The 111,436-nt window shown below is 37.5% G+C and overlaps 1 protein-coding gene across 5 annotated transcripts; it reads left to right on the top strand.

The window, feature by feature from the left end:
* Window positions 1-9,583: 9,583 nt before the first annotated feature.
* Window positions 9,584-84,219, top strand: IPO8 (importin 8). 5 transcript variants are annotated; one of them, XM_012458438.3, is made up of 25 exons: window positions 9,584-9,740; window positions 17,460-17,541; window positions 23,905-24,061; window positions 26,528-26,686; window positions 27,286-27,442; window positions 31,375-31,464; window positions 32,860-32,954; window positions 33,556-33,640; window positions 35,719-35,853; window positions 37,509-37,608; window positions 40,498-40,574; window positions 40,896-41,012; window positions 41,433-41,522; window positions 45,004-45,169; window positions 46,190-46,350; window positions 47,346-47,471; window positions 51,792-51,858; window positions 55,444-55,569; window positions 56,248-56,345; window positions 59,315-59,410; window positions 73,898-74,118; window positions 76,078-76,283; window positions 78,958-79,161; window positions 81,222-81,338; window positions 82,257-84,219. In XM_012458438.3, exons 3-25 carry the CDS (start codon window positions 23,925-23,927, stop codon window positions 82,352-82,354), a joined length of 2,928 nt encoding a protein of 975 aa, XP_012313861.1. In that variant the 5' UTR covers window positions 9,584-9,740; window positions 17,460-17,541; window positions 23,905-23,924; the 3' UTR covers window positions 82,355-84,219. The 5 variants fall into 5 exon arrangements, with proteins under 5 accessions (XP_012313861.1, XP_012313859.1, XP_012313862.1 ...); XM_012458436.3 differs by lacking the exon at window positions 9,584-9,740 and adding an exon at window positions 12,154-12,459; XM_012458437.3 differs by lacking the exon at window positions 9,584-9,740 and adding an exon at window positions 12,976-13,037.
* The last annotated feature ends 27,217 nt before the right edge of the window (window positions 84,220-111,436 follow it).

Below are 111,436 nucleotides of genomic sequence, written 5' to 3'. Positions count from 1 at the left end.
AAATAGTATAAGAGCATTACATTTATTACAGTTAATATTTTTGAGCTGGGTGTGGGTTCAGCAATTACACCCTGAAGCCATGGTTAGTTCTTCATGGTGTTAAATGCTAGTATAGTGTTCTCAGGATAGAGGATGTGAATGTGATTCAGTACCTCACAGAACTTTTTCAACTCATGGTAGGAACTTTGTAGGGTAGGGATATTAGTATTCTAGGCCGAGCATGGTGGCTCACACCTATAACCCCAGTACTTTGGGAGGTTGAGTGAGGTAGGTGGATTACGAGGTCAGGAGATTGAGACCATCTTGGCGAACATGCTGAAACACTGTGTCTACTAAAATGTGAAGAAAAAAAGTCCGGTGCAGTGGTGCACGCCTGTAGTCCCAGATACTCAGGAGGCTGAGGCAGGGGAATCGCTTGAACCCAGGAGGTGGAGATTGCAGTGAGCTGAGATTGTGCCATTGCACTCTAGCCTGGCAACATAGCAAGACTCCATCTCAAAAAAAAAAAAATAGTATTCTAGTTAAAGAAAATTAGATCATGGCTCTTATGTCCACAACACAACTAAAAAGCATATAGAAAAGTAGTAATATGATTTAATGATGGAGGGGAAAACTGGATGTTTAAGAACTCTTGGTGATCAAGTTAAACAGGGCCTTTCTCTAGCTATGATTTTCCTACTGCATTAAGGTCTTCAGCATAGTCTTTTTCTTACATAATGTTTATTTAAAATATTGTAGGCAACTCTGTTTTTTTAAGATAAGTGTCCAACATTGAGAGATTCATTAATTAGGGCATCCCCTTACAATTAGAGTCATATTTTAGGAGAATATTTGAAATGTTTGTTAAGTACAAAGATAATGAACTAGACATTTTTTGACTTATAAGAATGAATGGACAATATCTTTCAATCTGAAGCAGTATAACTTTTTGAAGCTCATTCTGGAAGCTATTAGTAAAAGCTCAGATATCTTTATGGAAAGATGGTGCACATACACAGAATTTACAGACATTTGAAAGTGAGTGAGGATCCAGAGATATCTAAAGTCCATTTAGGGACCTTATGGAAAGAACTTATATTTTGCTGGCAAGAACTTACTGTAGATATGGCTGACATGGAGAGACATTCCATGTAACTACCTGAATATACAAATATTTAGTTGTCTTACTAATAGCAGAGAGAGGGGAGGTAAAGTAAGTTTCCGGTTGACTAGATTCTCCTCGGAGTTTTTTCTCACTTTAACTCTTACTAAATGATACCTCCTCCCTACATCCAAAGTTGTGAGCCACTGACTCTCCTCTAAAATGATTTCAGTAAATGCAGGCATTTAAAGCAGGATGTTTTTTGAGAGGTTTGCTCACTTGTTTCCTGTACTAGTTATCTGTCAACCATCCCTTTTTTTGTTTAATGTTCTCAATTCCATAATAGCTTTATTTTTACAATCCTATGACATTACATACTATGTTTTTATACTCAATCTTTCCTGTTTGTGCAGTTAAACTCTTTAGCTTTAATGATCAATGTTTTGTGAGCTTTATGATAACTAGGATGTTATTTTCTATATTTTAAAGGTGAAGTAATTGTTAGCATATACAATGTTTTTCCATATTGCTAGATACAGGGGTTTATGCCTGTAATCACAGCACTATGGGAGGCTGAGGTGGGTGGATAACTTGAGCACAGGAGTTAGAAACCAGCCTGGACAATAGGGTGAAGCCCTGCTTCTACAAAAAGATACAAAAAATTAGCTGGGTATGGTGTTGTACCCCTGTAGTCCCAGCTACTCAGGAGGCTGAGGTGGGAGAATCACCTGAGTCTGGGTGTTGAGGCTGCAGTGAGCTGTGATTGTGCCACTGTACTCCAGCCTGGGTTGCAGAATGAGACTGCCTCAAAGGAAAAAAAAAAAGTTTTTCTATATGACTTCTACTCTCCTTCTCTGGCAAATACTTCAGTTTTGATGAAAAATTTAACTCTCTAGTTTCTCTACTTGCTACTATGTATCAGGGGTGTTCTTATTGACCACTTTTGTGATTAGGCCACAGTAACTTTGTTCTTGTTTTTCAGCTTTTGGGCAAGTGTTGACAGCTTACAGGCACAGCTCATTTGCTACCACTGCAAGATACTGAGTGCTGGATTATAAAATATTGTTCTTCATTATTAATACCAAGAGGAATTAACCTCACTAATTCTGTTTCTCAAGCATTATTCCTTTATTAATTTTATTTCAAAGACCTCAAACTTTGCTAATGATTAGTCTTTCAGATATTTGGGTTATCTGATTTGTATCTGACTCTAGGACTACAAAGATGAATGACATTCAAATATTCAGACACTTCAGCTATATCAGTTTCATCCACTGAGCAAGTCTCTTCTTTAATTATTCATTTGATATTTATCCCTTTTTTCTTCTCTCTCTGAAAGTGTTACTGTTCAAAAACTAGATTTTTGGATCAGTTCTTCAACTTTCTTTTCTCTTGTTTCTAATTTTTATTGGGAGATTTCCTTGAGTTCATCATCCTACCTTTTTATGAAGTTTTAAATTTTCATTAACATTCAAAATTTCTAAGTAGACCTGTTATCTGAATGTCTTTACATACAGTTGTCCCTCAGCACCCATGAAGATTGTTTCCAGGACCCTACAGATACTAAAATCTGCAGATGTGCAAGTCCCTGATAAAAGTGGGAGTAGTGTTTGCCTATAACCTACACACATCCTCCTGTATACTTTAGATCATCTCTATTATTTATAATACCTAATGCTGTGTACATGCTACGTAAATAGCTGTTACACTGGATTGTTTAGGGGAAAATGACAAGAAAACATGGTCTGTACATGTTCAGTATAGAAGCAAGCATCCTTTTTTTCCCTGAAATTTTCGATCTGTCGGTGTGGGATCTGTGGCTATGGAGGGCCAGCTGTGTGTGTATTCTGTTCTTGTTTTATTATTGCATTATTTTCTCATTAAGGATAGTTTTTTGAAAGTTGTTTTTTCCCCTATGTAGTCTATTTACTACACTTTTTCTATTCTATTCACTTAACTGTATTGTTTTATTTACTCAGAATCTTGTGATAATTGGCTATTTAAGAATGGTGCACTAACCCCACACCTATTGGGGATCATCCTGGAAGGGAGTCCAACCAAGTTGGAGACCCTAACTCTGGTGTGGACTGTGGAGTGAAAAGCAGGTCAGATTCAGGTTTCAAGACAGGCCAAGCTCAGTACATTTTCCCTTCCACTGCCTCAGTTTAACTACATTCAGAAGATGATCCAGGAAGAGTTGAGCAGAGTCAGCTCCAAAACATTAGGGTGCTAACAGCGAAACAATTCCAAGCCTTCATCTTGCTGTATGCCGAAATCATTTATGTTTATCTTCAGAGATGGGGATGAGTGGATGTGGGTGCATGGTGGAGCTCTGAGGGTCTCTGTCCAGAGCCCCATCTTAGGGGGATGCAGAGGACTTCCTGCCTTCCCACAGTTCCCTCTGGCTCTCACTTGGCATTCGCAGGTCACCAGCCATAGCAGTGGTGCATCATTGGTCCCAAGGTCTAGATGAAGGGGAGAACTGGCCATCCTATCCCAACCTCCTGGGGCCTTCACGCTTATGTTCTTGAAACACAAAGCCCTCGAGATTCATGTAAGGGTGTAGTGGAGAGAAAAAAAGTAATGTTTGCCAAAAAAGACAGTATGTTCTGTACTTTGTAAAGTGTTGATTAAAATGAAGGGGAAAAAAAAAACAGGAAAAAAAAATGGGTCACCAAAAAGATGATTGGAAGCTCAAATGTGGAAGTAAGGCTTACTGATTTGGGCTTAATGGTAGCATCATTTTTTGTCAGGGTAGGGAACACCAATGTAGGGGCATGGAAGAGCATTCTAAGTGAGACACAAAACCCAGAAGCCATAAGGATAAATACACAGAATTTATTCCCACAAGACTTCTGATTGGAGGAAAATATAAACGTCAAAACACAAAATGGCCAGCTGCAGTGGGAGGAAATCAATAAATAAAAAAGGGCAATGGATGTAAAGAGGCAGTTAATACATGAAAACCTTAGTAAGCATATGTAAAGTTTTAAGGCACATACATTGACAAGCATGTGGGGAAATGGGCATACCTGCTGTAGTTTGGAATAAAATTAGTATATTTTTGGAGAGTAAATTGGTGATGACTATAAGGTAAAACACTTGCTTTTGACCCAGAAATTCTGCTGCTAGGAATTTGCCTTACAAATAATAGAACAGAATTTATAACATCTCATTCATGTGAAAAATCTTAAAATATATCTGCTTGAATTTTTTTTTTCTTTTCTGGTAGGATATACAAGAAATTTGAAGGTGTTGGCTTTAAGGAAAGGGTTTGGGGCTTGTTGGGGGTGAAGACTTGCTTTTCATTCTGAACTCTACTATAGAACTTAAAAGGTATATACCACTTTTTTGTTAAAAATTTTAAAGTAGGAGATAAAATGGCAGATTGTTATGATGTCTACCTTGCCTGTCTTTCTTTGGATAGAATATGAGGGTTTGTTTTAATCGTTAAGTCTGGGATAATACTTTTTTAAAAGCCTAAGTACTTAAATGCCTAAGTACTATCCACATTACACTAATTTTTGCATTTTACCTAATACTTTACAAAGTACTGCCATATATGTAACTGTTTTGTTGTTTGTTGAGATAGGTTCTCATTCTGTCCCCCCAGGCTGGAGTGCAGTGATGTGATCATGGCTCACTGCAGCCTCGACCTCCTGGGCTCAAGTGATCCTCCTGCCTCAGCCTCCCATGTAGCTAGGATTATATGTGCACACCACCACACCCAGTTAATTTTTGGGAGGTTTTTTGTTTGTGTTTTGTTTTCAGTTTTTTGAGACAGAGTCTCACTCTGTCGCCCAGACTGGAGTGCAGTGGTGTGATCTTGGCTCACTGCAGCCTCTGCCTCATGGGTTCATGCATTTCTGCCTTAGCCTCCTGAGTAGCTGGGATTACAGGCATGTGCCACCACACTCAGCTAAGTTTTTGTATTTTTAGTATGGCAGGGTTTTACCATGTTGGCCAGGCTGGTCTCCAACTCCTGACCTCAAGTGATCCATCTTCAGCTTTCCAAAGTGCTGGGGTTGCAGGTGTGAGCCACTGTGCCCCGCTGTTTGGGGTTTTTTTTAGAGATGAGGTTTCACCATGTTGCCCAGGCTGGTCTTGAATTCCTAGGCTAAAGCGATCCACCAACTTCAGCCTCCCAAATTGCCGGGCTTATACATATGAGTTACCAGGCCTGGCCTAGCCCATATATGTAAATTTACCTGATCCTGTAAGCTTACAATGGCCCTGATGAGGTAGATATTGTTTTAGGGAATAAGAAAATGGAAACTCTTGGAGATTGACTAAGGCCATTAGCAGAAGTGCTGAGCTAGAGTTAGCCCTCTCAAGTCCAAATACAGTGCAACATTCTCTGCAGCACTGTTTTCCACTATAGCTAGTGCTGCAGCTGTTAACATATTGCCACTGCTGTCTCACTCATATGCTTTAGGTGCACTGTGGCAAACTAGACACTTTGTGAACTATATAAACCAGTTGCGGTTGTCTTAAGTCGTAGTTTATCAGAGGTCCAGAAGCTGAGGAAGGGGATGGCCTCTTTTCCAATGTGAAAAGTGGAAAGCCTGAGGAGATGAAGAAACAACACCTTGAAGACAAATTTATTTGGAAGTAATTATTTTTTCTTTTGTTTTAGTTAATACTATTTGTACCTTGTATCCTTTCCCATCATCTATCATTGTAGCCTCGGGAGAAGAAAGTTGCTGGCTTCTGCTTAGAAACTTTGTAACACTGCTCTAACTCCTATTACTTTAGCTTATGTATCACTGACTTTTTTGTTTTTTAAGAAATTCCTCTTAAAAATTCCTCTCTATATGTTATATATTCTCTCTATATTACATATATAAATTCCTCTATATAAATTTTTATATATATGTATATATATGCTCACATATAAAGTTGACTCTTGAACAACATGGATTTGAACTGTACAGGTCCACTTACATGTAATTTCAACCAAACGCCAATAGAAAATACAATTTTCGCAGGATATAGAACCTAAATATAAAGGAGGGCTGACTTTTTGTATTCTGGGGTTCTGCAGGGCTGACTGGAGAACTTGAGTATACATGGATTTGGGTATACATGGATGTCCTGGAACCAATCCCTTGGGCATATGAGGGGATGTACTTCAGGTGCTTATGATGTAGAGCTCTGCCAGTATACAGTTTTTTGTTTGTTTGTTTTTTGAGACAGAGTCTCAGTCTGTCACTCAGGCTGGAGTGCAGTGGCATGATTTCAGCTCACTGCAACCTCTGCCTTCTGGGTTAAGTGATTCTTCTGCCTCAGTCTACTGAGTAGCTGGGATTACAAGCATGCACCACCACTCCCGGCTAAGTTTTTGTACTTTTAGTAGGCACGGGGTTTCGCCATGTTAACTAGGCTGGTCTTGATCTCCTGACCTCAAGTGCTCCACCTGCCTCAGCCTCCCAAAGTGCTGGCATTACAGGTGTGAGCCACTGCGCCCAGCTGCTCAGTATAGACACTTTGGGGGCAGATGTTTTTAATGATAAGCTTTATAGTATTTAAGAGATGCATTATTAAACTTACAGATAGTTTTTAACCCTCATTTTCTCTTTACTGTATGGATTAGGTTCAAGTGTATTAACAGACCAACAGATGAGCTGCTGCCAACAGATGGGGAGGGCAGCTATGTGATATTCCATTTACATGACTAAAATGTTAAATCTCAAAAAAAGTCCACAGTGTCAGTGTTTGGAGTAAAAATCACTTTCTGTGATTTGAGCTGTAATCATGCCAGTTACTCTGTATGCTATATTTCTAGGGTAATGCCATCCACTTCTATGATGTCAGCTGCCCTATGTGCACATATGACTTACAGCTCTTTTAACTCCAGCCCTTTATTTCTTCCTCTTCCACCAGCCATAACTTCCTGCCTCCTCACCTAGCTCTTGATGATGAGTTGTTCACTGGAAATCTCTAGCCATGTAAACTATAAACACTTCTAGTTCAGCATGTCCAAAGGCTAACTCATCTTTCCTCCAAAATCTAGTTATGTTTTCCCTGGTTAGTGACTCCCATAGGTCATCAAAGCTTGTAACTTTAAAATCATTCTTGACTTACCTTAGTTACATTGTATACCTAACCCATCATGAATTACAGGTGATTCTTCCTATGAGATGGCTCATATATTTTGGCCTTCATGCCTACTGTGGATATCCTGTTTTGCACCCCTTCTGTCTCACATGCATTCACATACTCATTGAACCAGTACCAATGGATTGTTTATTATGTGCCAGGCATGGTGTGAGATGATGTCTGATTCAGCAATTTAAAATAAGGCCTCTCAATAGACCTCAATGATGTATTTATTGCACATGTCCCATGGACTTATCTAGTCCTCACAACAACTCTTAGAAGCAGATGAGGAAACAGGCACAGAGAGGGGAGGCATATTGCAAAACATGATAATAATACAAGACAGTATCACTGGTTCAAATTCTACCTGAAACAAGCTGAGGGCATCAATAAATATAGAAATCCTCTCATTATACAAAGTGAAAAAAAATGATTCAAACAATAAGTCATGTAAGTTGAACAATTGTAGTTTAGGGCAAACCATTTTAAAATGCTTGCCAAGAAATCAGAGCAGAATCTGAAAGCTCATGGCTTTTGTGATCTTTCCTGTTTTCTTGGCCACCCCTAATTTGACAGCATTGTATTTTAGTAACTGGTCTTCAGTGAGTCAGTCGTTCCAAAGCATACAAAGCTTTCATGGGAACATCAGCTCTTTTTAAGGATGTACCTAGGTAAAATTTTTATTTTAATTGTAGATTCACATCAAGTTGTAAGAAATGATACAGATAGATCCTATGTACCATTTTTCCAGTTTCCTTCAACAGTAACACCTTGTAAAACTAGAGCAGCATCCCAACTGGGATATGGACACTGACACAGTCAAGATACAGAACATTTCCATCATCAGAATTCCTCATTTTGCCCTTTTATAGTCACACCCACTTCCCCCTTGCCACCACCTCCACTTTAACCCTTAGCAACCATGGATCTTTTATATTCTTTTAAGTTTAATAATGTTCTATAAATGGAGTTAAACAAGATGCAGCCTTTGAGATTGGCTTCTTTTACTCAGCATAATTCTCAGAAGATTCTTCAAGGTTGTTGCATGTATCATTTTTGTTACTCAGTAGTATACCATGGTATAGATGTACCAAGTTTATTTAACCATTCACCCACTGAAGGATATCTGGATTGTTTCCAGATTTTAGTTACGATGAATAAAGCTGCATATACACTCACATACAAGTTTTGATATGAGCACAAGTTTTCATTTGTCTAGGACAAATGCTCTGGAGTGCAATTGCTGGGTCATATGGTAATTACATACTTAGTTTTTTAAAGAAACTGCCAAATTGTTTTCAGAATGGCTACACCACTTTACATTTTACCACCAACATTTAAGTGATCCAGTTCCTGTACATCTTCACCCGCATTTGGTGGTATGACTGTTTTTGAGCTCTCCTTTTATGTTATTGGAATAACTGCCTTAATTCTCTCCCTCTTCCAAACTCATCTTCAGTGCTATCTGAGTTCAGTTTTAGACATGTGCCTTAAGTGATTTGGGGTATAGATATTAATAGGTAGAAATGTAACAGGCATTTGGATATATTTAGTTTAAGGGAAGAGATCTTACAACCAGTTTTATAAGGTGTCTTTTTTAGTTGATGGTTAAGTGGATGAAATGACTCAAGAATGGGATGATGAAAAAGAGAAGATGGCTGAGGACAGAGTCCTGAGAAGTGTCAGTTTTAAGAGTTGGGCGATTGAGTAATCAAAGGGTTAGGAATATATTCTGTAAGAGAAAATAAGAAAAGAGATAATTTTAAAATAGCATGAAATATGATAGCAGATATTAGAGGCTGGGTGTAGTGGCTCACATCTGTACTACCAGCACTCTGAGGGGCTGAGGCTGCCAGGTTGCTTGTGCCTAGGAGTTAAAGACCAGCCTGAACAACATGGTGAAAACCTTGTCTCTACTAAAAATAAAACAAGCCAGGCATGGTGGCATGTGCCTATAGTCCCAGCTACTCAGGAGGCTGAAGTGGGAGAATTACCTGAGCCTGGGAGGTTGAGGCTGCAGTGAACAGTGATCATGTCACTACACTATAGCCTAGGCAATGGCAGTGAGACCCCCTCCCCCAATCTCTCAGTCGCTTTTTATACACACACACACACACATATGAGAGGGACAATTTAAGATGAGAACTAAAAATGTCTCTGCATTTGGTATGCTCCAAAAGGGGTCGGTGTTCATCTTTGCTTGGCAGTTTTCATGGGAAATGCCTGGGGATAGGCAGTTGAAGCATGAATAGAAGTTAAGTTGACACAATGAATGAAGACCATTCTTTGGAATAAAGTGGAAAAGAATGAGCAATAATTAGAGAGCATTACTGAAGATTATTTTTTAGCTGGGGGAAAGTTTTTAGGCCGAGGTTGAATCAGTGGAGGGAAAGAGGCTGCAAATGAAGGAAAAAAAATCTTACACTTTGTCAACAATGAGCACATTATAATGACTAAAATTTATTTTAATGAAAAAATGAAGAGAGGAGAGATTTATGGAACAGGATCCTGGAGGAGATGGGAGACAACTGGGTTCATACTGGAGAGGAGATGAAGAAGGGTAAGCAGAGATGAATTTGTTCCTGAGTGAGTTGTGCTTGGGGGCTTTGCTCATCTTTATAGGGTAGGGTGAGAAGGGGTAGGGAGCTTAAGAAGAGTCCTGAGAGTTGAATCGGCCACTGAGGGAATGGAAAATGGTGCTAATTAAAGGCAAGGAATAGGATGGTAGTGCCCAATTAAAGAACACATATTTGTAGTGATGTCAGTTTGCACAGTGGGTCAAGGCTAGACTTAAAGAAGCTGAATTGGGGGTTTAATAGCAGAAAATGATATGTAGTCAGTAATGGATAGACTAAGAACTGAAGTAGTGATTGAGCTGGAAAGCAAGCTTAGAATTTTTCAGGAAAAGAGAAATGGAAGAATTGGTTCTAATTATAAAAAGGGATATTGGAGTTAAGATTTTCAGAGGTAAAAAGAATTTTAGACAATGATGATGTCCAGGAGAGTGGGTTAGTAAAATAGTGTTCGTGAGACTCCTGAGTGCTAAGGAGTTTGCATGTTATCTTGAAATTGATGAGAAATCAAGGATCAGACATAGCAATATTAACCTTTCAGAAACTTTCCTCTGATGACAACATGAATAATGGATTAAAGAGGGGCAATACTGGAAGCAATCAGATATGTTAAATTCACTGCGAAGCACTTTTGCATCTGAGGGGGAAGCTTTCAAGCCACCAAGTTTTCAGCCACATTTTCTACTCTCTTGATTGAACTGTTAATTGAACCGATCTATCTTAATTATCTGTTCCTGAAAAGATCACATCCCCTTAGCTGTGTTTTGCCCACATCATCATCTTTACTAAATGTAATTAGAACTCTCCTGTGTTAACCTCAGGAAAAACAAGCTCCTTAATATTTTTATGCCATTGAAATTGTGGCGCCAGATATGGCCACAGTGGACAGAAACAGTGTAACTTTTCTCTTTGCCTTTCACTACTTTTCTGAGAAGGTCTGAAAATTTTTCAGAAAATGCTCAAGCATGTAGTTATCAGTTTCTGTGACCTCTGTGTTTCTGAAATGGGAGAGGTTCCCTTGTACCCCTCGCAGGGTGTATAGAGTCAGGGTGTGGCTACCTTCAAACCTCTAGAGGAGCATACAGATGGGCAGGCTGTGGGACTCCGACCCCACAGCAGTGTCTAGGAATATTTACAGCTCCTGAAGCCCCAGGTTGTGTGTGTTACAAGGTGCTCTTTTAGTTTGTCTATAGGCTTGTGTTAACCAGCTTAATTAGACCCTCTACCTTGTCGCAAGGACAGAGAGCTGTTTCCTAGGTTCTTGCCTTGGTGTACCAGAAGAATTGGATCACACGTGGGGTTGGGGAATGAGTGCAAAGTTTTATTGAGTGGAAGTAGTTCTCATCAGATGAGGGACTCAGAAGGGAGACGGTTTATCCCCTGGAGTTGGGTTGCTTGGTGGCCCCGGCTCTTTTCCGACTGCCCTGGCCAAACTCTGCATCATTCTGCCAGGGGATGGCCTGCAGATGTGCCAGCATGCTCCTCTTGTTCCGCCCATAAGCTTCTCTGGACGTCTGACTGCTTGTGTTTCTGCCTGCTAGAGTCTCGGGTTTTTGTAGGCACAGAATGGGGGCGCGGCAGGCCGGGGTGATCTTGGGAAATGCAACAGTTGGGCCGGAAGGCAGGAGTGCCTATCCTCACCTAGGTCTGTGGCGATGGAGTCCTAGCCAGGCACCACACCCTTCTCTACCCAGCAGTTCACTTCCCTCTTCCCTATCATTTAAAGGGATCACGCTCTTCCCAGCACTCCCTTATGATTTCTACACTGTAAGTTATCTATCTATCTATCTATCTATCTATCTATCTATCTATCTATCTGTTTAGCCTCTTCTATCAGGTTGTGTTACTTCACATTAACTTGCATGGAATTCATCGTTATAATGTGGTACCAAAAATCCCAGTACTATGGTTCAGGAATATATGTTTAACAAATGTTCAGTGAAAGCGAATGAATGAATGAATGAATGAATGATGGCTTCCACACACGGAAGAAGCCTGTCCTCCTGTAAGGTACATGATTTGAAGATCCCAACAAGTCTGTCTTGGAACAGGCCCAGTTCCGATTCCCATACAGTTCTCGGACTAACAAAAAGTGTCACACCATCCAGATACGCTTAATTTGTAAACAGCTGTGAGGAGAGGGGCCAGCTCAAGTTTCTACACCTGGGAAGGGTGGGGGCGGGGAAGGGGAGAGGCTGTTTACCATACGGAAGCATGGCGGCCGCCTGCCGGATTTCGGGAGCGCAGGATCCTCTCCGGGAAAGCAGCCGAGGCCGCTTTCCGTACAGCAGCATGGCGGCCGCCGACAGGAGGCGGTCTTAGCATCACGCCCGGGGGAAGAGGCCGCCGTAAAGGAAGCTCTGCTTCCTCTTCTTCCTTCTCCCGCCTCCCACCGGTTGTCGTAAAAGGGTGAATGGAGAGCGAGTTGTCGGGGGGAAAAAGGGAGGACAGGGGGCGCGGAGTCAGAGTGGCGCAGCAAGTGGCCGCAGGTGGCGACGGTGGAGGGGGGTGGGGAGTGAGGTAATCCGAGGGCGCGGAAGAGGAGGCTGAGAGGATCAAAAGAAAATTAAAGCTGCAGTCCGGCCTACTGGTCCGGGGGCCGCGGAGCCCCCACCCGGGGAGATGGACCTCAACCGGATCATCCAGGCGCTGAAGGGCACCATTGACCCGAAGTTGCGGATTGTAGCCGAGAACGAGCTCAACCAGGTGAGGAGAGGGCCTTCGGCGCCCCTCTTCCGCCGAAGCTGCGCCCCTGCCGGCTGGCCGGGCTCCCCCTCCGCGGCGCCCCTTGTCTTCGCCCACACCGGGCTGGGACTGACGCCTCTCAGCGGGTCCCGCACTCCGCCCCCCGCCCCCCGTGTCCCCCGGTCCAGTGGAGCCGGGCTTCCCGGATCTTTGCCGAGCAGCTCGCGCACCTGTTGGCCACCTTTGCACCTTTTCGTGTCGTCTTCCTTCTCCGGTGCAGTTTGTTCAGCCTACTTGGTCCGCAAGAAGCAGTTTTTTAATCTGTACTAGTGTTTTCAGGGTGTGATTTCTGTTCCTTAGGTTCGCTGACTGGGGAGCAGGTGGGAATTTTACTTACAATTAAATCTGAGTTCAGCTTTTCTCCAAACCCAGCCCTTTTTAGGTGTTGCTGTGGAGCACGCTGCCCACTGCCTCCTCCTGTCTGGTTGGCAGGACTGTTTTGACACCGACTGGCCGAGTTTTGCGGAGCGCTGGGCAGTGCTGCTGGGGAAGAATAGGCAGTTTTCATGGTGTTACTGCCTGATCTAAGACACATCCAAGTAAGATGTGTTTGGAATAATTTCTTATAAATGCTAAAATGCGTAAGACTTTTCTTTTTTCCTCCGTCTCCTGTTCCTGACGTCTTTCCAGCGTTATCCCCACACATCAAAAGTTTAATGATCCCAAACTCTATCTTATTTCTTCTTCCTTACCGGTACTTAAGAATCACATACCTCTTACTAAAAAGTGGGAATTAAGATTTACCCCTGGGATGGAGCGACAGCTGTTTGAGGTTGTGATGACCTGTAAAATATAAATATTCCAAAATCAGCGGTTCTCAAAGCGTTGCCCAGGACCTGGCGCTTCGACATCACCTGAGAACTTACAAATTATGCAAATTATGGGGCTTCACTCCAGACTTAACAAATCAGAAACTCTGGGGGTGGGGCCCACTTGTATTTTAACTAGCTCCCCCAGGTGATTCTGTGTGTGCCTCCTAAAGTGTGACCGTTCTAAGTAAATGTTTCTGTTGGAATTGACTTTAAAAAGCGGCTGCGTGTTGGGAATCTTTGAAAGGGATTATTTTAATAGGAAATCTAGGTGTAGTTTGGAGTAGGTATGAATGCAGGATTCCCCAGAGAGAAAAGGGAGAGTGAAAACACTGCCGATGAAGAGGAGGTTGGGTTGAACTAATGCCCAAAGATAATGTATTGGTGCCTCAAAAAGAAAAGGACTGTCACTCAGAATAGGGGGAAGTTAAAGTCAGTACCTGTCCCAGGGTTTGCAGAGTAAAAGTACTGTATGTTGGCTGGCTGGAAGAATAGTAATCCAGGGGTTAGTTAGGAAGAACAAAACAGGAGCTGAATTTGCAATCTACTAGTATGAATAGGGAAGTTGGCCTGTTTATGAACCCCTTCTTCTCACAATGAGACCGGGTGGTCCTTTGATAGTGTTGATAGGGAACATATATCTTTGATATCAGGTTACACTTTTCCTCCCCTTCACTTAACTTTCATTTCTTTCTGATTCATCAGTATATAAGCACAGTTGGTGTGATTGAAGTGGAAAAAGTATGTGAGAAAGGCTGCAGAACTAGGAGACATTGAAGACCCAATCCTATTTTGTTTCATAGTATAGACAAAAGCGGCACATTCAGGGTGGTATGGCCATAGACTCATCATGGTATTTCAATCCAAATCCATTCCATCATCACTCTGCCCTGCCCCATAGTGTCCCACCTCATCACAGACCATGATTTCCCCAGCAATTTCTAAAGGTAGCTTATTGCTATACTACTCATATAGCATTTATGTTTTACATAAAGCATAGTGATATGCTTTAAGGCTTTTTGAATCAGCTGTAAGTAGAACAAAAAAATAATGTCACCTAGCCATGTAGTAAAACATGGTTATGATGATGGGTTTTGCATGCTTGCCCTTTGCCACCACTGTAACATCCGACTTTGTTGGATAAGTGGGTGAGTAAATCACCATAAGTGATTATGGCCCACCTTTCTCACTTTCGGTGTCCCCTTAGCAAGTATGCTCTGCATTGGAAATGGGAGCAACTTCTGCAGTATACTGATGCATCTGTCAATTGCTGTTTAGAAAAGTAAGCAGCTTTTTGCACAACAGTCTGTGTTCCAATGGATACATTCTCATTTGGAGCTATATATTTTTTTCAGGCCAACATTTTTCTGTTACTAGTGACTAGCTCTCTGACTGCTATTTGTAATATTGTTAGTATGGGAAAATGCACTTTCAGTTTTATCTCAGGATATTGAGTGAATCTTACACATCTTCCTCATTGTCTACAGACCAGAAGTCCCATTAGTGGCAGTGTAGAGAAATAGGAATGGGTAGGTATCTTGCTTAAGTAATTCATCCAGAAAGGTGTCATCTTTTAACAAATTATCCTTCACATGGCCTTGATAGGGAAATAAGTTTTTACTTTCATTGCCAAGCTTTGGAATCTCTGCTTTCTGTGCATGCATACATACCATTTTCATTACCTTTGATTAAGAGAATTTGTTTATATCAACAGTAGATATATTTATTGAGTTGTTAATATATTGCAGATATTAGTATAAGAGTTTGTTCCCATGGAGTTGGGGATACAGACAAGTAACTAATATAATTTCAGGTCATAAGTGCTGTAGAGAGTAAAGCTGGAGCAAGAGTGTTGGGATGTATAGTCATTCTCTGAAGAATGACATTGAACAGAGTGTTGGATATTGTGAAGTAATGGGCCAGGCAAAGAACTGAGAGAAGTACAGAGGGAATAAGAGTTCAGAAAAGGCCCTCACCTTGGTGTGCTGGAGGACTAGAAAGGTTAATGCAGTGGAGCAGTGAGTCAGAGGATGGAAGGAGAACATCGGTTTTTTGCTTTATGAGTTCTCATAAATGCAGAATTTAGTTAAGCAAACTGCTTAATTGCAGAAAACTTCACAGATACAAAATATCCTCAGGAAATCATTGAGAAATTAATCTTGTTTATTTTTTAGAAACAAGAAGCCTGAAGAGGCACAAAGAAATTGGGCAACTATTTCTGAGTAAAGTAGTATGAAAATATAGCTGAATTTATCTCTGACTGTTTTAGCTGGTCACATTATCAGAGACTGAATCAATGTTGAAAGAAGACAAGGTTTCTGAAATTTTTAAAAATGGCAACAGTTGCAAAAAAGGAAGTTTCAAAATGTTTACAATGGCAACAGTGTTGAAATAAAAGTAGTCTCTGTAATAAGTATATTACTTTCAAATAAGTAGCATTTATTTAAGTGTAAAGGTTATTTTGGGTGTGTGGAATAATATATATATATTTTTTACTCTCCCACCGTGTGGGAGGGGATTCCAGAAAGCTGGAAATCCCAGAATAATATTTTTTAACAAATAACTGAAGTCAGTTTTTTAATTATTAGAATAAACTATATCGATGTTTTAATCTTTGATTCATGACAAGATCTTTCAGTATTTAGAAAGTTATAAACATGAGTTATAATATATATGTAGAAGGTGAAAGCTGGGCTGAATCTGTGTTAATTTTGCCTTCCTATAAACTTATTAGAACAAATCTGTTTTCTTAAAAACTGCTTTAAAATCCTAATGGTTTCAATTATGGATAAACAAATTTACATGCCACATATTTGAGATCTGAAGACTACACAGGATGAAAGGAAGAACAATTATAATTCACATTTTTGAAAGGGATATAGGAAGATTTGGAAAGCACAATGTTCTTGGATGAAAAGGATTAATACTTTTAAAATGCTACTTTTCTCCAAATTAATTTTCGAATCAAACATTTATCTTTCTGGATACTATTTTAGTTGAAAAAAATGAGCAATATGCCCAAACCTGTCCCTGGATCTCCTCAGAGATCCAGGCTCTGAGGAGAAGGGTGAGCTGAATAGATTCTCTGGGTCATTGTCTGGTTTGGCCTCACTGGTATTTGAATCTTTTCAAATGAATGTTAGTGGACAAAGGCATATGTGGGCTCTGAGAATGTGACAGGACTGTAATATAGTCCAGGTACTATACATCTGGATATAATGTGATCAGAAGGAATGGATGCTCTGTATTTTTCTGCTTCTAAGGTCACTATGGCCAAACTCAGGAGCAATTCAAAGTAGAGCACACTTGTGGGGTGGAGTGACCCAGGCCACAGGGCAGAGCAGGAACTTCATCCATGTAGGCTCACTTAGGCATTAAGTTTAAAAGACAGTACAGCAGTAGAGGGCAGCTGGTGATGACAACATGCTCAACACAGTCTCGTGAGTCACGCTGTTCCAATCTGGACTGGCTTCTCTCCATAGCTCATGCTCAACTGTGTTACATTATCTTGTCTGTTTTGCTCTGTTGGATCTCCTATTTCCTGTGGCCCTTGTTTTTGTGTTTTCTGTTTGTCAAAAATACCATAAACAAAATTGAGGCACAAATAATCTAGGAACAAACACTTGCCATGTATAGGGCAAATAAAAGATTGCAATTTTAAATTCATAAATAGTTTGTAGAATATATTAAGAATAAATACTCCATTTACAAAAGGATAAAGGGAGTAAGGAATTTGTAGAAGAAACAGCCAACAAAGAGGAAGACATCCAACCTCCTTAGTAACAGAGAAAATGCAATTTAAAACATTCATAAAATTTTAAAGTTTTGAAGCAATGATGATACCTGTATTAGATAGATGGACACTATCATATGCTGCTGTTGGGCGTGTACATTGCTATATCCTTTCTGGAGACCATTCTGACAATATGTTCAAAAATCATCAAAATGTTCAGATTCTTTTATTGATCAGTTTCTGCTCAGGAAAATTTTTTGACTTGAAGTATTTTAATAATCTTCATTTTGCCTAGAAGGGTTTGTCTCAATTTAAAATAGTTTTTCCTTTATTTGGACAGTAATGTATTCCATAACAGGTGCTAACTTATAAGATACTCATATTTCCCTATTTTATAAAACATTTCTTTATAATTTCAGTCCTACAAGATTATCAATTTTGCCCCCAGTTTACTTCGGATTATAGTCTCTGATCATGTGGAATTCCCAGTACGACAGGCAGGTGAGTTGATTTTTTTATCCTTTATAAATTTATTTATAGGTGGATGTAGAATGAGAGTTTTATTTTAATTTTAAATGTCTATAATTTATTGAAATATTTGGAAGCATTCATGAAATATTTCTAGTGGCTTAAAAAGGCTTTGTTTTCCCCTAGAAACTTAGAGGTAGATACTGAGCTCTGAAATACCCTCTGGCTCTTTTTTTTCCTCCTCTACCTTCCACCTACCAATTCCTTGCCTCTGTAACTTTGCCATTATTTTTGTTAGCTTTCTCAATTTTAATAGCTAATCTACCTAATACTTTATGATTTCTGGTAGCCTAGCCTCTGGGCCTGTAGATTAAGACGAGGAATTTATATATGTGAATTTGAGCTCTGTTACGTGGCACATCACGGAGGTAATGTGTTGCACAGATGTTCCTAACCCAGGTGACTGCGGAGCAGGACTGTGTTTTAAACATGAAACTTACTTTTAAGTCTTAAGTTGTTTCATGATGTTGTACATTGTTCTTTTGTCTTGTTTTTTTATGGACTAGTCATTAGAGCTCAGAAGTTTAAAAATTAGTGCCTTAGAGTGTCATGAATTTTCAAAAGATAATAACCAAAACCTAAAGGAGGTAAAGGACAATAGCTAGTTAAAAATAAATATTTAAAAAGACTTATTATGTAAATGACATATACGCGTAATTTGGACAATTTAGAAGAATACAAAGAAGTAAGTAAAATTACCCAACATTCATCACTCAGAAATGACCATCATTACTCAGAAATGACCATTGTTAATGTTAGGTGAACATTAGCCTTTGCATGCGTTCAGGTAGAAGGATAGATGAACAGTTTATAGAAATGGGGTCATAATCTACATGCTGATGAAAGTATTTAATTTTATTTGAACATAGAATAAAAAGATAAGAAATATTAAACTTTGGGAAGATTTATAACACTATATATGATTTCCTAAAAGATCCCTTTGTGGTTAAAATAAAAAAGAAAATCCTGTGGAAAAACACTCATGTTGGAATTAATTTTTACTTTTGTTAGGTTTGCAAGACTTCTATGTAAATTTTTGAAACCATAATTCACACTTGTTTCACCTTTGTTCTATGAAATAGGGCTGTTCTGAAACAACATTTTGTTGAATGAAACCTATTTTAAAAACCTAATTGTTTATGGCGCCATTGTAAAGTTCCTATGAAGCATTTAAGAAGTAACATTTTAAAAGGTCTTAAAACAAGTTATTACATTAATGACTTCCTTCTATGACATGGAAACATTACGAAAACACAGTTTATACCTTAGATTGCTTTTAATACACCCAAAGGTGACTACCATCAGCTTTCATGCATGGTTCTCCAATTTTTTTGTGTATATTACACATGCTATTTTACAGTTTTCTTTCTTTTGTTTAACTATGTACCCTTGAAGATTGCTCCAAGTTGATGCATATACATACTTCAGTCTCTATAACAGCTGTGCAGTATTTCTTTATATAAGGACTATTGTGGTTTACTTTAACAATTTGATATTGATGGACATTTCCCTTATTGTCTTTTTTTTTATTGTTGATAGAAGCAATGCTAAGTGAGTGTCATTGGATATGTGCCTAGGTACTGTGGGAGTGTTTTTATAGAATAAATTATAAAAAGGGGAAATGCCAGGCTAATGGATATTTATGACATTTGTTTATTTATTTAGTTTTTCTACCAACAGTGCATTAGAATGCTAGGTTCCCCAACTCCTCACCAACTCTGCACAACTTAATGAAGTTCTGATGTCAAACATAAACAGCATTGAAAGGCGTTTTTTTCTTTATAATTGTTTTTTCATAATTTAGATTTCAAATCTGTTAACTACAAGATAAAGTATATTTTGGTGATTATTTCCTAACTTATTAGGACCACTTCCTTGGAGCAACCATTTTTATCATAGACTCTGAAATATATTGATAAAATTCTACATTATAACCTACATTTAAGTTTCACTTATAAATTTTCTGTTCTATTTAATCTATTATTAAAATACAAGGATGTTCCAAGACACCCAGGCAGATAATTTATCATGTTTAGCATGACATTTAAAAAAGAATGATGGGATTTTTGCTTTAAAAGAAAGCCTGTATAAAGCTGTTAAAAATTATGCTAATGTTAAGTGGAAATACATCTGCAAAATACTTTTTCTCTTTTGCTTATGGGAAATCTAAACTGTTCTTGCTACCATCAAGTGTGCTCACTAGTGAATGTCCTTTCTTACCTTACTGTGAGTTTTTAAGAAACAGGAAAAAATTAAGTATTTTGATGTTGCCCAGCAAAACAAAAAAATTTGAATGTTTGGTCTGCTGCTTTTCTTTTGAGGTGTTGATAAGCATAATAGCATTATTAATATTATCATGTGCAGTGAAGTAAGCCTATCTTAAATTTAGGATAGTTATGATGAGGAATCTCAAGTCACTTTTGTTTGTAATTTTTTACTCCTTACCTCTGAAGAGAAGAGACTCCATAGTAAAATTTCTTTAATATATGTAAATTTAGGCTCAGAAATGTACTTTTCTCAGTGCATTTTGGAGTTGCTATGCGAAGGAGAGTAGTTTGGATTTAAAAGTGGTGGTGAGAGGCATTAGACCTGAAGAGGTCATCAGTGGTGACAAATGTGGGACTATCATTTTAAAAAAATAACATGGTTTTTAATTTCTGTAAGTTTGCCTGCTCCTTGTTCTTTCTTTTTGTTTGTATTTCCAAAGGATGGACAGGGAGAAGATATGACAATTCATTCTGTGGTTATTTGTTCAGAGGTGATTTGTTAAGATTGACCTCAGCATTGTAGAGTGCAGAACCTAGAAATAAAGAGAAAGATATCTCTGGTCAGTCCAGAAGCACTTTAAGAAGCTCTTTTATTAACATTCATGTGTTTTATTTGTAGGAAGCTTTGTAACTCGTACTCAGAATCTATTTAATATTATTTTGATGTAATCAACACATTTGTTGGCTAATCTCCTAGCCTTTCACAGAGTAATAATAAGGGAGAGAAGGGCTGCAAAATTATAATGAAAAACAGCAAGGCTTAGAAACATGAACTCAAAAGCATAACATTCTGCTCACAGAGATAACAGCACTTTCTCCACTTTGAGGTTATGAAACCCAATTGACCTCTGTAGTTGTGTTTCTGGGTCTAGAGCTTAAATGATGATTCATTGTGCTGAAGGAGAAAAGTGTGTGTGTGTTTTAGAAAGTTAATTTCAACTTATGATGGTTAAAATGGTAAGTGAATTTTGTAGGAAAACTATCTTAGAGCAGCCATTTTTATCATAGAATCTGAAATACATTTATAAAATCCTACATTATAACTATCCTAAATTTAAGTGCCATTTGTAAATTTTCTGCTCTATTTAATCTATTATTAAAATACAAGGTTGCTCCAAGACATCCAGAAAGATACAGTAAGTTTAATACTTCCTTTATGAATTGGATTAAGATGATATTAGTCATTTGTTTCTTAGCTCTGGCAAATGGTTTGTTGTTAGGTACTTAAATGATTAAAGGGAAGTTTTTAGATTACTGATATGGTAACAGTTATTTTTGGTATTTTTCCTTTATTCTTCATAATCCATAATTAACCATAATAATAATTAAAATTTTCTTTTTAATTATTGTATTGTTTCAATTTTATTTTACCTAATTGTACATTTATTTAGCCATATACAAATTAGTCAGTGTGCCTTTAAAGGCTGTCTTGTGTGATGCACCATAATACAATTTTAAATTATAACTTTTTAGTTATAAAAGTAATATTAATAGTATTTAATGGCTAAATCATAAATACGTCCATGATTTTACCATGTCTGTATCTTTACTGTCTAAAGGTTGCTTTTCTTTGTTTTCAAGACTAGTTCTATAGGGATCAAAATGATTTTGTGAATAATATAGTTGATTTTTCTTTTTGCAAAGATTAATCCTGTGAAAATCAGGCTGGGCGTTTATGCCTATAATCCCAGCACTTTGGGAGGCTGAGGTGGGTGGATCACTTGAGCCCAGGAGTTCAAGACCAGCCTGGGCAATATGGGGAAACTTTGTCTCTACAAAAATACAAAAAATTAACTGGTGTGGTGGTGCATGCCTGTATTCCCAACTACTTGGGAGACTGAGGTGGGAGTATCACCTAAGCTGTGGAGGTGGAGGCTGCAGTGAGCTGTGATTGCGTCCCTGCACTCCAGCCTGGGTGTTAGAGTGAGACCCTGTTTCAAAAAAAAAAAAAAACCCAAATGCTGTGAAATCAGTCTGAACTGCTGACAGGTTTGGTTCATATCCTTAGATCATTCATTCATTATATTTTGAATGAGTCTATACATTTTTATTGAACGTGTACTTTTTGCCAGTCACAGTTATGTAATATGAAGACTATATTGGGATAAAACATGGTGCTTAGGCTAGAGCCTCCCTTTATATAATTTTTGTTTTCACCCAAATAAATTGAAATCTTAGATGGAACAGTCTTTCAGAACTTTAGCAACTCAAAACTAATGAAAGAGGAGCTTACAGGATGTCAAGTTCATAATTTCACTAAATGTCTTTTTTGTTTTCACTAATGTAGAATGTATTGGTGTATTCTCTATGGTATAGTGCTTTTACTAGCCAATTTAGTTTTGTTGTTGTTGTTGTTGTTGTTGTTGTTTTAAGATGGAGTCTTGCTTTATTGCCCTGGCTGGAGTTCTGTGGTGCAATCTTGGCTCAGTGCATTTGCCACCTGGGTTCAAGCAATTTGCTGGGATTACAGGTGCCTGCCACCATGCTTGGCTAATTTTTGTATTTTTAGTAGAGATGGGGTTTCACCATGTTGGCCAGGGTGGTCTTGAACTCCTGACCTCAAATGATCTGCCTGCCTCCATCTCCCTAAGTGCTAGGATTACAGGCATGAGTCACTGCGCCAGGTTGGCAATTTACTTTTATGTTAAAAGGTGGGTGAAGAAAGAGTTGGGTGGGGAGAGAAGAGAAGGTTAAGGGAAGAAAGTTATGCCCCTTTGCAAATCACATCTCTTTATTCTTCACATACACACACACAAACACACATGTATGACATTATAAGTATTTACTTACATTCATTGTTCAGCTAGGATGATTAGAAAGCTTCACATTCTGACCAGGTATGGGGCTCACACTTGTAATCCCAGCACTTTGGGAGGCTGAGGTGGGTGGATCACCTGAGGTTGGGAGTTTGAGACCAACCTGGCAAACGTGGTGAAACCTCCTCTTACTAAAAACACAAAGATAACCAGGTATAGTGGCTCATGCCTGTAATCCTGGCACTTTGGGAGGCTGAGGTGGGTGAATCACGAGGTCAGGAGATCAAGACCATCCTGGCCAAGATGGCAAAACCCTGTCTCTACTAAAAATACAAAAATTAGCCAGGTGTGGTGGCGCCTGCCTATAATCCCAGCTACTCGGGAGGCTGCGGCAGGAGAATCATTTGAACCCGTGGAGTTGGAGGTTGCAATGAGCTGAGATCACACCACTGCACTGCACTCCAGCCTGGCAACAGAGGGAGAAGCCATCTCAAAAAACAAAAAACAAAACCCCACAAAGATTAGCTGGATGTGGTGGCACATGCTTGTAATCCCAGGTACTCATGAGGCTGAGGCAGGATAATCACTTGCACCCAGGAGGCAGAGGTTGCAGTGAACCAAGATCTTGCCACTGCACTGTAGCCTGGGTGACACAGCGAGACTCTGTCTCAAAAAAAAAAAAAAAAAAAGCTTCACATTCCTTCTTAAAATGATGTAGCAATATCAGATTATGTATTTTGATAGACGTGCACATAAAAAAATTTCCTGAGCTTTTTTTCCCAAAATTTTTGAAGGCTGATGTTCATTTCCCTATTATATTTACAAGTAATAAATATTTCAAAAAGGTTAGATGAAAATTCCCAATACTTAAAAAGCAGAGATACTCCAAAATGCTAGTGTTTGATAGTAGCCAGTGGGAAAACAAAACAAAACAAAAAAACCATCTTCATGAAGGAGAGTAGAGCTTTACCTGTTGTCACCTCAGAATTAGGCATCGTGGAAAGTATGATTTTATGATCTCAAGGTATGTTTAGCATGGCAAGGATACATACATGATTTCCAAATGATTTACCTGTCCTGTCAGCTCTGGGGCTTGACTTAATGAAATGTTTTCTGCGTAGACTAGCTAAAGTGAAACCTTCACATTCTTAACGACTTTCTCTTCCTAATTCGGCTGTTCATACCTGTAAGAGTATCCATTTTTGTTGGGTATCATGTTTAACATTGAAGGGTTTGGACTTTCATGCTCTGTGAGGCTGAATTAAAGCCATCCTTTCTGATACTGCTATATTAGCATTTTTTCTCAAACTCAGCTGCCATTTATCTGAAGAACATGGTGACACAATACTGGCCAGATCGAGAACCTCCACCAGGAGAAGCAATATTTCCATTCAACATTCACGAAAACGATCGCCAGCAAATACGTGATAACATTGTGGAAGGAATAATTCGGTCTCCAGATTTAGTGAGGTATGTGGTGTTGTATCTTTATGACTACTAGAAACCATGAAATGATTAGATCTGAGGGTAAGTGCTGTTGGATCAAATCCTCAGCCTCCTGTTTCTTTTTCTAAAGAGGTATAGTAATGAAGAGGGGCACTCAAAGAATAAGTTTCTACTTAGAGGTCTTTGCCTCAAAATATTTGTAATTCTTTGCCTCAAAATATTTTGGAAAAGATTTTGTTGCCATATGTTGCCACAAAAAGTGGTAAGATTAAAAAAAAATACTTAACCATAACAATTGTGTAAATCCTTGCTATTTAAATAACCTTTATGCTTAGTCATAATCTCTTGACTTTTTTACTACGCTCTTTGCTTTTTTTTGATACAGAGAGATTGATTTTGGAAATTGTAGCCTATCACCTATCTTAATCTTTTCCCTATATTTTTATTCACATTTATGAATTGAGCATCTTTTCCTTCAGAGAAGGCAGGATAGAGTAGGTATAAGCTAGAAGAATTGTTTCTAGTTTTTCACATTCATAGATTAGATGCTATAGAGCAGTACTGTCCCACAGAACTTTCTGCAGTGGTAGTGTTCTGTGTTAGTGTTGTCTAGTACTTAGCCACATGGCATTAATGACTGTTGAGTGCTTGAAATGTTGCTAGTGTAACTGAGGGACTGAATTTTTAATTTAAAAATTAAATTATTTTTAAATTTAATTTAAAGTGTGCATATGTAACTAGCAGCTCCTCTATTGGACAGAGCAGCTGTAGAGTCAAAAATTTTGCAATCTTAAAATAGGAGAAACAAATTCTTTTCAACATATGAGGTAGTAATTAGGTATCTTTTGAAAATGAAGGGACAAATAGGTGAAACAGAGGTAGAGGAATGAAATTTTTTAATGGCAAGAGGTTGGATGTGACGTTAGCCCTGAGCATCTAATAGCCATAATGACATAAGCAGTGGAAAAGTAAGGAAGTATGAGGGATAACAGGAAGGAGAACCAACATTGAACTCTTAGAGCAATTAATTTGTTAATATGTGTACTGGTTAAAAAAAAAAATCACTGTTATTCTCATTGGTTGCTCAAATGCCAGTCATGGGACTGATACCCTTATGGTATCATCATGTATCCATTTATTTCCAAAATCTTACATTTTCAGATCTCCCTTAATCTTCCAGTGGTTCTAAACAGTAATGCATTGAAGGATGGCCTTTCATAACCATCCTTTGCTTGGAATGAGAAAGGACTGGGAAGATGAAATTTTAAAAAATGAAAAGTTTCAATTTTATTGCATATAAATATGACCTATTTATTCTTTAAAGGAACAGCTGCTAGTGGCATTAGAGATCTTTATCTTTATCATGAGACAGTTCTCTGTGGCTTTGCTCCTTTTACGTCCTTAAGGCTTAACTATAATCATTATTGAAGAAATTTCTTCCTCCTATTCTCAAAGTTTAAGAGTATTACAAAGGGAGTTTTCAAATAGATTTGATAACGTAAAGAAATGGCATCATTTTGTTTAATTTTACCAGTTTTGGTGAATCTGAGTTACTATTTGTTCAACTGAAAATCCTTTTTTTTTTTTTTTAGTTGCACTGTAGAATCCTAATTTTGCCAGATTACTTTCTAACCATATGAAAATGTCATGTAAGGTCATATTTGGTGATAACATTGAATTGATAGTTTGTAGAAGAGAAAAATTTCCCCCTATTTTCTTTCAAGTTCCAGTTCCAGTTCCAGTTGAAATCTCATTGAGAAAGTAACTGATCTGTGTTATCAGATAACTTCTTTTAGCATTTAACTTCATAGTTTTATTAAAGGAATATTTTCTTTTTTCTGTTTTATGTCTTTTCTGTTGCCTTTTTCATTTATTTCTTTGGAAATAGCTCTTAGCTCTCCTCTTCAGGAATTGCCTTGCTAATACATGTTTCTTTCTTAGGGTGGAAAAATTAGGATCTCAGACTGCTTTGGATAGAATCAACGTACGGTGTTGGGTGTTAACTGATAATGGATGGGTTTAAGATCTTGGCCCATAGAGAATCTTCCCACAATTATGTAGGCCTTCTTTGTGCTTACTTGTACCATCTTTAGGTTTTTCTGTTTGAAGTGATACGATATTTTTTTTCCTCATTCAGGATATGGTAACCAAAATATGAGACATAACAAGCTGGGAAATTTTACAGAGCAGAGGTAGATTCATTGGAGTTTTTTGAAAATTTAAAAAAAGATTTAAACAATTAAAAAAATGTATTTAGGATGAGATAGTTTGAAAGGTTTCATTCATTTTAGGAAATCACCCATCTGTTTATTTTCAACAAGTTCAGTCACTGAGGATGTATTTTAGATATGTCTTTTCCCCCTACCCTGTGTATGTAATTATATAATATAGGTAAATAGGAGAAAACAAACTTGTATGTAAAATATTAGAGGTCTGTGAAACACTATTTATAACTACATAGATTTTGGACTTTTCTTCCCCACCTTGTAGAGTCCAGTTAACAATGTGTCTCCGTGCCATCATAAAACATGATTTTCCTGGTCACTGGCCAGCAGTGGTCGACAAGATAGACTATTACTTGCAATCACAGAACAGTGGAAGCTGGCTTGGCAGTTTATTATGTCTGTATCAACTGGTGAAGACATATGAGTAAGTTGGTCTCTAACTGGCTGAAGAAAGCAGGCTTGTGTAACTTAGAAATAATTAAATTGCATAGAGTACTGTGTTGTGGATATTCTGCACAGGTTATCGGATTAGTTTGGAAAATGTTGGGTTAAACATACTTAAATGTGTTTATTTGCTGCAGTTATTCAAAGAAACTTTAATGTGCTAATGGGCATTTTGTCTGCTCAATTTAGGAAAATATAAGAAAAAGACATTTTCTCCCATATTATTTGTTATATAGTCTATCTATTTAAAAATAGCATAGCAACTTGTATTTTATAGGAAGAGTTTTGGCTTGATGAAAAATACTAGAAACATTCATGTAGGAAAACTGCAAAATAGTCTTGGATCGGTTTAAACTAGTCTAAATCTTTGCAGAAAGACTTTTAAGTGTTGTGCCTAAAACAGGATGTTATTTTAAATTTCTTTTCAGTGTAATTCTAACAATTCAAACAGAAACTACAAGCCAGTGTTAATGTTTTTGTTTTATTAGTTTTATGTATTTAAAAATATTTTCTAATTTATTGTTGATAGTTCTTTGGATGGGAGAAATTACTTTTCTGTTTCTGTCTTTGCTCATGTAGATATAAGAAAGCAGAAGAAAGAGAACCTCTTATAGTAGCAATGCAGATATTCCTGCCTCGTATTCAGCAACAAATCATGCAGCTCCTTCCTGATTCCTCCTTTTATTCTGTAATACTGCAGAAACAGATTCTAAAAATCTTTTATGCACTTGTTCAGGTAGGTTTCTATTAAGGAAAACAAACATGGAATCCTGTATTTCTGCCTGACACATGGAAAGTACTCAATAAGTGTCAGTTATCATTAAAAATTATTATATATTCTCCCATATATTTCTTTTAAAAATGCTTATGAGGAACAGGTTCACAGAAATTAATTGCCCAAGATCATCTCCATAGTAGATCTGCGCCTGTGTGCTTTTCATTCCAGTGTCTGAAATTATGAGTAAGGAAGAACTAGGGTAGGTAAACCTACCTGCCCTAAAACCTGATTACTCAACTTATCTGTTCTATAGCATTCTTGCCTGTAGATTAGTTATGATTATAAGAGAAGAAGAAGGAAAAGAAGAAGAGAGTCCCTCTTCTATGGGAAATCACGTTGATGGTAGTTTCTTTGCATTTCACTCAAAGCTAACAGAAGATTTAGGGCTCATTTTCCTTGGTTTAAAATGCTGCCTAAAAAAAAAAAGTCTGAAGGCTATCAAGGATACTAACATGGGAATCCAAAAAGAAATTAGAAGATAGAGATGGAATGTGTTTGAAATACAAGAATATTTAACATCAAATACTTGAAAGACTTAGGTAAATTATTTAGGTCTGATTGGAGGCGGAATAATTGTTTTCAGGCTTAACTGTTTGATGAGTGAATTAAAGCCCTATTATATGTTTTCTAGTTGAATTTGTCATGAGAAGAGGATGTTTTTGTTGAGCTCAAAAGCCAAGATAGTTTGGATCCTTCTTTGGCTTTTTATTGACTTAGATACTTAAACTGTTTCAGAATATTTTACTTTAATAAAGATTTATACTTTCATTAAAGCCTAATCTTTTAAATTTTTTAATAGAGATAGTCTGAGGCAGATTCCGCACCCCGCTCCCCACCGCCCCGGGCAGCCTTTTTGCAGGGAAAGAGAAAGGGGAAGGAGGCAAATCTGAGAAAAGAAGAAACTAGAATACTAGGAAAATACGTTCTCTTACTTGTTTTGAAATAATATTCAGAGGCCAGACTTCTCTTTCCTAGAAATTGGGAAGTAAGACAAAGGTTGATGAAATAATTTTTCTAAAGCTTTTATCACTAATTGGTTTGCTAAGAGGACAGAATCTACATATTTTTCTCAATCTATACGTGCTAAAATCCTGAAAAACCTCAATATTTCTAACCATTTTGGTAATTATTATATACTAATACTTTGGTAATTATTATGTAACATTTTCCTCTGGGAGATAGAAAGTTAGAAGGCATTAGGAGCCACTATTACAATGCTGACACAAGTAAAAAGCGGTAAAAATTTTGTTTTTAAAAGTATGAGTAGCCGGGTGCGGTGGCTCACGTCTGTAATCCCAGCACTTTGGGAGGCTGAGGCGGGCAGATCACCTGAGGTTTGGAGTTCAGGACCAGCCTGGCCAACATGGTGAAACCCTGTCTCTTCAAAAATACAAAAAATTAGCCAGGAATGATGGCGGGTGACTGTAATCCCAGTTAACTCAGGAGGCTGAGGCAGGAAAATTGCTCAAACCTGGGAGGTGGAGGTTGCAGTGAGCCGAGATTGCGCCATTGCTCTCCAGTCTGGGCAACCAAAAGAGACTGTGTTTAAAAAAAAAAATTAAAAAGATAAACAAAATAAAATAAAGTATGATTCAACAGATCTTGTCCAAGCAGCATTTATAATATTTGTACAGGGCACTTGGATATTCTCTATATAACCTCAGCCAGCTGTCAGCCTACTTCTCCTCTGTTCCCTATCTCAAATCCAAATGGCTCCCAAATGCACTTAGAATAAAGTGTGAACTTCTTAATATAGCCCATAAAGCCCTTCTTCTGTCCACCTTCTTCTCTTATCATTTCTACCTTTGTACTTGTATAGTCATGTGTTACTTAACTCTGGGAATACATTCTGAGAAAAGCATTGTCAGGTAATTTTTGTCCTTGGGTGAACATTGTAGAGTGTACTTACACAAACCTGGATGGTATAGCCTACTACATATCTAGGCTATGTGTTGCTCCTAGACTGCAAACCTGTGCATGTTACTGTACTTAATACTGAAAGCAACTGTAACTCAGTGGTAAGTAGTTGTATATCTAAACATAGAAAAGATATGCTAAAAATATAGTATAAGATATTTTAAAAATGGCACAGCTGTATAGGGTATCATGAATGGAACGTGCAGGACTGGAAGTTGCTGTGGGTGAGTTAGTGGTGAGTGAATGTGAAGGCCTAGCACGTTACTCTATGCTACTGTATGTAGACTTATAAAAGTTGAACATTTAGGCTACACTAAATTTATAGAATTTATCCATAATAATAAATTGACCCTAGCTTACGGTAACATTTTTACATCATAAACTTGAACATTTTTAACTTTTGACTCTGTTGTACTAGCACTTAGTTTAAAATATTAACATGTTGTACAACTGCACAAAAATATTTTCTTTATATCCGTGTTTTAAAAGGTTTTATATTTTAGAATTTTTTTTTTCTCTTCAAACTTTTTCATTAAAAACTAAGACACACACACACATTTGCCCTGGCCTATACAGGGTCAGGATCATCAATATCACTGCTTTCCACTTACATATCCTGTCCAGCTGGAGTGTCTTCATTTCAGGGGCAATAACATGCAGCATGGAGCTATCGCCTATGATAACAGTGCCTTCTGGAATATCTCCTGAAGGACCTACCAGAGGCTGTTTTACATCACTTAAAAAAAATAAAAGTGAAAGGAGTACACTCTAACTAATGATAAAAAGTATTGTATAGTAAATATATAAACTAGTAACCTAGTTGTCATTACCAATTATTAGGTACTGTGTAAAACTGTTATACTTGGCCAAGCATGGTGGCTCACGCCTATAATCCCAGCACTTTGGGAGGCCATGGTGGGTGGACCATGAGGTTAAGAGATTGAGACTATCCTGGCCAACATGATGAAACCCTGGCTCTACTAAAAATGCAAAAATTAGCTGGGCATGTGCCTGTAGTCCCAGCTGCTTGGGGGGCTGAGGCAGGAGAATCGCTTGAACCCGGGAGGCAGAGGTTGCAGTGAACCGAGATCGTGCCACTGCACTCCAGCCTGGTGACAGAGCAAGACTCTGTCTCAAAAAAAAAAAAATTGCTATACTTTACACCATTGGCAATGCAGTAGGTTTGTTTGCACCAGCATCACCACAAATATTTGAGTAATGCATTGTGCTGTGACTTTAAGATGGTTACTATGTCACTAGGTGATAGGAATCTTTCAGCTCTGTTTTAATCTTATGGGACCATTGTTGTATATGCAGTCTGTCACTGATTGAAACATTGTTATGTGGTACATGACTGTATATATATGTATATATTTTTCCAGTTAGAGTGTAAGCTTTGTGAGGGCAAAGATTGTCTGTCTTATTATAATATCTGTAGCATGGTGGCATGTTTTGTACTGAATGGATGTGGAGGCACTGTCCCTCCTCTCCTGCACCTCACAGTATGACAGGGGTGAGCCACATACCTGTGTAGTACAAAGTGGACTGTAGTTATTATGCTACAGTGTAGAGAAAAGTAAGTAAAAAATGTTTGATGAGCGTTTGTTGAAATAAAGATTTTCATCAAGGTGGTTAAAATAGAAGGTTTGACCCTCAAAGGGGTAAGTCATAAAAATCACTCACCCAGAATCTCATGCTGAATAAATGAGACCTCAGTAGTATTAATTTTTTTTTACTTTCAAAAATTAGCCCCAAGAAACAACTCATGGCATGTAGTCTTTTAAATTTAAAAATTTAAGTTCTGTATATACTTATGAAATTATTTTAAGTTAGGTTGAACCGTATAAGATTGCTGTTTTCATTCTCAAATGTTAGCCCTTTCATATATTTTAGCCTTACAATATAGATAAAATTGCTGATTTTTTTTGAAGGGGAGGAATTATTGTTCATGTTGTTGTTCTTCTGTTTTCCAGTATGCATTGCCTCTTCAGCTAGTGAATAACCAAACCATGACAACATGGATGGAGATCTTCCGAACTATTATCGATAGGACCGTTCCTCCTGTAAGAAAAAGTTTTCCTAAGAAAAATAGGGGAAATGGGTTTGGAATATTTGTGGTAGACTGATTCGTTATCCCTGCAAGCTTTTTGAAAAAATTTACTATTATAATTAATAAAATAATCTATAATGCCATTTTTAGAAAGCTTAAAGAATTTAATCCTACCAAAAATGAAAACCATTTTTAAAACTTTATCTCTCTAGTCTTTTTTTTTGTTCTCTGCCTCTATACACAACATATTTTATTTATAAAAGTAGTATATGTTGGCTGGGCCTGGTGTCTCACACATGTAATCCTAGCACTTTAGGAGGCCAAATGGGGAGGATCACTTGAGGCCAGAAGTTCAGGACCAGTCTGTGCAATATAGTGAGACCTGGACTCTACAAAAAGTTAAAAAAAAAAAAAAAAAAAATCTAGGTGTGGTAGCACTTGGGAAGCTGAGGTGGGAGGATCACCCAGTAGTTTGAGACTGCAGTAAACTATGATGCTTAGGGCATAGAGCAAGACCCCATCTCAAAAAAGAAAAAAAAGAAGTATTTATTGATACTATTTTGAAATTCAGTTTTCACTTAAAACTTATAAATATTTTTTGATTATAAATGCTTTTATACTGTCATTTTTGTTGAATGTTTTACTTGCTGCATGTTTGGGTTGTTTTAATTATTTAGTGTTTTAACTCTAAGAATGTACTTAAATTTTTGTGCACATATGTGATGATTTTCTTTGGATAAACTCCTAGAAGCGTGTAAGGCTTTTCACTGATCTTGCAGCATGCTCTTCAGAAAGTGTGCCCTTGTTTACACTTTAATAAGCAGTGACTGAGAATGCCTGTTACGGGCACACACTTAATTCTAAGTTTGTCTGTTTGACAGGGAAAAGATGGTTAATTTTGATCTGGAATAACGATACTATTTTTAATTTATCATATTAGCTCTTGTATCTATTAAAATTTTAGTTTGTCTTAAAATGTGCAGTAGTATATCTGTTGTCCATACCATAAGACAAAGTATTTTGATGTTTAACTTACATGCATAAATGCACAGAATTTAGTGACTAGTTCAGTGAATTTTGACATACACTTGTGCTATCACCCAGATAAAAATGTAGAACCTTTTTATCATCTGGGTTTCCTCAAAGAACCATGGTGTTTTGTATTTTGTCCTCTACTTATTTAGGCCTTTTGAAGTAGGGGGTAAATGTGAACAGCAGCATTGGTTAATTGAAATTTACTTTGCTTATTTATTTCCTGCCTAGCAATCCGTAAGAATTTTCATTTGTATAGCAATCTAACTGCACATTTAATATGACTTAATCTATATCAAGATTTATCCTGCCTTTGTTATTCACATAAATCCTTTTATTATGCACACCTTTAATCTGGGTAATTCTGTCCTGTTAGGAGACTCTGCAAATTGATGAGGATGATAGACCAGAACTGGTATGGTGGAAATGTAAGAAGTGGGCACTGCATATCGTAGCTCGGCTCTTCGAACGGTAATTATCTGTTTATTACATTGATGATCATATAGTCAGTATCTCGGTATCAGATATGATTATTTGTCTTTAGAGCCACTGAGAGCCAAGAGTCACTCTGTTTAAAGTAGGCTTAATTGTAATCAGAGGCTTTGAGATCATAATGAAGTGGGTAATGTTCTCTGGATCTTTTTTATTCTTCTATGAAAAACTTGGAAAAATAACGTTGTTCAGCCTATTGATAATATCTAAGAATTATGCAAGAAGCTGCATGGTCACTTAACTCTGTAATAAAGTATTACATAAATGTAATAAAAACATTTAATTTTAAAAGCATTTATTGAAAAAATCTATATCAGTTGTAACATTTTAATTTCTAATATTCACCCTTTAGGAGCTCTTGGTTTAGCAAGTGAAAGCTTCTGTCTGAAACTTTAAAGTATGGCCCGTAGTCTGAGTACACGTTATCTTGATTTCATCTTGTGGCTTGTGCAAAAAAGAAGGCAGTGTTAGTTTTCTGCCCTAATAGAATCCATCTTTAAATAAGGGACTATATTTAAAGTAGCAAGCATGCTATTTGTAAAATTCACAGTATTTGAATATTTTCTCTTTGTATTTTAAGATATGGAAGCCCAGGAAATGTCACAAAAGAATACTTTGAATTTTCTGAATTCTTTTTGAAAACCTATGCGGTGGGCATACAGCAGGTAATAAACTTATGCTTCTTAAATAGAAGAATGGTTACTACTGAAAGTAAAGTAATTTCTATCTATTGGAAGTAGGTTACAAACATACTAATTCATTACATATTTATAGAGGATGAAAGGACAGTTCTGGGAGTCTATTACAAGGCAATTGTTTTAAAACCAAGTTTACAGTGCAATTAGTTTTAGAACCAAATGTCCCAAGACTGCTACCACCAGAACTGAATCCTAGACTGTGGACTCAAACCTTTTAAGTTGATAGTGGTGTAGCAGTCACCAGTGTTAGACTGGGTTCTTCTGTTAATTCTCTGACTTCTTAACGAGTTTTTTGATCTTTATTTCTTTGGGCGTCACCTCTTTGTTCTAAGCTTTTATTTTAGAAGACTTATATAATATGAATTGGTCTATATAAAGAGTAGTTGAACTTATTAGATGTTAAGACTCTCAGCTGAGAACTTAAACGTTTCTATAGAAGTTTGGGAATCATTCTATATAGTTAAACTTAGTTCTGGAAATAATCCAAGTTGCTATTAATGTTTAAAACTTTTAAAAGCTACAAAGGACAATGGTCTATGAGGACTGGTTGATCAGTATTGCCATTTACATCATATTTTTGTTTATATTTCAATAAATAAAATTTATTAATTATTGACCACTGTCTGTATCAGGGCCATATTGAGGAAGCAAAGACTAATTAGACAGGCAAAAGCTTTAATGATATAGATGATGTTTCTAGATTTCTTTTTTTTTTTTTTTTTTTGAGACAGAGTCTTGCTTTGTCCCTCAGGCTAGACTGCAGTGGCACGATCTTGGCTCACTGCAACCTTTGCCTCCTGGGTTTAAGTGATTCTCCTGCCTCAACCTCCCAATTAGCTGGGATTATAGGCACACACCACCACACTTGGCTAATTTTTTATATTATTGGGTAGACATGGGGTTTCACCATGTTGGCCAGGTTGGTCTTGAACTCCTGACCTCAAGTGAGCCACCCAACTTGGCCTTCCAAAGTGCTGGGATTACAGGTGTGAATCGCCATGCTTGGCTCTAGATTTTTTTAAATTTTCCTTATAAATAACTTTTTAAATCAGTTTAAAAAAATAACTTCTCAACTGTGTTATGTTTATAATGACCTTCTGTGATCTGAGATTATAAAAGAAAATTCTCCCATATTTTCTTTAGGAATTCTGTGCTATCATTTTTTTGTCATTGTTAAAATATTTCCCCATCTGGAGTTTATTTTAGTGTGAAGTTTAGGGAGTTAATTTAAATTTTTTCAGAGGGCTAATCAGTTGTGCCAATACTGTTTTTCAAACAACTTTTCTCTTCCAATTTGAAAGAGTCTTTATCAAATAATGAAACATCTTTGTGCTGTCTCTTGTTGTATGGAAGTTTTTAGTGTTTATTTAGTCAGATCTGTTATTGTAATTTTTTTTTAAATTGGCAGATTTATGTTATGAACCTAAATTGCTATATACCTTATAGAGACAATAAAGTGCTCCCTAAAACTAACCTAATCATTATGTTAGCCAGTAAATATTTGCTTATGAAAAGATATAACTTTACTAAGAATTAGAAAGTACCAGAGCTTATTACTTTGATCCCATATTTATATAATCGCTTTCATTTTTTTTCAATTATTATTCTGCATTTTATAGCTTTAATTATATGTTTGGTTTATATATATATATTATTTTACTGCATTTTAGGTTCTGGGGTACATGTAAAGAACATGCAGGATTGTTGCATAGGTACATACAGGGCAATGTGGTTTGCTGCCTCCATCCCCATCACCTATTGAATTTTTTAAACAGGAGTTTTTATTTTGAAGAGGTAGCAGTAGAATAGAAATTTAGAGTTTGCCTGGAAGTTACAATGAGACACCGTTTAGTTCAATATAACATGGACCTATCTAATAATCAAAACTGTTTATCTGAGATTTCTTACAAAATACTGATTTTTCTCCCAAATCTGTTAATTTTTACATCTATGGATTCTGAATTTTAGGTCATGCCTAAAATGACACCTCCCCCTTTTAACCTTGAAATTGTTGATGTTGTTCTCTGTTTTCTATTTTCCTATAGGTACTACTAAAAATTTTAGATCAATACAGACAGAAAGAATATGTATCTCCCCGTGTTCTCCAGCAAGCATTCAACTATCTCAACCAAGGGGTGGTTCATTCTATTACTTGGAAGCAGATGAAGCCACACATACAGGTTAGTGTCAGAGAGCAGTTCTCCAAAATTATTCTCTGGTTGAAATAAGTTTTCTAGACAAAGTTAATATTACTAATCCTATATTTTACATTTAATATATATTACATTTTGCCATTAATAATTTCTAATGAGTGAAGTCTTATGTCAGCTATAAAGGGTTTAGAAATTTAAGCATTTGAGAAGAATGAAGCCTTCAAGTTTTGTGAGTCGGGAGACTTGGATTCACTTGATCTTGCTTAATCTCATTAAGCCTCATTTTCTCCTCTATTAAGGCAGATAGTGCTTTTCTACCCTTCTTATCTAAAAGTTGCTAGGATCAAATGAGGTATTTTGTGTGAAAGCATTTTGAAAACTTACCAGGGCTCTAGTAAGGTAGTGTTACTTTGCAGTAATTGAAACCTGATACGTTATGGTTTTATTTGTAGGTATGAGCAAGGTTTTTGTTTCTTTTCTTGGATTGTTAAGTGTAGTAGCAGAATTGTTTCTGTATCAATTGTTTGCTGAAAGGTAGAATTTAGCATTGTTATTTAGCTAAAGAACAAATGAGAATGGAAAATTATAGGCCACTAATAAATAAATACTTATTTGTATACAAATAATTGGATAATTCAGCAATGTTAGGAACTGAATACCCACCCTCTCCCAAACTGTGAATGCTTAAATTTTGTAAATGATATCTGAAAAGAAGAATCTTTCACTTTGCTGTTTGCTGTCCAGGATAGAATTTTAGTGTTATTACCCATCTTACCAATAGATACCTTTTCTCTGTTTTATGTAGACATCTTAATAACTATTTGCCTAGTCACTTTGATCAAATAGTGATAATTTATTTGCAATTAGTGAAGATACTGATTTCATTTGCTGTGTTCCTGTAAAGTAAGGGTGAGTTGTGATAGCATTTCTTTTCTACTTGATACCTTTGGCTTTATTTTTACGTAGCTATAAAGTAGGAATAAGAAAATGCCGATCCTTAGGCTGAATTTTTTCTCCTAGAATTATTTAATTTGGAACAAGTGGCAAGAGATAATCCTGTTTTTATATAAATAGTTGTTAGAGCATAAAATGACTTCATAGAGCATTCGTAGCAGTGCACAGTGAGGCTAGTAGCTATGACTTTTCTCTACCTGAAACCTACATTTGTAGAATAGGAAATTAGTTTTTTGGGAAATAGAAGAAAAGAAAATTTAATTTTTTTTTTTTGAACTGGAGTCTATCACACAGGCTGGACTGCAGTGACATGATTGTAGCTCACTGCAGCCTGGAGCTCCTGGGCTCAGGAGACCCTCCAAGATGTATGTCACCATGCTTGGCTAAGTTTTTATATATTTTTTTGAAGATGGGGTCTTGCTACAGTGCCCAGCCTGGTCTTGAACTCTTGGCCTCAAGTGATCCTTCTGCACTTGGCCTTCCAAAGAAGTATCTGGCCCTTTAATATTGTTAATACATGGACTTTTAGGACCAAAATGGAAATGTTAAAAAAAATTTCAAAACAAGAATTATAATAGTAAATATAACCTTGACTTGGCATTTTACACACACACAGTTTGGAACATCGTAAGACTAACATCATAAAGACTGTCAACATATACGTTATTAGTATTCCCCAAACCTGAATAGCCTATACCCATTTGTTACTTTTTTTTTTCTCATTTTAGAACATCTCTGAAGATGTGATTTTTTCTGTGATGTGTTATAAAGATGAGGATGAAGAGATGTGGCAAGAAGATCCATATGAGTATATAAGGATGAAATTTGGTAATTGAGATGGTTTTCTCATCAGTTTCTGGATATGTAAAGTAATATAACTAAATTTATATTTTTAAGCAAATTTTATTACTTTGTTAAATCCCCTGGGTTCTGCTTTGCATGATATAATCTGAAACTTTGAGAGTTTGATGTTATTTTGCTGACCTAGAGAACTTGAGGCCTTCTGATGTGGGAGATGAAAAGCCACAACCCATTGATAGATTGGGTTGTTCTCATGTGGGAAATACTTTGGATTTCTGCATATTTTAGTGGTACCCCTATTTGGTTTGCCTGCTTATCTGAGAGACTAAGTGTTCTACAAGGGGAAGAAATTACATATGGGGGCCTCGCTGTGTGTGGCCCAATTCTTTGGGTGTCCTTTTAGCTTGGATCTTCCTGGAAGCTGGTGAGCTGTGTAGGTGGTCTGATTTATTCCCAGTTTGTATTAATTGCTTCAGGGAACACTCAGGCACTTAATATAGCAAAATATTAATTTGCCTATCTATCTCCCACAACTTAGAAGCTTTCTGAGGACAGGAATTTTGTCTTATTTATTTTCTTTATTTTGCATTTTCTATCTCCTCTGTACCTCTGCATTCCTCCACTGGTGCTTGGCCTCCAGTATGCCTTCAATAAATGTTGAAACAAATGATTGCTAAATCTAGCACTGCATACTGAAAGTGCTGTGACAAAGCAGTACTTTCCGCTTAGTTGAGCCAGGTGTGTTTAGCTATATAAGCTAAGTCTACAGGTACAGATGTTAGTTTGTTGGGCTTTGTTTTTACAGAGCTTTGTGTTTGTATTATTGGATTCAGTAACTGAGGAACCCCCTTTTCTCTTGGAGACAAAGTATAGGAAAAGCAAATGAATGAGAAATATTTACTATCTGCTTTATTTCTCTATTCTCTTTTTCTTTTGAAAATCATTATTCATATGTGTAATTTACTATTTCCTTTTTCTTATGCCTTTGTTTTTCTAGTTTGCTTTGAGTGATTAGCCAGTCTTTCTTCTTCTTTTTTTTTTTTTTTTTTGGCGAGAGTGCAATGGTATGATCAGAGCTCACTGCAGCCTTCTGCAGCCTTGACCTCCCAGGCTCCAGTGATCCTCCCACCTCAGCCTCCAAGTAGCTGGGACCACAGGCATGTGCCACCAGGCCTGGCTAATTATTTTTTGCAGAGATGGGGTCTCTCTAAATTTCCCAGGCTGGTTTCGAACTCCTGGCTCAAGTGATCCTCCTTCCTTGCAAGGCATTCTTTTAGTGTTTACTTCTTTTATAATACCTATGTGTTTTTGTGATATACAGAGTATTTGTTTAGCTTTCAGAGAGCTACCATTATTTTACATATTCTTCATATCTGATAGGATAGGTATAAATATCTCAGTTTTTAGAAAATAAGAACTGTATGTCTGTTGATTAACAGTGGGAATTTACATTTTATTGTTTAAAAGAGGATATGAGTAGCTCAAGACTGACTAAATGGAGTGAGTTTTCTTTAATCATTTCCTCCGGTAGACTGGAATGCAGTAGCTTTTATTTGATATGTGTATTTTACTTTTGGGTAACCATAGGGAAGAACATTTACTGTGTTTTCTGTGTTTGTGACTTGCAGTTATTTATGTGAAACAAAGCATTTCTATCTAAATGTATTGACTGATGTTAATAATAATGTTTTAGTTTATTTATTCTTTTTATCTACTCTTTAACCAACATCTCCCCATTTCCCCTACTAATGTTTTTTGATTTAGTAAAAGCTAACAAGAGCCCAGGCTTTGATGTTAAGATAGCCTGGTTATGAATGCTGGTTTGGTCACTTACTTGTTGTGTGACCGTGGACGGGTTATTTAACCTCTCTAAAATGCAGTGCTTTCAGCTGTCAAGTGTGTGATGATAATAATGCTAGGAGGATTAAATGGCTTAATACACATGAACTAACTGCTTAGCATAGAATACTAGATGCTTCTAAAACTGTAGCATACTGCCTGGCAGAGTAAGTACAGTACTCTAAAAATGCTCTTATTATGTCTGTATTTTGCATTTTGAGGTAGACTTAGATTTGGTTTTATCTTTTATATTTAAACAAGGACATACCAGATACCTTTCAAGATTTCAGTTTCTTAGGTAAACTGCCTATTCTGAAATTTGTGAAAATGTTCATGGTATTAAGTGATACATTAAGTTTTAGGTAGGTATATATATTCAACAACTATCCATGGATGACCTGCTGAACCTACATATTGACAGAGCCAAGCATGGTCCTAGCAATCCCTCAAGACTTTTATACTTGCTGTTTCCTCTGCTTGGAGTGCTTTATCCATGGATTGCTTTCTCCCTCATTTCATTCAATTTCTGCTTAAATCTTACCTTAACAGAGTTGGAGAGGCTTTCCCTGACACCCTATTTAAACTAGCACCCCATACTCTGTCACTCTGTTTCTTCACCCTATTCTACATTTGTTCTTCGCGTGACTTATGTGTGTACATATATATAATCTGTTTCTTTCTCACAACGTAAGCTCCGTGAGAACCTTTTTTGTTTGATCTTTGTATCCCCAGGGTGTAGAACAGTGCCTGGCACAAAGTAAGAACTGAGTGAATTTTTGTTGTTTTTTGATAGCGATAAAGCACTTTTCCTTTCCGCAGTGAAACAGACGTGCAAATGCATTGTTTTCTTCAGTATAATAGTTTGAAAGGACAACCTATAGAGTTTGAAGAACATTGTTGTGCAGGGGACAGCGATGTTGTGGTGCCACTGTTTATCCTTAGTTTTTAGTGCCATCAACCAGTGTCATACGTGGACAGTTTTATTTTTTTGGTTTGGAATAGTGGTCAGTCAGGTTTAAAATCTAGAATAAGTAAGTATATTTTTACTAACATGGTTTAAACCTTTTAAAATCTTAGATATTTTTGAAGATTATGCTTCTCCCACCACAGCAGCCCAGACTCTCTTATATACTGCTGCAAAGAAAAGAAAAGAGGTATTTCATTTTTCTTTTTAAATCCAAAACTAAAAGGTGACTTGCGTTGATTTGATACTCTAGTATATCCCTAGTATTTGAGAAATTATATTGTTATTTGTTATAACTTGTTGCCTTAAGAAATTTTTTTCTGTACTGGTGAGGGGAAAGAGTATCATGGTTATTTTGTTTCTTAATAAATTGTACCTTTCATATTGAGCTTATAGTTGCTTGATGAAACATAAAATGGCATTATTTTTTAAAATTTGTGCATCATAGTTAATATTATAGAAAGACAATGCAAGTTCATGCAGACTAAAGTGGATTCTTCTGTTTCTTTAGGTGTTGCCAAAAATGATGGCATTCTGTTATCAAATCCTAACAGACCCGAACTTTGACCCTAGGAAGAAAGATGGAGCCCTGCATGTGATTGGTTCCCTAGCTGAGATTTTATTGAAGGTTAAGATAATCAAAATTTAATTTACTTAATAACCTTGTAAAGCACAGGCAAGTGACAGAATATGAAAGTTATGGTTAATTTAAAGCTGGTGACTACTTCTGGATAATTGAGTTGACAAATATCCTCCTTTCTGTCACCTATTTCTTTAACTAAAAAGGAAATTTGACCGTTTTAAGTTTTCAGTATGAAACTTGGTATGTGAAAGGGATACAAAATATCTTACTTCTACAAAATCATTATCAAACTGATCTAAAGTAATATTTGTCTTGTTTTAAAACATGCAATATATAGGTCAAATGATTTTACAAAATTATAATTGGAAGTAATATTAAAAGCAAGTCATAATAAATATACTTGATTAGAAAGTGATTCTTACATATGAAAAAGACATTGATAAGTTAAAATTTGTTTCTTAATAGAAGAGTTTATTCAAGGACCAAATGGAGTTGTTTCTACAAAATCATGTATTTCCATTATTATTGTCTAACCTGGGATATCTTCGAGCTAGAGTAAGTTTTTCATATTTCTGTTAAATAAGTTTTTCATATTTCTGTTATGTATCTTAAATCTTCATAATTATTCAAATAAATAATTTTGGATAAATTGACCTTTTACCACATATTGAGATGAAATAGAGTCAATTAAATGTCTGCCTATGGTCACATCACAGAATAAAGGAAAACCCATTAAAGAAAAGATTTATGGATTTTATTTCCTGCTAGTTTTATTTCATTTGTCACTCCAGCCTCACTTGCTGCATATATAAAACATGTAATGAGAAAGATGATTTTATAGCAGTTGTACCACTTAAATTCATAAATGGATTTATCTTGTGTATAAAATGACATGAAATTCTAGTTCAGCTAAGAACTTGAATTTGATTTTCAGTATATTAGTTAGATTTGCCTTAGTAAAATGGAGAGAATAATAATCCATGTGAAATTATTTGTGCTCTATGTGTATATTCTTTTAGAATCAATATATTTTATGGAGAAATAGAAACAGGACTTTGTTCAAGAGCCTAATACTTCTTTTTGTAAATATATCAACACAAAAAATGTCTTGCTGAAAACAACATATATTAACAATGTACACTAGAAAGCATTTTATAAAATAAGAGTTACTAGAGAAATATTTGGGCAAATGTGAACTAGGGACGCTGAGGGCACATGAGCGTTTTTGCAGTTGGGCTTCCACCTTTGAGAAGTTGTATGAATTGTAATTCTCTTGCTAGAAGTCTTTAGTAACTAAAATTAATTTCTGTTGATTGTGTTTGATGCACACAGAGAGTAAAATAAAGTAATAATGATTCTGTGATCTAATAGTTCAAAGGTGATAATCTATACCAGGTTTAAAAACCTTATGTGAGTGAAAAAAAAGAAGTTTGCTAAACCAGTTAGTGTAAGGGAAAATGTTTTTCCTAAGTGTGACAAATGACTTTCAGATACTGGTTTGGAGTTGCTTTTACATATAACAAATTATTTACAAGTTATAATATTTATTAAAAGCATAAACAGGGTTTTTTTTTTTTTCCAAAGATATATTTGACTTCTTTTTCTCTTTCCTGTGAAAAATGTTATTGCATATAGGTAATCTAGAAGTAATGAAAATGCCTTTCTTTTTTTTTTTTTTTTGAAAGAAAGAAAGAAAAAGAATAAAGAAGAGGAGGAAAAAGGAAGAGAAAGAGAGAGAGAGAATGGGAGTATTGCTTTCTTGCCCAGGCTAGAATGCAGTTTAGTAATGGGTATTGAAAACCTCTTTTATACCAATAATTTTACTTGATGTAAACAGGAAGGAATAAGGGAAGAAAATAACAAACGAGCAGCCAACCAATATTTCATTTAAACCTATGAAATGCTATGCGATTACTGAGGAGTGATTTACTTCCAATTATGTAGTCACTTATGGAATAGGTGTGAGGTGGTAATGTATGTTTTATGTATTTGAAGTGGAGAGTTCTATAAATGTTTATTAAGTTTACTTGTTCCGGGTCTGAGTTCAAGTCCTGGATGTCCTTGTTAATTTTCTGTCTCGTTGATCTATAAAATCGTTAGCTCTTCTTGTTACATTGATCCTTTTGCCATTATGTAATGTCCTTCTTTGCCTCTTTTGCTCTTTGTTACTTTAAAGTCTACTTTATCAGAGGCGAGAATTGCATCTCCTGCTTTTTATTTGTTTATTTTTACTCTCTGATTGGTTGATAAATCTTCCTCCTTCTCTTTGTTTTGAGTCTTTGTGTATCGTTGCATGTGAGATGGGTCTGGATGCAGCATACCAATGGGTTTTGGCTTTTTATCCAATTAGAATATATATAACTTTAATACTAGCATTTGATGCGAGCTGGCTGTTTTGCCCATTAGTTAGTGTAAATTTTTCGTTGTGTTAATGTTCTTTTCTTTTTGATATATTTTTGGAAAGGCTGATATTGGTTGTTCCTTTATATGTATAGTGCTTCTTTCAGAAGCTCTTGTAAAGCAGGCCTGGTGGTGGTGAACTCTCTAAGTACTTGTTTGTTCGCAAAAGATTTAATTTTTCCTTCACTCATAAAGCTTAGTTTGGCTGGATAGGAAATTCTGGGTTGAAAGTTCTTTTCTTTAAGGATGTTAAATATTGGTCCCCACTCTTTTCTGGCTTGTAGGGTTTCTGCTGAGAGATCTGCTGTAAGTCTGATAGGTTTCCCTTTATGGGTAACCTGACCTTTCTCTCTGGCTGCCCTTAGTATTTTCTCCTTCATTTCAACCCTAATAAATCTGGCGATTATGTGCCTTGGGGTTGGTCTTCTTGAAGAATATCTTTGTGGTGTTCTCTGTATTACCTGGAGTTGAATATTACCCTGCCTTGCCAGGTTGGGAAAATTTTACTGAATGATATCCTGAAGAGTATTTTCCAACTTGGATTCATTCTCTTCATCACATTCAGGTACACCTATCAAACGTAAATTAGGTCTCTTCACATAGTCCCATATTTCCTGGAGACTTTGCTCATTCCTTTTCATCCTTTTTTCTCCAATCTTGTCTTCTCGTTTCATTTCACTGAGCTGGTTCTCGACTTCTGATGTCCTTTCTTCTACTTGATCAATTCGACTGTTTAAACTTGTGCATGCTTCGCGAAGTTCTCGTGTTGTGTTTTTCAGCTCCATCAATTCACTTATATTCCTCTCTAAATTGTTCATTCTCGTTAACATTTCGTCAAACCTTTTTTCAAGGTTCTTAGTTTCTTTGCATTGGGTTAGAACAAGTTCTTTTAATTCACAGAAGTTTCTTATCACCCACGTTTTGAAGCCTGCTTCTGTTATTGGAACACACTTGTAATCTATTAAGCCTTGTTCCGTTACTGATGAGGAATTGCGATCCCCTGTAAAGGGAGAGGCATTCTGATTTTGAGTATTCTCTGCCTTTTTACGCTGATTTCTTCCCTTCATTATATATTTATCCGTCTGTTGTCTTTGTAATTACCGACTTTCTAACTAGGTCTCTGAGCAGACGTCCAACTTGTTGATTCCCAGCGCCAAAATCTGAGCAATCCACTGCACCGGCCAAAATAGCGGTGTTAAGATTGATGGTGCTTTTATGCCCGGGAATCTCCGGACTCTGCACCAAAAACTGGCGCGCTAAGGCACCAGCAAAACCGCCGCGCCGGCCACAAGAGTCGCCCTGGTGACACGTGGGGCTCCTCTGCTGGGAATCTACTGGTCCGTGAGCAACAAATATTCGTCTGAAAGTGTGGCGTCCTCTCGTTCTCTGCGCTTTCACTGGGAACTACGAGCCCGAGCTGCTAGTGATCAGCCATCTTGGATCTCTCTGAAAATGCCTTTCTTATAAAAAGAGGGGGATGTAGAAGTTAGAAACTAAGGCTACTATGTTACCCCCAAAAGCAAACATTTCTTCGTAGAATTAGTGATATTTTACTAAGAGGTTCTTATATGTGTGACGTTATTACAGAATGCTATAATCCTAATAGCTCTCTACTTGCTTTTTTAAAATAATACAGTCTTGCTGGGTACTTCATGCATTTAGTTCTTTGAAGTTCCATAATGAACTCAATCTAAGAAATGCAGTTGATTTAGCGAAGAAAAGCCTGATTGAAGATAAAGAGATGCCTGTCAAAGTTGAAGCTGCCCTTGCTCTTCAGTCCTTAATTTCTAACCAGATACAAGGTAAAGCCAAAATACCTTTTAGAAGTTTTCTCAAATACTTTCATTTACTTTCTTCCCTAATGAAGTTGAATCTCCATGTCTGAGGGTTCAGGGTTTGGAATTCTGAGCTTTTGCCCTCTCAGAATTTTATAGGAGTTTATTCTTGGACTTTTTATGTGTTCCTATTGACTGTAGTTTTCAAAATTTTAGATTAAAAAGCATGTTAATTACTGTGGGGCCCTAGGGTAGGCTGGGTATTAGGAGACCTGGGCCCGGTTTTAATTTTGCTTCTAACTTGCCATGGAAATCTGGGCAAGGTGCATGATCTGTCAAGGATCAGGTTTCCACACATTTAAGTTTAGGGGAGTTGGGCTGGATGACTTTGTGATTCCTTTCACCTCTAGGCCTCTATATGATTCCCCTAGTTTTGAAAGTCGCAAGTAGTATTTTTAGTGAGTGATAGCAGACATGTCATTTGTTCACAATGTCTGAATATTCTGATCAAAGTTCAAATAAAACTTTGAAAGTAAGTTCAGCTTATGAGGAATATGAACCTAGTTTGCCTCTATTCAACAGTGTTTCAAGGGGAGGATTGGCTATTGTATATATGGCATGGGAGGATGGTAGAGATGGCCTGGGGCAGGGAAGGGGCCCCATCAATATTCAGGATAGTCTTCATGTACATGATTTTTTTTTTATAACTTGTGAGAACTGATTAGTGTTTTACAAATCATTCTGATGACACAGTGTATGTATAATCAGAATTTTTCAGTGGGGGCTGTTAGTATTTTGGGATAGTTTCTGCCCAGGACAGTTCTCTCCTGTGCAGAACTTCTTAATCCTTATATTACACTTGGGAAATTGATATGTTGGTGAACATTATTTTGGTACAACTTTGTGACTTATTCACCACAGAGAAAGTATGTCTCTAGAACCTAATTTAGGTATTACCCTGGGTCACTTTACCTTGTGACCAAGTTAATTCCTTTTATCATCTGGGCATGGTAATTTTTATTACTTTTGTTTGTTTTATTGAATTAGCTAAGGAATATATGAAGCCACATGTGAGGCCTATTATGCAGGAACTGTTGCACATTGTTAGAGAGACAGAAAATGATGATGTTACTAATGTCATCCAGAAGATGATATGTGAATACAGTCAAGAGGTAGCCTCAATTGCTGTTGATATGACCCAACACTTGGTAAGACTGGGCAGTTTTATGTTAATTTGGTTTAGAAACCTTGAGTAATCTAAATAAACTTCCAAATATGGAGTTCAGTTTAATTTGTACAGTCATGTGCTGCATAACAACATTTTGGTCAATGATAGATTGCATATACGATGGTGTGCTCATAAGATTATAATACCATGTTTTTACTGTAACTTTTCTGTGTTTAGATACAGACACTTCCATTGTGTCATGATTGCCTAAGTAGTCACTAAAACAAACTGTACAGGTTTGTGGCCAAATAGACTATGCCATCTGGATTTGCCTAAGTGCACTTAATGATGTTCAAGCAAGGATGAACTTACCTAACGACACGTTTTTCAAAATATATCCCTGTTAAGCGATGCATGACTGTAACTGAAGTATAGATATAAAAATTATTCTGATATTTCTATAGTTAATTAGAGTTTAATAACATTTAGGATTAATCTCTTTTTCCTTTTCTGGACTTTGAATCACAAAACTCATTTCCTTCAGTTTGGGGCAATTTAGTGTTTTACTTTTTCGATACATTTCTCCTTACTATTTTTTTCTGTTCTGTATTTCCTGATGTGGAGTATCACACCTAGACTGTATCTCTAACATTTTTTTAAAACTTTTCCTCCTATTTTCCATGTCTGTTCTTTTTGTTTCATTTTCTAAGTGATTCCTTGACTTCTCAATTTTCTATCACATTTTTCTTATATTACTTGATTTCACTTGTCCCAGATTGTGATTTTATTTGCTTAGTGACAACCAGAAGTTAAATGTTAGCTCTCTGGATATAATAGCTCGCGTTAATAGCTATATTTAAAACATGACAGATTCTGTTATTGTAAGAAGAGAGATGATTCAGTCAGCGAAGTGCAGACTTCAAAGTTTGAGCAATGCAGACTTTAGATGTGTGACACTGCCATTTTGCGTACTTTTATAAAGGGGGGACATCACAGTACTACTAATTGCGGAATACTTTAATGTTATTGTCATAGGCTGAGATATTTGGCAAAGTTCTTCAAAGTGATGAATATGAAGAAGTTGAAGACAAAACAGTAATGGCTATGGGAATTTTACATACCATTGATACTATCTTAACAGTTGTAGAAGATCATAAAGAGGTGAGGTTTCTTTGTGGTCTATGATATAATAGTAGCATTTAACTGTAATTTATTTGATCAGCGGGCATGAATTTTGAAGTCTTGACTTTTAAATTGCTACTTAGTTATGTTGCTCCGCTTTAAAAATTGCCCTCAAATTTAAAAGAAACATATTAAAATGAGTAACATTATAATATTACATTATCATATTTGTAATATTATAATGTTGTAAATATTATAAAGTATATAGTACATCCCTTTATATTAACTTGAATTCGGTGAATCATATCTGCTATGTGCCAGGCTAGGTTCTTGGGGAATACCAAATTGAATAAGAAATGAGCACAGTTTGGCCCGGCATGGTGGCTCACGCCTGTAATCCCAGCACTTTGGGAGGCCAAGGCGGGCAGATCGCAAGGTCAAGAGATCGATACCATCCTGGTCAACATGGTGGAACCCTTTCTCTATAGAAAATACAAAAAATTAGCTGGACATGGTGGCATGTGCCTGTAGTCCCAGCTACTCGGGAGGCTGAGGCAGGAGGGCTTGAACCTGGGAGGTGGAGGTTACAGTGAGTGGAGATCGCGTCACTGCACTCCAGCCTGGTGACAGAGTGAGACTGTGTCTCAAAAAAGCAAAAAACAAAAAGAAATGAGGCCAGCTTTCTGGGAACCAAAAATGTAGAATTCTTGGTAGAGAGTGACAGACAGCTGTTCAATCACAGTGGCAAGTGTTAGGTAATGGAACAGAATTCTGATATAACAAGTACTGCAGAAGTGGAAAGGAATAAGAGAAAGAGCTGGAAAGCATATTTCCTAAACTGAATTCCAGAGTGTTATTGGGGTAAGGCTTTATACATCTATTTATCTAGTGCTTTTACATCCGTCAGCTGATACGATCTTACTAAGGCCACCATGACATAGATGGCACCAGGCAGTGGTAGTCTGTTTTACAGAAGTGGAAAACAAAGTTCAGGTGGATTTAAGAAACTTGTTCCAGAGCTAGTAAGTTGTACATTTGGGTTAATAGTCAGATCATTTTGATAATGTATCAGTTTATCCCCATTTAAAACCTATAGCTCCTTCCCATGTATCGCATGGCTGCTCCTGAACTCAAATTAGATTTTGTTCATTGCTTCTGTGAGTGCAAGTTGACTCGTTTGGTAATTATGGCAGTTATTGTTTTACAAGGTGAGCGCTTAGGAAGCAGGTACTACTTTTTATTTATTTGAGACAGTCTTATTTATTTATTTGAGACAGAGTCTCGCTCTGTTACCCAAGCTGGAGTGCAGTGGTGTGATCTTGGCTCACTACAACCTCCATCTTTCAGGTTCAAGCCATTCTCCTGCCTCAGCCTCCCAAGTAGTTGGGACATGCACCACTGCACCCAGCTAATTTTTGTATTTTTAGCAGAGATGAGATTCCACCGTGTTGGCCAGGCTGGTCTCGAACTCCTGACCCCAGGTGATCTGCCCACCTTGGCCACCCAAAGTGTTAGGATTACAGGCATGAGCCACCTTGCCCGGCTGCTACTGCCTCTTTAAATAGCATTGTTAAACCATGTAGCTGTTGGTTTATCCTGTGTTTATCACATGCCAATGGAAGATGACTTGTTTTTTTTTTCTTTCTTTTTTTTTTTTTTGAGACAAGTCTTGCTCTGTTGCCTAGGCTGGAGTACAGTGGCACAATCTCAGCTCACTTCAGCTTTGGCCTCCTGGTTCAAGTGATTCTCTTACCTCAGCCTCCTAAGTAGCTGCCTGCCACCACACCTGGCTAATGTTTGTATTGTTAGGCCTGGCTGGTCTGGAACTGCTGACCTCAAATGATATGCCTGCCTCGGCCTCTCAAAGTGCTGGGATTACAGGCATGAGCCACTGTGCCCAGCTGACTTGCTTCTTAAAAATGGCTTGATATTCTTCTAGACTAGTCTTCATTTGCCTAAAGGGCTTAATGTTAATTTTTATTTTCATTTTTATTATTTTATTTTTGTGTCCTTCTATATTGAAACTAGATAGTCCTCTTGGCAACAGTGAGATGTTCCAAATTAAATGACAAGTAAATTTAAGGGATAGTTCTTCTGTCTTATACTTAGGACTTGTATTTTAAATTTGAAGAGACCTCAGAAATCACCTCATCCAGTTTTCACAAGTGTGTGTGGGGAGTTGTAGAATAAGCTGCAGGGATAGTTTAAAAACAAGACAGCATCTTTTTATTGTTATTTCTTTCTCTTGATGTTAAATTTATTTTGAATTCCAAATCGTGTTTAAGGGACGTGTGAACTTACTGTGATTAGAGAGGTGTGCATTAAAATTGAGACACACGAATACAGCGTCCTTACCTAAAGACAAAAAAACCTAAAGCCTTCAGCTAAATGGCTTTACCAACAAGGCCATGGATAATTACAGGCAAAACCAACTGGAATCTTGATCTCCTGACCAAGATTTTGAGCTTTGACTTATTAAAAGCAAACTTAGAAAACAATTATTTCCTTAAAAGGAAACACCACATTTATGAAACACTGACAAATAATGTATGAAACACAAAATTGTTATCTAAAATAGGTGCTTAAGCATATCCATTTTTTTTGAATGGTTTAAGCGTATTGACAGTATTTTAAACTGGGAAATTTTGGATCATTTGAACCTTTAGACAGCAATTTAAGTTGAATATTAGAATATATTTGACAGTAGAAATAGGACATATACATGAAAAATGTAACCCATCATGGATTTTAACTTATTTTAAAATATTTAATAGAAATGTTTTGAAAAAATCAAAAGATGTGAAAAGAAAATTCAGTGAAATTTTACCTTCTCACTCAACTCCCCAGCTATCTAATTCTCCTCTCTGAATGTAGTTGTTTTTTTCCTTTTTTTTTTTTTAAACCAGGTTTTTGTATCTTTCTAGAGATTTTCTATTAACATATAAGCAAAAAGTGAATGTGTATATTTTTCTTTTATGAAAATAATAGCATACTATACACAGTTTTTGTTATTTTTTACCTAACATATCTTGGTGATCTATGTCAATAAAGTTATGTATTTTTTTTTTTTTTTTTTTTTTTTTTTGAGACAGAGTTTCGCTCTTGTTACCCAGGCTGGAGTGCAATGGCGTGATCTCGGCTCACCACCACCTTCGCCTCCTGGGTTCAGGCAATTCTCCTGCCTCAGCCTCCTGAGTAGCTGGGATTACAGGCACGCGCCACCATGCCCAGCTAATTTTTTGTATTTTTAGTAGAGACGGGGTTTCACCATGTTGACCAGGATGGTCTCGATCTCTTGACCTCGTGATCCACCTGCCTCGGCCTCCCAAAGTGCTGGGATTACAGGCATGAGCCACCGCGCCCGGCCCAAGTTATGTATTTTTAATAGTTACCTAATATTCCCTTGTATGATGTGTCAAATTTATTTCACCAGTCCCTGTTTAGTGGATATAGTTTGACTGTCTCTTGTTTAAATGGACATTTGATTGCTTGTAATCACAAACATTGCTGAAACGAATGGCCTTTTACATGTCATTTTGCACACATAATATGTCTGAAGGGTAAATTCCTTGAAGTGGAATTGCTGGGTTGCATCGTATTTGTATGGGTAAGTTTGAAGGATGTTGCCAACTTGTCCTTCAGCGTTTATACTCCACAAGTCAATATACACACAGGGTCTGTCTTCTCAGCCCCATAATTTTAATCATTGCCAGTCTTGATAGGTCAAAATTGTTAATGTTGCACTTGGAATTTGTACTCTTACCATGTATTATAATGAACATCTTTTTATAAACACAGGCAAAGATTATTTAAAAAACACATTTGTCTTCTATTGTATTTCAATTTTAAAAAAATTTAATGAATTTTAAAAAATTCATTAATTTCATGTAAGGGGGATTTGATCTTTGTGATACCTTTTGAAAATATTTCACTCACTTCTTCATTTATCTTTGACTTAAAATTTTTTAATTTTTTAGTCAGATGATTTCATGTTTTTCATAGTTCTGGGCTTTGAGTCACTTTCCCTTTTCAGGATACAGAATTATTTTTATTCTATTTTTTTATGGTTTATTTTTCTACATTGAAATCTTTTATCCATTAGGAATCTATTTTGGTATAAAATTGTATGGTAAGGAACTAATACGAACTGTTAAGTTTGTTATAGATTTAACCCCCATTTTTGTCATTAGTCTATTTTTCAAAATTTTCTGATTATTCTTTCTTGTTCAGCTTTTCACATGAAGTTTAGAATTGTCAAGTTACTGTCTCAAAAATGTCCTGTTGATATTGTTATTGGCAGAATATTAAATTTATATACTAATTATAATTTTAAGCTTAATATTTAAAATTTATCTTTAGATTACGCAGCAGTTAGAGAATATCTGTCTACGGATCATTGATCTTGTTCTGCATAAACGTGTAATTGGTAAGTTCAAAGGTTGAATAAAAAGATAAATTGAAAAATGTTTAAAAATTTGAACTCGAAGTATAATTTTAGCCCTTCAGATTTAACAAGATGGACAATTTTGGGAAAGAGAAACATATTCACTTCAGTTTTTGGATGTCTTTTCTAGTATTAAATATCTGTATTTTCATTCAGAGATAAATTATACATCCAATTAAGACTTTTTGGTCTTGGAATTTTAAAAGACAGATAATTTTAATTTGCACATTGCTAGAAATGAATTGGGATGAGGTTTAGGTAAGTTTAATCTGGGATTGAAAAATGTTTGATAGGCTTTTTTTGTTTTTTTAATTCAGAAATGTGAAATGGCTGGGCACAGTGGCTCATGCCTATAAGCTCAATAGCTTGGGACGCTGAGGTGAGTGGATTGCTTGAGCCCAGAAGTTCAAGACCAGCCAGTGCAACATGGTGAAACACTGTCTCTACAAAAAATACAAAAATTAGCTGAGTGTGGTGGCATGTGCCTGTGGTTCCAGCTACTCAACAGGTAGAGGCTGCAATGAATCATGACTTTGCAGCCTCTACCTGCAATGAATCATGATTTTGCCATGGCACTCCCACTGGGCAACAGAGTGAGACCCTGTCTCAAAAAAAAGTGTGAATTAATTGTCCTATTATCTCTTATAATAGCTGAATTCTGAGTAAAATCAGTAACTAATGCTAGATGTTACAAGCTGATGGGAATTTTGCAGAGTAGGCAACTCTTCCATTGTATTCAAGCATTTTGAAGGTGCTAGCCCCATATCATTTGGGTGTGAGAGAGATGCAAGCTGTGTAGTACTCAGAAGGGTGCAGGAAAAGCATGTCTCTAATTAAGAGCAGTTGTCTCCAGGCTTTTTATTCACTGTTGGTAAAAAAATTGAGCATGCACTGCTAATATATGTGAATAATATTTGAATAGTTCTTGAATATAACATAGTAGATATAAACAGTGGAATACTATTCAGCCTTAAAAAAAGAAGGAAATCCTGTCATTTGTGACAACATGGGTGAACCTGGAGGACATTATGCTAAGTGGAATAAGCCAGGCATAGAAAGACAGATACCATGTGATCTCACTCAAACTCATAGAAAGAGAGAATAGAATGTGATTAGCAGGAAGTGGAGGGAGGGGAGATGTTGATCAAAATGGTGACCATAGTTGATAACAATGTATTATATACTTGAAAATTGCTAAGAGTAGATTTTGAGTGGTGTCACCACAATAAAGCATGTGAAGTAATGGATGTGATAATTAGCCAGATTTAGCCATTCCACAAAATACACATATTTCAAAATGGTATATACATCATATATACAATTTTTATTTTGTCAATTCAAAAATAGATACTTTTAAAAAGTACATCTTTCAGTAAAAAGACCAGTGGTTGCCAGGGCTTGGGGATGGGAGGGAGGGAAGGATGAATAGGTAGAGCACAGAAGTTTTAGGCAGTGAAACTACTCTGTATGATTCAATAATGATGAACACATGTCATTATACATTTGACAAAACCCTTAGAATGAACAACGCAAAGAGTGAACCTTGATGTAAACTGTGGCCTTTAATTAATAAAAGAATTTCTGTAAGTTCTGTTTTGGCTTATTTCACTTAGCATAGTTTGTCCATCTCTGTTGTTGCAAATATTATAGGATTTTTTTTCTTTTAAGGTGGACTAGTATTCTATCATGTATATATACCACATTTTATCTGTTCATTTGTCAGTGAACACTTAGGTATTTTCATGTCTTGGCTATTGTGGAACATGCTTCAGTGAACGTAGGAGGGCACATTATCTCTTTAAGATCCTGATTTTAATTTCTTTGGATATATACCCAGTACTAGGATGGCTTGATCATATAGTAATTCTATTTTTAATTTTTTTGAGGAAGCTCCATACTGCTTTCTACAATGGCTGTTTTTACTCTCCCATCAAGAGTATACAACAATTTCCTTTTTCTCTGTATCCCCTCCAGCATTTAACTTCTGTCTTTTTGATAATAGCCATCCTCATAGATATGAGGTGATACCTCATTGTCGTTTTGATTTGCGTTTCCCTGATGATTAGAGATGTTAAATATTTTTTTGTATACTTGTTGGCCATTTGTATGTCATCTTTTGAGAAATAGCCATTCAGATCCTTTGCCCATTTTTAAATTGGGTTATTTTCTTTCTTCTGAGTGGTTTGAGTTCCTTATATGTTTTGGATATTAAATCTTCATCTGATAAAGGTTGCAAATATTTTCTCTCATTCTGGAGGTTGTCTCTTCACTCTGTGGATTGTTTTCTTTGCTATGCAAAAGCCTTTTAGTTTGATGCAATCCTATTTGTCTGTTTTTGCTATTGTTGTGTGTGCTTTGGGATTATATCCTCATATCAAAAAAAAAAAAAAAATTCTCCAGACCAATGTTCTAAGTTTCCATGGCGCTTTTCCCTTATGTTTTTTTCTAGTAGTTTTATCATGTCAGGTCTTAAAGCTTAAGTATTTAATCCATTTCGAGTAGAGTTTTGTATATGGTGTAATATGAGGATCTAATTTCATTTTCTGCAAATGGATATTTAGTTTTCCCAGTGCCATTTATTGAAGAGACTGTCCCTTCTCCATTGAGTGTTAGTGGCATCTTCGTTGAAAATTAATTGGCCCTAAATGGGCAGATAGACTTTTGGGCTTTGTATTCGGTTCCATTGGTTTGTGTGTCTGTTTTTATGCCAGCACCATGCTAGAACTTTTAGAAATTCTGTATTTAGATAATTTATTTTTCAAGTGGTTTTCTTACATAAATTGTTTCTCAATATTTGTAATTTTCATTTTATTTTGCTTTCAGTAAGGGAAGTATCTGTGTTGCTAGCTTTGGAATATATTGAGTTTTAAGTAGAGAAACTTTAATCAAGTTTCCAGGGTGAATACTAGTTTTGCTCAGTGATATGGTAGGAACTATTTGAAATTTTTGTTGAGGTTTATGTTTCCTGATTGTATGTGTAGATAAAATTTACTTTTGACTGAGGATAATGATATTTGTGAGTATAAGAACATTTCCTTTGAACTCATCTACTTTACAGTGGATCTTATTGTCTGATTAACTTGAAGAATACTGTACATTTCACAAGTTCTGTAAACTGACAGACTCCTGCTCGGTTTATAGTTGTTAGTAAAAGTATAAATTTGAGGTAGGTAAATACTTTAGCCTGGTATAATTAAACTCTCTGAAGAATATTATTAATTATTTGTAAATTTTAAATCCTCAATATAAGAGAGGAATGATAAAGCATACCTTCTTGTATCTATTTCTAATACAGTTTTATATAATAAAATAGAAAAAAACTTTATTTTTTCAATAGTGTAAGACAGTTTAGTAAAAACAAATTTTTGCCTTGCCTCCTTATTGAATAGAAGGGCCGATCTTGGTAAGAAATGGAAGGTAGCAGATATATAGCCAAAGATACAAATACTGAGAAAGGGAGGATAGAGGAGGACTTTGTCAGCATAGGTAGTCTAAACCCTCTGTGTGGTCTTTGTTTTAATTTTTGCTATTTCCTAGCATTCTAACTAGAGATTTTCTTCCTTCTAGAATTCTATGAAGAAATTCTTTCCTTGGCATACAGTTTAACCTGCCACAGTATTTCCCTTCAATTGTGGCAGCTTCTAGGTATACTATATCAAGTATTTCAGCAGGATTCCTTTGAGTACTTTACAGGTATGGATTTGACCATAGCATTTTTGCTTTTCTGTGTCTAGATGTTACTTCCTGTTGATTCCTGAAATAAAAACACATATGATTCCAATATTGATCAGAAAGTGTTTTTATTTCCCAGTCACATAAAAGCTGGGGCTATTGCAGCAGTGTTTTTCAGCCCTAGGTATGCAGGCAGAGGAGGTAGGCTGAATTTCTTACTGAGTCTTAAGTTAGTTTATGACCAGAGCATATATCCATATGTTAATTTAATAAATATCTTATGGACACCAACTGTATTCCAAGCTCTAGTCTAAGCTCAGCAATCCAGCAGTGAGCAAAATAAACAGCCTTTGCCCTTTTGAAATTTACATTCTAATGGGGATGATGGGAGGCTAGGAAGTCACTCAGACAAAGGAGCAAGAAAATATAAAATATGTCAGATAGCAATGAGCATGCAGTGGAGAAAAGGAAAAAAATTCAGCGCAAGTACTTCAATAAATGATGAGTGTCTTAGTCTTTCTGCTCCACATTTTCCCCATCTATAAATGTACAGCAGATTTATTACTTTCATTTCTAGCCTTTCGTGGTTGCACGAGAAGAAAGTAATGTGTGGGTGCTACAGAAATATGATTTCAGTGGGAATAATTTGTTTCTGTTCCTGTCACTCAAGTCTCATTGGGATTTTGATTTTTTTTTCAGACATGATGCCTCTCCTGCATAATTATGTGACAATAGATACAGATACCTTACTATCAAATCCAAGACATTTAGAAATTCTTTTTACAATGTGTAGGAAGGTAAGCATGTCCTAATCTATTGTTGCAGTGGTTCTTACTAATGCTTGCCTGTTTTGCTTCAGGTTACCTTTTCAGTTTGTTTCTTATACATTTAATTCTGCATTACCTTCATCAACATATGTTTTTTTCATTTGTATTTTCAAAAGAATCTTTGGGATTTGAAAGTTTCATATTGTGTGTTGTGCTTATGAATGTTTCCTACTTTTATATTTGTACTTTTTACTTTGTGTTTTTTCTTTCGGAAATGAAGTTTCTACCTGATTAAAGTGCTAGGAAAATTAACCACACATTTTGTTAATCAGTGACAAATGGCATGATCTTTTTTATTTTTTAATTTAATGTGTATGTTGGAAGCCACTAGATATAGGTAATTTGAGCATAAACAACACAAGATAAAAATTATAATAGCTAGAAAAGCATCATTTAACAATATAATATATAATCCACGTAATGGCTATTCTTATCCTGATACACAAACATGATTGTCTACCATGTTGTTTTTGTCACAAGATAGATTTGGTCCTCTATTGGTTATATTTTGGGATCTTTGGCTTAATATTATTTTTCATTTCCTTTAGGTAAACCCGTATGTGTATATATATATATATAATATACACACATACACATAAATATGAAACTATATTGCATAAATCTGGCAGGCCAATTTTATAAAGCTCACATAACCAGAAACCAGAAAGTTTGGCCACAGCTGAGAGTAAAATAACTAGTGTACAATTCCCCCCCAAACACACACCTTTTTCCTCACTAGAAGGGGTGTACCCAAAATCTGGTAAGAGCTCTTCACTGCTAATCAGTATATCTGGTTTAGGTCTGGATCTCAGTTCAGTTCTAAAGAGTCAGGGAAATTTTGGGAAGTCGGTAAGCTGTTTCACATATAAACTGAAGGGGCTGAATTGTGAGTTGTAATGAATTATTTACCACTCTTGTAATCCATCTTGTTAAATCATAATCAGCTGGCAATCTTCAGTTTTCCCTGTTAGAGATGTAGCTAATAGAGAAAGAGGGAAAGAAAGCAACAAGTACAACAGTCCTGTGTTTTCCATTAGTAATTCACAGTTTCTCTGTATGTTTGCAGATACAGTAAAAGTGATACAATGATTTCCTTAGAGTTATCAAGTAGTTAACATTTATTTCGTATTCTTTTATGAATATAAAATACTTGTTTTAATACTAGCTAATATTTGTTGAATTGTTATTGTATGACAGACATTTTCTAAGCACTTTATACATAATAACAATCTTTATGACAGTATGAGGAAGGTATCACATTTGTATCAAAAGGAAACTGAGATAATTTCTTGCACTGCACCTGAGGTTAGGAAATAGTTCTAATCATGTAGCTACTATGTGTTGGAGCCAGATTTGAACCTAGTAGTCTGACTCCAGAGCCCATTTAAAAAATTACAAAATATATTTTTGTTTTCTTTCCTTTTGGCAAACCTAAAACAAATTGCTGATTCCCCCAAGTAAATGCAGTTTTGGGAAGGGGAAGTAATTATTTTTCTTTCTGTATTGTACAGCCTTATGAAGTAGGTTCTTTTATTCCCATTTTATAGATGGGGACAGTCAAAGAGGTTAAGTAACTTTTCTAAAAACAGCTAATAAGTGGAAGAGCTGTGGTTTGAACCAAGGCAGCCAGTTTCTAGAGTCCATTCACGTTTAGAAGCTGGACTGTGATATTTTGTCCTAGAGATAGCATTTTAAATTTATGTAAATACAGTTGATTCTTGGCTTTGCCTAGTATCTGTTTATGATTCAGCTCACTGACTACTTTCCAGTTTCCAAAATGTTTATTGCTGTTACCTCTACTTTTCTCTGTCTTTGTACGTGTATACCTTTAAAATATCTTTACCATTATTTTGGTAGCATTTTGGGAGAGAATGAAATTAAATTAAATGAGAATGTCAAATCTGTCAATTATCTGAAATTTCTTAATTTATTTTTCTTAAATTTTTTTTTTGGAAAATTAAGTTTTTAAATGTAAAGAATATAGTGTTCTTTATAGTATTATTTTGAATCTACCTTTTGTCTGTATTTATGTCTCTTTCATTCCTAATATTTTTAAGTTTTGCATTTTTTTTTTTTTTTTTTTGCTTCTTAAAAATAATTTAAAAGTTGCTTACTTCATTAGGTCTTTTTTTCAATGACTTTGCTTTTTATTTCTGTTACCTCTTTTTGTCTGTATTTTAAATTTCTGTCCCACTCTTATTTCTTTAAGTCTGTTCTTTTCCTTATGTCTTGTATTTGAACCATTAATTAATTTTTTCATTATAAACAATTTTTAATATAAGCATGCTGTACTCTAGGAACTTTTTTGGAAATCTTACTATAAGGCAGTCACACTCCAAATTTTAGGTATGAACATGTACATTGTAGAATTGTTTATAATAGTGAAAATACAGAAATAACAATGGGGAACTGTCTGGTAACTTTGTTATATTCCTACTGTCATATTGTATAGTTTATAAATGGTTACAATGTCCATGAGAAATATTCTTTTTTTTGATTATGAAGTTCATGGTGGGGAATTGAAAGGTATGTAATACGAAACTATGGTGGTTATGAAAAAATGGGTGCATATGGACCAGAATTCAAAAGAAACAGAAAAATAGTTTTATTGTTTAAAAAGAAGATTATTTTGTTTTAATTTCATTTTATAGTTTTGGTGCCTTTAAAGTGAAGCTTCATTTATCTGGAAAATTAACTCATATAGTCTACTTTATTAATCCAAGGTCAAATAAGTGAATTATTGCTCCTTATAAGAAATGAGAGAGATGACAGATGGAATTTATTTTGACCATTCTTTTTTGGGTTGACGAGGTAAACTTGTACAACAAGCAAAGCTATGATTCCTATGGCTGAATTTATATGGGACATTGGTTTCATGTGGACTTGATTAACCTCTATGCAGTGCCACTCACTGCTGAGCTAAATTGTAATTACTGCAGGTACTATGTGGAGATGCAGGAGAAGATGCAGAGTGTCATGCAGCTAAACTTCTGGAAGTAATCATTCTTCAGTGCAAAGGAAGGGGAATTGATCAGGTAATGTATGTCTGAAAAGCACCTTACTTGACAGTTACATTTGAAGTTTACATGCCTGCTTGACATTTTTTTTATATTATGATGAAAAATGGAAAGGACAGCCTATAGATTGTGCTTGCTGCTACAAATCCTGTTTAAATGACTAAAAGAGTCAAGTAGTTTGGAAACTGTACTTTGCATTGTAGCTGAGAAAAGCATGCACAGAAGAATATGTAATAATTTAAGGTGCTATAAAAAAATAGTGAAGGAAACATTAACTGAGTAAATTCTACTCAGTTGGAGACTCAGAGATTTTCATGTTCCCTTTGTTTTTGTGTATTCTACTTAAATACTCCCAGGTACCTTTTCTAACCAGCAATTAAGGTACTATAGAAAGAAGTTTTTCTTGACCAATTTAAAAGGCAAAATTACATACTTTATATTTTTAATAAGTTACACATTTATTTTATTGCATTTTAGGTTTTGGGGTACATGTGGAGAACATGTAAGATTGTTGCATAGGTGCATATGTGGCAGTGTGATTTGCTGCCTTGCTCCCCCTCACCCATATGTGCCATTTCTCCCCATGCCATCCCTCCCTGACTCCCCACCCCCCACTGTCCCTACCCTATTCCCCCCAACAGACCCCAGTGTATAGTGCTCCCCTCCCTGTGTCTGTATGTTCTCATTGTTCAACACCCGTCTATGAGTGAGAACATGCGGTGTTTGATTTTGTGTTCCTGTGTCAGTTTGCTGAGAATGATGGCTTCCAGGTTCATCCATGTCCCTACAAAGGACGCAAACTCATCGGTTTTGATGGCTGCATAATACTCCATGGTGTATATGTGCCACATTTTCCCCGTCCAGTCTATCGTCGATGGGCATTTGGGTTGGTTCCAACCCAAATGTTTGCTATTGTAAACTATGCTGCAATGAACATTCGTGTGCATGTGTCCTTATAGTAGGGTGATTTATAATCTTTTGGATACATACCCAGTAGTGGGATTACTGGGTCAAATGGAATTTCTATTTCTAGGTCCTTGAGGAATCGCCACACTGTCTTCCACAATGGTTGAACTAATTTACACTCCCACCACCAGTGTAAAAGTGTTCCTTTTTCTCTACATCCTCTCCAGCATCTGTTGTCTCCAGATTTTTTAATGATCGTCATTCTAACTGGTGTGAGATGGTATCTCAATGTATTTTGATTTGCATTTCTCTAATGACCAGTGATGATGAGCATTTTTTCATATGTTTGTTGGCCTCATGTATGTCTTCTTTTGTAAAGTATCTGTTCATATCCTTCGCCCATTTTTGAATGGGCTTGTTTGTTTTTTTCTTGTAAATCTGTTTTAGTTCTTTGTAAATTCTGGATATCAGCCCTTTGTCAGATGGGTAAGCTGCGAAAATTTTTTCCCATTCTGTTGGTTGCCGATTCACTCTAATGATTGTTTCTTTTGCCATGCAGAAGCTGTGGAGTTTGATTAGGTCCCATTTGTCTATTTTGGCTTTTGTTGCCAGTGCTTTTGGTGTTTTGGTCATGAAGTCTTTGTCTACGCCTATGTCCTGAATGGTTTTGCCTAGGTTTTCTTCTAGGGTTTTTATGGTGTTAGGTCTTATGTTTAAGTCTTTAATCCATTTGGAGTTAATTTTAGTGTAAGGTGTCAGGAAGGGGTCCAGTTTCTGCTTTCTGCATATGGCTAGCCAGTTTTACCAACACCACTTATTAAACAGGGAATCCTTTCCCCATTGCTTGTTTTTGTCAGGTTTGTCAAAGATCAGATGGTTGTAGATTTTTTGTGTTGCCTCCGAGGCCTCTGTTCTGTTCCATTGGTCTATATCTCTGTTTTGGTACCAGTACCATGCTGTTTTGATTACTGTAGCCTTGTAGTATAGTTTGATGTCCGGTAGTGTGATGCCTCCCGCTTTGTTCTTTTTGCTTAGAATTGACTTGGCTATGCGGGCTCTCTTTTGGTTCCATATGAAGTTTAAGGTGGTTTTTTCCAGTTCTGTGAAGAAGGTCATTGGTAGCTTGATGGGGATAGCATTGAATCTGTAAATTACTTTGGGCAGTATGGCCATTTTCACGATATTGATTCTTCCTAACCATGAACATGGAATGTTTCTCCATCTGTTTGTGTTCTCTCTTATTTCGTTGAGCAGTGGTTTGTAGTTCTCCTTGAAGAGGTCCTTTACGTTCCTTGTTAGTTGTATTCCTAGGTATTTTATTCTCTTTGTAGCAATTGTGAATGGCAGTTCATTCTTGATTTGGCTCTCTTTAAGTCTGTTATTGGTGTATAGGAATGCTTGTGATTTTTGCACATTGATTTTGTATCCTGAGACTCTACTCAAGTCGCTTATCAGTTTCAGGAGATTTGGGGCTGAGACGATGGGGTCTTCTAGATATACAATCATGTTGTCTGCAAATAGAGACAGTTTGACTTCCTCCTTCCTAATTGAATACCCTTTATTTCTTTTTCTTGCCTGATTGCTCTGGCTAGAACTTCCAGTACTATATTGAATAGGAATGGTGAGAGAGGGCATCCTTGTCTAGTGCCAGATTTCAAAGGGAATGCTTCCAGTTTTTGCCCATTCAGTATGATATTGGCTGTTGGTTTGTCATAAATAACTTTTATTATTTTGAGATACATTCCATCAATACCTAGTTTATTGAGGGTTTTTAGCATAAAGAGCTGTTGAATTTTGTCGAAGGCCTTCTCTGCATCAATTGAGATAATCATGTGGTTTTTGTCTTTGGTTCTGTTTATGTGGTGAATTACGTTTATAGACTTCCATATGTTGAACCAGCGTTGCATCCCTGGGATGAATCCTACTTGATCATGGTGGATAAGCTTTTTGATGTGCTGTTGCAATCTGCTTGCCAGTATTTTATTCAGGATTTTTGCATCTATGTTCATCATGGATATTGGCCTATAGTTTTCTTTTCTCTTTGAGTCTCTGCCGGGTTTTGGTATCAGGATGATGTTGGTCTCATAAAATGATTTGGGAAGGATTCCCTCTCTTTGGATTATTTGGAATAGTTTCAGAAGGAATAGTACCAGTTCCTCTTTGTATGTCTGGTAGAATTCGGCTGTGAACCCATCTGGACCTGGGCTTTTTTTGGGTGGTAGGCTCTTAATTGCTGCCTCGACTTCAGACCTTGTTATTGGTCTATTCGGGGTTTCGACTTCTTCCTGGTTTAGGCTTGGGAGGAGGCAACTGTCCAGGAATTTATCCATTTCTTCCAGGTTTTCTAGTTTATGTGCATAGAGTTGTTTGTAATAATCTCTCATGATGATTTGAATTTCTGTGGAATCTGTGGTGATATCCCCTTTATCATTTTTTATTGCATCTATTTGGTTATTCTCTCTTTTCTTTTTTATTAATCTGGCTAGTGGTCTGTCTATTTTGTTGATCTTTTCGAAAAACCAGCTCCTGGATTTATTGATTTTTTGAAGAGTTTTTTGTGTCTCTATCTCCTTCAGTTCTGCTCTGATCTTAGTTATTTCTTGTCTTCTGCTAGGTTTTGAGTTTTTTTGATCTTGTTCCTCTAGCTCTTTCGATTTTGATGATAGGGTGTCAATTTTAGATCTCTCCTTGTTTCTCATGTGGGCACTTATTGCTATATATTTTCCTCTAGAGACTGCTTTAAATGTGTCCCAGAGATTCTGGTATGTTGTGTCTTCGTGCTCGTTGGTTTCAAAGAACATCTTTATTTCTGCCTTCATTTCATTGTTTATCCAGTCAACATTCAAGAGAAAGTTGTTCAGTTTCCATGAAGCTGTGTGGTTCTGGGTTGGTTTCTGAATTCTGAGTTCTAACTTGATTGCACTGTGGTCTGAGAGACTGTTTGTTATGGTTTCCGTTCTTTTGCATTTGCTGAGGAGTGATTTACTTCCAATTATGTGGTCAATTTTAGAGTAGGTGTGATGCGGTGCTGAGAAGAATGTATATTTTGTGGATTTGGGGTGGAGAGTTCTGTAAATGTCTATTAGGTTTGCTTGTTCCAGGTCTGAGTTCAAGTCCTGGATATCCTCGTTAATTTTCTGTCACGTTGATCTGTCTAATATTGACAATGGTGTGTTAAAGTCTCCCACTATTATTGTCTGGGAGTCTTGGTCTCTTTGTAAGTCATTAAGAACTTGCCTTATGTATCTGGGTGCTCCTGTATTAGGTGCATATATATTTAGGATCGTTAGCTCTTCTTGTTGCATTGATCCTTTTACCATTATGTAATGTCCTTCTTTGTCTCTTTTGATCTTTGTTGCTTTAAAGTCTATTTTATCAGAGATGAGAATTGCAACTCCTGCTTTTTTTTGCTCTCCGTTTGCTTGGTAAATCTTCCTCCATCCCTTTATTTTGAGCCTTAGTGTATCCTTGCATGTGAGATGGGTTTCCTGGATACAGCACACTGATGGGTTTTGGCTTTTTATCCAATTTGCCAGTCTGTGTCTTTTGATTGGGGCATTTAGTCCGTTTACGTTTAGGGTTAATATTGTTATGTGTGAATTTGATACTGCCGTTTTGATGCTAGCCGGCTGTTTTGCCCGTTGGTTGATGCAGATTCTTCATTGTGTTGATGCTCTTTACCATTTGGTATGTTTTTGGAGTGGCTGGTACTGGTTTTTCTTTTCTATGTGTAGTGCCTCTTTCAGGAGCTCTTGTAAAGCAGGTCTGGTGGTGATGAAATCTCTGAGTACTTGCTTGTTCACAAAGGATTTTATTTTTCCTTCACTTATGAAGCTTAGTTTGGCTGGATATGAGATTCTGGGTTGAAAGTTCTTTTCTTTAAGAATGTTGAATATTGGCCCCCACTCTCTTCTGGCTTGTAGGGTTTCTGCTGAGAGATCTGCTGTGAGTCTGATGGGCTTCCCTTTGTGGGTAACTCGACCTTTCTCTCTGGCTGCCTTTAGTATTTTCTCTGTCATTTCAACCCTGGTGAATCTGACTATTATGTGCCTTGGGGTTGGTCTTCTTGAGGAATATCTTTGTGGTGCTCTGTATTTCCTGGACTTGAATATTGGCCTGCCTTGCTAGGTTTGGGAAGTTTTCCTGGATAATATCCTGAAGAGTATTTTCCAGCTTGGATTCATTCTCTTCGTCACATTCAGGTACACCTATCAAACGTAGATTAGGTCTTTTCACATAATCCCATAATTTTTGGAGGCTATGTTCATTTTTTTTCACTCTTTTTTCTCTAATCTTGCCTTCTCATTTTATTTCATTGATTTGATCTTCAGTCTCTGATACCCTTCCTCTGCTTGGTCAATTCAGCTATTGAAACTTATGTGTGCTTCGCAAAGTTCTCGTGTTGTGTTTTTCAGCTATATCAAGTCATTTATAATCTTCTCTATGCTGTTTATTCTTATTTGCATTTCTTCAAAGTTTTTTTCAAGGTTCTTAATTTGTTTCCATTGGGTTAGAAAATGTTCTTTTAGCTCAGAGAAGTTTGTTATTCACACCTTTTGAAGCCAGTTTCTGTCAGTTCGTCAAATTGATTCTCTATCCATCTCTATTTATCTTTGTTCCCTTGCTGGTGAGGAGTTGTGATCCCTTGGAGGAGGAGAGGCTTTCTGGTTTTTGGTGTTTTCATACTTTTTGCGCTGGTTTCTTCCTATCTTTGTGGATTAGTCTACCTGTGGTCTTTGTAGTTGGTGACTTTTGGATGGGGTCTCTGAGTGGATGTCCTTTTCGTTGATGATGAAGTTATTTCTTCCTGTTTTTTAGTTTTTCTTATAATAGTCAGGCCCCTCTGCTGTAGGACTGCTGGAGGTCCACTCCAGATTCTTCTTGCCTGGGGATCACCTGCAGCCGCTGCAGAACAGTAAGGGTTGCTGCCTGTTTCTTCTTCTGTTATCTTAATTCCAGAAGGATACCTGTCAGATGTCAGTCTTAGCTTTCCTTTATGAGGTGTCTCTTTGGATATACAGGGGTCGAGGAGCTGCTTGAGGGGACATACTGTCCCTTTTAGTAGCTCAAGAGCTGAGCTGTGAGCTCTGTTGTTCTTTTCAGAGCTGCTGGGCAGGTATGTTTAAGTCTGTTGCAGAGGAACTCTGCAAAAGGGCAGAAAACCGCCCTTTTCCCAGGTGCTCTGTCCTGGGAAGGTGGGGATTTATTTATAAGTTCCTGATGTGCTGCTGCCTTTTTTTCAGAGATGCCCAGCCCAGCAAGGAGGTAGCCTAGTTACAGTCTGCTAGCAGAGGTGTTGCTGAGCTGCCATGGGCTTTGCCCACCTGCTGTGTGAACTTCCTTGCGGTTTTGTTTGCAGAGGTATAGTTAGAACTGCCTTGGTAATGGCGGTCTGCCTCAGTAATGGCGGTCTACCTTGGTAATGTCCGTCTGCCTTGGTAATGATGGACTGTCTCGGTAATGTTGGATTGCCTCGGTAATGGCTGACTGCCTCGGTAATGGCTGACTGCCTCAGTAATGGTGGACTGCCTCAGTAATGGCAGACGCCCTTCCCCCCACAGACCTGGACTGTCCCAGGTCCAGCTGCACTTACTGCAAAACTCTCAATCCAGAGCATTTCAGATTGCTGGCCTTTGTGGGGGTGGGACCCACTAAGCCAGATCACCTAGCTTGGTTTCAGCTCCCTTTTTTTTTCAGTTGAATGGGCGGCTCTGTCTCCCAGGGCTTCCAGGCACCAGTTGGAACGGCTGCCCAGATTTGTGTGGAGACCTGCTGCGCCAGCTGAAACAACCATGCTGGAAACTTATGGCGCTTTTCAGCCCGGGAATCTCCTGGTCTTTGGGCTGTAATAACTCATTTGGAAATGTGGTGATCACTCACCCTCTGTGGTGTTTTTGCTGGGATCTGCACTCCAGAACTGTTCCTGTTCGGCCATCTTGGATCCCCCAGGAACTGGCCTTTCATATGCCTTTTTTTGGGGAAATGTCTAATCAGATCATTTACTCATTTGTAATTATTTGTCTATTTATTGAGTTGCTGGAGTTCATTATATATTCTATATTGAAGCCTGTTATCAGGCATCATTTGCAAAATTTTCTCCCAGTTGTCTTGACGGTGTCCTTTGAGGCACAGATGTTTTTAATTTTGATGATGTCCATTTTTTTTTTATTGCTTGTGGTTTGTTGGTGTTTTTTTTTTTTTTTTTTTTGAAACATTCAGCTGGAGTGCTGTGGCACAATCTTGGCTCACTGCAGCCTTGTCCTCCAGTCCTCCACCTCAGCCCCCTGAGTAGCTGGGACTGCAGGCTACTACACCTGGCTAATTTTTGTAGGAAAGTGCTGGGAGAACAGGCATGAGCCACTGTGCCCAGCTGATGGTGTCATCTGTAACAAACATTGGTAGCTCCAGTGTCATAAAGATTTACCCTCTTTTGTTCTAAGAGTTTTATATTTTTTTTCTGTTATATTTAGGTTTTGATCCATTTTGGTTCAATTTTTGTACATAGTGTGAGGAAGGGGTGTGCATTTTAATTCTTTTGCATGTAGTTATGACGTTTCAGCAACATTTGTGGAAAAGACTATTTTTTTCCCCATTGAATTGTCTTAGCATTCTTATTAAATCAGTTGACCATAATGTGAGGATTTTTCTGTACTCAATCTATTTGATTTATGTACTTCATGTTCTTATTCCGGTACTGCACTGTCTTTATTACTTTAGCTTTGTAGTAAGTTTTGAAGTCAGGAGATTTGAGTCCTTTAATGCATTGTCTTGTGAGGTTGTTTTGGCTATTCAGAGTCCCTTACATTTTTATATGAGTTTTATGATGTTTGTCAATTTCAGTAAATTAGCCAGCTGGGATTGTGATAGGCATTGTGCTGAATCTGTAGATTAGTTTGAGAAGTATTTCTGTTTTAAAAATAGTCTTTCAATCCCTGAAACATGGGGTGACTTCAATTTCTTTCAACAATTTTTGGTTGTTATCAGAGTACAAGTTTTTTAATTCTATTCCTAAAATATTTTTATATTTTTCTTTTTGATGCTATTGTAAATGGAGTTTTTTGTTTTATTTTCAGGTTTGTTGCCAGTGTATAGATATATGATTGTTTTGCATGTTTATCTTGTATCTTGCAACCTTGCTGAACCGATTTATTAGTTTTAATAGTGGTTTAGTGGATTCTTTGGGATTTTCTATAACTGGGATCATATTATCAGCAAATAGAGTTTTACTTTTCCAGTTTGGGTGCCTCTTATTTTTCTTGACTAATTGTCCTGGCTAGAACCTGGAGTGTAATGTTGAATAGCTTTAATGAAAAGAGACATCTCATCTTGTTCCTGGTCTTAGGAGGGAACACATTCAGTCTTCTACCATGAAGTCTGATGTTACCTGTGGGCTTTTCATGTATGCCCTTTGTCAGGTTCAGTTCCGGACTATTGCTAACTTGTGGCTGTTATCATGAAAAGGTATTGAATTTTGCAGAATGCTTTTTTCTGCATCTATTGAAATGATAATGTGGTTTTTGTCCTTTTAGAATAGCGATGTATTCCATCTGTGGTATTTCATTAATTGATTTTCAGATTTTAAATCAAACTTGCATTCCTGGTATAAATCCCACTTATCAAGTATGATCTCTGTATATATTTCTAGATTAAGTTTCCTGGTAGTTTTTAAAAAGCATTTTTATATCTGTATTCATAGAATAATATTGATCTCTAACTTTCTTTTCTTGTGATGTTTTTGTCTGGCTTTGATGTCAGTATTGCTGGACTCATTGAATGAGTTGGGAAGTGTTCATCCTTTCTCTTTGCTCAAAGAGTATGAAAGATTGCGATTCTCTTTTAAATGTTTGGTAGGAGTTAGCAGTGAAACTATCTGGGCCTGCTTTTTTTGTGTGCATTTTGTTTGGTTTTTGGTGGATATTTTAAAATGGCCAATTTGGTCTCTGTTATAGATCTATTCGTAGTTTAAATTTCTTTTTAAATTCATTTCAGTAGTTTGCATCTTTCTAGAAATTTTTCAACTTACCTGATTTGTTGCATGTGGTTCATAGTATTTCCTTATGTCTTTTTGTTTTTGTAGGGTCCATAGTAATGACCCTGTTTTGTTCTTTTGTTCCTGGGTTTAGTAATCTCTCTTTTTTTCTTAGTTGAGCTAAAAGTTTACCAGTTTTGATTTTTTCAAAGAGCTAACTGTTGGTTTTGTTTTCTATTTTTGTGTTTTCCATTTCATTAGTTTCCACTCTAATCTTTTTTTTCCCTGTCTGCTTGCTTTTGGTTTAGTTGTTCTTTTTTCAGTGTTTAAAAGTAAAAGGTTAGATTATTGATTTGAGATGTTTGCTTATACTTCTTAAGTCCAGAATTTCTATTTAGTTCTCACTCTCTCTCTTTCTCTCTCTCTCTCTTTTTTTTCCTTGAGATGAAGTCTCATTCTGTCACTGAGGCTGGAGTGCAGTGACATAATCTCAGCTCACTGCAACCTCTGCCTCCTGGGTTCAAGTGATTCTTAAGCCTCACCCTCCCAAGTAGCTGGGATTACACGTGTACGCCACCATGCATGGCTAATTTTTGTTTTTTTAGTAGAGACGTGGTTTTGCCATGTTGGCCAGGCTGATCTTGTCCTGACCTCAGGTGATCTGCTCACCTCGGCCTCCCAAACTGTTGGGATTACAGTCATGAGCCACTGCACCCAGCCTAGTTCTCTTTTATAATGGCTTTATCTTTACTGAAATTTTATCTTTGAGATATTGTCTCATAGCTTTCTTTAACAGTAGTTTCTTTTATTTTTTAAGCATTATGATGGCTGATTTGACATTTTGAAGGTTCATCTTCATGGCCGCGTGCAGTGGCTCATGCCTGTAATCCCAGCCCTTTGGGAGGCTGAGGCAGGTGGATCACCTGAGGTTAGGAGCTCGAAACCAGCTTGGCCAACATGGTGAAACCCCGTGTCTACTAAAAATACAAAAATTATCTGAGTGTGGTGGCATGCACCTACTAGTAATCCCAGCTACTTGGGAGGCTGAGGCAGGAGAATTGCTCAAACCCAGGAGCCAGATGTTGCAGTAAGCCGAAATTGCACCATTGCACTCCAGCCTGGTTGACAAGAGTGAAACTCCATCTCAAAACAAACAAACAAAACAAAACAAAACAAAACAAAACAAAGTTCATCTCTGAGGTTCGTTTTCACCTGAGGAGGCTTGCTTTGGCTGTCTCCTTCCTTGGCTATCTCTGGTGAACTGCTGGTCCATCTTTTTGCTCTCAACAGAACTTCCTCTTATTTACTTATCACCAAAATCTTCATTACTTTTGAGAATTACTTCTCTCCATCCCCAAACTTTATTGAGTATAAGTGACAAAAAAAAATTATGACCTTTCTAAAAAATTATAAAGTTTTACTGATATTTCTTAAAATTTTTTTTTATGTAGATTGGATCTCACTCTGTTGCCTAGGCTGGAGTGCAATGGTACAGTCATATCTCATTGTAACCTCAAACTCCTGGGCTCAAGTGATCCTCCCGTCTTAGCCTCCTGAGTAGCTAGGACTACAGGCATATGCCACCATGCCCAGCTCATTTTAAAATTTTTTGTAGAGATGGGGTCTCACTGTGTGGTTTAGGCTGCTCTCTAACTCCTGGCTTCAAGTGATCCTCCCACCTCAGCCTCCCAAAGTTCCAGGATTACAGGTGTGAACTACCACACCTGGTCCTGACAGGTATCTTTGAAGCCTCTTTTTCTCCTTTGTTATTATATAATTTTTAGGTGATATAGTGAAAAGAAATTGTGATGTTAACAAAATAAGAAGGTAGTAAAGCACAAGACATGAGCAGGGCTAAAGAAGTGTTTAGTTCTGTTGACTGGATTTTGGAGGGTTCTGAGCAGTAGAATTTAATAATATAAAGATAGATTGGGGAGAGGTTCAGAAGACTGTAGAATAAATCCATGCCAAAACGTTTAGAATCCATTCTGTAGGCCAGAAACTGGCAAGTTATGGTCTGTGCTGTGTCATAACATGGTGGAGTGTCAAAGGGGAAGCTGGATGCATGCGAAGGGGCAAAACCCAGGGGTGTCCTTGCTTTATAACAACCTACTCTCATGGAAACTGGTTCATGCCCACAAAAAGTAATTCAGTTGTGCCAGATGATAGTGAGAACTCACTCATTACATCAGAATAGGAGAATGGCCTCAGGGCATTCATGAGGGGTCAACGACCACCACCACCATGACTGAAACACTTCCCACTAGGCCCCACCTGACAAAACCTGTCACATTGGGGATCAGATTTCAACATGAGTTTTGGGAAGACAAACCATATTGAGACCGTGGCAGGATTCAAGAATTTGTGTATCAAAAAGTTAAGGATACAAGGTGATCTCTACTGTTGGTGAGGTTACCATTATAGTGCACTCAAGTACAGCTGAAGGACTGTGTTGATTGGCATTCCATTCCTCCAAATTTCCTGTAAATTCGTGATTACATTTAGTGTGGGCTTGGATTCAGGTTTGACTTATTTGGCATAGGTGATGGTATGGAATTTTATTAGGAGGCACAGTATGTTTGGTGGTCTGTCATGCTGTTAGGATCTTCTAATTCTGTCATTTCTTCTTTCTTTCTTAGCTGAAATATTCCTATAAAGGGAAATGTTTTCTCATAAATTACCAGGTTATCCTGAGAAACAGTTTGAGTATTTCCCTTTATTTACCATAATGCAAGATAAGTTTCTTACCTAGCATCCTCCAAAGATGATCAATAAAGTGTTTTATTATAATGGTTTGGTTTTTAAAAATTTTTAGTATCCTTATGAATGTGTAGATCCAAATGTACTCTATGTGTTTCAATGTATTTTGAGTATAATTGTTTGATTTTTGCCCAGTGGGAGCCTCTTGAATTTGCCTTGAGTCCTTTTGACCTGATTCTAATAGTCTTTGGTAGTTTCCTTACTGTCTTGGTGTACAGTCCTAGCTTGGAAAATGGTATTCAAGACTACAAGCTGGGCATGAGGGATATTCATTGCTATACATATATATCTAAAGTATATATATGTATAGTATATATGTGTATATAATATGTGTGTAATATATACTACTAATATATATCTTGCTAGTAAATTGAGATATAATTAGCTACATATATACTAATACATATTAATGTATGTAATAATATATTGCTATTTTTATATATATTCATTGATACTTGGTTGGTCATTGTTTTTACAAAATAGAGCCAAGAGATATGTTGTTTGGCTTTTTTTAGTCAGTAACATATTAATATACATAGATGATTCTTTTTTTTTTTAATTTTAAATTCAGGAGTACATGTGCAGGTTTGTTACATGGATATATTGTGTGATGCTGAGGTTTGGCTTTCATTTGAACCTGTTGCCCTGGTAGTGAACACAGTACCCAACAGGTCATTTTTCAACCCTTGCCCCACTGTCTCCTTTACCTCTTCTGGAATCCCCGTCTGTTATTTCCATCTTTATGTCTATAATACAGATATTTCTCATTCAAATTCATGACTACATTCTTTATCCTTAACCTACTTGATTCTGTTTTTATATGTCCCACACCAAAAATTCTGGTTCTCATCTTAATTACGTGCTTGCTTTATCCGGCTAACGTATACATTTAGTCTCAGACTAATTATACCAACATTATTACCAAGAAATGGTTACTTTTTTTTTTTAGTAGCTCTTTTTTTCTCTAAGATATATTCATACACTAGCAATATATAGTGAAAATACAGTCAAATCATTACAACTTAAAGTTATTAAAATAATCCTCATTTGGTTGATTCATTTACTTCATTTTATCTTAACTTTTAGAAATAGCTTAATTTTTTTGATAATGAATATATACAGCATAGACACAGTTCTAAGGTCTAATTTATAAGACAAGGTATATTCATGGAAGTCCACCTTCTAACCCATCCCTCTACCCTTCTTCTCCTTCTCCTTTTCTTTCCCTAGTTTTAGTTCATCCTTTCATTAAACAAAACAAAAACAAACAAAAAATAGATACTCTCTCCTTGCCTTCTTAGGTAAGCAGTAGCATACTATACATTTTCTGTGTTGCCTTCTTCACTAAGTAATGTGTCCTGCAGATCACTTCATAGTAGCAGATAGAGGTAGTCTGCATTCCTTTTGCAGCTTCACAGTGCTCTAATTGTGGATTTACGTAGTTGTCCAACCAGCCTCCATAATCAATTTTGTTTTAATTTAATTTAAAGGAATTCTTTTAGTTTTGCTAGTGCTAAAACTTCACAATTCCTTTATATTCTTATGGCTTTGTGTGTAATAGTAAATATTTGTTAAAATGAAACTTTATTTTCTATTTACTTAAATTGACATAATAATTATATGTTTATAGAATACATAGTGATGTTTTGATACAATGTGTAGTGATCTGATCAGGGTAACTAGCATATCCATTGGCTGAAACGTTTATCATTTATTTGAGTTGGGAGCATTCAATGTTCTTCTCCTGGCTATTTGAATCTATCTATTACTGTTAACTATAGTCCTCCCACGGTGCTACAGAACACCAGAACTTACTCCGCCTGTCTAGCTGTAATTTTGAAACTTTTGTAATTTTGAAATGTTTTAAAACATCTCAAAAAGAGCTTTCCAAATGTACTTTATGTTTTCTTCTGGCTGCATTTATTCACAACTAATTATTTGACCATGGTAATAATTTTTAACATAGCTTATATGTGTTATCTCAAATTAGAATGCAGAATATGTTGTATCAGCATGAGAAGTAAACATAGAATTAAACTAGTTATCTCATCTTTGTAAAGAGCCTTATAGTCTTAAAAGTATGTGTAGTCATGTGTTTTGATTTAATATGTTATCCTAAACCAGACTACTAGTCTGCTAACCCAGATATACATGCAGTTTGGCCTACTAAGAAGAAAATAATAAATACAACTCAAATTTCTATGGAATACCTTGATTTTTTAAAAGTTTAATTTAAAAGGGGGCTTATAGTAAGACCTCAGATCTTATTTTATACAAATCATTTCAGCTCATCCCCTTTAACTGAAAATAATTATCGGGAAATAGTTCTAGTAAAATTAGTTCATCAATATTGCACTTTAGAATTACAGTCAGATATTATTTTAAAGTTCAGGGTCCACCATTTTTTCTTCAATCTTTTTCATCTTACATACCAACAGGAATTTTCTTTCTCAAAAACAATCTGATTACATCATAATTATTCTCAGTCCCATTCATTTATTTCCAATTTCATTTGCCAAAGAAAATGACATGCAGTTGTTTCACCTTAGATGTGCAAGTAGCTGTGTCCACGTAGGGATCATTGCCACCCTTTGAGTTTGGACCCTTATAGAATAAACTTCAGCTGACTTCAATTTACTTAAGAAGGAAAGAGATTTTCTGGCACTGCTGTGGGACTTCTTTTTGTTTATTTAGTCTCTTTAGGTTTTTATAATATAAATCTTTTTAAATAAAATGATTTAAATAGTCAAAAGTCTCATTGCCATTAAGACTGTCTTATTTATTGAGAATGCTCTGCCAATATTCAGCTTTCTATAAAAATTACTTGGGCTGTCTTTGTGATTGACTCTCTTTTTCTTTTTGTCCTCTAGTGCATTCCACTCTTCGTTCAACTTGTTTTGGAGAGATTAACTCGAGGGGTCAAAACTAGTGAGCTTCGTACAATGTGTCTTCAGGTTGCAATTGCTGCCTTGTACTACAACCCTGATTTGCTGCTACATACTTTAGAACGAGTTCAGTTGCCTCACCACTCTGGACCTATCACTGTACAGTTTATAAATCAGTGGATGAGTGATACAGATTGTTTTCTTGGGTATGTGTCTTTTGGATTTTACACAGCTTTTCTGTTTCTGGAGGGTTTGCTTTTTCATATTTGCATATAATATGCACCAAGATAATTTTCATGTCTTAGGATTTTTAGTGTATTGTTAATATTTGATTTTTAGAGGATTAAGATTGTATTTCAGCTGTGTAATCTAGTAGAAAGAATGCAGACTCTGAAAATTAGATGTAGCCCTTGCCTGCTTTTTTTTTTTTTTTGCACAAAAAAAGTATATAATGTGTATAATGATTTATATCTTTAGGTAGCAAGAATTAATTATCTGTCTGGGTTTCATGATTAAGTGTCAATGGGTAAAAACATTCTAAATGGAGTCAGAAGGTACCCCTCTGGCACTGATATAATGTAATGTCACAGAATATTTAACTCTTTGCAAGGGACCCTGTTCTCAAAAGTGGAATCAGAAGGCTTGTTGTTTGGAACCCAAGTGCTGCCCCAGTAGGAGAATTTGGCTTTATGTGAAGCACTCTTCTAGTTTTCAAAAATAGGAAGAGGTCCCAACTAGTGTTATGTGTCCACCTCAGGTCACCCAACACAGATTAGTGACAGTGCTATGCTAGAAATTTAGCTAGCTGTCTAATTTGTTTTAAAACACTATCAAATTTGTTTTAAAACACTGGAAATTAATAGTATTCTTTTTAAGTTTTGTGAGAGATCATTTAGAAAAATTTGTTGAGAGAAACAGACTCCCCACAGTAGTTAAGACACTGCTGCCACAGATGGAGGCCTGGATTAGGATGGGGAGATAGGAATGGAGGAACATATTTATTAGCTGCTATGCATGTTCTAATTTTTCTACTTACAGGACACTGTAATTTATCCTTGACTGAGATTTGTGATTAAAACCTTGAAGGGAAGAACATACTTTCAAATAAATTGTGCTTAAAGTTATCTCTGAGAAAGATTAGGGAGTAGAGATTTGGTCATTTAAAGTTAAGTGGTTGGTCCTCTTGTGTCTTTATTCGCACCTGGAAGTAATTTCCCAAAGGTAGAAAGGTTCCCCTTGCTCTTGTGTAGACTGGGGGTCCTTGGATTCTTTAGAGCCCTGGTTGTCTTTTCTGCTGTGATCCAGTTGGCACCTATTTCAGGGCTGCATGGATGAGAAGGTCCTCAGGTCAAGTACAGTTCCTGTACTCGAATCAAGGAATGCAAATAATGAAGAATAACAGAAGTTTGTAAAATATTAATATTGGATTTGTTACTCTCACTTTAAACAAATTGGATCACTGCAAGTGAATTTTTTATTCACTCTTAAAATTTTAAGAATGTTTTGCCAATGTGATCTTTTAATTTTTAATTTTTTAGTTTTAAGCAACTTAGAGGAAACATTTAATAGAAAAATGTCTAATGTATACTGATCAAACTTTTTTCTTTCTGAATTAAATTTTCCTTGTCCTTATTTTTTCTTATACTATTTTATAACAGAGGACTTTAGTAGACTACTTACATTAAGTTCAGCTTACTAGCTTGCTAGATGCTGAGTTTTTGAAACATCTTTCACTTCTTAGGGTTTATGTAGAGTATGTGTCCCAAGAAACCTTGTAGCTCTATCTAATGTTGGAAGAGTCTAAGAAGCTCTTCATTTTCCCTCACCATTGTATAGGACTTTTATGCTGTCAAATACAGGTATTTCTGCTTTAATAAAATCCTTACGCCAAGGCTCATATATAACATTTATATTAATCTTAAATCAGTATTACAGCAGGATTCATCATGTTAATTGCAGGCTCCCAATAGGTCTTTGATAATAATTGGTTTACAGAATTTGATTTATGTAGGATTTCATTCAGTACAAGATGGAGGATGTCTCTGTATAATACCAACTGATGAACCTTAGAGTATGCCTTGGACATTTCTTTTTGTAGTTTCTCCAGAATTTGTTCTTTATTCCACTTTTCATGTCTACATTGTTTTTTTCTTCAAAATTTGCAGGCATCATGACCGGAAGATGTGTATAATAGGACTGAGTATCCTTTTGGAGTTGCAGAATCGACCTCCTGCAGTAGATGCTGTGGTGGGACAGATTGTTCCTTCAATTCTTTTTCTTTTCCTTGGCCTAAAGCAAGTCTGTGCTACTAGACAACTGGTAAACAGGGAAGATCGTTCAAAAGCAGAGAAAGCTGATGTGGAAGAAAATGGTAAAGTCTTCTAATTGAAATGAATGCTACAATTAATTTTGATTTGTGTATGCATTTTCTCTGAATACTGGTCTATATGGAGTCATTAAACAGATGTACATTCTTTGGCCTGCTGCACATAGAACAAATATTTTGGGCTTGGTTGACTTGCTATTAATTGTATCATGTGATATAAATTTAGATTTGTGCACCTCCTGACACCTAATATACTCAGTGATTTTTTTTTATGGAGCCTAATAGATGTTGTTACACGTTAGGAAACATATTTATAACAATCAAATGGTCTTGATTATAAGTTAGCAATCTAGTGTCTAATTTTCTTGTTTGTGCTAACAGCCTCATCAAGGCAGCAGCCATGAGTTAAATGAATCATTAGCTTAAGAACTGAAGTTTTAGTACTACAGATTAGTAGAGAGTGTCTTTTTTTGTAATGGTTCTGAGGTGATTCATTATCAAAAATTATATTTGAGAGATATATTTGTGATTTAAACATAAATTAAGGTACATAAGTGAAGTAGAGTTACGTAATTGAGAGTCAGAATACAATTGTTAGAGTTGAACATTAGACCTTTGTTTTGTTTAATGATGAGATTGCGGAACTACTTGCTAGAGTCTAGGAAGTAGCATTCTCCAATTCCAGGTGGAGTTTTTCCTCTTCTTGTTAAAAACACATACCTCGTTAGCTGAGAAAAATCAGAACTCTTCCTGGTAAACATACACCTCTATTTTTGATGCTAAATTCTGTGATTTTAACATGTGTAGATTTAAAACATTTTTAACTGGCATCATCCCAGTTTGTTCACATACCAGGGATTATAAACTTAAAACGCTTTGTCCCCTCCCCAGCACAAAATACAGCTTCTAATTTGTTTTTCTGAAATCTGTGTAGGTCTTTTGAAGAAATGCTTCTTTACTAGAAGTGTTGTATTTGTGATTTTTGTTTTGTTTTGTTTTTAGCTATGTGCTAACAGTTGTAGAATTCTTTTTTTTTTCCAGTATGTTATGATCTCTAATTTCTTGTTTTGGTAACTTTTTATTAGCTTATACTTATATGGCTTGAGGCAAAATTTTCTAGTAATATCCCAGACTTTCTTGTACTTCCTACTAAAGTATGGAATGATTGAGTTCAGGTATTTCTCAGTCTTTGTATTAATAGTTATACTTTGCCATGCATTTTTTTGTGTGTATTTGGTCCAAACTATGGTTAAGTGCCTTATTCCTGAAACTACCTAGTTCAGTCCGCCTGCTTCCATATGGTGTGTGTAATGAAACTAGTTTTAGGTTAATATTACCTAGTTTGGGTTTACTCCAGGTTTTCTGTCTTATCTTGAATTTGGTTCTACATTTACTGCCTTCCTATTGCTGTATTTCAGTTACAATCTCAGTGCTAGGAACAGATTGACACTGAAAATAGATGCAGAATCCATGGTGATATGTAATGTAGTTCAAGTTTTTAACTTTTCAAGCCACACATAGCTAACTATTTTTCTTTACATTTTTGCTATTTCTTTTTTATTATAAATTTAAAAATTATATATTTATGGGGTACAAAGTGATATTATGATTTGTGAATACAATATGGAATGATTAAGTCAAACCAATATATCCATCACCTTAAATACCCTTTTTAATGGTGGGAACATTTGAAATTTACAGTCTTGCCAATTTTGAAATGTACAATATGCTATTAACGATATTCACCATGCTGTACAATAGATATAAAAAGAACACATACAAACAAAACAAAAACCTTATTCTTCTGTGTGAGACTTTGTACCTTTTTACCAACATTCTCCCATTCCCACTACCTCCAGCCTCTGGTAACCATTCTACTCTGTACTTCTGTGAGTTTGATTCTCTTAGATTCTGTGCATAAGGGAGAACAGGCAGTATGTGTCTTTCTGTGCCTGGCTTATTTCACTTACCATAATGTCCAAGTCCATCCATGTTGTTGGAAATAACAGAATTACCTTTTTAAAAGCTGAATAGTGTTTCATTTTAAAGAATCCGTATTTTCTTTATTCATCTGTTGTTGATGGACACTTAGGCTGATTCTGCAACTTGGCCATTGTGAATAATGCTGCAGTGAACAAGGGGCTGCTGACATCTGTTCTACATACTGACTTCAAATATTTTAGATACATACCCTGAAGTGGGATGGCTGGATCTGTACTTTACTGTTTCTACTAGCAGAAATGATCTCCTCATTTGGGCATTTCTAAGCATAATCAACTCAGTTTATTAAAAGGACTGAATTCTCAATAGGAAGTCATTGTCTAAAACACATGCACTGACTGCACAGTCACTTTTTTTAAACAAAGGTAATTTTGAAATCTGCAATTGAATAATATTCTTGTATTAATGAACTTGCATAGCATAACAGTAGTAATGTTCATCTGGATAACAGGTTTAGGGAACCTGTTTTCAGTGAGGAGGATAAGGTTATTCTCAACTTAGCAAACTCTACAGTAAAGATAAGGTTTATTTATTTTATTTTATTTTTTATTTTTTGGCTGTCCTCTTTAGACCAGAGATAAGATTTATTTTTATTAAAATTACATGGAAGATTTTTCCTTTCCAGAGTGTGATTTTATAGTCTTTGGTTTTTGTTGTGAAATTTTATATTTTGTCCTTATGTGTTTTGATTCCTTTTAAATAATTAATGGATTCACAGAGGAGATTTCAAGTGATGAAGAGGAGACGAATGTAACTGCTCAAGCAATGCAGTCAAATAATGGGAGAGGCGAGGATGAAGAGGAAGATGATGAAGATTGGGATGAAGAAGTATTGGAAGAAACTGCCCTTGAGGGGTTCAGTACTCCACTGGACCTTGACAATAGTGTGGATGAATATCAGTTTTTTACACAAGCTCTGATAAGTATGTCTTTACTCCCTACATCTTCTGATATATTGTTTTCTAAACTCTTTCTTCATTTCTTCCTGTTAGTTTTGATATCTGCCCAAGATTGGTCTAGATTCTTTAAAAAGTTTTTTATTTATTCCTTATGATGGAAATCCTCAAACATACATACATGAAATGATTGAAAATAAAACAATGAAACACCGATCACCCAATCCTAGCAACTTTCATCGAGAAGTAGCAGGGTGAGCCTGTACGTTATCCTTGCAAAAGTAATATATGGCAACAGTATCTGTGTATATTTTTCATCCTCTAGGCATAAATGGGAAAACATTTTTATAGCAAAGAATGAAGTGTTTCAGGCATGTGTTGCTTAAAAATTGTGGCTATCAACCTATTAGTAATTCACAATCCCTGAAATGAAACTGCTGTCGTAACAGAGTGACTTTTTACTTCGTAACTAATTTGCCAATTTTATACAACAAGGGACAGTATAATTAGTTACGGGACTCATAAATGATTTGGGAGGAGAAAATATTTGCCAAATATCCATAATAGGCATAATGTGCACAGTGTACAGAGGCCATCCTCAAATGTGTAACACCAATAACCTCGTAGAAAAATGGAAAATGGAAATGGAAAATTTACAGAATAAAAAGCCAATGAGGATATTTAGAAAATTAAATCATCGAATAAATTATTTTAAATCTCATTTAATATAGATTATTTGTTTTATGGTTAGATAGTATTTCTATAGTTATATTGTAATTTATTTCCACTGTGGAACATTTAAGATTGTTTCCAATGTTTTTACCATTACAAGGGATATTAAAATGAACATCCTTACATGTATATATTGTTACTAATAAGGCACTACTAGCTTAATATATTGATGTTTTTTAGTGTTGCTACAAATCCCATTAATGAAGAAAAAACTACCTAGATGTTTTTATTGAAATTCACAGGAATTAGAGGTAGAGAGCACAAGAAACTATATTCCAAAGCATGGGGAAAATAACAGCGTAAACGTGGGGATGGAAATACCAAGAGTGTGCCCTAGTGTAGTTCCAGACGTGGGTGTGTGTCATAATTACCAAGGAAGGTTTAGGTATTGAGTAGGATCTCAGAAGATGTATTTTTAAAGATAAAGTGACAAGCAGCTTTAAGCCAGCGTGTAGGGGCCACTGCTTAAAGACTGTGAAGGAATACCGTTGAGCTGGGCTGTAGAGGCCTTGAATTCTGGACTGATGTAGTCCATCCCATTGCCCGTTGGAGTAGTGTTGAAAGGTATTCTCTGAGGAAGTGAACTTGGGGATGTGGTGATTCACTTGAGGGGAATTATCTGGTGATGGATGATGTACAGGAAAAAGCTGGAAAGGGCTAGATGTGGGAGCCAAGTGTTAGAAGATGACGTTATTAATTTTGGTGTATAGAGACCTGGAATGGGGAGGGTGACATTTGATGGAAAGTGGCATGTAGATGAAAGACATTAAGAAAGAAGCAGAGCTTTGGGTGTGGAGAGGGCATGCTCAGAGATGTTAAGGATTTACAGTGGTTGACTTGACTGGGAGACTAATAGAAATGGTGAGGGAAATGGGGAGATAGAAGGTTTGGGAGGGAATTGTTAAATTTGGTTTCAGTTATGTTGAGTTTGCGATGAGCTATTTAAGTGGGACAGTCCAGGAGGCTTAGGGGAAGGTTTTTCCTAGAGGTACAGATTTGAGTCCTTGGGGTAGTAGCAATGCTGAAGCTGCAGGTGGTATGAAAATTCCAGAGGAAAATGGTAATGAGTGAGTACAGGTGTTCTGGACTAGAAGACACCAAAGGAGGTAGAGAACTAGACAGACTAGAGATTTGCAGTGTCCTAACCTTCCTTCGATATCCCACATAGTTGGGTACTAAGTGGGTACTCAGAAATAATCCTTTGTTGGCATAAGTCTCATTACCTTATGTGTGTTGTAGTACTGTACTCTTTGTCTTTTACTGTCTGGGATAATTTCTTTGTAATTATGTTACTACTTGTTCTCTGAATTAATAATCATTTTATCCTCTTGTCTTTTCCTCCCAAAATGCAATAGCTGTGCAGAATCGAGATGCTGCCTGGTACCAGCTGCTGATGGCACCGCTCAGTGAGGATCAGAGGAGGGCACTGCAGGAGGTGTACACACTGGCAGAGCACCGACGGACGGTGGCAGGTCAGCCAGAGTAACCTCCAGGGTGTAGTGCATGCATCAGAGTGCCAATGGTCAGCCTTATTTGATGAGCCAGGTGGCACCTAAACACTGCTTCTAAATTCTAAGGAATTGTCATTATTGTATGATTGTTGTTTTAATCACTCATGATGTCTTACTCTGTAAAACCCTGCACATTAATATGTGTCTCCTAGTGGTGTTCTCATTCACGTTCTTATCCTACATTGGAGGCAAAGGTACAAAGTAAAGGTTGGGATAAGTCTTGCCGAGGGAGATTTAATCAGCTGGATCACTCCCCTGAACATTTCAGCCGTGGGCCAAAGGGACTTGATGAATTCTTGCAAGGAGCTTGTATTCCTGGAAATGGAATGCTCTCCATTTCTTGTTGTTGGGCTTTATTTGCCATGGTTTCTTGTTGTTGATTTTCAGTTTTTAAGCTGGAGGAATTATTTTATTATTTTATGTTGATTATTATAGTTACTTGTAGATTATCATTGGAAAAGATTCTGTAGTTACAAAAAAATTTTAGTAGGAAACATTGCAAACTCGACATTTAAAGTTTAGAATGCTGGTTCTTCTGCATGGACTTAGATTTTCAGTTCTGTGCAGATTCTCAATCAGCTCTCCTGATATAAAGCCTGGGCCCCCTTTCAGCAGTAGAGACGGCGAAGTAGAATCCAACTCTGAGATATGTTTTTTTTTCGTTCGATTTTTGCAGATTTTCCCACGGTAGTGAACATACCTACTTATTGACATGGGTCTGTTAAAGGCTGACGTTCACTTTGGCAGAATAACATACCACGAGTCACATCCTTTCACAGTTCTAAGCATATACAGAATCTGGCTCCTTTGAGTCATCTCCAACTTTGTCACCTTAAGCTTATTTTTTTTCTTCTCCCCTTTTCTTTTGAAAAATGCTAGAGGCAAAGAAGAAGATTGAACAACAGGGAGGCTTCACCTTTGAAAACAAAGGAGTCCTCTCTGCATTTAACTTTGGGGCTGTGCCCAGCAACAACTGAAGGAAAAAGAACGTCAGCTGACCAAATGTCATCACTGCATATTATTTCACAAAAGGAGTGTGAGGGTCAAGGGGATGAAATGAAGGGGCTGCTTTTAGGGCCCTCCTGCTGTACCAGTTACCATCTGACATTAGGCAGCACATTTATCTACTCTTTCCCCTTTGACCTTTGTCACCCTGAAATATATATTTTAAACAGCTACTGTAAGTATGAAATGAAACAAAAACAATCATTGGACTGAAAAGGACAAACCATATGCTCCAAAGGCTGAATGCCCAAGGTTGTTTTAGAGGATTGGATTGACTTGCACGTCTCAGGTTTTTGCCATGCAGAATCAATGGATTTATGCGGATAACAGTGCCTTCTGTTGTACATGAATTATCAGAAAAATTTTTTGGAGAGCATTGCAATTTTTTTTAAAGCATAAAACATATTTCTAGATACAACATAAACCTTGGTTATATGTCGACTATTCTGCATTTTACTCTGTGAATTTATTGTTACGCAGTTACTGCAAATCACTCTGGTTTCAAAATCTTCACTGCTCCCTCTGCTCACCCTGCTGCTGGGGGGCTTTCTTCAGGGGTTGTATTATAAAACATGCACTGGCTCTGGTTTTTCATAAGATGTTTTGTGGCTTTTTTAAGAAGTGTCTTACTCCCTCTTCTCTCATTTTTTCTGCCTTGAAAAGGGGTGGTATTTCTTTTGGGGTCAACAAATACTCATATCAATTTCACTCCTAACCTTGTAAGTTCAGGACTGAATTTCTTGGCAGCAAGTGGCAGGGGCTCTTTAGTCACTGGAGTTAACAGTAAGTCTGAGTATATTCTGAATAATTTAATTATAAAATTAATTGATAATCATACCTAAAGCACATTGAACTTCTAAGAGAAAGGTGCTTCATAAGCACACTGTCTTACTGGATGGGGGCTTGCATTTTAAACAACATATCATTCCAGCTGTGTTGGACCAGGGTCCAAAGCATTTTATAATAATATTTTTTTAATCTAGAAAAAAGACCCAAACAAATCTAACTTCTTGCTTTCTCACATCTTTGAATATTCTCCTACCTAATTTGTTTGTGTCTTTATTATAGCTCAGTTTGACGTCTTAAAATTTTCAAGAGTTGGGGCAGCTGCACTCATAGGAGGCCTATGGGAAATATTGCAGATGGAGATTACAGTGTTTTTCTGAACTGGTTCAAGACCAGAATATGGATCATAGGATTTTCATTCAGTAAAATGAAAATGTATCTTCAGAACTTAACATATTACTGGATGTGATAACAGATTTTTCTTTCTGTGAAATTGAAAATTCACAAAATTCACAACTTAAATTTCCCATCAGCGACTAGAGGAATTTTTTTCAGGTGCTTCCTATATTACCATCCCTCATGCCTATTAACTCTTCAGAATTTTAGGTTAAGTGATCTCTATAGAAGTAGCCTGGAAAACCATGAATTTAGAGTTAAATGACCCCCTGCTTTCCTCTGCCCCTCCCTTCCCAAGGCATTGAAGCAGAATGTGCCAACTGGCAGTTAGAAGAGAAAGATGGCATTGGGGGAAATTTTAGAGCGCTTTCAAACTCTTTATTCTCATGTTCCATATGGTCTAATCTTAACATAAATTATATGCCTTCACACTGGATTGTAAAAGGCATGTGATGTTAGAGATTTTATTTTGTGATGTATTGTCTTCTGCAGTATTAAAGGGAAAGATGTGCATCACCCTTTCTTGTTTTTGAAGCCAGGGTAGTTGTATGATTTTGTTACCAGCAGTGCTAACCTGAATGTGACCTGGTTACCTTGGAAATGCAGGAACTTATATGAATGTACTATAAAATAAAATGTGGACTGATTCCCAGGATTCTGAACTGTTCTGTGTGAAATGTTTTCTGAAATGTGGAGGTGCTTTAGGCAGTTGGTAATAACCCATCAGTATGTTGTCCTGACATCTGGGGACCTGAAGAAAGGTGGACTGTAGGTCTGGCAGGGTAACCAGGGCTTATCAGGAACAGCTAATTCATGGGGAGAAGTAGGGGGTGAGAGCCCATCTCATGAACCAGGAAGTCCACACAAGAGTGTCAGAGCTCTGGAAAAGCACAGGGCATTCAACCACAGCAGGACCTTGAAAGAAAGGAAGGTGTCACTAAAATGGAGCCATTTTCTGACGGGTCTCCTATCAAATTATTAGTGGTCAAAACCAGACTGGTAATCAATATGGTCATGTGTCATAATGGATATGCTCTTAGAAATGCTTCATTGGCCATTTTGTTGTGCGAGCATCCTAGAGCATACTTACACAAACCTAGATGGTGTTGCTTACAACACACCTAGGCTCTATGGGATAGCTTATTGTTCCTTGGCTACAAACCTATACAGCACGTTACTGTCCTATACTGAATACTGTAGCCAGTTGTAACACAGTGGTAAGTAATTATGTAGCTAAACATAATTTTGTATCTAAACACAAAGGTACACTAGAGATACGATATAAAAGATAAAAATGCATGAATGGAGCTTGCAGGACTGGAGGTTGCTCAGGGTGAGTGAGTGGTGAGTGAACGTGAATGTGTGGGACATTGCTGCACACTACTGTAGACTTTATAACACTGTACACTTCGGCTACACGAAATTTATAAAACAATTTTCTTCAATCTTAGCTTACTGTAACTTTTTGTGAACTTTTAACTTTTTAGCTCTTTTGTAATAATACTTAGCTTAAAACACATCGTACAGCTGTATAAAAACATTTTCCTTTTTAATGTCCTTATTTTATAAGCTTTTTTTTCCATTTTTAATATTTGTTTACTTTTTAAACTTTTTTGTTAACAACTAAGACACAGACACATTAGCCTAGGCCTACATAGAGTCAGGATCATCAATATCCCTGTCTTCCACCTCCATATCTTTTCCCACTGGAAGGTCTTCAGGGGCAATAACATGCATGGAGCTGTCATCTCCTATGTAGCAATGCCTCCTTCTGGAACACCTACTGAAGGACCTGCCTGAGGCTCTTTCACAGTTAACATTTTTAGTAAGTAGGAGTATGCTCTAAAATAACAAGTATAGTAAATATTAGGTGATAGGAATTCTCCAGCTCCATTGTCTTATGGGACCACTGTCATTTATGTGGTCTGTTATTGACTGAAAGTTCATGGGATGCATACCTTTACTTGTATGATGGTAAGACCCATTACCTTGTTAATCAGTGAAAATTCCTAAGATAGAAAACAGTTACTTTAAATTGTCATTTAAATAATATAGTGAATTATAGTATAGTTTTCTTTTTAGCAAGGGAGACTGAATAATCCAGGCATAAAAGGAAAACTTGGCTATGTATTAAGGACCATGTACGTGCATATGTGTGTATGCATGCATGTTTCATCTATTAAAAATTATTCCAGATGAGCCTTAAATGGCAGTCTTTTCTGTTCCCACCTTATTCTCTCCATTGAGACTGCTGTACAAATGCTGCTTGGGTGGGCTGGGAATGTTTTAGGCAGTCTGCTAGCAAGAACGACTGCAAAGTCAATACATAAAGAGAAGACACGCTCTGGAGAGACTGTGTTTGAAGAAGAAGCACAAAGGGCAACCATGGCTGATCCTGTAGCCAAGAGAGGTCTATAGGTGAGAGAAGGCATGTGTCTGAGTGGTCTGAGAGTCTAAGCCAGACAGCAGTGCTGCGAGAGGAAGGAAAGTGCTGTCTTCTGAAGAAGAGGGAGTGCAAGCCCTGACATAAAGGGGAAAGAGAAGGGGATGCACATGCTCCCTGCAGGACACATGGGAAGAAGCTCATCTTGGAGGTCATCCAACATGAAAAAGATTTCACAAGTAGATGGGTGCCCCTCAAGAGCTGGAAATTGGAGGATTTCAAAAGGCTATGGAATATGCAGGGGCTGACAGCAACTCGGGCAGGAATGACCTTATGGAGACTCTCCCCAACAGATCTGCCTAAGTATGAAGGGAAAACCTGTGGAGAGTGGGAACTACACGGTGAGGCCTTGTGGGCAACTGTCCACTGTGGCCCAGTGTCCCAATACATCACTCATAGGTTTAGAGTGACCCACCATTCTTACTGCCTAGTGACTGTAGGCAGTACCGTTAGTTCCTTTTTCTTGCCAGTCATTTCTCTCCTGGGGACTGCCTGCAGCTGGACCCTCATCCCTCCTGATTTCCATGCAGTTTGACTCTACTTGTCTTCAGCCAGTGAACTATAATTTCTTCACATGTAAGTAATCCCTGCCGTCAGAATGAGCCCTTTCCTCTTTTCCACACCATGGTATGTGTTTTGTTTGGCCTTGAATTGCTCACACTATTGATTATTGGCTGGAGGGCAGAGATTATGCTTTATGTAGTATTAATACTTTGTAGACATGTTTTGTTGTTTTTATAATGCCCTGCATCTGGTGGCTAAGCATGGTTAATAGAATGAACACATGAACAAATGGATAATTGATGTTATACCAATGAGTTTGGATTTTAGAGGCATCTCAGAGGCCACAAATCAGATCTTGGAGATAGGTTCCTGTGGAGAAAACAAGTGTGCAACAGCAACTGAATGGCGAAGTAGATGTATGCCACTGGAAGGGAGCTGTTGTCTATGGGTCACTGTGCCCCATACTTCCTGTTCCTAAATCCAGTGCACGCTTTCTATGTGCAGCAGCATTCCAGGTAGGTTGTTATTTTTTTTTCAGACCTCATTTTCTGTAGTCTGCATGGCAAAGCACCCTTCTTCTCCCCTCCCCTCCCATCCCTGCCCCTTCCCTTTCCTATCTCCTTCCCTCCCCTTCCCCCTCCCCTCCCTTCCCTCCTCCCTTCCCCCTCCCCTCCCCCTTCCCCCTCTTCATTCTTCTCTACTTAATTTTTATTTATTTATTTATTTATTATACTTTAAGTTCTGGGGTAAATGTGCAGATCGTGCAGGATTGTTACATAGGTATACACATGCCATCGTGGTTTGCTGCATCCATCCCACTGTCATCTACATATTTCTCCTAATGTTATCCCTCCTCAACCTCCCCACCCCCTGCTATCACTCCCCTAGTCTCCCATCCCCCAATGTCCAGTGCGTGATGTTTCCCTCCCTGTGTCCATGTGTTCTCATTGTTTAACACCCACTTATGACTGAGAACATGCAGTGTTTGGTTTTCTGTTCTTGTGTCAGTTTGCTGAGAATGATGGTTTCCAGAATCATCCATGTCCCTGCAAAGGACATGAACTCATCCTTTTTTTATGGCTGCATAGTGTTCCATGGTGTATATGTGCCACATTTTCTTTATCCAGTCTGTCATTGATGGGCATTTGGGTTGGTTCCAAGTCTTTGCTATTGTAAACAGTGCTGCAATGAACATACATGTGCATGTGTCTTTATAATAGAACAATTTATAATCCTTTGGATATATATACCCAGTAATGGGATTGCTGGGTCGAATAGTATTTCTATTTCCAGATCCTTGAGGAATTGCCACATTGTCTTCCACAATGGTTGAACTAATTTACACTCCCACCAACAGTGTAAAAGTGTTTCTATTTCTCCACATCTTCTCCAGCATCTGTTTTCTCCAGATTTTTTAATGATCACCATGCTAACTGGCATGAGATGGTCTCAATGTGGTTTTGATTTGCATTTCTCTAATGACCAGTGATGATGAGCATTTTTCCTATGTTTGTTGGCTGTATAAATGTCTTCTTTTGAAAAGTACCTGTTCATATCCTTCACCCACTTTTTGATGGGGTTGTTTTTTTCTTGTAAATTTGTTTAGTTATTTGTATATTCGAGATATTAGCCCTTTGTCAGATGGGTAGATTGCAACATTTTTTTCCCATTCCATTGGTTGCTGGTTCACTCTAATGATTGTTTCTTTTGCTGTGCAGAAACTCTTACATTTAATTAGATCCCATTTGTCTATTTTGGCTTTTGTTGCCATTGCTTTTGGTGTTTTAGTCATGAAGTCCTTGCCTATGCCTGTGTCCTAAATGGTATTGCTTAGGTTTTCTTCTAGGGTTTTTATGGTGTTAGGTATTATGTTTAAATCTTTAATCCATCTGGAGTTAATTTTTGTATAAGGTGTAAAGAATGGGTCCAGTTTCAGCTTTCTGCACATGGTTAGCCAGTTTTCCCAACATCATTTATTAAACAGGGAATCCTTTCCCCATTGCTTATTTTTGTCAGGTTTATCAAAGATCAGATGGTTATAGGTGTGTGGCATTACTTCCCAGGCTTCTGTTCTGTTCCATTGGTCTATATCTGTTTTGGTACCAGTACCATGCTCTTTTGATTACTGCAGCCTTATACTATAGTTTGAAGTCAGGTAGCGTGATGCCTCCAGCTTTGTTCTTTTTGCTTAGGATTGTCTTGGCCATGCAGGCTCTTTTTTGGTTCCATATGAAGTTTAAAGTGTTTTTTTCCAGTTCTGTGAATAAGGTCAAGGGTAGTTTGATGGGGATAGCATTGAATCTATAAATTACTTTGGGCAGTATGGCCATTTTCACGATGTTGATTCTTCCCAACCATGAACATGGAATGTTTCTCCATCTGTTTGTGTCCTCTCTTATTTCCTTGAGCAGTGGCTTGTTGTTCTCCTTGAAGAGGTCTTTCATGTCCTTTGTTAGTTGTATTCCTAGGTATTTTATTCTCTTTGTAGCAATTGTGAATGGGAGTTTGCTCATGATTTGGCTCTCTGTTTGTCTGTTATTGGTATATAGGAATGTTTGTGATTTCTGCACAATGATTTTGTATCCTGAGACTTTGCCAAAGTTGCTTATCAGCTTAAGGAGGTTTTGGGCTGAGACGATGGGGTCTTCTAAATATACAATCATGTCATCTGCAGATAGAGACAATTTGACTTCCTCCTTTCCTAATTGAATACCCTTTATTTTTCTTGCCTGATTGCTCTGGCTAGAACTTCAATACTATGTTGAATAGGAATGGTGAAAGAGGGCACCCTTGTCTAGTGCCAGTTTTCAAAGGGAATGCTTCCAGTTTTTGCCCATTCAGTATATTGGCTGTGGGTTTGTTGTAGATAGCTTTTATTATTTTGAGATACGTTCCATGGATACCTAGTTTATTGAGAGTTTTAGCATAAAGGGCTGTTGAATTTTGCCAAAGACCTTCTCTGCATCTATTGAGATAATCATGTGGTTTTTGTCTTTGGTTCTTTTTATGTGGTGGATTACATTTATAGATTTGTGTATGTTGAACCAGGCTTACATCCCTGGAATGAAGCCTACTTGATCATAATGGTTAATGTTTTTGATGTGCTGTTGCATTCGGTTTGCCAGTAGTTTACTGAAGATTTTTGCCATGATGTTCATCATGGTTATTGGGCTGAAATTTTCTTTTTCAGTTGTAATCATGGGGTTTCATAAAAGTGGAAGAGGGAGGCAGAAGAGAAGGCCAGAGTGACAAGATGTGAGAAGGACTGAGTACATTATTGCTGACTTTGAAGATGGAGGAAGGGAGCTGTGAGCCAACAAATGCAGGCAGCCTTTAGAAGCTGGAAAAGGCAAGGAAACACTCTCTTAGAGTCTCCAGGATAGATTGTAGTCCCACCAACACCTTGATTTTAGCCCAATGAAGCCCACCTAGGACTGCTGACCTCTAGAAACTGTAAGATGATGCACTTGTGGGTTGTAAGCCATTAAGTTAGTGGTAATTTGTTACAGCAACAATAAAAAATAAATACACAAGCTGGTGGAGGACAGATGCAGGAGAATTCTCATCTTTGAAGACTGAAGGTATTGATTAATATTTTAAGCTGGGCATTTAAATTTCTAAATCAAGATCATGTTTTACAATATAAAGTGACTTTGAGGCTTATTTCCTAAGCATGATCAGAAAATCGTCAGGCTTGCCAGGGATTATTATCTAAAAGCAGGGAAAACTTTTTCCAGTAGATAAAATTTAAAGAGAGAATGGAAAACAAAAATAAATCTGCGTTTTCATTATATCCCATGGGATGTGATTGTTTAATGTACTTCTTATAGCATAGTATCTAAACAAATGTAAAATATTTTATAAATTTAATATTTTTATTTATCAAGTATCTGTTTAATCATTCAGCAAATATCCTGACAGTTTCTGAGCCTCGTTTGTAAGATTTCCTTTTAGTTCTGTGAGAACCTAAGATCCTTTCATTGAGTTTCTTTTCTACTTAAATTAGCCAGACCTGGCTGCTGTTGCTTACAACATAGAAAGCTAACTGATGTGGGAGACACACTAGCACTTTGCATCTAGAGAATGTGTGACTGCAGATGGATTATTCTTTGCTTGTGATATCCAGCCTCCCAGGTGGCCCACAGTGATTCTTGCTATGCCTTGACTAATTCCCTCTCACATCGTTCTACGGTTGAACTGTGAGTTTAGAAGCATGCAGGAGAAGTTATGGGGTGTCACCTCCAAGATTAGGTTATGAAAAACTGACTTCATCTTGGATGCTGTATCTTACAGTATTTGCTCTAATGTCATGGCTCATAAGCCATGTCATGAACACCTTTATGGAGAGGCCTACATCGTTTGGAACTGCAGCCTCCTTCCAGTAGACATATGAGTCAACATGGAAGCAGATGATTCAACCCTTGACAAGTCTCATAAACTTTGGCCCTAGCTTGAATACCACCTCATGAGGGCTCTGAGTCATAATCACCCAACTCACTGCTGGATTCCTGATTTCAGCAACCGTGTGAGATAAACAATTATGGTTTTGAGCTGCTAATTTTGGTGACAGTTTGTTATGCTAATATAAATAACTAATACACTGTTCATAAACCCACTTTGGGAGGAGATTAAGCAGGGTAAAGGATGAAGCTTTTTTTCTTTTTTATGTTTCTAAAAAGCAATTTTTTATGCATTGTGATGCTTAAAAGAAGGCTGGTCAGATATCTGCATCTAGGTAAGGCTTAGCTATGACTGCAGAAATTTGGGAATTAGCCCTTCTGACAATTTAAGAAAGGGATTTGAAATTAATTAGACACCTATTATTAAATAGACATTTTATTATGTATTGTTTCAGTCATTTTTGTTGTGTAACAAACCTCCCAAAATTTGCTGGCTTAAAAAAATAATGATGACTTACTTCACTTACTGTTCTGTGGATTGATCAGGTGTTTTTTTTTTCATTGTCAGGGCTCACTCCCACAGCTGCATTTAGCTACTTGATTGCCTGCAGCTGGGCGCATCTGAGTCAACTAGGTACCTCTCTCCATGTAGTCATTCATTCATCCTCAAGGAGGAAGACGAAGGTTTTTCACATGATGACAGCCACTTCACAAGACAGTGTAAATAGAAGCTGCCTGGCTTGTTATGGTCTAGCCTTTGAAGTCTCAACATCACTTAGGTTGCATTCAAATTTTTTTTTTTTTTTTTGAGATAGGGTCTCTGTCACCTAGACTGGGGTGCAGTGGCGTGATCATAGCTCACTACAGCCTCTGCCTCCCGTGCTCAAGTGATCTTCCCACCTCAGCGTCCCAAGTAGCTGGGACTAGAGGCGCATGCCACTACGACAGGCTAATTTTTTGTGTTTTTGTAAAGACAAGGTTTCACCATGTTGCCCAGGCTGGTCTTGAACTCTTGGGCTCAAGTGATCCATATGCCTTGGCCTCCCAAAGTACTAGGATTATAGGCGTGAGCTTAGGCTAAATTCTACAGTAATAAAACAAGTTCAGTTCAGATTAAAGGGGTATAGATATCGACTCTACCTCTTGATGGGTGGGGTGGCAAAGTCACATTGCAAAAGTGGGTGGACACAGGATATTGTAGGTCATTGGGACCATTATAGTAAAAATCCACCACTATCTGCTTTCTCTCCCAGTAATTCAAGTCCCTTCCCAAGACTCCCAAAGTATCATCCAGTTATGACATCATTCTCAAAATCCATTATTTTATAATCTGTCTGCATTAGGTCCGAAGGTAGTGTGTTCTTCATGCAGACACCAGAGACCTAAAAGAAGTTTCTTGCCCTCCCCACTTTGATCCAACACACAAAGGTGAGGCAGAGAGAGGATATTCACATAGATTTTCTCATGAAAAAAATATGTGAGGAATGGAAGACACCTAATAATTATTAGCTCATAGGAATTTTGGAATCTATCTGGACACACATTGTCAGGACCCATTCCTTTGGTGCCAGGGAATACTTGATGAGAACTCACTTCTGCTTTTTCCCCCTGCCCCAGCTTTTGGCTCTGCTGTGATATTTGGGTTCTACCTTCTGAGATGTTTTTTCTTTTCCATAAAAACGGCCCATCTTTGTAGCTGAGTAGCTGTCTCAGCCTGTTTAAAACCAAATGTAAAAAATTTAGCCCCAAACTCTCTTTATTGTGAATGGTCTTTGTCTCCCTTCCAATTCAATCCAGTGGTGCTCTCACCAATATAATTCTCTCAGAAACTTTGTGGGTTTGCTGTGTCTTATTGGGGTTCACTCCATACTCCAAAGCCATAATTCTTTTTGAGACAAACCTCTCTAATTTGTCCCACAGGTGAGACAATGTTGTAAGGTTCTTAGAAATCCTTTTACCTTTCTGAGAAATGTCTGCTAGTGCTCCCTTAAATCTTTCTGATGTCTTAACAAAAGATCTTACTGCCAGCCTTTGATTCAACACTAAGGTTATCTCTTATTTTGATGCTGTTTTACTGATTGGAGATATTAGAAATACTAAACAGTTTTCTTTCCTGATCTAGAACACCCTAACTCCTCTATATTTTCTCTAAATTGGACTTGCAAACTAAACAGTTATTTTGTTTATCTTTTTCTTTCCATGCTGCATCATACACAGCAAAAAAAAAAAAAAAGCCAACCGGTTCTCTCAAATTTTGCTTTTAAATCTCCTTTGCCAGACTCACAAGTTTATTAGGTGGATTTCTTAACCTTCTGAGTTACTATGGGCAACAGTTTTACCAATTTTTCCTCTCCTACAGAACTTGGGTTATCTTCTCTACAGTTTCCAATAGTTACCAGATACCACATATTTGTTTTTTGTTTGGTGTAATAGCACTCCACCCCTGTCTCAGCCTTCGTTGCATAACCACTCCAAAATTTATGGCTTAAAGCAACAATGATTTATTATTCCTTAGGGTTTCGTGGGTTGATTGGATACTGCTGCTAGGCTTGCCTGTGGTCACTCATGTGGCTGCAGGCAATTGGCAAGTTGATGGAGGACTGGGCTTAGCTTGCATACTGGGTTCTCTATTTGAACATTCGTCCTCAAGGAAGCAATGACCGCGTTCCAAGAAAGCAGACGTGGATGCTTGTAGGGCTTTTCCACAGCCCAGCCCCTCAACAGTCACAGATTGCCACTTCTGCATCCTGTTGGCCAAGATGAGTTACAAGGCCATCCCAAATTCAAAAGGAGGGGACACAGACCACCTCCTGATGAGAGAGCTTCATCCTTTTTTCTCTCTCTTTTTTTTTTTTTTGCAGAGTCTAGCTCTGTCACCCAGGCTGGAGTGCAGTGTGTGATCTTGGCTCACTGCAACCTCCGCCTCTTGGGTGCAAGCTATTCTTTTGCCTTAGCCTCCTGAGTAACTGGGATTATAGGCTCACGTCACCATGCCCAGCTAATTTTAGTTTTTAAGTAGGGACAGAGTTTCGCCATGTTGGCCAGGCTGGTGTCGAACACCTGAGCTTGAGTGATCTTCCCGCCTCAGCCTCGGAAAGTGCTGGGATTACAGGTGCAAGCCATTGTGCCTTGACTGAGATAACATTTTCCTGAGGATCCTGAGAAGATAGATTTTACAGTCTGCTAAAATAATACATCTTGTGGGTAAAGAAATCATCTCAGGGTCAGATGGTTCAATCAGCTCATGAAAAACAGCTTTCTAATTTCAGGGAAGCCCCTTTTAACTTCCCCTCTCTTTTCTAAGGGAGAAGTCTGTTGGCAAATAAAAGTCGGCATATTATTTCTTTCTCTTGTTGCTATTTATCCTTGGAAGTAGGCTGCTTAATTATACATATAACATTTTTAAAAGCTATGATTTGGGGTACAATATCACACAAAGCTCAGAAACCTCCAATATTTACTCTAGTAACTTGTGAAAATGTAAGAATCTGTGAGAAATATCAGGGGAAAGACATAATGAAGAAGTGAGTGAGGGAAAGGTCATTAAAAATAGAAATGAAACAGAAAACAGGATAAACGTGGTTTCCAGCATGAGTGTGAAAACACTGATTTCTCATTTTGACAAGTGAGGCAGAAGTCTTTACTTCTGTTTATCTGGGGGCTACAGAATGGAGTGTTTGTGTAATCTGAAATAGTGTCTTTCTTCTAACCTAGGGTCCCATACACTCTTCTATGCTTTGTAATATAAATAAAGGCAAGGCACACTGAACTGCTAGGAGAACAATCAGACATTGTCCATACAAGAACTCTGGAGAGGCAATGCAGACATATCATCTGAAGCAGAACTAGGCCATCTCCAAGACCCATCCTCACCCCAAAATTCGATGACAGGGTGAAATTCAAAAGTGAATATGATAACTGTGGTCTCAGTTGTCTACTTTCAAACTAAGCTACATTTAAAAACAGATATGACAATCTGTAGCTTAGATTCAGTTAGCATCTATTTACAGATGTTATGCTTTGTTCTCAGGGATTATCATTTTTATTTTTAGTCAGCTTTATTTTATAATATGTAAAACTTTCTACAAATGAAAAGGCATGATCTAATTTATATGTTATATTTATATGGCCATAAAATCCCATTTGCAGCTGTGGCTGAATTAGTTTCTCACATATTCAGGCATTATCTTGAGTTATACTTGTTAATATGCTCATTTGTAGTAACGGATGTGTCTGTTACTCAGTGGGTCAGCTCTACTAAGTCATGCAACTGAGACAGTTCAATAGATCAGTTTAAAGTGCTTGATAAACTTGCACTGCTGCAAAGCTCTTTCTCAGAATCATTTGAGAGTATTCATAAGCCTGGCGTGCCTTCTGCCCTTAGGTTCGATTTTCACCATCTCATGTTTATGTTCAACTTAGAAATCTGCTTTTCAGAGACATCTGGGTTTAGAATTCACAGTGGGCTTTAAAGACAAGAACAGAATTGCTTTTGATTCCTCAGATCTTCTGTTGAGCTGTGGCTTGGCAATGGTGACACCGTTAATTTTATTCTGCCATGCAGAGAACCAGTAAATTAGAGTATTGGGTTGTGCTGTCATCAGGTTTGACAGAACCTCTAAGAGATTTTGCAAGGGAATGAAATCAACGTGGTCCAGTTGTACTATACCATTATTAACAGTATACCTTAATTAAAGAAACATGTTTTTTAAATGCTGCAAAGTGCATTTCTTTATGGTGAATATGTTTTCCACTGCATGCTTTCTATATGATTATGAATATGGTCCTTGAGGGTATTAATTTATGGCCTTTTTAAAGCAAAATTTAAGTATAGAGTTTAAACATATATATATGAGAGAAAGAGAATGTCTTAAAAACAGAGTGAATTGCCTTTGCATAATTCCCTCTTTTGAGAGCTGTAGAAACGTACAGAAGTCATCAGAAATAGAGAAGAAAGAACGTCTGAAAGTCACCACAGAAGAATATGACAGTGAGCAGGGCCGTGGCCAGCTTTGGCCTCTGCTGAGCACACGGGGCAAACAGGAGAGGGGGCTTAGGCTGTTTGTCTTTGCCCAGGAGCCACCTTCATTCTCTGTTACTAATTCTGGGCAGATTAATTCTTGTCTCCAGTATTTGAAAAAGTATTTTTGCCCATACACATTTCTTGATACTCTGTAAAACATTCGGAAGTTTTAAACTCTTGGTATATTGTTTTTTGCCTTTAAAAAGAGCATTTATGAGCCATCATGGCTTTTAAAGATAATTGATACCATTTTTAACAAGCATTTGTGCTGCTTTATTATTCTTATTTGTCTTCCATTTTCTAATTTTTCTTTCGATTCTTCTTTATTTCCCTCTACTCCTATCTGAAAATGTAGTTTATATTAGAAACTTACTAGCTACACATGCTAAGCCCATCAAATACCTACTAGAGTTTTAGAGATGGAATAATTCTTAGTCTGGTTCACCCTGAGTATTCTGACTATCTGATATAAAAGAAGGAACGGATAGAGGGAGAAGAGCAGATGTGGAAACAGAGTGGATAATGGTGTAAGTCATGTAGTCATCATTGGGAAAGCTGGGAACAAAGTCAAATCTTTCCACTGAAAAACTCTCCTAACCTGCACAGTTCCAAAGGCTTTGTGGGTATGTGCATACTGAAAGGTAGGGGTGGTGGCGACTGTGAAGGGACTGATGCCAGAGATGCCATATTTTTCCTTTGCACTTCTCCACACCCGACCCTTGCCCCAGTGCTCTGCTTTGTGCTGAACACACAGTAGGTGGAACTTGTTGTGAGCACTTGTAGTCAGTACATGTTATTTTCTGACTTGATTATCTGTCACTTTTCTCAATAACTATAGAACATAGCTAATAGGAGATCATCCTTACAGCCCCAAAGGGCAGAAAATGAAGTTGACTTAATCACCCACTTGTTAGTGCACCTTACTCTATGAACTTGAAATGCAGTGGAGAGAAAAGGTATGGAAGAAGTTTGTTCATAATGAGCAAGCTAGGAGAACTGCTGCAGGGTGACTTGAATTTTTTTAGTTTAAATATTTTAGGCATAAGAAAGTATTAGGGGGTAAATAGCTTTGGAAGCTAAAGGCTGCTATCAACCTGAGAGCGGTTAAAAAAAAACAAACAGCTTGAGAATACCAATCATTTGTTTCTCTTTATTTTTGTTTCCAAAATTTCAGATGGACTTTGTGACTTGAGACTCTTGGAAAACTGCCAGTTTCTATATTTTGATTTTTGTGAAAATCAGAACCAAGAGGAAAAGGTAAGTGATGATATTTTTGGTTTAATAAATTAAAGTGTCACGGTGCCACCTTCACGGATGTGAAGGAAGTTTGACATTCTTCCTTCAGAACATTAGCCAATAACGAAATGACTCTCTGTTTTATAGAGTATTATTTTCAGTATTAGATATTACTAATTAAGTATTAGATGTTCAGCAGAAAAATGTAATTTTTCAGACAGCAGAACTTGAGGAAATCTGAGTTTCTGTGTTTTGACACTGACTGGGTACGAGTTTCTTTGTCAAACAGGGATTTGTAGAGGAAGACCTGGCTGCCTTGGTGAGTTACACCCTCTAATCGTGAGTGTGACATTGTATAAAAGGAAAATTGTCTTTATTCTTAGTTTTTTTTTTCTTTTTTACCTTGTAATTTAGCATTAAAAGCAGGAAGAGAGCATGCCATTCAGAATGGCTATTATTAAAATGTCAAGAAACAACAGATGCTGGCAAGGTTGCAGAGAAAAAGGAATGCTTTTACACTGTTGGAGGGAGCGTAAATTAGTTCAGCCATTATGGAAGACAGTGTGGCAATTCCTCAAAGACCTAAAGACAGAAATACCAATGGGATCAACCCAGCAATCCCGTTACTAGGTATATACCCAAAGGAATATAAATCATTCTATTATAAAGTTGTATACATATGTTCATTGCAGCATTATTCACAGTAGCAAAGACATGGAATCAATGCATATGCCCATCAGTGATAGACTGGATAAAGAAAATGTGGTACATATATACTATGAAATACTATGCAGCCATAAAAAGGCATAAGATCATGTCCTCTGCAGGGACATGGGTGGAATTGGAAGCCATTATCCTCAGCAAACTAATGCAGGAACAGAAAACTAAACGCTGCATGTTATCACTTATAAGTGGGAGTTGAAAGATGAGAACACATGGACACATGGGTGGGAACAACACACACTGGGGCCTGTCGGAGGGAGGGGTAGGAGAGAGCATCAGGAAGAATAGCTAATGGATGCTGGACTTAATGCCTAAGTGATGGGATGATCTGTGCAGCAAACCCCTATGACACTCATTTATCTGTGTAACAAACCTGCACACCTGGCACATGTACTCTTGAACTTAAAAGTTGAAGAAAAACAAACAGAGAGAGAACAAAAAGAGGGAGGTTATGCAAAAATTATTTTGCTTAATTTTTTAACCCAAGTTAAGTTATTTTATATTTATAAAATTCTCTAGTCTTCAAAGGGAGCTTTGTTCTTGGAAAATGTGCAGCTGTGCCTCAGGCCATGCTACAACATTTTCAGAAAACCACAAGGAAGAATGAGTTGACAAACAGGGCACTTAGATGTCTCCTCAATGGGTAAAGGAAGTTAAAAACTTTGAAACTAGTTGCTTGAGAAACTGCTGACTGGGGTGGGGATGACCATTAATGGGATTTTGGACTGGGCTTCTTTTTTATTCCTAAACCTTTATCACTTCCTACTGTGAATATAGTTTTTTTCCCTTCTGCTAGTCTATGAGGGAAAGCAATTTAGAAGGGCACAGTGGGTCTTGTCCCTGGGAGGTGGGAAGCTACAAGAGGCCAGCACTCCTGGTAGCTCAGGGTGGTGCAGGATGGAATGGGAGCTGGTGGTGGGGATTAGGGAGCTCTTTCAAGTACCAAATGCTTGTCTGCATCTTCTGCCCCTATTTCCAAGATGTATTTAGGGAAAACTCTGCATAGATCTCCTCCTTAACAAGACCCCTTTCCCCTTTTTGAGATGGGGTCTTATTCTGTCCCTCAGGCTGGAGTACAGTGGCACGATAATGGCTCACTGCAACCTCGAATACCTAGGCTCAAGTAATCCTTCCTCCTCAGCCTCCCAAGTAGCTGGGATTACAAGCACGCACCACTGCGACCGGCTAATTTTAACAAGCCCCTTTGTACTGTTTGTTTCTCTTGGTTACTAGTCACACAGTTCTTATCTTTGCATGCTAGTAATTTTTCATTCAATACTGGAAATTGCGCAAAAAAAAAAAAAAAAAAAAAGAAAATAGAGGCTCCTGTTGACAATGCCGTTCAACAGAGAAAGTTCAAGTTTTTCTTTGCTAAGAAATGAGAGTAGGAGAAAGGGGGAACTCATTTTAATCCAGTTGGGGACTGAGCTGAGTTAAGGTTAAATGGCAGTTTTGGAAAGATTTCATGGCTCATCCCATGTGTGCTCCATTACCTAGTGTGTGTCCCTTCAGAGCTTTTAGTTAAGAGATAGGTGAGTCTTTGTCGTCTCAGCACCAATGGACTGTGGGAATTTCTGTCCTGTCTTTCAGAGGTTTTCAGCTTAGCACTTTAATCTCCCACTATGTACATCTTTGGAATTAGGTGAATCCCTTGAGAAGGGAGACCAGCTCTCAGGTTTCCAATTTTGTCAAACCAGGTTTTAAATGACCACCCAAATCTGTGTTAGTTTTTCTGTCTGTCCAGAAGAGATCCTCTGTCCAGACCAAGACCAGATCCTCTGACTCTAGCCAGTGCCCAGAATTAGGAAATATCTCCTGGAGAAGGCAGCTGCAGATGCTCAACTCATTTATAAAAAGTTTACTCTCTTCTTCATCTCTGGAATTTCAGTCCCTCTAGTACCATTTACTTTTGCAGCTCTCTGGTACATTACAAAATATGATTTTAAAATTTATCAAGATTTTGTAATTGTTCTCAGTGGGAGCAGTTTGCTGCTATGAATTCCATCATGTGCAGAAGCAAAAATACACCTGATGTATTATATTGTTTGTCTTTTTATCTGTGTTCTTTTTTTTGCCCATTTGGTCTGAGTTGGACTGAGGGAAATGAAATAAACATCTCCTACTGCTATTTCCATCTGTTTCTCTTTGTGTCTCCTGTGATTTCTGTTTCATCAACATTGCTGCCACATTGTTTAGTATAGAGATATTTATCACTGTTGTATCTTTGTTTTGGTTTGTATTCATTAGCATTATAAAGTGCCTTTCTATATTTACTATTGCTTTTTAGCCTGAATTCTGCCTTCTCTCATACTATATTACAAACACCACTTTCTTTTTATTTTGTACTTTTCTCATATGTTTTTGCTCATCTTTTTATTTTTAACTTTTTTGAATAATTTTGCTTTCACAGTGTGACTTTAAGAAACAGCTTTATTGTGATATAAATGATATACAAAAAGTTGTACATATTTAAATACAATTTGATGAGTTTGGACATGTACATACACCCATGAAACCACCACCGCAATCAAGGTAATAGACTTTTTTTTTTTTTTTTTTTTTTGAGACAGAGTTTTGCTCTTGTTACCCAGGCTGGAGTACAATGGCTTGATCTCGGCTCACTGCAACCTCCGCCTCCTAGGTTCGAGCAATTCTCCTGCTTCAGCCTCCTGAGTAGCTGGGACTACAGGCATGCGCCACCATGCCCAGCTAATAGACATTTCTATCACCTCAAAGTTCCTTGTGCCTCTCTTCTTTTTAGTGCATTTTGTATGAATGCTTAACATGATGAGATCTACCCTTAACAAAATTTTAAGTGCACAGTACAACAGGGTGACTTGTGAATAGCGTAGGAATTGGATTTGTGACATATATTTGTGACTCACTCTGAAAATGTCTTTTACTAGGTAAAAAATCCTACGTTCATTGGTATGAGTAATCGTAGTTCTGTAGTATTACATGTGTAACATTTGAAAAGTTTCTTCTCTGTGATCTCTCTTTTGTTTTTGTTCTAGTGGCTGTATATTACAACATAATACTCTCCTCCTCCTCCTCTTCCTCTTCTTCCTCTTCCCCTTTTTCTTCTCTTCTGCCTTCTTTCTCCTTCTTCCTATTTCATTTTTTTTTTTTGAGACAGGGTCTTGCTCTGTTGCCCAGGCTGCAGTGCAGTGGTACAATCTTGGCTCACTGCAACCTTGACCTCCAGGGCTCAAGTGATCCTCACACCTCAGCCTCCTTAGTAACTGGGACTAAAGATGCATGCCACCACATCCAGCCTATTCTCTTCTTTCTTTAGAATTATATCTATAATTTGGCTGGGTGCAGTGACTCATGCTTGTAATCCCAGCACATTGGGAGGCCGAGGCATACAGATCACAAGGTGAGAAGATTGAGACCATCCTGGCCAACATGGTAAAACCCTGTCTCTACTAAAAATACAAAAAATAGCTGGGTGTGGTGGTGCAGGTTTGTAATACCAGCTACTTGGGAGGCTGAGGCAGGAGAATCGCTTGAAACCAGGAGGCAGAGATTGCAGTGTGCCGAGATTGTGCCACTGCACTCCAGCCTAGCGACAGAGCGAGAGACTGTCTCAAAAAAATAAAAAAAGAATTATATCTACAATTTTGTTAATGCAATCAGCATTAAAATTAACTTATATTCTTCCTTCCGTCTTCATTCCTCCCTTCAAATATACAAGTTTAGTGAATAATACTATCTTTCTTAGTGTTTACTGTTGTGTTGTTAGGTATGCTATACTTCTAAAACTCAATTTTTCAACTTGATTATCTCTTGGTTGCCAGCTATTATTGATGAAGCAATTAGCAAGCTTATTGTTTTCTCCACCTTTTCTTTCTCTCTCTTTGCTTTTTAAAAAGTTTTATCCTGTCAAATCTTATATCACTTTCATTCTGTTCTGTCACCTCTGTTTTCCCCATTGTTTTCATCTTGTAGCTTACAGGTAGAAATATTTGATGCCCATGAGAAGTCCTTTTGTTGAGATTTCCCCAGTCATTCCTTGATTGGTTAGTTTTTCCTCCAGTAGTTTTCTTAAGAATAATTCACATGACCAACATTCTCTGGATTCTTGAATGTTCCAAGTAATTAGATAATATTAACTGTTAGAAAAAATAAAATCAAAAGCTCTATTGCTGACAATAGTGTCATTTGGCACAATCACTGTAAAACAGGTTTGCCACAACTTGAAAACTTAAACAGATTTCTTTTCTTTCTTTCTTTTTTTTTTTTTGAGACAGAATCTCACTCTGTCGCCCAGGCAGTGGCGTAATCTCGACTCACTGCAACATCTGTCTCTTGGGTTCAAGCAGTTCTCCTGCCTCAGCCTCCTGAGTAGCTGGGATTACAGACGTGTGCCACCATGCCTGGCTAATTTTTGTGTTTTTAGTAGAGGTGAGTTTCACCATGTTGAACAGGCTGGTCTCAAACTCCCAACCTCAACTAATCTCCTGGCTTCAGCCTCCCAAAATGTTGGGATTGCAGGCATGAGCCACAGCACCCAGCCCTGATTAATTTCTTTTTAAAATGTTTATCTCTTCCTTCATTTCCTGGAGATTTCTTTAGAAGTTTCTTTGTGTTTATTTTTAACCTTGTCTTGGATATCATTGAGTTTTTTTTTTTTTTTCCTCCCAGTCCGTGCTTTGAATTCTTTATCTGTCATTTCTTAGGTTCAATTTTGGTTAGAGACCATTGCTGGGGTGCTAGTGCAATCCTTGGATGGTATCACTACTTTCAAGTTTTTCATAGTACCAGAATTCTTGCCCTGGTTCCTTCTCATCTGCGATGCTGGCGCTTATAATTTTTTAATTTGCTTTCTAGCAAGTAGAACTTTCCTTTTTATTTCTTTCCCTATAATGTTATTATTTTTTCTTTCCCTTTTCTTTTTCCCCTCTCTCCAGCAGGTGTAACTGGAGATAATGTTGGGTAGGGGTGTATGGCTTTGTTTCTATAGCTGTATGCAGTTCTGATGGCAAGTTTTATATTGGACTGTGCAGTTCAAACTATAAGCCTGTAGATGGCACTTACAGGTAAGAGCTGAATGCAGCCAGTTTGGGCATATACTTGATCCTTGTTTACTGGAAGAAGCTCTCTGTTGCCTCAGGCAAATGGACTGATCCATGGAGTACACAGAGGTCTGAGCTCCCTGTTCAGCCCCTGGTGAGTGGCATCCATGATGGATGGAGCTGGACCAGGCGGGTCTGCCTACAGGCCCCAGGCACAAGCACAAATGCTGAGGGAGAATCCAGTGGGAGCCATCAAGTACCTAGAGGTACACCTAGGCATGGAGCTGGGAAACCTCTTCAGTTTCAAGTTCACTGCACAAGGATGGGGGATGGCCTAAACTCCTTATCCAGGAGCATGGGCACTCCAGGTGCCTGGAGATCTGTCTGGGTGTGGAGTGAAGAGGTCCCTCTTTCACCAGGATCTCTATATAGGAAGGGTGGCATAGGTCAGAATGCCAATCCAGGTGAGTAGGTACTTTAAATACTGGGAGATCTGTCTATTGTGGAACAGAAAGAGCCCTGTTCCACCACAATGTATGGCCAGGAAGGATGGTGTGGCTCAAGCTGCTGGACCAGGCAAATGGGTCCTCCAAATGCCTGGAGATCTGCCTAGGCATGAAGCAGAAAGAGCCCCACTGTATCTTGATCTATGTCTATGAAGGGTGGGGCAGCTCAGGCTGCTGGTCCAGGCAACCAGGTGTTTCAAAGTCCTGGATTTCTGCCTGTGGGTAGAGTGGAGAGGGCCTTACTGCACCATGATCTCATGGGAACAGGATGGGGCACCCAGAAATGGTATGCACAGACTGGTTCCAAGTCACCAAGCTAGCCCGGGCTGCAAGTCTTGCTGCTCAGGAGAAACTGCAATGGTAGCAGCTCCCATCCCAACCTAGTCTTGCAATGGGCACAATTCCAGTGCCTACTGCTGAGGTACTTTTCACAGTTCTGGCTCTGGAGACCCCTCCCCTACTCTAGAGCAGGCACTCCAGTCTCTGGCCTGAGACCAAAATGCCTACATGGCTACACTGCCAGGTTGCTAAAGAATGGCTGACTTTATGTCCCTGCGTTAAAAATGCATCCTGCTCTTGGTCCCAGATCTGGGAAAATGCCTGCAAGTGTTCCCCAGTGTCTTTTTCTCATAGCATCTCCAAGCTCCTCCCCAGGTTGGCTGCAAGGCTTAGGATAAACAAGGTGTTCTCCCTTGGCTTGGGCTGCTCAAATCCCCAGTGGAAAGGTGAGGAACAGAGGGAGGCTGTCTGCCTCTCTCACATACTGGGGTTTCACTCACTTTTATCAGTCAGATGCTATCACAGGGTCTGTTTGCTCACATTTTCCTCTCTGGGATCTGAGGTATCTTTCATGATTCTGGTGGATTCCTATTTTCTTTCCTGAATTAATGCTCACGGAGTTGATCTTTATGCACTATCTTACTATTTCCAAGTGGCTGAGGCATGCTAAAAGTGTGTAATCCACCATCTTGGGAAAAAAGCCTGTTAATCTTATTGTGGGTCTTGCATGAAGAATTGTTTTTCTCCTGCTATAAAATTTTCTCTTTATCTTTTTGGCAGTTTGATTTTGATGTGCCTAGGTATGGGTCTGTTTGAGTTTATCCTACTTAGAGATTGTTGAGCTTCTTGGATATGTAGTTTAATGTTTTTCATCAAATATGGTAAGTTTTCAGTCATTATTCAATTTTTTTTCTGCTCCTTTGCCTTTTTTCTCTAAGTATGTCACCTTTGTGTAGCAAAAAAGAAAAGGCATATATGACTGGATTAGGGGCCACATCACATGTCAGGGGCCAGCTCTGCAAGCCTTGTGCTTTGGAAAAAGAACCAACTAGCTTGTTCAGCGATACAAATGTCAGAAAGTCTAGAATACCTGGATTTCAAATATCCCGATAGACCATAGAGGAGATATGTTTGGTGAAGGAAATCCTTTCCAGAATCCTCCAAATCATAATGTAAATGGTTGCCTACTAATTTTCAGCCCTTAAATCTAGTCCTAGTAACCCCTGATAAAGTCGATGGGAATGCCTACCATGAAATGCTGCGATGGGATATGACAGTGACAAGGGCTGCTGCTGTAAGGTGATCTCTGCAGATGGGTTCTTTCATCTTAGGTAAAAAGGTCAGTCCTATGATCTCATTCTCCTTTTGCAAACACTGCAATGGTTGACTTTATTATAGGGATTAAGATCTGTGATCTAAGTGATGTAATGGCAACAATCCTTTCCTAATCCTATACTGAATCAACAACTGTTCTCTGTTTGCTTTGATGTAGTTAAATGTGAGGGGGTAGTTTATAGAACCCTGAATTCCAACAACAATAATTGGTATATTTACAGTGCAGCTGTTGAACTGTTAATCCTTCTTTATGATGGTGTTATAGAATTGAATGATGTTAAATTACTCTGAATACAGCAGGCATGACTTTTCATTTGTCTGTACTATATTAAAGATTATGTATTTTAAAATCTTGATGACACTCAACCTTTGAGTTACAAACCAGATAGTTTCATGAAAAATCATGAAACTTTAAAATATAGTAAATAATATAACCCACAAGTAATTTGTGTCAATTTTGAAAGTATTTTTTTCAGAACCTTTATAATCCCTTAATGATAAGTGATACCTGCACATGAATGCTGCCTTTGAAAGGGATTCAGTGTTATTTAAAAAATAACAGGATGAGTGTTTTTCTTCCTGTACTGAATTTAAATCAACATACTCTCAAAGCTGAGAGGATGAAGTAAACACAGTGAGTGAGTGAGGGGAATTAAAAATAAGTGCTCTAAAAATCCAGTGGTGCCTAAAATGATTTAAGACAAAAATGTGAGAGCACATGAAGTAGTAGGTTTACATTGTGCCAAAGGAAATAACAAGACTGCATATTTGTTATTTCAGGAAACGGAGCACAATAGCAGGGTTACTTGTATCATCCACGTTGAAGTCGCAGGCTTTCCACACTCATACTGCCTATCATGCCTACAACCCTCTTCTAAAAAAGCCAGGGAAGCCGGATGTCTTTGTGGGGTATTGGGCAAAACTGCCCTCATAGGAACTCCACATGGGATAGTGACAAATTGATCAATTTGTTCTTCCTTCTTAATAATGAATATGGATTTTGAGAGATACACATAAATGGAAGTTACACTCCAATATTTTCTGAGATATGTGCCGATGTTCCATGAGCTCTGAGGTGTAGTCAAGTCTTTGAGACCAAGAGTGACTGTATTAGTCCATTTTCATGCTGCTGATAAAGACATACCCAAGACTGGGAAGGAAAAGAGGTTTATTGGACTTACAGTTCCACATGGCTGGGGAGGCCTCAGAATCATGACAGGAGGCAAAAGGCACTTCTTACATGGTGGTGGCAAGAGAAAATGAGAGAGAAGCAAAAGTGGAAACCCTTGACAAAACCAAAACCATCAGATCTCATGACACTCCGTATTATGAGAATCGCACGGGAAAGACCAGCCCCCGTGATTCAATTGCCTCTCCCTGGGTCCCTCCCACAACACATGGGAATTCTGGGAGACATAATTCAAGTTGAGATTTGGTGGGGACACAGCCAAACAGTATCAGTGACTGTCTAGCCAGGAGGGAGATGAATGACTTGAGACTTAATATGCTCTTGAATATTTGTGAGATATCCTTGCACTGAAAGTAACTGGGCATGTATCTTGTAATCCTGAAAAGCCATTTTATACATCAGAAACGGAGCCTCCACTTCTGGGTCTCTGTCTTGTGTTATATGTTTCTTTCCATGCCAGAGAGAAGAAGTTGCAGAGGGAGCAAAGAGAACAAACTTTGGAGTTCTTAAGACTTAGATTCAGATTCAGACTCTTGCTGCTGAGCTGAATGTCAGCCACTGTCAGATCATTTAGTTAAAAATGAAGTGGCCTGTCTTGCTACTCTAGAGTTGCTAAGAGGATTCAATGCAATCATAATGTATCAAGTACACCAATATAATCGGGATATTTGTCCCCACCCTAATCTCATGTTGAAATGTAATCCCCAATGCTGAAGCCGGGGCCTGGTGGGAGGTGTTTGGGTCATGGGGGCAGATCCCTCATGGCTTGGTACTGTCCTTGTGATAGCGAGTGAGTTTTTGTAAGATACTGGCATGTAAAAGTATATGGCACCCCACCCCTACTCTCTCTTTCTTGCTCCCAGTCTTGCTATGTGATGTGCCTGCTTCTGCATTGTCTTCTGCCACGAGTAAAAGCTCCCTGAGGCCTCCCAGAAGCTGAGCAGATGCTGGCATCATGCTTCCTATGCAGCCTGCAGAACTGTGAGCCAATTAAATCTCTTTTCTTTGTAAATTACCCCAACTCAGGTATTTCTTTATAGCAAAGCAAGAACGGACTAATACACATACTAAGATTTTAAAAGCAGTTAATGACTTTAGAAATGTTATTGATTATGTTTCATCTCCTACCTAATCAAGTATCTCTAATACTGTCTTTTACATATTTTGTTTCCCCTGTGTGGCCAGTAAGATGTAGGAGCCCCAGAAAGTGTTTAATATGTGTTTGTTGCACTTATGATCATCTTGAAGTCAAGACTCCTATGGTTCATTCAGCAGTGGGGCCATATTCAAAGAACAGTACAAACAGGAATTCACACCATACACAAATCAAATGCAGAACTCAAAGACAGGTTTTACTAAGATCTCCTTTTTTCTCATATTCTGTAGCATCTGGCAACTCCTGAGGCCTGTCACTCTCCTTCCACAGATGGACCCTCTCTCACTCTCCCTGGCCCACCCCTGGTCTCTCTCCAACCCACTCCTCAACCAGCTCTAACTGACTTCTCCCAGCTCTGCCCTGGACTCTCCATAGTCTGCAGGTATGGGATCTTTCTTCACTCAACGCCTCCTGGGAAGAGAAGCCCCCTCTATCCTCGCTGCCAGTTTCACAAGAGTAGGCCATTCATCCCTCAGCACCTTTCCTACTTTACAGTTTCAGTTTGCATTTCCCTGATCAGTAATGGTTTTGAGCATCCTTTCACATGCTTGTTGGCCATTTGTATGTCTTCTCTGATGAGGTGTCCAGATCTTTTGCCCATTTTTCACTAGGTTGTTTGTCTTAATATGAATTGTATTTTTCTTATTGAGTCATTATTATTGGCTAAGAGCTTTAAAAATATATTCTAGTTACAAGTTCTTTTTGTGTGTTTGGAAATATTTTTACCTAGTCTGTGGCTGATTTGTTTTTTTTCATTTTCTTAAGAGTGTTTTTCAGTTAGCAGTAGTGTTTAATTTTGATGATAACCAGTTTAACAATTTTCTTCTTTTGTAGTTTGTGTTTTTTATAGTGTGGGAAAAATCTTTGCCTAACACAAAGTCGCTGTGTTATGGGTTGAATTGTATTCCCCCTGCCCCCTAGTTAATATGTTGAAGCCCTAACCCCCAATAAACCCTAAGATAAGGTAAGCCCTACCTTAGAATGTGACCTTATTTGGAAATAGGGTATTCACAGAGATGATCAAGTTAAAATGAGGTCATTGGGGGTGGGTTCTAATCAAATAGGAGTGGTATCCTTATGTAAAGGGTCTATCTGAGGACAGATACACACACAGGGAGAATGCCATGTGAACATAAAAGCAGAGTTGGGGTGATACATTTACAAGCTGAGGAATGTCAAAAGTGCCAGGAGAGTGCTAGAGGAGGAGAGACGTGTGGAACAGATTCTCTTTCACAGCACTCAGAGGGAACAGCCCTGCTCACACTTTGATCTTGGACTTCCAGCCCCCAGAACTGTGAGATAATACATTTCTGTTGTTTAAGTCCTTTAGTTTGTGGTACTTCATTCTAGCAGCCTTAGCAAATAGTCACTAAACCACTAAGATTTTCTCCTATTTTTTTTTTGCTACAAGTTCTATGGTACTTTCATAAGATCAATCTGGAAGAGGTATGAAAAAGTTCCTGAGATCAAAATGATTTCAGAGTGTCTTTAAAGAACTAGGTGATGCTTGTAGCAATAAAGCTTTTATTGGAATAAAGATTATGTCTTGTTCCTGGCAAGTAGAGAAAGGAGGATCTCATTTGTGTACACAAATTTGATTAGACTAAGAAGCCATAAAAGTTTGGCATCTGTCTCACTGTAACTAAATGAATTAGAAATATAATTTTTTTGGACCAGGAGCTACAGTTTGCTGAGCCATCATTCGTTTTATTTTAAAGAAATTTGCTGCTGCTAGGTAGTACCCAAATAGAAAGTTTTGAAATTAAGGAGTAAAAGTGCTGAGCTGGGTATTTAGTAACTACAATAGGCAAAGAGGCTTGCATTAGGCTTTTAGCAGAGACCACTGGCTGAACACTGTCTCAGCAATGTTGGCACCATTCTCTATATAACTGACCTTGATATGGAGGGCTTATATATATACTCAGGTGCTGTCAGGTAGATAGAAGTGTATGAAATGAAGACCCAATGCTTAAGAAATCTGTAGCACATTAGATTCCAGCCACTCCTATCTACTGAAGTAGTTCTGCAATTCTCATGTCTTTTTATGACAGTTTTGAGGGATCAGTCCCATGCCGGAATGCTCAATAAAGAATTTAAGCATGCAAGATAGCAGAGAATGCCAACTTATTACAAAGAGTTGCTGCAGTATTCCACAAAAAACTATGATACATGGATGAGAATGATTATATCCCATTTCTATGAGTTAAATCGAAGGGGGATATTATAATTGTTTTGCAAATGAGGAGACTGAGTCAGAGAGAGGCTAGAAGGATCTGCCTAGACATATTAGTAATAAGTATTTAGTAAAGGCTTTCAGCTGCAGCTTCTTCTTTTCCTTAAGATTCTGGTCATGAGTATCTTCTTTTCTATTACAAAATCTTTGCTCATCAGGCTGTGTGGAAGATTATCGTTCAGCAAATTTCCAATCCTTCTCTTGCCTCAACTTCTATGGGTATCTTCTCCCCTTGGTGCATGTGCTTGAATTTCGGCTTAGCCACCTGGATTGCTTTAGCCAATGGGATGATCACAGATGTGAGCGGAGGCTTGGAATGTGCTTGCATATTTAGGTGTGGTCTCTTGAGCTCCTGTAATTTCACTATTAACAGAATATGCTCTGAGTACTGCTAATCTAAGAAAAAGAAGAGACATGTGGAAAGGCCTGGACCCAGCCATGCAGCTAGGAGTCAGGCCCAGCCCGGCCCAGCCCAGCCCAGCTCAGATTGGCCAAACGCACAGGTGAGTATATGAGTGAGTAATAGATTGCTGTAAGCCACTGAAATTTCCAGGTCTTTTTGTTAAATACCCTTGTTTTGGTCATACTAAATTAATTCCTGCTTTTGTAAAGGTGCAAAATAGTTATGGGTAGCACAATGCAGCACCCGATGTTCATGTCCTCCATACACTGGAAACAGAATGAGAATGGAGGAGCCTTGATGAAATGAATGGCTTGAAGAAATGGCACAGGACTGGAAATCAGAAGACCTGGGTTGTCATGAGGTGTTGAGCTTCTATTCTTATGCAGTGTTAACTCTCTGTCAAGTGTGTTTCTAGCAGTTTTAATTCATCGAATTCTCACAAGTATTCTATGAGGTAAATCCATTATTATTCCCACTTTAAGGTTAAGGAAATTGAGGCATGGAAGAATTAAGAAACTAACCAAGGTCTCATAGCAAGTAAGTAGCTGAGCTGAGCTTGGTACCAGACAGCGTCATGGATGCTTCATGCACCACCCAGATTTCCTGTTTAGAACTGAAGCGCTCACTCCCATGGCCTCTGGAAGAGCTGGCTCTGGGGGCCGTCACATGGGTCCCTTTTTAGGCACTGTTCTTGACCAAAGGGAGCTGCCTTGCCCAGGGTTAGATGCTTTATTGGGGTTAGCCCATAACCATTATCTGGTCAATGTGTGGACTAAAGGCCTGGTCAAAACTCCTTTACCTATATTTGAGGCAACCTGAAGTCCCTTTCCAACTCAAGGGCTCTCTGCAAGATCAAATTCATCCCCTGTAGCTCCTTCATTACCTCTGCCCAACCCTGCTTGGTTTTGAAAATGCTCCCCAAGAAAGCTGCATATAAATATCTGCCTCAGAGTCTAATTCCAAGGAACTCAGTCCAGATGGCTGCCTTCCAGAGTCTGGGTTCTCCACCACTGTTTGATATTGTAAGTCACCACTCTGAGCTGCTGAGGTTATAGGTCATCATGATGTGTGGGTTTCTCTCCACACACCAAGCAAGCAATCAGTTCTGCAGGGGACACTAGCTGGGTGTCCTCTGAATCAACTCACTGTGACACTATCTGCCTGGAGATAGAATCAGATCCCAGTGGTTGAGGGCTCAGTCCCCAAGATTGTCCCCACTACTGATGCTGACTGCAGGCTCCAGGTGGTTTTACCCATGCTTCTGACCAATCAGCTATAAATTAGGGTTTCCACAACCCCCTCCTCAAGTTTGATTAATTTGCTAGAGCAGCTCACGGAACTGAGGGATATGCACATTTACCTTTATAGGTTCATTGTAAAGGATATTACAAGGGATACAGATGAGTGCCAGATGAAGAGATGGA

Source organism: Aotus nancymaae, unplaced genomic scaffold, assembly GCF_030222135.1.
Source record: "Aotus nancymaae isolate 86718 unplaced genomic scaffold, 86718_ANA_hifiasm-v0.15.2.pri h1tg000016l, whole genome shotgun sequence".
Lineage (NCBI taxonomy): Eukaryota > Metazoa > Chordata > Mammalia > Primates > Aotidae > Aotus > Aotus nancymaae.
The sequence above is the reverse complement of the archived record's forward strand: the minus strand, read 5'-3'. Positions and strand labels throughout refer to the sequence as shown.

What these genes read in the sequence shown, in the direction of transcription:
- IPO8 (XM_012458436.3), top strand. Translation starts at nt 12,376, where the DNA reads ATGGACCTCAACCGGATCATCCAGGCGCTGAAGGGCACCATTGACCCG. An exon ending in CCGAGAACGAGCTCAACCAG is followed by an intron (nt 12,460 to 17,459) that starts GTGAGGAGAGGG and finishes TTATAATTTCAG; the next exon opens with TCCTACAAGATTATCAATTT. An exon ending in TCTGCATAAACGTGTAATTG is followed by an intron (nt 51,859 to 55,443) that starts GTAAGTTCAAAG and finishes TCTTCCTTCTAG; the next exon opens with AATTCTATGAAGAAATTCTT.